Source organism: Alligator mississippiensis, chromosome 2, assembly GCF_030867095.1.
Source record: "Alligator mississippiensis isolate rAllMis1 chromosome 2, rAllMis1, whole genome shotgun sequence".
In the NCBI taxonomy this organism is placed as follows: domain Eukaryota; kingdom Metazoa; phylum Chordata; order Crocodylia; family Alligatoridae; genus Alligator; species Alligator mississippiensis.
Window position 1 is genome coordinate 91,541,082 of NC_081825.1, and position 144,179 is coordinate 91,685,260.

The 144,179-nt window shown below is 43.3% G+C and overlaps 2 protein-coding genes across 3 annotated transcripts; one reads left to right on the plus strand and one right to left on the minus strand.

Annotated features, from left to right (window-relative positions):
- Positions 1-39,409: 39,409 nt before the first annotated feature.
- Positions 39,410-66,979, minus strand: TMEM144 (transmembrane protein 144). Of its 2 annotated transcripts, none has more exons than XM_006261448.4 (12): positions 66,769-66,979; positions 58,557-58,752; positions 56,462-56,584; positions 55,358-55,457; positions 54,639-54,719; positions 52,898-52,979; positions 51,486-51,562; positions 50,611-50,729; positions 47,874-47,993; positions 47,277-47,374; positions 44,782-44,835; positions 39,410-40,398 (listed from the first exon to the last, which is right to left on the minus strand). In XM_006261448.4, exons 2-12 carry the CDS (start codon positions 58,675-58,677, stop codon positions 40,315-40,317), a joined length of 1,059 nt encoding a protein of 352 aa, XP_006261510.1. In that variant the 5' UTR covers positions 58,678-58,752; positions 66,769-66,979; the 3' UTR covers positions 39,410-40,314. The 2 variants fall into 2 exon arrangements, with proteins under 2 accessions (XP_006261510.1, XP_019336997.1); XM_019481452.2 differs by lacking the exon at positions 66,769-66,979 and adding an exon at positions 64,738-64,838.
- Positions 66,980-75,330: 8,351 nt separating this feature from the next.
- On the plus strand, positions 75,331-104,616 carry GASK1B (golgi associated kinase 1B). Its single transcript, XM_006261447.4, has 5 exons — positions 75,331-75,597; positions 76,231-77,496; positions 91,988-92,202; positions 101,310-101,536; positions 102,999-104,616. The coding sequence occupies exons 2-5, from the start codon at positions 76,539-76,541 to the stop codon at positions 103,204-103,206; spliced, it is 1,608 nt and encodes a 535-aa protein (XP_006261509.1). The 5' UTR covers positions 75,331-75,597; positions 76,231-76,538; the 3' UTR covers positions 103,207-104,616.
- Positions 104,617-144,179: the final 39,563 nt, after the last annotated feature.

Below are 144,179 nucleotides of genomic sequence, written 5' to 3' on the forward strand. Positions count from 1 at the left end.
CAGCACAGAGGCAGAAAAGGATCTTGGTATCACTATTGATTCCAAAATGAACATGGGCTGCCAATGTGGGGATGCAGTCAGGAAGGCTAACCGTACTTTGTCATGCATCCACAGATGCATTGCGAGCAGGTCCAAGGAGGTGATCCTCCCTCTCTATGCGACCTTGGCCAGGCCCCAGTTAGAGTACTGTGTCCAGTTCTGGGCACTTCAGGAGGGATGTGGCCAGCATCAAGAGGGTCCAGAGGAGGGCCACTCGCATGATCGGGGGGCAGCAGGACAGGCCCTATGAGGAGAGGCTATGGGACCTGAACCTGTTCAGCCTTCACAAGAGAAAGCTGAGGGGGATCTGGTGGCAATCTACAAACTGGCCAAGGGGAACAGCAGGCTATGAGTCTTGGCTCAGAGATTATACCTTTTATTAGACCAACTAAGAAACTGCAAAAAAAATTATCTTTTTTCTGCAAGCTTTTAGGCTCACATGCCCTTCATCAGGCTCAGGGAAAAAAAAGGAAATATGTAGGAATTTATGAAAAAAGGGTGGATCACATGCACCTTGGTTCTCCAAAGATGACACTCACATTGTGTGGGAAGGGGTGGTGTCATTTATACATTTGTCTCAAGGAAAATCAGTGGTGAAAAATCATTATCCTTCTTACAGGTGAAAAGGCTAAGGGTTCATTATTCACAAACTTCCTTGTTTGTAAATACTTCCTTAGTTTGCATATTTTTAACACAAACACCTTAAACAAGAAGAAAAAATGCAGGGGACTAAATACTTGCTCATAGTGTCAAAACCAAGGTCTGCAGGATTCTAGTTATTCTTCATTTTGCACATAAGGCAGTTGGATTGTTCTTTTAAAGTCACAGATACCATAAAGCCAAGCAGGGGATTCCATAATATTCCAATAATATGGATGGTACACAAATTATTACCTCTGCTCTGATTCCAAGCCCGCTTTTAATCTTCAGTATTGCTTTGTTTCAAATACAGTTAATATGTCAGCATAAACATTTGGAGATTACTTTCTTAGCTATCTGTAGAAGTGGTATCAGCAAGTGTTCAATCTTTTATTTCCTTGTAGGAAGAGAGGAACTAGTTGAAAAGGTTGTGGTAGAGCAATTCTGAAGATATCAGAGTTTTTGTGTGGCTATGACACAAGTTTTCAGGTTTGAGACCTGGGTATGAAATACAAGCTCAAGCTATGATGACAGCATTAATAAGTGATCTTATAATAATGTGTCCAGGTCACTAGGCACCAGGCTTCATTATATGATGAGGATGAGCTTTCAAAATTAGTTGATTTTCCTCATAGAGAAAGCTGTCTGTTAATCCCAAGCCAAATGATATGTTGGTTGGGCCACAAAAGCAGCGGATGAAAATATTATCTGTGGGGGCTGAGTTGCAGAACCAGTGTATGCTGGTGCTGTATGTGGCAGTGGAGAAGCACGCGGTGGGGGTGCTGGGTGCGGCACTGTAGCAGCGGGGCATAAGGGTGATACTGGAGCTGTGGAGCTGTGTGGCATCCGGTACTGCTGCTGTCGCCGGCCATTGTGAAATTAGTTGCGGGAGCTAAGCCAAACCTTGCTAAAGTTTGATCAGGAAGGTACTGTGTATTTGATTTCTGGTGCAAAAGGTCATTTGCTCCAAAACTAGATCTTGCTGCATCTGCCTTGTAAGAGTCTCAGTGCAAGTTGAAGATTAGTTTAATGTCGACATGCTAATCATTCTGTTGAACTCCTAAAGTCTCCATGGAAATATCCCACCTGCTACTATTTACCTCATGAATACTGTCACCACACACTCAGAGGGGTTTAGGTTATGATCCGATGGCTTTAGACACGGGAAAAATGTCAGGATCCACTCTAAGTACCAGCAGGGAGGGTCTCATGTTTATAATATTTATTTTTAGCTTCTGCCTCCAGGCACCTTATAGGACAAAATACATCTGGAGAGAAACTATGTCAGGCCCCTTGTTAGTATATAATATGTAATTAACAGTAATGGACTTTTTAAATAAGCTCTTTGACATTACAGTATTCATAATGTAACAACCTTTCTATAGTTCAGTACAACTGACTTCATAATGTGATTATTTTTCAGTAATATGGTAATAATGGAGGTTTCAGCGCTCTAGTATAATATGATAGATAAATAATTAATTCTAAAAGATGTAGACACAATCAGTTTTACATCATGTAAACAAACATGTTGGAGAACTACTGCAGAGATTTTTTTTTCAGTAAAAGCTATGGGATGGACACAATTAACCTCAAAAGAGTTTTCTTCAAGCTTTTATTCCCTGACTTCAAGCATTTATTCAAGCAGCAAAATTCATGTAGTTAAAGACCTGATTTCCTTCATTAGCCACCTTGCAGAAATGAACAAGCAGGAATTCTATTGTTCTTTTACAAGCTCATTATGCTATAAAGAATAGTGTATGTGTGCTTATATAATATATTCCTTGTAGCATAGTAAAACAAATTCCTCTTTTTCCTACAAGATTAATTCCTTGTGCTTTCACCGGGACAGAAAAATCAAGAATAAAAAGTGAAGGTAGGAAAATTAACTTTAACAAGTGATCTCATTTAACCTCTTCCATACCAACAATAAGTGCCAAAAAACAAAACAAAAAAACTGGTGACTAGGAAACATCCTCTGAGGTATTTATATTTATTAAGTAACAAAGAACTGCATATTAATGTCAGGAACCTGAATTTCAACTACACAGTACAATGTACAAATATGAATCTCTTTCCTCTATTAATTCACTCTGTCTGTTTCTAGATAGGTAGTAGTTTCTGTGGCACATGTGGCCTAATAATTTTATAAATCTGGCAAGTAACAGGTTAGAAAATGTATAGTTTTGTAAAACCTGCTTTCAAGAGGTTAGTCTCTTGTATCTTGAATGGTAATTCTTTTGTTACTTTTACAATGAATGCTTTTCTAGGTGCTGTGGATGGACAAAAAAGAAATGGAAAATGTAGGACTTGCTGGACCACCAATATCAAAGACTCAACGGGATTAAAATTGACTGACTGTACAAGGATTGCAAAAGAGTGGGAAGAACAGAGGAAAGTTATTGCTACATCAAAGGTGCCCCAGTGGTTGGTGCAGCCCCGGTACTGACTGTCTTTTCTAGGAGTCGGAGGAATTGAATCCTTAGAGCTCAATCCTACAAATGCTGAACACATATATTTCTCACTTAGGCCAACAGAATTCAGCACTCAGCACCCTGAAGATTTGAGCCCACAGTGTTTAGGGATAGGATGAGGATGATTACCAGAGGCTTAAATGAAGGTGTGTCTAAAACTAGGGAATACTATCATTGGTAATAATCAGAGTTGTACACTAGGTGGCACTTATTCATAGATTCATAGATGTAGGGTGGAGGGGACATGAGCAGATCATCAAGTCTGACCCCCTGCCCTGGGCAGGAATGAATACTGGGCTTATATGACCCCTGGTAAATTTAAGCTCATATACCCCAGATAAGTAGTTATCAAGCCTCCTTTTAAAGACCCCTAAGGTAGGAGCCAGCACCACTTCCCTTGGAAACTGGTTCCAGATCCTGGTCACCCTGACTGTGAAGTAATGCCTCCTGATGTCTAGCCTGAATCTACTGTCAATGAACTTGACAGTAGATCTGTTATTCCTTTTTACTCCAAGAGGCACTGGGGGGAACAGGGTCTCATCGATTCCCCTCCGGTCCCCTTTGGCAAGTTTATAGATGGCCACGAGATCCCCTCTCAGCCTTCTCTTGTGAAGGCTGAACAGGTTCAGGTCCCATAGCCTCTCCTCGTAGGGCCTGTTCTGCTGCCCCCCGATCATGCAAGTGGCCCTCCTCTGGACCCTCTTGATGCTGGCCACATCCCTCCTGAAGTGCCCAGAACTGGACACAGTACTCCAACTGGGGCCTGACCAAGGTCGCATAGAGAGGGAGGATCACCTCCCTGGACCTGCTCACAATGCATCTGTGGATGCATGACTAATTGCGGTTAGCCTTACTGACCACATCCTCACATTGGCAGCCCATGTTCATTTTAGAATCGATAATGACACCAAGATCTCTTTCTGCCTCTGTGCTTTTGAGAAGGGAGTTCCCTAGCCTATAGGTACACTTATGTTCTGATTGCTCTATGAACAATGATGCCACAGCTCTGAATTTGAAGGGCTTGAATTTACACTCAGCTCTTGTTGTGTATTTTGTGAGGTTATGTAATGCTTGTGACATTTATAAAATATCTACCAAAAAAGGTAATATGAAAGAGGTAAAGAAATGAGGTAAAAACCATCATTTCCTCTAAACCATCTTACTCACTGGCACTATACCTGTGCTTCACTTGCTCACCAATGCTTCACCATTGGATTCAAACTTTGTTTTTTTTTTAAATTTGTATGTAAAAATTCATGTGGACCTATGCAATTTCACTATGCAAGAAAGTTGCACTGAATCCCTAGGCAAGCTACGATCAGGCTCTGGTATTAACTTAAATCTTCAGATACTGAGCAAGTGTGTGACAGGCCTACATTATGATTCTATATAAATATAGATATTTATATATCTATCTATATAAATATATTTTGTTGGACTATATTTTATATATATTTCTTCAACAATGCAAATTACTTTGCCAGTAATTGTCTGCTAACCAATTCAATCTTGAAACATCATTCAATAATTGTGACATGAAGTGGTAAATTTACTTAACAGAGATCATATAAATAGGCCTCATCAGTGCTGAATAGAACATAAGGATCATTTCCCTTCATATGCAAGTGACACTCCTGTTAATACAACCCAGTATGTTGTTAGCCTTTTTTAAAATTCAGTGTATGGTCTACTGCAGGCTTGTCCAACATATGGCCCACGAGCTGCCATGCGGCCCTCCAAGCCATTTTCTGAGGCCCGAGGTGCTGCGATGGGAAACAAAAGTAAACGCTGTACTTTCGTTTTGTGGGGGGTGATGTGATACCACTTCCTGTGAGGTCTTTGAATATGGCTTGCCGGCCTACTGGGTGATAAAAAGTTCATGATCCAGCCCCACATTCAAAATGGTTGGACACCCCTGGTCTACTGTAACCCCTAGGTGCTTCTCTGAGTACTGCAGCCTAGCCAGTAATTTCCCAGTCTGATTTGTGCGTGCAATTATTCTTTCCCAAGTGCAGTTTGTACTTTTCCTTGTTGAATCTCATTTTTCTTGTCTGTGGATCATTTTTCCAGTATACCCAGGCCCTATCCTCTCAACTGTGTGAAACATGGTATTGTCCATAAATTTGCTATGTATCCCATCATCCAAACCATTTATGAAGATGTTGAACAATACCAAACTCTGGACAGACCTTTTGGGAACCCCACTTGATACCTCTTCCTAAGTAGACATTGAGCCATTGATGACTCCTCTTTGAGTACAATAGGGGTAGGCAATTATTTGAGCTGAAGGGCCACTTAGAGAGTTTGGGTGAGCTGTTGGGGACCAAGTCAGTATCCCACCCCCCCTGCAACAGCTCACCCAAACTCCTTAAGTGGCCCTCTGGCCCAAATAATTGCCCACCCCGGGCAGAGAGAACAAAGTTTAGGGGAACATAACCTTTGTTCCCCTCTTCTCCCTGAACCCCCTTCCCCACCCGAGTGCCTGGCATGTGGCTGGGCTGGTGCCATGCTGTATACCTGTGTGAAAGCTTTGGCCATGTGGGTGCAACTGGTGCAGCTTCTGCCCGATTCAGCCAGATGCTGGGGACCTGGGGTGGGGGTACCTGAGCCTGCATGTGGGAATACTGCGAGGCACTGGTCTGGCCCAGCCATGTGCCAGGGACCTGGGGTAACGGAGGAGGTTCAGGAAGAAAGGGAATGGGAGCTGTGGGTTATCTGGACTTGGTCAGGCCAGTGCCATGTTGTGTTCCCCACTTCTCCCTACACCCCCTCCCCGCACTTAGTCCCCAAGCATGCGGTTGGGCTAGTGTGGTGCTATGTTTCAGTGTGTCATTTTGGGCCACATGGGTGAACATGGCACAGCTCCTGACCAACCCATCTGCATGCCAGGGGCTCAGAGTTGGGCATGAGCCATGCCAGACACTCCAGCTGCACCCATATGGTGCAGCCCAAAGTGTCGCACAGGAACACAGCGTGGCACTTGTGCTCATGCCCTTACCAGGCCCCAGTACAGCAGAGCCCTGATAACCTATGGCTCCTGGCCTTCTCCCCTTTCACTCCTTTCTCCACTAGTAGGGAGAACCTTACCTTAGCTTCAACTGGCCAGGCACAGGGTTGAAGTGGCATGCAGACAGCCTCACCAGGCAGAAGCCTGCACAGGAGCTCAGCACCCCCTGCCTTGGAACTTACGCTGGGGGGTGGGACAGGGTGGGCCAGCCAGGGAGATGAGGTGAGTGTTTGCTGTTGCTGCAGCTGGCTGGCATGGGGAAGGGAGAAGGGAAAAAGTCACTGAAAGCCAGGGCAGCCACAGGCTGGATCCAATTCTTTCAGAAGAGCAGCCATGGGCCAGGTAAAATCATCTGGTGGGCAGAATCTGGCCTATGGGCTGTATTTTACCCACCCCTGAAGTACAGTGATCCAAACATTTATGTTTCCATGCTATAGTTCTTTCATTTAGTCTGTATTTTCTGTATTTTATTTAGTCTGTATTTCCTCTGTGGGGCAGAGCTGTACTGCTACCCAGCGCATCTACAGGTGGCAGATAGTAGAATGACCTTCAGGGAAGGTTAGCTGTGGAATAAACAGGGGAACTCTGACAAATAAGCAGTCATGGACCAAGCAGCAGCAGTACAACCAGGATGTGGTGAGAACAGCAGATGCCAATGCTTTCCTTTCTGAAAAGCCACAAAAGATACTTTGATGGTGCTGTGACATGGTGAGTACAGGTCACCACTATAATAAGCCTGCCCAGCCCCCACCTATGAGTCTACAACTCTTCAATGGTGGAGCAGTCAGAAGATGTTAGCCATGGTTGTGAAGGCAGATGAAGGCTGTAGTGGAAGTAGCTCCCCAGTTGTCTTGGTCTCTTTGCCATTGGATCAAGGTCCCATTCTGTCAAGAGCCATGTGGAAGGTGATGTGCAGCAACTTACCCACAATAAAAGAAGTCATTCATAGGTGTCTTCAATGAAAACAGTTTTTCCAGTTCATTCTTCAAGCCTGTTGGTGATCAGCTAATGGTGCCAGGAGCAGGATTTTGAGGTCTGGAGGTTCCTAGTCATGAACTGGCATGAAGGCAGCTGTTACAAGAAGGTCATCTAATGGTTGGATGAAATGAGTGCCATTCAGCAACTGTAACTGTGACTGGGCAGCCCTCTTCAGGATCTAGTCTGCTCACCCCACATGAGGAGAGAGCTAGAAAATGTGCCCTAAACATAGCCTGTTTACCTTTTTCCTGACCAGATAGCCATGTCCAGGAAATCACCTTTACTGTGGTCAAAAATACTAGTGAAGATGCACCATGATTTTCAAGACCTGGAACATCAGGACTTTCATGGACAACCCTAGTAGTGAATGCCCAGAGCACTGCACTACAATTGTGGCCAGAGAATGTAGGCAACACAACAGTGATGTAGCTGCACTGAGTGAGAGCCAGTGAGTGGGAGATGGACAATTCAAAGAACTATATCTTCTTCTGGAAGGGTAAACGGAAAAAACACCAACTTCACAGTGTTGGTTTGCCATTAAGAATGAACTCATAAATCAACTCAGTGATTTCTGTATCAGAATTAATGAGTGCCTCATGAATCTCCATCTTAAACTGGTGGTGAGCCAATATGCCACTGTCATAAGCACATATTGATTCCACCGATGAAACCAAGGAACAAAATTATGCCAACCTTGACCGAGTCTTTTTTGACATTCCAGAGGGTGACTGACTTATTTTTCTTCATGATTTCAATGCCACAATAATTTGAAATCACCTCTGGAACTGAACCATCAGTAAGGAAGGAGCAGGAAAATTCAACTCCAGTGGCATCCTCCTCTTGACCAAATGTGCAGAACATGGACTCACCATCACCAACACCCTGTTCCACCAGGAAAACAGGAAGAAGACATCATGGTAACACCCATGATATAAGCATTGGCACCTGATTGACTATGTCATTATCTGTACCCAAGATTGCAAAGATGTCCTCATCACTCAAGCTATGCTAGGAGCTGATGATTGCTGGACTGATCACCAACTCATCCACTTTGTTATGTCATTCAAACTGGCTCCCAAATGATGGCTGCAGCAGAAGCAATGATGATGGAAGATCAATGTTGAAGAACTCAAGGACCCAAGCAAGTGAGTCCTTTTCCACCAGTACCTCAATGAAAAATTGGTGAATTCCAATCAACAGCAATGGGAAAATGTCAGCAGTATGTGCGGTGCCCTTAAGGCCAGCATCATCAGTGCCTGTGAAGAGACTCTTGGATTTTGTACCAGGAAACATCAAGACTGGTTTAATGAGAATGACCAGGAGATCCAAGAGTTTATTGATAGCAAGTGCAAGGCCTTTTGTGTTTGGCAAAATAACACCAACTCCAAGCAAAAGAAATTGAATCTCCAAGAAACCAAGGCAAAGGTCCAAAGGAGGATTTATGATATGAAGAACAAATGGTGGGAAGACAAGACAAAGGAGAGTCAACATTTCGCTGACATCTGCAAATGCACAGTTCCTTCAGTGCCCCTAGAACCATTTACAGTCCAAGCACATAGGGTGAATTGGGGTAACTTCCCTACATAGAAAATAGGAAGAGGAAGAGGCAAGCATTTCTGAAGGACTCTTCAGACCACCTGAGGTCTCCAAAACTAGGTAATGAGAAATGAAAAAGTTGTCACTGGAAAGCCAAGAATGAAATGATAGTTTCATAGGATCAGAAACAGAGAGCCTTGAGTTTGGGTCCATGATAGAATCATCATCGTTTTTAACCAGTTGTTACTATAAAATGCCTAAAGAGTCCTTGTATCTGGGACTAGAAGCCAGTATTCTCCCTTGGAAAAGAGTTCCTTCAGCATTGGGCTATAGGTTACAGGTTTCTTGGTCTCCTTCTAGCGCTAAGACTCTTGTATTCCTTTCTACACAGTGGGCATGTCTACATAAGACGCTAAATGCACAGTAGACTAATTCTACTGCTCATTAGTGTGGCAGGCAAAAACTATGATAATGCATTAATGCGCAGTAGAATTAGTCTACTGCACATTAACATCACAAAAAAGTGTGTGCTGGCACTACTGCTCAGTAGCACTGATTACAGTGTATTAAATTAGTACCTGTAATAACAGGTACTAGACTTAATGTGCCATAATTATGGTGCATTAATACACATGTAGATATGCCCATTATCTCAGTTTTAACAGGAGGGTCTCCTCACCCAGGCTATCTATAATCTGCTATTTAGGGCAGCCTTCTGGTAAGTCTGAGATGTGAATTGAAGCCTTGGGGTAAGGAGGACCTAGGACCCAGGTTTCCTACTGCCAGGTGTGGAAAAAAAAGTCAGAAACTTCTATTTGTGACTCTTCATTGAAAACAATTGTCTATATTGGCACCAGACCATGCTCCCAATAAAGTAGAAGCTTAGATACACAGAACATTTTCCTGCATTATTTTAATATCTTTGCTGTGATGAAATATATATTAAAATCTAAAATGTGTGTGGGCAATTATTTCAGGGGTATAGGTCATAGCTATGTTGGACATAGACCAGGTTCTTTGGGTAAATTGACATCTTTTATTATACCTGCTCAAATAGTTGGAAAAATTCTTCTTTGCAAGCTTTTGGGTACAAAATCATGGACTGAATATAGATATTGGATTTGTGACACATTATAACCTACCTAACATCTGACTTCCTAGGTAAACCCTCCACTTTTTACCAGCTATATCCATTTCTTCCTCTCCCACCCCATCCTTTGACTATAGCAACATTCATTCCCCTTCCTACCCCGCACCTGTCTCTCTCCTATTGACCAACCCAATTTACATTTTAACTGACTGGCTTTCTTGCATACATACTGGCTGCTGGCTGCTTTACTACTCCATCCAGGAAGAGCACAGACCATCTGCAGATGCTTCCTCTGCCTGACAAAGGGTAATTGTACCCGAAAGCTTGCAAAGAAGAATTTTTCCAACTATTTGAGTTGGTCTAGTAAAAGATATTGGATTTACCCCAAGAACCTTGTCTGCCTATGGGCAATTATAACAGTTAAACTTCCTCACAGATAAGGATTAAAATATTATAATAGCCTAAGTCTGTCTGTCTGTAATGCTTTATTCATGCTCAGAGCGTGATGAAGAGTTCTGACAAAAGGCAGCTTACCGCCATGATGGTGGGGAAACAGGGGATGGAGCAGAGGGGGTGAGGCCAGCAGTGCTGGCCTGCTACCCCTCCTCCCCCCCCCCCCGCTCCCTGCAGGTAATGCAGGGTAAGGTGTGGGCCTGGGCCCTATGTGGTGGGGGGGAGTGGGCCCGGTCCCAACACGGGGGGGGAAGAGAGCGGGCCCAAGCGGGGAAAAGCCAGCTCACTGAGGAGGGGAGGGGGGAACAGCAGGCCTGGCCTGGCACAGCCCAACATGGCAACTGTGGGGGAAGGGTAGGAGCAGGTCTTCCCTCCCGCATCAGTCCTGGGCTCACTCCTCCCCCTCCCCCACTCTCCCGCATTGGCCCTGAGCCCACTTATGCTGCACTTCTGCTGCCACTGGGTTGGCCCGGACCCGCTGTTCCCTCCCACACCCCTGCTATGGTGGCCCGACTTCTCCCCACCCTCGGGCCCGCTCCTTCCACGCATTGGGCCCAGGCCTGCTCCTCCCTTCCCCCTGCCACTCAGAGGGGGAGTGGGCCCAGACCCCAAACAGCAGGAAGGAAGGGGAAGCGGGCCCAGATAGGGGGGCCCTGAGGCTCCATCCCTGCCCGCTTCCCCCCTACCCCGTCATTCCTGATGGGCAATTGGCTAGTATTTATATAATCACCACCACAACAAGGGAGTTTTGATCTTTCTCTCACTAATTTGCTCTGGTACCTTCTTTATTGCTTCACTTGATAAAAATATCTTTAGGTGATTTCTCTTTTAGGTAATCTTAAGTCTGGTGTAACAAGTGGTGTAACAAGCCAAGTTGGTGCTCAGAGCAAACCTGGAGGGAGAGGAGAGAGGGAGGGGGCACGCTGTTCCTAGAGTGGGGCGGGGGCAAGGTGGGAGTGCGGGGCATGCAGATTCTGGGGGGAGGGGGGGAGAGACGGGGTGGCAGGAATGTAGGCCCTGAGAGTGGGTGGACAGGGGCACATGCGTTCTGAGAGCAGGGGGTGGGGATGGGAGTCCATGCCCAGGCAGCATTCCCATCCCAGGACTCCACAACAGTCCTGGTGGAGCTGCTACTGCTGCCTGTGCTTTGCTGGCCTGACTTTGTTGCTCTTAAAGCAACAGCAGCCAGGAACTGGTTTGGAGTCCTGGCATAGCAATACTGCTTGGGTGAGGGCTCTGTGGGGATGGGGGGGTGATTCTGGCACCCATCCTACCTTGGTGCCTGAAGTAGGTGCCCCTTTTGCTCGCTCCTAGTCACACGACTGCTTATTTAGTATCCTTAGTTGGTGGAAGTGCAATCTCCCTTTTTTGCCTTGATCTGTAAATGCATGACTTATGGGAAAACCTAGGTAACAAATCTAAGTGACATTCAACACACAAGTGAAATGCTGGATCATGATGCATTCTAGTAACATTTGACATGAAAACAAATCATTTTATTGTTATGCACAGGGCTAATTGGAAATAAAACTTTACTGGCAGTTTGTTTAGCAGTGATCTCAACTTGTAAACCTTTGATCAGCAGAAATGACAAATAAGATTTGCTTGTTTTCCTTACAGCTTGCTGCCTTGCTAGAACTATTTGTACTTCACAGTGGACTGGGGAGGAGCAGTGGTTGTGCTCATCTGAACACCTGAATTGCAATTGTGCATGGTCCTTTTGCAGCCAGTGTAGTGGTTTGCATTATGGAAAGGTACTCCCCACAGCTTTAAGTTTTTCACCCATGTATTGGCCAAGTAGAATCAGGAGCTGAATGAACCCATGGGTCCTATGTTTAGACTGGGATTTCAAGATGCCTAAGGGAATTAAATGTCCAACTCTTTATTTAGTTTCATATGGTACTTGGGTGCTAACTCCCTTGCATTCCTTTGAAATTCCCAGCTTTTAACCTAGAGTGTTTCTTTTCAAATCTAAAAGCCATAATTTTTACACCAGGTTGTTAAATCATTATTCCATTCAAAACCAGTCACAATAATTCTCTTGGGGAAAAATATTTTGAAACTAGATTTATATTGAAGTGTTGTTGCATGTTTTTTTCCTCTGTGCTGAATTCTAACAGAAGTCAGCAGCCACTGCAGGGCAATGGTGACTTGATTCAGTCTCCAAGCAGAAACAATCCTGCTTTCAGGGACTGCAGAAAGCAATGCTCGTTTTGTTATTCATTCACCTTTGTCATCTGTCAATCAGAAGATGAGTCTTCAGGTTAAGCCTCTTTATTCATAAGTGACTATTTATACATATATTCTTTCATGCTACTGTTTTGGAATAGCCATTTCAGCTTTTCCTGTTTTTCTAAATGCTGCACAGTCAGAGATTAAAAGGTTGACTGCCTTATTAGCCATGCCTGAATACATTTTTTGCCATTGTGATAATATTAACCGCAGAGAGTATGAATCTAGCAATGATCATTTGACATTAGAAACTTTTGATTTTTATTTCTAATGCTACATCATTAGAAATCTATGCTGTTGATAATTGGCAATCCTGAGCTTGAATTCTAGAACTCTGATATAAATATGTATTGGTATGACATTTGATTTACAAAAATAAGTTGGCTTCTTGAATGTGTACTGTTTTGTAAACAGATTGTTGATTAATGGACTGGGCTGAAACTAATGCAGTTAATATTTGGGCATTATTTTGCTTTTCCTCCATAGATTTCAAAGCAATTTACAAAGAAAAGTAAATATTGCTCCACCATTTTACAGCTGGGAAATCTAAGGCTCAGAGGGATAGAGAGGCTCCCGGACAGCCTCTCTAACTAAAATGCCTCACCATCTTTGTATTAAGGCTCTGCATATTTAAAAATAGCCACAAGATGCTTTATCTACCAATCAATGAAGTAGATAAAATGCGCAGGGGCATAATACATGTGATGCTATGAGGACCCTGGAGCGTTCTAATTAGAACACTAACAAGCATGTGTATAGGCAGCCATAGGTTCTAGGCCCAAATGTACATCAACATATCCCCAAATGTTACTGCCATTCAGCTCTGGATATTAGCTTTATATCCAGCCTCGTTTTCTATATGGGAAGAACCAAAAGACAGCATATACAACTTTGGGATAATATGACTCTTTAAGATACCATCAAGCTATCGAAGTGGTGAGGTTGATAGGTTGATAGTCGGCATATTTCAAACATTACTCAAATTGAAACCAAAATGACTTTTAAAAAAAATAAATCTGTGAACCCTTAAAATTGTTCTTGCTTTTAGTTTGTATTTTTTTAAAAGTAAGATTAAAAAATGTCATTTGTGTTTAATTAACTGGTAAACAGTAAAGTTTTAGCTTAAAACTTGAAGTTTCTTAATGAGTTATGAGATGAGTTTCTACCTTACTGCTGCTGTTTTTCCCTTTCTTTGTCAGCGGGAGATTCCTATTAAGTTTTGATACTGATATTTTTCACAAGTGAGATGAGCTTCATTTCATTTTTTTTACATAAAAAAGATTATTTGCAGCACATTGCAGAATGCAGGAAAAATGAAAAGAAAACACATCATTCTTCCTAATATGAGATTCAGTCTTTCTTTGGAAGACTTTGCTGAGAAGATTCAGTAGAACAAATAGGTTATGGAAAGATCCAGAATAGTACTATTGGCATTTTAAAGTAGAGGTAAGTGGATTCTAGGAGTTTAAGTCCAAAGAAAGTGATCCAAGAAACTTCTGGTCAGCAGCTGCCTAATTCTGAAGGTGCTTAAATTCATTTGGACCACAAAGGTCCCTAGATGCCTAAACTTAGGGCCACTCTAGATGTTCAGGCAAAGTTGTGATGGGATCTGAAGCACAATCTACACAATCATACCTTCTGCAATGCTGCATATGAGTGGCAGGAGGTGTGATTTGTTGTTCCAGCATTAGATCCTATCATGCCTTATTGCCAGTACAGGGGGAGCCTGGGAGCACCATCCTAGGCTCCCCCTGCAAGTAAAAAGCTCTCACAGCTATGAGTCCCATAGCTGACAGGACTTGCAGTCATGGCAGTGGCAGGACTCTCCATCCCGGTGGTGCTGCATGTAGCCTGGGTACACCAGGGTAAGTGCTCCCTCCTCCAATGGAAGGGAAGTGTTGGCTAGGCAGGAGTGCTGTGAGAGGGATCTGCGAATGCAGACTAATTCCCTCTATTCCCTATAGAGTCAGGCCAGGACAAGGGATGCTTAACTATATTCAGATTTATTAATTATACAGAATTAAAAGAAATTGTTATTAATAAACATATGTACACAAATATGCTATTATTGTATAATACTATATCTTGTAAATGAAGGCAAGAAGATTACACCACCTCAAGAGGCATCAAACAATATATAGGTAAACAGTTGATCTAAAACAGGCAAACAACAGGTAAATACAGGTAAGTGTAGGTAAGTGTCAGGGAAGGGTCCCAGCAGAGCCCCAGTAAGAATCATACACTCTACACTCTATTAAACTACAAATATACAAATAAAAGTACACAAAATATAAGGTGCATCATCAACAAGCTAAACTTAATTCTTAACTTCCACAAGGCCCTAGCTGGCCCTGCAGCATTGGTACCCAGCACCCAGTGGGAGGGGAAAATCCTCAGTGCCCTTCAGGCACATTGCAACCCCAAAGGGATTCCTTCAGGAGAAAACACAGACCTGGGGAGCCCTTTTCTTGCTTAGGCTTCCCCTCCAATAGGCAGCCTCACAAACCCAGGGTGACTTCCCTCTCCCCTGTGAGAAATCCCCTTTCCCAGGTAACTCATGACTCTGAGGTCTTGAGAGTGTGGTCCTTGGCCCTTCTGGCATGTTGCTTCTTGCTTGCAGGAGCCTCCTGAAACCTTGACCCCTTCTGGGCTGCCCTCCTGCTTGGAGCCTTGAGTACCATCATGTGCTCTCAGGGGCTTTGCCTTCTGCTCAGGTTTGGGGGCCTGAGCCACTCAGCATGGTCCCAGGGCCTGGTCTAGCTCAGGGGCTCATTGTGCAATGCCTTCTGCACCAAATACCCAGCTTCATGCCAGGGGCCAGGGACCCGAGCTGCCCAGAGTAGCTCCCAGGATCCTGGTCCTGATTGGAACACTCTGGGCCACGCTGCCAACATGGCATACTCCCCACTTGCCAGGGGTTGAGGACCTGAGTTGTCTCAAACAGCTCCCAGGGTCCCAGCTCACTCCTAGACTGTTCTGTGCACTGCCTGTGCACTGTGTTCCTGGCTGCATGCCAGGGGTTGTAGACTTGAGCCACCTTGGGCGGCTCCTAGAGTCCCTGCTCCAGGCACTGAGCTGTGCACTGACACTGTGTTCCCCGCGGTGGGGCTGGGGATGTGGCTGCTCGCTGCTTCCATCCAGTGAAGAGGGATCTTTGGGCTCTTCAGAATGCTGGCTCCACCCCATTGGCCAGCCCACAGCAGCTCTTCTTCACCCATCCTCTTCTCTGTTCCTTGCAGCAGCTGCTGTGTGCCAGGCATGCTGTCCTTTTATCCCTTCCGGAGGCTCCACCCCGGATTGTAAATGGACCAATCAGGGCAAGGTGGAGCAGGTTTGCAACCAGGCCAGACTCTTCACCTCACCCTGGGTAGGGGTGGGGCAAGTCCCTCCCCATGAGTTCCCTGATTGGTGGAAATAGTCCACTAATCAGACTTGAGATTCTCTGAGCCCAGCGTGCCAGGCAAGGATCGGCAAGCCTGCCACACGCATGATACCCAGACCAAGAGTCTTACTGCTGCAGGACTCTGAAGCCCAGCTGTGCATGGTGCACCCCTGTGGCTGGGAGCCCTGTCAGCTGATGGGGCTCCCAGCCACAGGGGCAGACCCTGCTACAAGTGCAAATTAAAGATGGATAGCAACCAGCTACATAATTAGTACATGTTATTAAGGTCTAACTTGAGACAGATGGACCTTTTAATGGCATCATAGGTACCTTGCATATGTAGCTGGTCTCAGTTAATTGAGCAATTGGCCCTTAGGTTCTCACATGTGTGCAGAAGTCCCCAAGTTTTCAATGTGGGCTAGTCTGAACAGCTAGGTGCTTAACTCTTACTTAAAGCTTGTTGCAATCCAGAAATAAGGCAAGGTTTTGCTTGAATCCCTGAAAGGGTATAATCTAGTTAGTAATGCTTTTTAAATGCCAAATGTGCACCTACAATATTGAGCCTGGTCACTGTCACTCAGAGCTGACAGGCTGGTGGTGGTGCCCACCTTTTTCATAATAGCCTAGGAGTTAGAAACATGGCCCAGAAGATAGAGACACCTTGGTCCTAGGCTTCCTGTGTCTAAGTGGATGCAAACTTACATCTCCAATTCACAAGAGTGTGCCCTCAATGCAGGTGATTAGAATAGATTGGATGGGGCATCTTCCAACCCTTCTGTTGAACTGGGATGCATGTGCAGAAAGAATTCAAGAGTTATGGAGGAAGAGAGCAGTGATGTTGGATGGGATGGGGAAACCTGAATTATGATCTCTGACCCCAAGGTTACTCCTGTTCTTCTTACATAAGTCGTTGGATATACATAAATGTCAACGAGCCTTGGATGCTCATAGGCACTCTGAGGTAACAACATATTTAAGGGGGATTGAAAGAGCTCTTCCAGGAGATTTTTCCAAAATTCTGAACTAGTTCACTACTTCCTATTTCAGTTCCCTAGCTGAGTCTGGGGTTTTGATTTGGTTACTATAAGCAGCCAAAAGGTCAGGCAGAGTAGCAAATGGGCTAGAAATCCCATAAGGTATCTGGTTCCTTTAGGTTTCTAAGGGCCTTATTACATGTTACACTATGAGCTGCTCAAATGTTGATTAGTATTAGTGCTAGCTTGAGTTAGGAGCGGTTGCATGTTCGGGCCAGCAGGGACCAAGAGGAATGACAGGTAAGAATTCTTCCTCTCCCATTTTGGGTTTCCCCCCTGGCCTTCAGGGCTCTCCTGGTTCCCCTTGCCCCTGGAGCTCTCTCCCCTTCTCCCCTGGGTTCCACACCTCCTCCCTGCTTACTTGTGGCTTCCCACATTGTCTGCCCAGGGGAGCAGACAGAGAAGGGTTAGCATGCCTGACCCCCTCCCTACCACCCCCCCCCACTGCTGGGCTGCTGCTCTTTTTTGGGTTGAACCTGGCCCAGAGAGGAGCAGTGGCAGTGATAGCAACTGGGCAGACAGGTTTCATAGTTTCATAGTTGGTAGGGTCGGAAGGGACCTGAGCAGATCATCAAGTCTGACCCCCTGCCATGGCAGGAAAAAGTATTGGGGTCAAACGACCCCAGCAAGGTGTTCATCTAACCTCCTCTTAAAGACCCCCAGGGTAGGAGCCAGCACCACTTCTCTTGGAAGTTGGTTCCAGATCGTAGCCGCCCTGACTGTGAAATAGCGCCTCCTGATAAATAGCCTGAATCTACCCTCTGCCAGCTTGTGACTGTTATTTCTAGTCACTCCTGGTAGTGCTCGGGGGAACAGGGACTCCCCCAATGCCTGCTGGTCCCCTCTGACTAGTTTGTAACAGGCCACTAGATCCCCCCTCAGCCTTCTCTTGTGGAGGCTGAACAGGTTCAGGTCCCTCAGCCTCTCCTCATAAGGCCTGCCCTGCTGCCCCCGATCATGAGGGTGGCCCTCTTCTGAACCCTCTCAATGCTGTCCACATCTCTCCTGAAGTGCGGCACCCAGAACTGGATGCAGTACTCCAACTGTGGCCTGACCAGTGCTGCATAGAGGGGGAGGATCACCTCCTTGGACCTGTTTGAGATGCATCTGTGGATGCATGACAAGGTGTGGTTGGCCTTCCTGACTGCATCCCCACACTGTTGGCCCATGTTCATTTTAGCATCAATAACCCTTCCCTGGCAACTTCTCCAGGACAGACAGCACAGGCAGCCCCAATTAACCAGGTGGTTGGGAGCAATAAGCAGAGATCTGGGGTGCTGGGAAGGGTGGGGGAGTAGGTGGGCATGGGCCCAATCCAGGCCAGTGGGGAATGGGGGCAGGTGGGGTACTTACACTAACATGTAGACCATAGGCGAGAGAGAAATTTTTTTTGCAGGGGGCTGAATGCATGCATGTATGTACCTATGTGTGCACCCTCCTCCCAGCAGATCAGTCTGCGTGGGGGGGAGTGGGGCTAGGGCTGGAGCAGGCCCTGCACAAGCAGGGTGGGGTGCAGGATGGAGCCGTGGCTTGTCCAGGGGGTGTGGGGAGTGAGGGCAACTCCCGCTGCTGCACGCACTCTAGGAGGGCATAGAGGTTGTGTGCTCCCAGATCTGTGCAGGGCAAGGCAAACTACTGCTGCAGGCTGGGGATGGGCTGCTCCAGGCTCTTGCTGGTGGGGACTGGGCCAGGCTGCACTTGGGGAGGGTGGTGGTGGTGCTGGGAGTGGGGTTTGGAGGTGCTGTGGTGAATTTTGGGATGGCTGCAGCCCCCCACCCCCATAGCCCTCGTCCAGCACTGCCAATGCCCGCCCCAAGTGCAGCCTGGCCCAACAACCCCCGCTAGGAAGAGCCTGGAGCAGCCCTGGCCCCAACCTGCAGTGGCAGCATGCTCTGCCCCACGCAGATCCAGGAGCATATGCTCCCCATGTCCTCCTGGGGTGTGCATAGCAGCAGAAGCTGCGCCCCCTGGATGAGCCACTCATGGCTCAGTCCCGGGCCCCACCCTACCCTGGCTGTGTAGCGCCTGTCTCTCCCCTAGCCCCAGCCCCAGCCCCAGCCCCACTCCCTCCTTCACTGCTGCTCCTGTTCTCCTCCCCACCCCTGCTGCAGCCACTGGAAGCCTGCAGCTGGGCTGCCTTGCAGCCCTACCGCTGGCCCACATTTCAGGGGGGCTAAGCCCTATTAGCCTCCCCCCACCGCCTGTGGTGTAGCCTAAAGAGGCTACCCCTTAGTGTAACCCAAGCTGGATAACATTGATCTGAGATAATCCTGCCCTGGAGTGGCATGGCTTTGAGCATCCTAACGGGTGCTTAAAACTAGTTTCAGGTGCTAATGTGCGGACAATCCAGTTAGGAGCTGTAGGAACTGTCCAAAATTACTGTGTAACAAGGCCTTAACAAAGTTAGATGAGCTTTGGGAAGATCATAGATTCATAGATGTTAGGGTTGGAAGGGACCTCAATAGATCATTGAGTCCGACCCCCTGCATAAGCAGGAAAGAGTGCTGGGTCTAGATGACCCCAGCTAGATATTCATCTAACCTCCTCTTGAAGACCCCCAGGGTAGGGGAGAGCACCACCTCCCTTGGGAGCCTGTTCCAGACCTTGGCCACTCGAACTGTGAAGAAGTTCTTCCTAATGTCCAGTCTAAATCTGCTCTCTGCTAGCTTGTGGCCATTATTTCTTGTAACCCCCGGGGGCGCCTTGGTGAGTAAAGCCTCACCAATTCCCTTCTGTGCCCCTGTGATGAACTTGTAGGCAGCCACAAGGTCGCCTCTCAACCTTCTCTTGCGGAGGCTGAAGAGGTCCAGGTGCCCCAGTCTCTCCTCATAGGGCTTGGTCTGCAGGCCCTTAACCATACGAGTGGCCCTTCTCTGGACCCTCTCCAGGTTATCCGCATCCTTCTTGAAGTATGGCGCCCAGAATTGCACGCAGTACTCCAACTGCAGTCTGACCAGCGCCCTATAGAAGGGAAGTATCACCTCCTTGGACCTATTCGTCATGCATCTGCTGATGCACGAGAAAGTGCCATTGGCTTTTCTGATGGCTTCATCACACTGCTGACTCATGTTCATCTTGGAGTCCACTAGGACTCCAAGATCCCTTTCCACCTCTGTGCCACCCAGCAGGTCATTCCCTAGGCTGTAGGTGTGCTGGACATTTTTCCTCCCTAGGTGCAGCACTTTGTATTTCTCCTTGTTGAACTGCAACCTGTTGTTTTCTGCCCACTTGTGCAACCTATCCAGGTCTGCCTGCAGCTGTTCCCTGCCCTCCGGCGTGTCCACTTCTCCCCATAGCTTTGTGTCATCTGCAAACTTGGACAGAGTACATTTCACTCCCTCGTCCAAGTCACTGATGAAGACATTAAAGAGTATCGGTCCAAGGACCGAGCCCTGTGGGACCCCACTGCCCACACCCTTCCAGGTCGAGACCAACCCATCCACCACGACTCTTTGGGTGCGACCCTTTAGCCAATTCACCACCCACCGGACTGTGTAGTCATCCAAGTCACAGCCTCTTAAATTGTTCACCAGTATGGGGTGGGATACCGTATTGAAGGCCTTCCTGAAGTCTAAGTATACGATATCCACCCCTCCTCCTGTGTCCAGGCGTTCCGTAACCTGGTCATAGAAAGAGACTAGATTGGTCAGGCACGATCTGCCCACCACAAACCCATGCTGGTTTCCCCTCAGCATAATTTGCCCTGCCGGGCTCTCACAAATGTGAGCCTTGATAATTTTTTCAAAGACTTTACCAAGGATGGAGGTGAGACTGACCGGCCTATAGTTGCCCGGGTCCTCCTTCCTCCCCTTTTTGAAAATGGGGACCACGTTAGCCCTTTTCCAGTCCTCCGGGACTTGGCCCGTGCGCCATGAGCGTTCGAATATTCCCGCCAGTGGCTCTGCAATGATGTCGGCCAGTGCCTTCAGCACCCTTGGATGGAGCTCATCCTGGCCTGCCGACTTAAAGGCATCCAGTTCTTCCAAGTGACTCTGCACCATCTCAGGATCTACCTATGGAAGTCTGGCGCCTTGCTGCTGCCTCTCTACAATCCCAGTGAGAGACTTGTCGTGCCCCTCACTTAGGAACACTGAGGCAAAGAACTCGTTGAGGAGTTCAGCCTTGTCCCCCCTGTCTGTCACCAATTGTTTCTGCCCATTTAGCAGGGGTCCTATTCCTCCCTGGGCCTTCCTTTTACTCCCAATATATCTAAAAAACAATTTCTTGTTGTCTTTTACTTGGGTTGCCATCCTCAGCTCCATGGTAGCTTTGGCCCGCCTAACTGCCTCCCTACAAGCACGAGCAGAGGAGGTATATTCATCTTTAGTGATCTCTCCCTGTTTCCACTTTTTATGTGCTCCCCTTTTGGCCCTTAGGCTGCCCTGGATTTCTCTGGTCAGCCATGGAAGCCTCCTGGCCCCTTTCCCTTTTTTGCCTCGCTCGGGGATTGTCTTGCTTTGTGCCCGAAGGATCGTTTCCTTAAGGCACAGCCACCCTTCTTGGGCTCCCATCCCTTCAAAACTCCTACTCTGCAGTGCGTCCTTGACTAATCGCCTGAGTGCATTGAGATCAGCTTTCCTAAAGTCTAGCACTTTCACCCTACTAGTTACCTTACCCACTCGACATCTTATGTTGAATTCTATTATTAGGTGATCACTGTCTCCCAAATGGCTACCGATCTGGAGGTCCCCTATCATGTCATCCCCTGTTGCCAACACCAGATCCAGTATGGCATTCCCCCTAGTGGGACCGTGTACCTCCTGTGTCAGGTGGAGGTCCTGTACACAGTCTTCCTTTTGTATTTTTGTTCTCAGTTTCTGGTCCAAATATCAGATAAATGAGAAAAAGCAACCACATTTCCCCCCCCAAAGTCTGAAGAAGGTTGAGTTTGAGCTTTACATTTTTTGCTTTCACTGTCTAAACAAATCTGTCCATCTGTTGCATAAGACATTGCTTATATCTTGAAAAGCCCTAAAAAAGAAAGTGGTACAGGTGATTCAGTTCTTCACTGAAGCAGGTGGTAGCCCTGAGCTTCTTGAATGTAGGTGTATTTCACTGTTCTGTCTCTCATAAGTTCACAGTTTAGTTTTAACTATAGTATGCCATTTTACAACTATAAGACAACACAATGTAGTAGGTCTGTTCCAGGCATTTCTTGTGAAATCAGTCATCCACTTTTTCTTTGCAATGCCTTGAGGTAAATTTATTTGTGGCTTAAAATGTTCACGTGACCATTTGATCTTATGAAATGTTTTACAAATATGCTGATTGTAATGCTCTCATTTCCCCCTGATGTTTAGTGAACTTTTTTTAACAAGAAAATCTTAGTGATGAGCTGTCAAATCTCAAAACCTATATTTACTGTCAGCTTTAAAAACCTTCATGACACTTAATTTCCTTAACTCATGCAAAAGATGATGGGCTATTACTTGTGTCTATTTAATATGAATGATGATTTCATTCTGTGTTTTCTCTGTATGAACTCTTTTAGAGGCAATGAGAGATGTTTTGGTGAATTATAAGTTCTGGGTTATTTGCAGTTGACAGGGTAATCTTTCAATTAAAAAAGACTAAGAGTGATAAGAGAAATTACATTCACTTTTCTATAAGAGAGAATAAAAGTGTAAAGAAAGATAAAGGCAAGAACATAAGAACAGCCATTTACTAGGACAGACCCCATCTTGCCAGTATCCTGTGTCACACTGGCAGAGAGCGGATGATAAAAAGGTGAGTGAACTGGGTAAGACCAGGCTTTTTTTCCACCATTCCTCTCTCACTTTCAACTTCCAGCATTTAAGGTGGAGAAAGATGACTATATACATACTTAATAGGTAATAAAAGTTGTGGAAAACTGTCCCTTTACTGTCACAGGACTCTATTAGCTGAACAGTGTAACGTTCTAAGAGGCTGAGAGTTGTGAATATTCAAGAAACTTCCTGAAGATTGTCTCAAAAGTTCTCCTAAAATGTGTGTTGAAATGAGATTTTTTTTAAAGAAAAAAAAAAAACAGATTAAAATAACTGTTTTTCCATACCGTAGCTTATCTGAATATTTGTTAAGTTCATTGGCTAGAGGATTTGTCTTCACTTTATGACAGCAAACACAAGTACATTCACACATATCTTTTCTCCACCATTATTTACCAAACTGTAGTCTACACTTATAAATGGCACATGCTTCCCTTTGTATCCTTCTGGGTCATCAGTAGCTGTTCTCAACATTAATTTTTACTTTTTCGCCTTTGTTAGAAGTGCCATAAGTATTTGACAGGCTTTTGTCCCCTCACTGACTTTTCCCAACACTCTGCTAGTCATGGAGCTACTTCCAAATATTAAATAAAGTGAATAATGCTAAAATCAATTATTGCTATATACTCTGCTAAGGACATGCATCTACCCAAGACACACGTCTTAAATAAATCGGTACCTGTTTTGTTTTTTATAAAATAATGCTTCATTATATCAATTTCATGCATAGTGTAATAACACAGTGTGTATGCAAGGGCAGCATTCAGCCCCTACAATTACTTTTCACATGAAAAAGACCTTGCAGTGAAGACGCTCTTGAATAATAAAGCTTTTATTATACCGTGACCTAAATCAATATTTAGCCTGCTACTCTTGTCAAATATTGAATTAGTTTTGATGTTATGAATAAAACATATGTTTAAATAGTATTTATTAATGGTAGGAAAATGCAAATTCACATCCTCAGGTATATGGTATTGCAGATTACAAGGAAACCTATGCAATAGGAACACAAAAGGGCAGAAAGAGGGTATGTTGTATTTGTTGAAATAATGGCAAATATTTATTTTTTGAAAAGTGGTGGAGAGGTTTCATGGGCCCATGCTCTGATTCAGCTAGTGGAACTGTGAATCTGGCTCAGGCATGAAGACTTAAGGAATGGATGTCCGTGTATTTTGTAGCAGGAGGGAAATGTGGAGAAGCAGTGGGGTGATTCTGGCATGCTGTCATCTCCTTCTAACATTGCAAAAGATCCTTTGTGGAATAACAGATCTATTTCCATTGTTCAACTGTACAGAAATTCATCTGTGGGGCTCCAGCCACTGCTGGATTCTTCCTCACTAATGGGACTAACTAGTAGGGCTGCGCAAAATGTTTGTGTTTTGATTCAGTTTTGGATTCGGCCATTTCGGATGATAGTGATTTGTTTCAGCTGAATCTGTTTCAAACAGGCTGCAAGCTTCACACAGGTCTACTGCCCAACCAGGTGGGGCTTGGGGCCAGGGGCTTAGGGCCCTAGCAGGGAGCAGGATGGGGCTGTGGGTGGCTCGTCTGGGGGAGGGGGAGGGCTGCTGGCCTCTGTGTTGGCGAAGAGACCCCTGCATGGATCTGGTTGTGGGGCAGGAAAGCAGCTCAGAGTAGCGAGCAAGCCTGCTGGTCCCTGCTGTATGACTCAGCTCCGCAGGGAGTAGAGATCTGTGCTGGGTGTCTCCTTGCCACCACTGCCTGCCCTGCGCTGCCCTGGTGACATGGGGCTGCATGGGGCAGGCAGTGGTGGCAAGGAGACCCCAGTGCAGATCTCAGCTCCCTGAAGAGCCAGGTCACGCAGCAGGGACCAGCACTGCCCTGCCACACGACCCGGATCCACAAGGAGCAGAGATCCGCACTGGGGTCTTTCCGTGGCTGCTGCCCACCCCGCGCTGTCCCAGATCTCTGCTCGCTGCAGAGTCAGGTTGCGCGGCAGGGACCAGCATGGCCCTGCCATGTGACCTGGCTCCACAGGGAGCAGACAGCCACGCTGGGGGTCTCCTCGCTGCCACTGCCCACCCTATGCAGCCCCGCCTACAGCTGTTTTTCTGCAAGCCCGGCTCTGAAACACTGAAATTTTCGGAAACATTTCGGAAACATTGCAGATACCTCATTTCATTTTAGAGATGTTTTGGAGCCTTATGTTTAGATTTCGATTTGGTATTTCAGGCAGCCTGAAACACCTCTGAAACAAAATGTTTGCAGAAATTTTGCATAGCCCTACTAATTAGGAAGTTAACCAGAAAAATATCCCGTTCAATGTACAATAGAATTTCTCAGAGAAAAGGGTGTCTGGGGATATCTTCAGGCTAAGGAGCAGAAAGAGGTAGGGGAGTTAGAGTCTTGGCACGTTACCTTAAAAATGTCATAAAGGCATTTGAAGTAAGAGCAGTCATTAGTTAACGGATGCTAAATGGCTATAAGAACCCTCTAGGTGTTTCAAAGATACAGCACTCTACCTGAAGTTTATTTTTGATATGTTTTGCTCAGGTCATTCCAGGGTATTGCATTGATGCTCTGGGGATAGAAATTGCCTTATGTGCATTCTTCCAGCATCCCAGGATGCATAGGTCCCAGCCACTGTACCCTTTCCCACCCTCAAAATGGGGTGTGCGGCATGAGGTCCTGTTTTGTAGGGCTCTTTGCAAGCAGCTGGTATGGAGCCAGCTGCCTGAGCTCTTCTCACTAGCTCACTCCCTCCTAGGATGGTTGGGACCGTGGGGGACTCATGGGAGGATAGCTGGAGCCCCCTAAACCCACCTACTTGGGAGGGAGTACTGGTGGCTTAGCAGGGTTTATGGGAGGCAGCTGGTTCTTGTTAGACTCCTCCTCACCTGTGGCTAGGATGGGAACACACAGCCCCCCACACTTCGGCAGCCCCATGGAAGTCTGAACAACATTCATACCCGTGACTCAATCCTGGCCCTGCCAGCCTTCCCCAGAGGGGGCAGTGCCTGGGGGCTCCTTGGAACAGGCTGGCATGGGGTCCAGGGTCCAGCCCTGTACCACCACCCACAGTTCAATAACATGACATGAGAGACTTTGTTTTCAGTTATTTTATTAATTCCAAATGAAAATGTTTTTAAATAATTACATTAAAATGCTTTCTATAACCTTAGACGGCTTATAGAGTCCTAGGTGAGCTGATACCGAGGGGTCTCTCTACGTAGCTGTGCCTCCCCTCCTCCTGTGCCAGACAAGCTCCCCCGCTTGCTGCCCACTTCATTGTGCCCCTGTTCTCCTGATCCTGCAAACCTTGTTTCTCAGTTCTGCCATGGCATATGCTCTGTGCCATGCAGCAAGCATATTGGTTTTCAGCCTTGTGCCATGGCTATTCTTTCCTTCCCCAATCCCCCTGCAAGGACATGTCCCCCATTCCAGCCAGAAAAACCCCTGCTGCCCCTAACCCGACTCTCCCTCTCTCCCTCAGTTCACTGAGATACATGCAAGATTTTAGTCCTTGAATTTTCATATATATATATTTTATTCCTTTCTTTCTATCCCTCCCCCCACCTCACTTCAAACAATTTTTCAAGATTTCTCCCCTCCTATCCTCTGATCTGCCTGGGCTCCTGCTGGCTGTGGAGGGAGGGAAGCCATAGCCCCTATGCTGGTCTCTCTTCCTCTCCCTCTGAACTACATGCCACCCTTCCCCACTTTTCTCAGACCACAGCCAAGAACAGAGTCCTGACTCCTGTTCATGCCCCTGTTCAGCGTCTTCTAGTGGGAAGACACAGCCATGCAGGTTTGAAACAACATGATGTTTTCACCTGAGACTGCTCTAAAAATGCCACAATGTTATGACTTCACAATTTCCTGCAGATTTCTGACATTACATAGGTAACCTGTGTCAAAGCCCTTAGCCTGAAATCATATCAGACCAACAAACAGGGCAGACATGCACCTTATAAACTAAATCAGAGATTCATAAACTTTCGTGAGCCTGAGTTCACTCCATCAGATGCACAAGAAGCCACTAGCAACATAACTGAACAGCAAATGTGCTAAAGCTGAACTAGGAAAAGCCTTAACAGAGGTGTCTGGCTCATTCTGGTGAAAGAATTCCATTGTCTTCCCGAATAGATCTGAAAACTCTGGTACAAAAATTAGCAGGAAACTCTGCAACTGCTAAAATTGCAATTTCCTTTGTCTTCTGCAGGAATAACGTGTAAGAGAGGATAGGCCCCTAGTTTAGGGAAGAATGGAAGAATAAAATTTAAAAGAAAAATGCAACTCAAGCAAGTTTGTTCCATATTAATTCCTTGATCAGTTAAATACCTTTTAGTAAGATTCTGACAGACTGAAAAAAGGTGACAATATCCAGAATTAAAGCTGATATGGCTTGTTTGAATGAGAATTACATTGGAGAAAAGGGAAGTTCAGTCAGTGGTAAGTCCTGTGTGTATTTTAAACTGTGAATTCCATTTGCAAAATAGTGCGTCTGGCTCCTGCTACCATCTGATAGTAAATAACACATTTTCTGTCCTCCTTCAACTAAGTTTTAGCTGTCAGAAAGAAATTGTCACTAAAAGTGTAAACTGATTTCAACGTACAGTGCCAAAATAAAACCGAGTAAAAAATTGATGTAAAAGTCTTCCTCTAATGATAGTCAGCACAAAAATTAATATGGGTTAACTTTTATTAAAAGGAAAAATCCTTTGAAATTATTTAGCCCTAAATCCTTTGAAATTCCTTGTTCCTAAAAATATTTCACAGAAGGAAAAATGCATTTGCCAAGTTAAAATTGATTTGTTTTATTCCCGCATTGAGTCTGGTTTGTTGGGCTGGCTTAGGGCAGAAACTAAAATGTAACTCAGGTTATTTTACTAGGAAGCTTTCCCTTTAATCACTATTCTTTGTGGGAGCCCATCAGGGTTAATGGGTATCTTAGCCTAGTACTGACCCTTGTTTAGGATAATGTGTGTAAAAAATAATTTTGAACCTTCACTTTGCCTGATAGATTAGCTTTTCTCATACCTGGCTGCCACCCACTTGACACATCCAGTGATATAATCCAGGAAGAAAAGAAAAGCTGATTCTCATCCCTGTTTAAATCAGGAAATGAAATGAGAAAACTCCTTTGGTCACATAAGTTTCTTGCTACATAGGGATTTGTCTGTCCTTTCAGACTAGCAGAAGTGTGTGTGTATGTGGGATTGGAGCTGACCACCATTTGTATGAAACTGCAGGGTTTTGAATGGTAAAATCCTTTCCAAAACCAGGAGTATATGAATCTGAGTTGGTTCAAATAACTTTTAGTATGGCAAATACTTCTACAATGTGAGGCCCCAAATGCTCCTTTTTTCTTTTTGGTGCTGAGAAATACAGTCCCTGCCTCAAATAATTTACAATTGGTAATAGGAAGGGAAGGTTTAACTGCTAGTTTGCAGAAATATCCTCCCTTCCAAGGATCTACGATACAAAATGGACTAGCATAGTGAAGAGGTATACAAATTGCAAAAAATATTCACAGGACATAGTCATAACTTCTGGCTACAAAATATAAAACATTCAGTTCCACACTTAAGACACTGTTTCATGGTGAATCAGAATGGTATTTTGTATTTCTCAAATGAATGTTCCATCTCTGAATATAAATATTCAGCATTGCTCATTTTAGGAGCTCTTTATACATTCAAATGTGGTTTGGTTGCATTTGCCACTTGTCTTTTTTGACAAGCAGTTTCAGAAAAAAACCCTTTACTTCTCTTTTTCTCACTTATACTTATAAACTCTAAGCAGTTCTTCCTAGGTGTCAATGCTTTCAAGAAAATTTCCTTCTTCCCTTTTTCACCTGTAAATTAATAAAGTGACAGTGGAGCATCAGAATCAATAACATTTTTGCTGTATGTGTGACTGACTTCACTGGGCAAACAATAGGGCTACACCTAATTTTAAATCTTGTCATACTGTGGATTTAAAGGACTAAATCCCATGACTGCAAGCAGAAGCAGACTCATAAACCTATATACATTAGATGTGGCTATACTCCTCTCTCTAGCTCTAAGTAAGTTGTTCTTGTTTCCTAACTGGGACCCAAACCTTCACACAGGGAGGCTTGCAGCTCCCTTGTCTAACTCATGGCACTTCACAGAAAGCATCATGAGTTAGACCCACCTCCCCAGACTGATAGTACTGGGGGTGGGGCTAGGCTGATGCAGTGCAGCCCTTGTCACATACAAGGATTGACAGAAGCTCCCTAAAGCACTCTGCTTTGGAGCACCTTCACCTCAACCCTTATTAGATGAGGGTTAATTTGTCACATGATTGGGCACTTTTAAAGGGCTCTGAAGCCATGCACTTCTGTCAGAACACAGCTGTAGAGTGCTTTCAAGGGGTTGATCACCCAACAAATGCCACTTCTGTCAGTGCCGTCAATGGCAGCATTTCTTTGCAGCTTCACTGATGAGGTGTGTTTTATAAATCATTAATAATAGACAAATTATCATGTTATCCGAGAAACCTGTCATGTCCTTTTTCATAGGACCCTGAAAGTGAACACATGTGCCCTGTTTACTTCACATTATTATAGGAAATGTAAAGAAAACCTAGAACCAAAAGCAGTCATCAAATTGTATTAATTGCTAGCTTAAACAGCTTTATTAAACAGCTTTAGCGTAAAGACTGTACAACAGGCAGTTTTGAAGGCACAATGAAGCAGCTGCATAAAAGGGTTTTTATGCAAAACTTCCCATTTTAAACTTCTAGTAAATTTAAAATTTTATGTATGAGGTGAGAGAAAAAGATACTTTTAAGCTTAGATAAATGTTATAATGTGACTTTAAAACTTGCCTGCTTAAAATCAATTGAGAGATGAAAAAAAAGCTCTTCTACACTGATTCTTCTTTCATGAAAGACTGAATATTCAGATCTTGGCTAAAATTCACTACCTCTTTCCCACCTCTTTACTTCAGCTATGGTATGGTAAATCTATTACTTACATGCTCCTGTTGGGCAGCTGCAAAGAAATGAAGCTAAATAGGCTGACAGACCACTACATGGTGACTTAGGCAGACCTGTCAGACCCATAACTAACTTGCAAAGCATTATTTTTATTTACATAAATGTTTCTCCCATAAAAAATAATTGGTAGGAGAGGAAGAAATAGTTTAAAAAATTGCAACTCCTGTCAACATGTTATATTAGGCAGATGGAAAGGGAAACAGTTTTCTAAATCTATGCACAGTGATACTATACAGGATGTATATACGTGTTACATTTAGATTTCGGTAACTGAGTTTAGGGCAATTTAAACGGCTGTGTTTAAGGGTTCACAAAGCTTAGATTGCCTGTCAGACTAGGTCCCGTCAGGTGAGAACTGACTTAGCCTGACCTAATGACTTGCATGGCTGTCTGCTGCACAGTCTCAGGACTGGGAAAATCCAGCTACTCTCCACAGCCCCAGCTGTGTGATATGTTTACCTCCCAACCCTGACCAGGTTATTTTAAATCTCCTGACCAAGACACTTGTGTAGTGGGCAGCCATCCTGCAGACTTGTTAGCCCCTCCATACCTCTCCAGTCCTCCATGATTTACTTGTCTTCAGGGCTAGGGGCAGACATTCAAAAAGCCTGAGCCTGACTTGATTGATTCTTTGCAGGTTAGTCTAACCTGGCTAGGCTAAATCAGTTTTGTAACCAGACATCCCAGAAATGCAGGCACATGCCTGCAGTGGCTCAGGCTAGAAGCCAGGGGGAGCTAGAGTAGCCCTCCCTTCCACTGAAGAGCACTGAGCTGAGCAGGGTTTTGGCCAGACCCCAGTAGGGTTCTCTGATTAGCCCAGGAGGGAACTGATAACAGTGTTTATCACACCATTAAGAAAATAACAGAGGGACATTACCAGCTACCTGATGATTCTGCCTGTTGATTCTACATGTTGATTCAGCACGGACCGTAGGCAGCATGTGGTCTGTTAGCTAATACACAGACACCTCTTGACAAGGCAGAGGGGAAGTTCTGCTTAGTAGGGAGCGGTGAAGGGGAGTGGGGTGAGCAGCCTGCAGTCCCTGGTGGAGCTTCAGCCAGGGAGTAGAGGGAAGAGGCTATGGAGCAGAGAACCCCACCCAGCCCAGAGAGCATGCCAGGATGCTGAAGGAGTCTGATTCATCTTGAACCAGCGAGGGGTCTGGGACAGGCATTGCACAAACCTGTTTGACCCAAATTAGTTAAGTCTGATACTACATTCAACCAGGTTTATTCTAAGTATTGATTCAGTACAAAGCCTTTGCTGTGTGGCCTTTGCTCACAACCTTTGTTTTGGTTGGCTGAACAAGTAGTGGCAGCACAATCTAGTTCTAAAAATAAAATGTGCTAACTTCAGTTATTCTGTCACTTAGCTCTACTTCTGTTTGTAGCAAGGCCTTGCAAAATATGGCCTGTGGGCTGGGTCCATCCCACCAGGCAATTTCATCTGGTCCACAGGCACCCACTAACTAATTGTACCCTGTCCAGCCTGCATACCTTACTCCCACCCCTGTGGGTGGAAGGGCCTGGCCCAGCCAGCACACAGCTTCCAGGAGGGTCTGCTGCTGCCACTGTTGCAGCTACCGGGGACCTACCTGACTTCCCCAGCATTCTGCTGGCTCTGGGCACCAGGTAGGGAAGCAGAGGGGGGAGCTGCAGCTGGGCAGGAGCACAGAGAATGGGGCTGGGCTGGCAGCAGCATGGAGCCCATGCCCAGGGCAGCAGCAGGAACGCAGAGCTGGGGTGGGCAGGGTATGGGTGTGAGTGAGGGTGGGGGAGGGTGTGGGGACCACCCATACACTCCTCCCTGTAGTGCACAGTCCCCACCACCAGCGGTAGTAGCAAGCAGCAGGGACTTGGGGTGCCCATGGCCCATGCAGGCACTGCTGCTTGGTGGCGCACAGCTTCAGCCAGCACTACAAGTGGCAGAAAAGAGCTCAGACAGGTCAGCCTGCCTCTGTTGTATGCAGTTCTGCGCAGTGCACATGCAGGTCCTGGCACTCACACACCACCGGGGGAAGCCCTGTGTGCTGGAGCCAGGTGCCCTGCTGCTTGCTGCTCCTGGGACTTGCACAGCAGGGAGCAGCAAAAACAGTCAGCTCCAGTGTGCAGGGCTTCTCCCAGTGGCACATCAGTGCTGGGACTTGCAGGTGTGCTGTGCGGAGCCCCGTGTGATAGAGGCGGGCTAGCCTGGCTGACTCCTGGCTGTCTTCTTGTTGCCACTTGCAGTGCTGGCTGGAGTCATGCACCACCAGGCAGCAGTACCTGCGTGGGCCATGGGCACCCCGCATGCACTCCGCTTGCTGCTGCTGCTGCTCCTGCCAGTACACCATGCAGGGGAGTGTGTGGGGGGACCCCGCATGCCCCCACTCTCCTCAACCCCTCCACACAAATGCCATACACCCACACCCTGCCCCTACAACTCCCCCATATATACACACACCTGCAACATACCCTATTGCTCCCCCACACAGAGACACCCTCTCACAAACCCCTCCCCACACGCACACTCCATACACACCCACCCACCCCAACCACATCCCCCACAATATACAAGAGTAAGACTTTATTTTTGTTATTATGCAATAATCTCTATATACAGTATGCAAACACAAATCATGACACAAATATTTGTTGTAATAAAATTTAAATATGTTATAGTTGGTGTTTGACTGTTAGTATATGATCTGGTTTTTTTCTGGTTCCAAGATGGCAACCCTCCCCTCCCAAAAGCAGTATTTCTGGGGGGTGAGGGGAGGGACTTCCAGCAAAGGTCAGGGGTTAGAGACAGGACTTCTGGTCCTAAGATGGCAACCAGGGGGCGGGGCACCTGTGAAGGGGTGGGGCTACTCTTGCGGCCCTTGACAGGTCACTAAAACTCATTAAGTGGCACTCTAGCCAACATAATTGCTCACCCCTGGTCTACAGTAATCAAATTTATCTTCCCCTTCAGAAAATGGGCACAGGAGCCGATCTGAGCTATGCTTGCATCATGGGGGAAAGGGAAACCCTCAGCTGCTAAAGTGCAAGTGCCTCTGCCCAGACAAAAGGGGACATAGGCAGCCTTAAACTCACAACTTTCCATCTCCCAGCTGCAATGTCCAGCCCCAGAGGCAACAAGCACACAGCCTGGACAGTCTTCTCTCTCAGATGTCTTCTGTGGTATGGAATCAGAGGTCTCATTACCTCCAAATTAAAAAAAAAATGGTCTCATAGCTGAGAGGGCCACTTATCAAGGGGATCTTGAACCCTAGCAGGCTAACCAGGCTACAGTAGCAAAGCCATTTACCTTTCCATGCTCCCCTACTGCTGGCCTGGTAGGTTTGCAGGGAAAGGTGCTAGGCCTCAGACATTGCTATGTGCCCTGGCCATAATTTGGCTGACCCATCCTCATAAACACTCCCATAATAATGTAGGAACCTAAGAATTGGCAATGACTGGATTAGAGCAAGGGTCCATCTTGCTCAGTATCCTATATCCCACAGTGGTAGGAGAGTGAATGCTGAAAGGGAGAGTGAACTGGGTATGACTAGGGTTTTTTTTTTCCTAGTGTTCCTCTCTCACTTGCATCCTCCAGCATTTAAGGTCTAGGAAATTCTAATTCAGATGTTGGTTCCTAACTCCCATGCTCAATAGCTACTGATGCTTCTTTCTTCCCAGAATTTGTGAAGTCCCTTTTTGAATCTAGCTGAACTGTCAGCTTCTACAACATCCGGTAGCAGTGAGTTCCACACTTTTATTACATGGCGTGTGAAAAAGAACTTCCTTTTGTTAGTTTTAAACTTACTACTGACTAGTTTCATTTGGTGACCTCTAATTCTTGTGAGAAATACTAAATAATAAATCCCTATTTACTTTCAATTTGCCACATAGGATTTTGTAAATGCTTAGCAAGTATCTCTTTTCTAAACTGGTTATAGGCTTAGCCTCTCCTCATATGGAAGCCCCTCCATACCACAATTCACCCTTATTGCAGTTCTCTGTACCTCCTCATACCTGGAATGAAGCATGGGCTAGAATTAGGGACTAGGCACACCAGGTCAGGTACAATGAACTCATTATACCCTTCATTCTCCCAACCACAACACTCATCCCTCGGAGCTATCTTGCACACATTCTGGGCAACCCTTTCTCTCCTGCAGATGTGGTATGAAGTGAGGGGTCACAGCAGCACAAATATTTAAAAAAAACCCAAAAGAACTGTCCACACCTTAAAGAGTTTATAAATGTGTTTAATATAAGATGACAGATAGGAAAAAAAACTACAGTTTCTACATACCCATTATTTAAATGTAAAAGTAGGGTCAATAGGAAGAAGGAATAAAACCTGAAGGAAAACCTCTACAGATATGCAAAGATACATCTATCAATTTGGGTTCACTTAAAACTGTCTTGCAATGTATATTCAGCTTTATTCCACAGCTTTCCTGGATTTGTATCTGTTTGGGAATCCATAGTTTTAAACAAAATTTAAAATTGATGACATACCTTCAATAAAAAGCTAATTATTATGTGGAGAAGTGCCTTAGTACTTATCATCCCATGGATTTTCTCATGTTTCTGTATTCCTACCTCTTACATTAGATAACTGTTTTTCTGTCATTGACTGGTCCAGTCCAGACAGGGTGAAGTCACTTCTGTCACGTTATCTGACTATCAAATCAAATCTCTTTTCATTGCCTAACATAACAAGATACATATTCTGTCATCTGCATGAACATTTTTCGTGTTGCCAACTACTCTTTAATTTTTTTTAAAGTTAATCAACAAAATTAATCCTTTAGGAACAGTATGTACATTATTACATTTAAAATATGTTCTTAATATATACATTACAATTTTCATGTTAAACCAGAATTAAGATTGATTAGATACAAATTCATCAGTTTCTGACCTGAGCCTTCATGCAGTATAAAAAGCAAGATACCAAGAAGATGAATGCCAGCAGTTGGCTCAAATGTCAATTTTAATTAAGACCTGTTTTCAAAAGCAAGTCAGTTTGAAGGTGGACTCTTCTATTGCTGTGCATGACGCATGGATTCTGCTTTCTTTTATGTAAGATATGAAAATAATGTTTAGTGTTGTTGGCTGCAAAAGTGTACTGTAAGTGTTTGTTAAAACTGAAAATGATTTTTTCATGTTTTTCAGACAATAAAATATAGTATTTGATAAAAAAATAATGCTTACACTCTAGATATTTTTAATGCAAAAACATTCTATGCAGTATACTCTTTGTAAAATTATTTTGAACACACCGAACATCTGTACTGTTACAGGTTTAAACCAGTTTCTGATCACTTAAACCAGTTTATGTGTAATGTCTGTCCCTAACCAAACTGATTTAAACCTGTAACAGAACAGATGTTCAGCGCACATAAACCAGTTTGAAAATGTATAAGATTAAGATATTTCCTTAATACACAGAGCAAAAAGACTTGGCCCTGGCTGGCCACATGTGAAGTGGAAAATGGGATCTATATTTTAGGCTATAAGAATGCATGTCCATTTTCTCTGGAAAAAGAAGGTAGTGAAAAGGTGTCTGAGTCCTAATTTTTTCCTGAGGCAATTCAATTAAACACTGCTGCTTACTCAGCAATGAGCCTAAAGGTTTAAGGCCTTTATTCCTAATAATGTATTCAGAGAGCAATATGCCTGAGAATCTGTAGTAATCTAAGGCCACCCACAATGTTCTAGAAACAGAATATTCCCTAAAATACTTTATTTCTGAGGAGAATACCTATTGTCAAAGCTATTAAGATGAGTAAGAAAGGTGCCTGATTGTCTTCGTTATTAGTTTTGATAGATGTTCAGTGTTTCAGACAACATCAAGAAATGCTGGGTCAGTTTATTACCTAGTCTGTCAGATTAGCTCACTTAATGGAGTACTGCGTCCAGTTTTGGGCTCCACAATTCAAAAAGGATGTGGAGAAGCTTGAGAGAGTCCAGAGAAGAGCCACGCACATGATCAGAGGTCAGGGAAGCAGACCCTACGATGACAGGCTGAGAGCCCTGGGGCTCTTTAGCCTGGAAAAGCGCAGGCTCAGGGGTGATCTGATGGCCACCTATAAGTTTATCAGGGGTGACCACCAGTATCTGGGGGAACGTTTGTTCACCAGAGCGCCCCAAGGGATGACGACTAGGTCGAATGGTCATAAACTACTACAAGACCGTTTCAGGCTGGACATAAGGAAGAATTTCTTTACTGTCCGAGCCCCCAAGGTCTGGAACAGCCTGCCACCAGAGGTGGTTCAAGCGCCTACATTGAACACCTTCAAGAGCAAACTGGATGCTTATGTTGCTGGGATCCTATGACCCCAGCTGACTTCCTGCCCTTTGGGCAGGGGGCTGGACTTGATGATCTTCTGAGGTCCCTTCCAGCCCTAATGTCTATGAATCTATGAAATTCAGTCAAACTTTGCTGATTTATACCACTGGAGGAACTGGCCCACTATATGCAGCCAGCCCAAACATTAAGGTTAGGGACAGACATTTAAAAATCCTGAGCCTGAATTGATTCAATCTTTACAGGTTAGTCTAACCTGGCTAGGCTGAATCAGCTTGTAACCGGACAGACATTCTCTCTGGACTGAGGAAATTCAGGCACATACTAGAAGTTGGGGGCTGCTAGAGCAGCCCTCCTTTCCCTAGAACAGAGCTAAGCTGAGGGGGGTGAGGCCAGGCCCTGGAAGGATGCTTAGATTAGGGAGGTCTGCCTGGACCATCCTAGGCTTTTCCCTGCTGGCTGCTCAAGGGGCGGGTGTTGCCAGCCCCCAGCCCCCTGCTAGCACTCTGAGGCAAGGTGTGGGGAGGGTGCAGATATGGACCTTTTCATTCTTCCTCCCTGCTTCTGAATACGGTCTGCAGCAAACTGACAGGCAAGCAAGCCAGCAGGGGGATGATAACAGTGTTTATCACCCCATCAGTAGAAATAGCCTCTCTCCATTAGTTCAAACTCTTCTTAAACAGCTTACCAGCTGGCCTGTTGATTAGCTCCAAAAAGCCCTAAGCGGTCATTGTTCTGTCTGCCTGTCCCAGTGAAATTGTAGAGACACACAGACCCCACTTGGCATTAGTTAGCATACCACATGCCTAGGATCAGTGGGGCTGGGGTCTGGGCTGTGGGAGATGGCAGGGAGGGAGGGGCAATTCCTACTGGGGGGGTAGGGCAGGGGGAAGCCAGGAAGATCTGGCTGTGCCTGCAGTCTCTGCCAGAGCTCCAGTCAGGGAGCAGAGGGGAGGGGCCAGCTCTGCTGTGGAGTAGAGAGCCCAGTCCAGCCCAGAGAGCATGCTGGATGGCTGGGAGAGTCTGGTTTATCTTAAACCAGCAAGAGGTCTGGGATAGACATTGCATAAACTGGCTTGACCCAAATCAGTTAAGTCTGATACTACATTCAACCTGGTTTATCTCAAACTGGTTTCAGCCATTTTCAAACTGGTTTATGTGCACTGAACATCTGTTCTCTTACAGGTTTAAACCAGTTTCTGATCACTTAAACCGGTTTATGTGTATTGTCCGTCCCTAGCCTGGAAGGGTCTGAAAATACTTTGCTTCTCTTATCTGATCTCCTACTGATATAACATAGAATTTGTGGGTAAGGCAGGGATTAATAACCAAGCAAAAGTGAGTTTTGAAATTCTACCCACACAAATGGCTCTGACCTAGATGGCTACCAAGATGCATAAATTCCCATGCATAGGAAAGATGCACAGAAGATTCTGAGTTCCTTAGTTAAGTTCCTAAATCCTTACTTAAGCACCTTTAATAGGCTTCCTTTTTCACAGGTTAAGAGCACATACACACTTTAGTAATTTTTAATTAAAAGTCCCAGCACCTCTGAATTCAGAATATTTAGGTTTCTAATAGGAGCTATGTTGGTGTGTGAAATTATGATTATATGTGTACAGCAAAGGAGCAGTGGTAGACACCCTGCACAGGAGGTACCTGACTAGATTACTGAACTGAAACACATGAAACTTTTCTTGTCCTCCCATCTCCTATATCCCTGAATAGAGAAAACAATTGATATTACATAATTTAATTTTGTTTTAAATCAGGAAATATGTTCCATTCACTAAGTAAATTCAGACCACAGTATGGCTCAGGAATTTATTAACTGCAATCTCTGTAGCCTGCCTGCACAGGCCTCATTTCATTATTGCTCCATCATCCAGTTCATTGCTGCTCTCACAACTGCAATGGCTCAGATAACAGTAACTGCATGCAGTGCTTTGTCAGGAGCAAAGAAGCTGAGATATGAAAGGTGCCAGAATTTTATTTCATTGGAAAACTGGGGTTTCACTTAATGAAATATATTTACAAAGTATACCTGCTTTCCCCAATGCCCCACCTCATCAAGCCAAACAAATTTTTGGAAAAATATAACTATACACTTCTGACTTCATAATACTTCATAAAAAACTTTCTAATTGCATTTGGTACTCTTTTCTGTGGTCTGGATTAGTCACTGTGGGCATCTGTAAATGTGCTCCAGGATTGGGAGGGTGTTGTAATTAAAGCATCTCTCAGGAGCTCTAATTAAAATGCCCGCAGCATCTGGTGTATGCAGCATCCCGCACTTCAAAATGGTGGTAGGGGTGCATTGAAGCTTGTTCAACGAGCTTTAGAGTGCCCCCGCCACCATTTTGAAGAGTGGGGATGCTTCATGCATGTGACGCCGAGGTTGCTGGAGTGTGTTAATTAGCATGTTGCAGCAGACTCAATTAATCAAGTTTGCTCTGACATGTTCTAATTAGAATGCATCAGAGTAGGTATCAGGCATGTGTATAGGTGCCTTGTAGGTCAGATTCAGAATAGCCTAGGAGGCCAGGGCTATGTTTTCTACTTCAGGAATTTTTTGCATAAAGTTCAGCCCTTTCATACAACATCTGCTTTTTTAATCTTGTAGGCTTTTCTTAAATCTTGCTCCATTTTGAAAGTGAACATACAAACTGATCATATATTGCCTCCTAGCTACCATACAGCAAAGCTATCTGAACATATAGAAATTATAGGTGCCTATACACAAGCCGAGAGGCTGCTCTGATGTGCTGTAATTACAGCATGTCGGAGGAGACTCAATTAATCAAGTCTGCTGAAGTGTGGTAGTTATCATGCTCTAGCCAGCCTCTGTGTCTTGTGTATCAGTTTCCCCGTGCTTCAAAATGGTGGTGGGGGCTCTTTGACTAAAGCTTATTCAATGAGCCTTAGATAAAGTGCTCCTACCACCCTTTTAAAGTGTGGGGCCTTGAGCTGCTCTAATTAAAGGCTCCCCCTCCCCCTGCAACACCTGGATCACATGTAAAAATGTCCTATAGTACTAATCTTTAGCAAAGCTAATACAAATACCATGGGCAACTGGTGCCACCTTAGTGAAGGGAAGCACGGGCTCCCCCCCAGCAACCAGTCAGTGACTGGGGGGGTCCCCCTGCATGCGGCTGGTCTTGCTGACTGGGGGGGGGGGTGATGTCCCACCAAGGCCAATATCACCGACCCGGGGGTGTGTGCGTCCCTGTGGGTAATCGAGGCGACTGGGAAGCAGCCACACCACTCCCGGAAGTGGCTGCACCACTTCATCCGGCACTCTCACTCCCCGGCCAGTGCTCACAGGGGGGGCACCAGCATTCCCGCCTGCCCCCCCTGCACATTGCCTAAGCAGAGAGTGCGGCCTCTCAGGGGGTGCACCAGTGCTCTCAGGGGGTGCACATTTACCCCCGGGCACCCCCTATGCATTGCCACTGACAAATATTATATTGGTATCTATACCTTTAGCATCAAATTTGCTAAAGGAAGAAAAAGCACAATAATTGGTTACTGGCAACAAGCTTTTGATTGTATTTTTATTTTGTATTGTAACAGTCCTAGTGACAGAATGAAATGTTTATTTGCATAGTTCCTCCCAATACCCCTCAACAGATTGTAGAAAAAAATGCCACAGAAATCATGCCTCTGATACAGAATATTTGCATAATTTAAACATAACCATGAATGAATGCCTTTCTGAACAGAACTGGATGATTATAAACAATCATTTGTGATTCATAACAACAATAAAAAAGCTTTCACATTGTAAATGATAAAGTAGAAAGCAGATAACATTTTTATGCAAAACACATTTTTATAGATAGTTGTCTTTTAAAGAAAAAAGTGCTTCAGTGAGATTTTGCTGGCATGTCTTTTTATCTTAGTGTAAACAAGGATATTCCAAAAGGATACATTCTCAGGAAACTAAGAAGCCAAAATGTCCTATATGTTCATTTTTTTTGCAATTCAGTAAAATATTAAGCACTTAGCATTAATGTTCCCTTTTTCCTCCACCTACAAAAGTGAAATGAACTTATGATTATTCTGTGAGAACTTATTTAGGTACCACACTACCAGAAAACCAGTAAATTATAAAATAAAAATTTTTAGAATTTAAATAATTCTAAATAACGACAGCCCTTTGATTACAGTTTTTGTTCTTGCAATTACACAGGCCAATGCTTATCTTCTAGAAGAGTATATTGAAAAAGTTTTTTTCTTATATTATCCAAAGCTTGCTTCAGGTATGAAAAAAATGGTTCCATTGGGATAAAATTTCTTGAATATGAATATCTGCTTAATTTACCTTCATTGTCACAATAAATAGTCCTTTTAAAAATGATAGAGGTGTAATCTTCTTCACAATGTATTTTATTAGACAATAGCACCATCTGCTGGTCTCTGCAATCATTTTAAACTTTAGAAAAAGCTGTGCAGAGTGAGCCAGCTAAAATGATAATGAATGCTACTATGAGTAACAAATAGTTTTTCCATCCCTGTATGGCCAAAGAAAGAGAAAAGAAAAATACAATGAATATTTGTTAAAAACAAAACACAACATCCCCTACCACCTCAAAGTAAAATTTAATAGAATGCACAGTAGATTGCATGAATGAATGAGTTTTCTGGAATGTCATGTTTTCAGAAGCAAGTTTTAAAATGTTCACAGAAGTTATTTCTGGACACACATTATTCAACTAATTTAAAAGAAAAAACAGACTTCTCATCCTGCTGAACCTATGTCTATTCAAACCCCGCTCAAATGTACCTCAAGTAAAGTTTATGAAGTTATTGAAGTCCCAGTAGGTCTGCACGGACTACCCAATCAACTGCTTTGAACAATTCACAGAATTATTATAGGATAGATAGCATCATGAACCTACAATATTTGGAGGTCTTTGTGGAAGGCATGCATGTTTTCTTCAGTTTCATTGACTGATATGGCATGCGCTGTCTCTGCATATAGGTAGAGACATACATACATAATTATTATGTCTGTATGAATTGTGGTATTTGACATGAAAGTAATTTTTGTTTCATACTATGTTCAAGACTGTTTAGTAGAGCACTTATTAACTTAAGCAATCCTCACTTATTCACACTTGAGGGAAGTAATTGTGAAGACTTAGCATCTGACATATGTATGTTTAATAACCAGTCAAATAGACTCTTTTGTATGTTGTCTAAGGCAGTGGTTCTCAACCTTTTTTTGTACCAGGGCCCACTTGTAGACATCAATGACCAATCCTGACACAGTGCCCCTCACTCCTGACCTGCTGCCTCCCGCCCTGAGCCACCTAGTGTGTGGGGCAGGGGTGGGTGTGTGGGGCAAGAGGGGCATGCGTGGGTCATGGGGGGCCCCAAACAGCCCCTTGCAAGCTAGAACTCTTGCCAGCCTGCAAGGGAAAAGCCACTGTTTCCCACCTTTTTCTCATTTAAAAGAGAATTTTTAAAGTTTGTTCATGACCCTTTCATATATTCTTGTGACACACTTTTGGGTTCAAGAAACGCTGGTCTAAGGCTCTTGAGTTATGCCCTTTGAGATAATGATGAATTTACATTTTTAATGTAAATGCCTCCTGTAGTCCAGGGGACAGTAAATTATATGCGCAGTATGGGCTCCCTAAGGATCTGAAGCAGGGGTTGTCAACCGGGGGTACCCCTGGGAGTACTTGAACCGGTCGTAGGAGGTGTGTGCGGGCAGGCGGGGATGGAGTGCTGCCAGGGCAGGGAAGCTTGCACATGGCCACACACCAGCCCAGTGAGCTTCCCCACCCCACAGAGGGGCGCCACTGCCCTTAACCCAGCCCAGTGAGCTTCTCCGCCCTGACTCTGCTCCTGGGAGGAAGCAGCGCTCCATCCCCACCTGCTGGCATGCTGTCCCCACCTCACCCCTTTGCATCCGACCATGCGCTTCCTCCCCCACCTCATTCTCGGCATCTGGCCACTGGGGTACTCAGATTCAAAAAGGTTGAAAACCCCTGATTTAAAGGATAATGATTCTAATGGCCAGATAAGAAACTGTCCTTAAACCTTTCCGTGAGAGAAAGTGTTTGTTTTTAGGTTGTTTTTTTCTGGGCACAGGATATGGGCTGAGTGAAACAGGCTGATGGAAGGTGGGAGGCAGGAGCTGCTTTCTAACCTGCTGGAGCTGCATAAAAGCTTCATTCTTAAATGCAGGGTTAGGTGAGGCTATTGCTTTTTTCTTTCATTTGAAAGGTACAGGAGGAACACCAGCCCACCAACAGCTTGCACCAACCTAGTAAAAGGACACTTGGAGGGGCTGAATGTGTTTAAGATAGCAGGCCTGGATGATCTTCATCCAAGGGTGCTGAAGAAATTGTCCAGTATCATAGCAGAGCAACTGGCATGGCTGACTGAGTGCTCATGGTGCTCAGGTCAGGTCCCAGAGGACTGGAAAAGGGCCAATGTGGTCCCTATTTTCAAGAAGGGGAGGAAGGAGGATCCAAGTAATTATATAGGCTGGTTAGTCTCACCTCTATCCTTGGGAAAACCTTTGAAAAAATTATCAAGGATCACATTTGTGGGAGCCCAACAGGAAAAATAATGCTGAAGGGCAGCCAGCACAGGTTCATAGCAGGTAAATCCTGCCTGACTAAACTTATTTCTTTTTATGACCCGGTCACAAAATGCTTAGATGCAGGAGTCGAGGTAGATGTCATCTACTTGGATTTTAAGAAGGCCTTTGATACAGTGTCTCATCCTATTCTCATAAACAAACTGAGCAGCTGTGACAGATGATTACACAGTCAGGTGGGTGGCAAATTGGCTTAAGGGTTGCACCCAGAGAGTGGTGGTGGACAGGTCGGTATCGACCTGGAAAGATGTGGGCAGTGGGGTCCCCCAAAGCTCGGTCCTTGGACCTATGCTATTCAGTGTCTTCATCAGCAACTTGGATGAGGGCGTAGAGAGCATTCTGTCCAAATTCGTGGATGACACAAAATTGTGGGGTAAAGTTAACACACTAATGTGAAGGGATCGAATCCAGGTGGACCTAGAAAGGGTGGAAAAGTGGGCAGAAAAGAATAGGATGCAGTTCAACAAAGACAAATGCAAACTGCTGCACCATGGGAGAAGGAATTACCAACACACCTATAGGCTAGGAGATGACTTTTTCAGCAGCACAACACAGTCATAGTTGACTCCAAGATTAATATGAGCTATCAATGTGATGAAGTAATCAGTAAAGCTAACCACACTCTATCATGCATTAGCAGGTGCATCACAAACAGGTCCAAGGAGGTAATACTTCCCCTCTATGTGGCATTGGTGAGGCCGCAGTTGGAGTACTGTGTCCAGTTCTGGGTGCCACACTTCAAGAGGGACGTGAATAACTTTGAGAGGGTCCAGAGGGGGCCACTCATATGGTTAGGGGCCTGCAGGTAAGGCCTTACAAGGAGAGACTAAGGGACCTGGATCAGTTCAGCCTCCACAAGAGAAGGTTGAGAGGGGATCTTGTGGTCATTTACAAATTCATTGGGGGAGGGAGGGGGTCAGCAAGAAATTGGAGATACTCTGTTTACCAGGGCACCCCTTGGAATAACCAGGAACAATGACCACAAAGTGACAGAGTGCAGATTCAGGTTGGACATCAGGAAGAACTTCTTTATGGTAAGGGTTGCCAGAATCTGGAATGGGCTTCCAAGGGAGGTGGTACTCTCCCCTACCTTGCGGGTATTTAAGAGGAGACTGTACAAGCATCTGGCTGGGGTCGTATGACCCCAGCGCTCTTTCCTGCCCAGGGCAGGGGGTCGGACTTGATGATCTATTGAGGTCCTTTCCAACCCTAACGACTATGAAACTATTTGTTTGTTCCTATAACTCTGTATCTCAATGTATGGTTACTGATGTCTTACTTTTGCTCTTGTTTTTAAATAACTCTTTTTGTTATATTTTATATTTTACTATTGTCAATGGCAAAAGTGATTTCAGAGCGTTTATCATAAAGGCAGGCCTCTTCCCAAGAAGGACGATCTATGATCTCTGAGCACGTAATTGGACATAGGAGTGATTCTTCTAGCTGGCAAAATCCCCTCTGCTAAGAGCTGGTGAGACCTGGGTGAAGCAGCTAAAGCTGAGGTGCCATGAGTCAGAGAAGTGACCTTTGGAGCACCTCAGTTTGTTCTCAGTGGTCAAGCAGCAGATGGCAGAAAAGGATTGGGGCTGAAGGGCACCCCTGAAGATGTGAGAACACCCTAGGAGTGTGTCTTAAAGGCACATCAGACCGCATCCAAGGTCAGGTTGTGTCACAGATAGCTTTTGTGAATTACTCCTATATTGCAAATATTTGGACATATCTCCTGAGGATATTCAACTGACTTGCAGATAATTCTCAAATGGGGAAAGAGATGCTTGTCAGGTGAGAGGCGTTGGTTTTAAAGTCGTTAGATACAGTAGGAAATTGGGCCTGATGCCCTACATCCTGGTCCAGTGCTTTTACTATCAGGCTACTGCATACATTCATATACAGAATGAGAACCTTAGATGCTTAGATCATTAAACTGGCAAAAACCGAGTTGTTTATAGTTGTTAGGGGCATATAAAGTTAGGTGGGGGGTTTTAGCATCACTCTCTTGGAGCTGGAGATCTAAATTATACCTGAGGCTATATCTACATTACACTCGTGAAAGAGTAAATTAGCCTTCACTGAATTCTGTACCTATAGAATGGGAATGTCACAAATATTTTTTCTTGAAAAATTTTCTCTTGTATAATTGCATTTCATCTATCCAGTGGTTAGACATGAAGATGAGGTCTTACAGATACTGTACTGTGCCATGTATCCTAAAATCTCAGGATTCACATGCAATTCTTTGAGTCAGGTACAAGTGAAATAATTAGGATACTAGTGGACTTACCTTTATCTCTTTGAATACAAGGACTCCCCACATTGCAGCTATAAATCCAGGGCCCTAAAAGGTAAGGTTAGTTTTTATTCACATACAGCATTTTCTATAGTGGATTCTTTCTCAATGGCCTTTCCAGGATGCCCATGTAACATTTAAATATTACCTGAACTGCCTGGATATATTGGCTGGATATATTTTTTAGATAGCAAACCTTACCTGAAGCATGAATACAGGATGAGATTTCATGGTCAACTGACTACTCCCTAGCTTCCCCAAAATTTTTGCAGCCCCCATGTCCCCATGGTGCTTGCACCTTGCTCTCTGCATGGGGCTGTGTGCTCACAGCTTCACCTTGTACCAGCGCTTGCCTACCCCTTGCTGAGAGCTCTGCAGGTACACTGGGTGCAGCTCTGCACTGAAGTAACCATGCAGAGGACAGCCAGCCTAAAGAAACCTCAGAAGCCTCAGAGTTAGGCAAGGCTGGTGACAAGTTGGGTTGGGCTCCAATGTTATACCAGGTAGTACGGGGGAACAGGGGCTTGGACAGCCTAGTTAGGAATCGGATTGGCTGCTCAGCAGCATAAGGGCAGCTCCCAGCCCTAGGGCTGCTGTGTGGTCCCTGCTGCCTCCCCTAACATCCCCTTTAGTTGTAGGACACAAACTGCAGGGAAGCTTCAGGCCCCACTCCCACTGTGGTTCTGGTTCTCCCCAGTCAGTGGCTTGGACCTGTATGTGCTCCTTGGGAGCACTGTCCACAGCTGACCCCAAGCTCTGCACAGCTAGGAGCTGCCCCCAGAGCCAGGGACAGCTCTCCCCTGCCACCCAGATCCCAGGCATGACCCCAGTGCTACCTGCCAGCTCAGGGCTGGTACCCAGGGGTGGGGGAGCTTGAAGCTCCTCCTACAGCTGTAGGGGGGCAGAGCAGGGCAGGCGCAGCCCTGGACTAGGTTGGTCCTGTCAGGCTCAATTTGCTCCAAACTTGGGTGCACATTTATATGTGCATCCAGGAGCAATTTAATAAGCCTGAATTTACTGCACAGTAAATTCGAGTGCATTAATTACACATTTCATAGATTTCATAGACATTAGGGCTGGAAGGGACCTCGGAAGATCATCGAGTCCAGCCCCCTGCCCAAAGGGGGCATCAAACATGTTGATGCACTCCGATAGTTGTAGAACTGTAGATGTGCCTGAAGGAGCAATTCATCTGGTTCAGGGCATCTGAGCTTCTGCAGTCTGTAGTGTCTTGATGAGGCTTGTGGTATGGAAATAATGTTTTAACATTTGAAGGAACTTAAAGAAAGAACTATTTATAGTAAAGAAGCAACAGTCTTGCTACTGCCCTTACAAGTGTCTTGGGCTTAGCCCTGTCACTGTCATGTCATATCAGGAAGATCCTCACCCAGACTGTTTCTTGGGACATCACACTTCCTAGATATTCTGGCTTTTCAGGAAGAGTTATTCTGTTATGCAGTCAGCCATGACTCTGAAGAAATCTATTTTTCCTACATTTTACTGTCCAAAAACATGGTGCATGCCTTATTTGGGGACGTGTGATATATGAGAAAATATGGTACTACCTCCCAAATGGGAAGTGGTATCACTAGCTTAGTGCATCATACTGTGGGTGGACTAATTAGCTAATTAGTTCACATCACAGTATGTCACTATTTTGCACTGTGCAGAGTTGTCTGGGATAGTTCTATACATGCTAGTACTCCTGAAATGAAAGCAGTATAACCACATTAATATGGTGATATGCCCATAGCTCCCAGCAGAACTAATTAGCTTACTCTCAGAGACATGCTAGAGTGGGTATGTTACATGACTGCTGCTTCTGGTTAAACTATTTCTGGTTTGGGAGGTTCTACTGATCAGCTTGTGAGCTCATAACTCGTACTAAGCAGAGGGTAAAATGTAAGCATTTCCAAAAGACTAAAGATGCATTATATGTACTGCCTTATACATGTACATAGGCAAATTTCTGCTCACCTCCTCACACAAATAGTACCTTTGTATTATTTTCATTGTTTATAATATCGTTTAAGTCTCACTTCGTGTACATAAAGGCCAATAGCAGAATTTATATCTTAATTCCAAGTTAATTCTTGAGACAGAAACGTCATAACTTGTGAAAAACCGAGAAAATATAACTGCCAAGATGAAATCATGTGATCTTGGCAGGTGAGAGGCGTATACACAACCCAGTGTATATTGCATTCTCCATTCCAACCCCAAACAGCTGAGGGTTACAGCACGAGCAACACAGCCCGATTCTCTTACTCATTTGGTAGATCCTGAATTTGACTTTGGCCAAGATGGCATTCATCACAATTGCACATGTTCTTAAAAACATGGCAAGGCAAATGAAGACAAGCAGAAGAAGTAACAGTGTTTTGAGAAAAGTCTGCAGGCTGGGTATAACAGACACTCTGAAGTTGCAGCTTTCTCTGAAAAAAATGGAAAACCTGGCACAAAGAAAAATATTGTTTTTAGATACTTACAGCAGTAATTATTGGAAAGCTGACCACAGCACTGAGGTAGTGATTGGCTATGAACCAACAGCAATTGGCTATTGCCCAAAGTATACCAGACATAAATCCTAAAAACAATAAATCACAATCATAGAAAACTATGTCCAACAACACTTTAGGCTGTCTACCACAAGTTGTGAAAGATCAACCTAAGTATTAACAATGTAAAACAAGATTGAAATATTTTAGTATCTTTAAAACATTAACAAAATTTATTAGATTATTAAATCTCAACTCATAAGAAAGATTACCATCTCTGATGGAAATACCCAATTAATTCAGATTTATAATTTCTTGGGTGCTGCTGTACTTTTCAATTTCCATCTTTTCTTAGTTTTGGCAAAATATCTACATTAACAAATCTCTGTATGGCACTTCACATTTCAAATTGGACCACTACTAATTACTTTCCCTTAATAAATATACTCTTTCATAAGAGTTCAAATGAACAAACTCCCAAGAGCTACCTAAAATCCCCCAAATATGGCTTGTACTAATTCTAGTAGAAGAGTTGAGGTGTTAAGAGAAAGTAAGTGAAATGAACAGCCACATAAAAAATAGTCATACCTGGTATTATAGCTTCAGGGTAAACTTTAGGTTTATTTTTCATGACTATACAGTAGATCAGAAAGTAGATGGTACTTGTAAGGAAGATTCCACTAAAGTGTGCAAAGACATAGTCTAAATCTGAAACAGAAGTGGTAAAGTAAATTTCTAAGGTCTTACTTTGGTTATTAAGAGTATTTTACTAAATTTATTCTATGACATATCAGGCATACTGTTCATAAGTATAAAATGCATTCATAGTAATAATCTGAAGTTTGCTCATGGCTGCATTGTCCACATGTAATACAAATATGGTTGCAAATATGGCTATAGTTGTAGTTAGTCCTACCTGTTTAAATTAAATATGGGGCTTCGGTGCATTGACCATATTATCCACAAGTAGTTTTCTCACCAACACTTTCATGAATTTTTCTATGCACTTATGCTTTGAAACGTCTTACTTAAACCTCAATTCTCACCTCAGTTCTACAGCATTACCCACAAAAAGTCTTTCTCATGGCATCTAATATAATAGATTGTTACCTACAAAAATTCATAGCTCTCTGAACCAGTTAGTCTCTAAGGGTGCTTATATATGAGCAGTGAGGCTCCTTCAATGCACTGTAATTGCAGCGCGTTGGAGCAGACTCGGTTAATCGAGTCTGCTGGAGCTTAGCAATTACTGTGCTCCAGCAGCCTCCCATGCGTCATGTATCAGTGTCACTATGATTCAAAATGGCAGCAGGGGTGCTTTATCTAAAATTTGTTTGATGAGCTTTAAAGCACCCCCTCTGCCATTTTGAAGTGTGGGGACGCTGACATATGAGATGCTCTAGTTGCTTTAATAGAGTGGCTCTTAAAGACACTGTAATTAAACCACACAGCCCCCCCCCCCCCCCGAACATGTGTATAAACGCCCTAAGATGCTACCCTGCCCTACTTTCTGCCTGATCAGACTAACATGGCTAACCACCATTCTACAAAAAAACTTTCTATCAGTTTAGAAGCTACTGAAATTTATGAAGGACTCAACTGAGTGAATCTGTAATCCAATGGCCTGCAGCCTATCTATAGCCTTCCTCCTCCCTATCCTTATGTATGCAATATGCAATTGTCTTGTCATTCACATGTTAAACTCTTTAGAATAGGGACCTGCTTTTTATGTATCAATAGTGAAGTCTGTAGTGCACTTGTGGTCACTATAAAAATGAATGAACTCTTTATGGAGTGTGCTTGTGCAAGCACTGAAAAAAAGAAAATGTATGATATAGCATGGCATGTTGGTGTCTGTTTCCTCATTCTGCCACAGATGGAAAAAAGGCAATGAAACAGTTGTCTAGTTTCTACTATATTATAAAGTGTTATATTCAGTAAGAGACAGATTGTATATGATGACAGTTGCAGGGTTTTAGTTAATCACTACTTCTCAGCAAACTGTATTATGTTTGCCAAATTTTCTGCAGTAATTTGGCAATCAGCTCAGTGAGAACTGTTGGAAACTCTTTGGATCTGGTTCTTTCTTTGAGCTTATAGTTTTTTGGTGGCTAGTTTGCTTCCAGAGAGCATTACAAGGGTATACTGCATCATCTCTCTACTCAGATACCTTAGAATAAATGAAATGCAAGTGAGATTTTTTTCCCCTCTTCAAATAACTTCCCTTTGGAAGACAATTAGGAAACAAAGAGATGGCTAGAATACAATGGATAGATTGTAAAACATTGATTTCATTTAAATTCCTGAAAAAAGTGGGGTAGTGGAGGAATTGGAGGAAGTACTGGCTGTTTTATTCATGTGTTTATCTTGGAAGGAAATGTCTTCATGGTCTTTGATAACACAATCCTAAAATCACTTACTATATTTTCACTTACTGTATCTCCTTATTTTTAACTATAATCACCAAACCTTTTGAATCAAGAATATGGATCCTTAGGTTTCAGCCTAATGTCCCATTCCTGAAGTTATTCTGTGAGACCCTCTTCTTGTTTGCTCTGCCTTCCCAAACTTATGTACTCTACAGGCATATGTGATGTAACGAAGAGTACAGTAGCCAGTAGACAATACCAATGAGAAAAGACACACTGTTCACCTGACTGACAAGTAGTTTGGGATAAGTATGTGGTGAAGTCCATGCAGATTGTGGAAGAGGACCACAAGATTACGAGATTGACAGTGGCGCAAGAAGACTGTGAACTATTGGAGATGGAAAAGAAAAAGCATATAGGACTGTTCAATGTGGTGAGATAGACTTGCAGGAGGTAGCTTTACCTGCCCCTTGAACTTGTTTCTAGTTTGATGGAGAACCACTGATATTTTTCAAGTATATAATTTGAAAGACTTACTAAAGTCAAGAGATACCACATCTAATTCTTTCCCCTTACTCACTAAAATAATTAAGTAACTATTGTTGATTTGATGCGATTTGTTCTTGAAAATTTTATTGGCTATTGTTTTTTATCACATCAGTTAAGGTGTTTTTTTTCCCTTTAAATCCTCCCCAGCCTCATACTTTGTTTGGTTACTTACATCAAGAAATAGTGGATATCAACATTACCATTTCGATTTAGCATTTTGCATTGATTTGCCCAGAAGTAAATGATTACTTATTAGGCAAGGGTTTGGAGAATCAGGGACAATAAGTCATTCATCACCATATATCACCAGAGGAAGAAGGCTTAAGAATCACCAAGTCTACTTCTCAGGCAACTAGGATATGCGGTTGTTACAAGGGGAAATGCAAAAAAAGCTTATTGGTCTTTACCGTATTGACTTGCTCCTGTGTATAGAGTTCCATTTCTTCTTCCATGGTCCTTGATATACAGTACTGGCACAAAACTGGAACCATATAGTATTCCAGCTACTACTGCTAGGCTACAGCCTCTTAAACAGAAAAGGCAGAAAAAAGAAATCATTATTCATCAGTTTACTTAAGACGCATCCAGATTATAATGATACTGTGTAAAACATACTGCTATATGGAAAGTGCTAAGAATGTTACAGAAATTACACTGTCCAGCACATTATTTTTTATAATATAATATAGTATTGCATGTATGCCCTAGCTAGGATCTGACTGAACTAGGTACTGTACTGTAATGTAGTGGGGGCTGGGGTGATATGGGCACTAAGGTACTCAGAGGTTGCAGGTTCAAGGCCATAGCAGAAGCACTCACAGCATGGCCTGTCAGATTCCAATGAATCTACAAATCCTGCTAAATACCTTGTTGCAAGGACACATAAAAGGAAAGGACAAGAATGTTGTAAAGAGACAGTTCTTGCCCTAAACAGCTTACAATTTAAGTTAAAGACAAGACACTACAGTGTACTAGGGTGGCCTAATAACCCATTTGGGAAAATTTAGAAGGCAATGAAATTGTATCTTAAGTGATCTCTACTAGACAGTTCAGATCATCTTTGCTATAACTAATATTGAGGAAAGTGAGAGAGGCTATTGAGCAAGTAGACCAATAATCACCTTATTCAAGTTAAAATTTATCTGAATACTAAGTTAAACTGCATTTTCACATCCATTGTAATATTTAAATATATAAATTCATGTTTTATATTTAAGCAACTTTAAGATGCCCCTGCCCATAACCATAACCAGAATGAAGAAAAGAAATGGTAACTACTTACATCATTCTTTTTCCCTTTGGAGAAAAATTGTCCACCCATGATGTATCAGAACTGGTGTTTACAGAATAGTTGATTGGCTGTGGACAACAGTAGCAATTTTTGTGTCATATGCTTTTAAAATTATTAAAACTGCTTCCCTATTTTACTGAAAAAATGAAAGTGTCTCACACTGTAGAAAAGGAAATTAAAACCTTCTCACAAAAGAGAAATGTGTTGGGAAATAAACCCAAACCAAAAAGACTGGACTATGATATGGAACGCTTCAAAATATAAAACTGCTTGACTGTGGGCTTGAACTCACCACATTGCAGAAAGAGAAACTAAAATACTGATCGGAATCAATTTTTGATTTCAAACTTGTCTTCCCTTAAGTTTGGTGGATTCTTCAGTCTTGAGGTGTTATTGATTTGTTTTCCTATTATGCTGCTGGCTGTGCATGTCCTTTGTCGTAAACCAGTTTTGCTTGCTTCCATTTTCTCACGCATGCACTGTATCCCTCTTGATAATACAAGTAGGTTGTATACCATTATCTGTTCTCTTTGTTTCACACACAGATAATACTCGACTAAGGTTTTCCCTGACCTGGTGGACTCTAGTGGTTACTATGCTTTTCTAACTGTAGCCTCTACATCAGGCAAGCCAGCATGGGCAAGTGTTTGAAGCATGCAGTTCTCCAGCTACCTTTGCTTGCTTGCTCCGTCTATGTGAGATGCTGACTGCACAGTCGGTACTGTGGTCATTTAGTACTTGTACAAACAAGTACTAAATGACTGTGCAGTAACCCAAGTTACTGCTCAGTAGCACCAATGAACATATTTTTTGTGACACTATTGTGTAGTAGCACTACTGCGCAGTAGCCTAATAATACTACGTATTAGTGTCGCATCATGGTTGTTGCCATGTTATGCCACTATGTTGGGGTCTTGCATAGACACAGCCTTTGACTTCTAACCTTTAGTACGGTCAGGATGGAGAATCAGAGAGCCATAGCTGCTTCTCTGCCCTGTGATGCAGGAGAATCTAGATGAAAAGTTATTCAGCATGTTTTCTTTAATCAAAATATTCTACATTTTACAGTTTGGTTTGGGCTTCAAAAACTGTACATAAAATTGTTTCCTTCTCAGACGCAGGGAGGATAAACTCTATTTCATATGAGCTCTGTCATAATGGTTTCTGAGCCATATAAAACAAGCCAGTCAAGAAAGGACTTTGGGAAAATTCTTTTCTGTTAAATCTTATTAATCTTACACTACCCATAACTTGATGTTTAGATACAAATTATCTGCTTGTATCTAAATTTTTCCATTTCACCAGGAGCATTTATACATCTGGTTAATGCTAAGAAACTACTTTTTCTACTGATATATGTTTTTACTGTATGTTTTGCTGTAGAATAAGTATAGCATACTTACTGCCTCATCCAATAAAGGCGTAGCTTCTGGTGAAGCTAAAGAACTTGGAATTTCACTTTTTACAAAAAGAAATATGATCACACTGTAAAGAGGTAATACAATAGTAAATATCACACATCACTTTATAGGAGCATAATATTTAATACTGAAGGATAACAATGTAATGCCTTATCATTTTGTTCCTTATTTTGCTTAGAATTCAACTGTCAGGCTTCAATGTATCTTTGAAATGAATTCTTAGCTTAAAAATATTTAAACTACAGGAAAAAAATTGATCCAATGCACCTTTTATCAGAACATCATAGAGATCTTGTAGTTATCTTGTATCATGAGAAAGGTATTGAAGTGTCATTGTTCTGACATGCTTTTCCAAAGGCAATTGACATTACACAACAATTCATTTTCAGACTGTAACAGATATGTTCTAGGATATCCAAGGGGAAATTCTACAGCAGCCCAACTTGAAGGGAAAAATAAGGTGCAAATTAATGAGACTCTCTTTACATTTTTCTAGAATTAGTGCTGGTATTGAAAATGTTTTTAATGCTCCTTTTATTCATAGTTTCTGAATAAGACACTCAGCAGTTCACTGCACTGAGCTTGATCCAAGATGTGATCTGAGAATGAGAGTTTCATGCCCCTTCCCTTAAGGAGGGTTCTGATTTTTATTTATGTTTTTACTCATTTTTCAATTGATTATGGTAGGCCTCTCTTAGAAGGCCTGGTTCTATGATAGGTAGAAATAACAATTATATGACCTACACATTTAATTTTCAAGTTAATCAGGAAAATATGAATAGTCAGGATTGGCAGGGTTTGATTTTTCTATTTTGATTTTGTTTGGTTTAATTCTAAGCCTATGGACTGCTTCTTGCAGGTCCTTGAAAGGAGGGTCCTCTTCATGGCTCTTCACCTACCATTAAGAATAGGCAGGAATATAAGGAGCAAAAATCTAACTTCTTTCACAGACAAACACACACAGTTCTCCCTGCAGCCCCATTAAACTAAGATGAAATGTTCAGATTATGAGCTCTAAAGAGCAGAGGTCATCCCTTCCTAAGTATTTGTAAAGTGATTTGCCCATAGTCAAACCTTCCATAAAAAAGTGTAGAGGCCCTTCTGGTGCACCCTGGATAATGGAATAGTAGGGGAATCCCTGGCAATGAGGCTTCAGAGCTATGGTGTTGGGAATTGGGGAACTTGTAGGACAAGAGATAATGTGGCTTCCAGTAGATTCTGCAGGTCTTGGACCTACTCTTTGCCAAGGGTAGAAAGGAGATAAACTTCACAGTTCTGGATCAATGTGAGATGAAATCCATGAAAGATTTCTTTATTTTTTCTTTATAGATTTCCTCCCCTAGCTTTTTCTATGGAGTTTTACCATACAATAATTTCCACGGTAAAAAAATTCGAGCCAAGCAAATCATTTTGGAAATGTAACTGAAACTACTCTGTCTACATTTGCTATTAAAGATGATATTTAACATTGGATTAAAAATGTGCTGTTCCATTTATGAAGACCGGTTTAACCATTATCTCAGAATAAGCATGCATCTAATTCTGAAAATATACCTTTGTAACACTGGGTAGGGCAAGTCATGAATTATGGTTCAATTAAACTGTATTTAGAAAAATATATTAAACTCACCCATTTTCACTGTCTTTAAAGCTACACCTTAGTGATTAAATCAATGATCTTTTAAATTACAGAACTTATTCATTATTAGGAAGAATATTTTACCTTAACAAAGAAAGTGTAGCTCCAATGTAATTTAAGGTGGGTTTTGATACCTCTTCTGGATCAATTCCGAACCAACCGAACCTGTAATATTTAACTAATTTAATTTGACTGTATTGGTTTTACAAATACATTTTCATTAAGAGCTAATCTTGAAGATCCTTATTCATGAAAGTGATTCCTTTGAAGTCCAGACTACAGCCATTGTTTTATGCTAAGTGAAATCTTACAGGAAGATATGTACACCTAAATGTCCAGGCTGAAAAAAAAAATCTATCCATATACCATTATGAAGAATACTAATGGAATATGGACAGCATTTTACATGCACATGGAAAAAAAGTTCATTGAGGACACAAATAAGTCACATAAGGTAAAGAAAACTGTGAACTTACAGAGCGTCAGCTACTCTGGGGTCACAGTCCATGTGCATGCTCTTGGCCCAAGGTAAATGTGGAGTAGTTTGTGCCTCAGTGAAAGTAAGGTAAAGCACGCATGCAGGTAGTTTCAGTAGAGTAGCTATGCACTGTATGTTCTCACCCTACAACTACAGTAACTTGCTTGTATGCCTATACTCTCAATCAGCTGAGTGAGCAAATGTGATCCAGTAATAATGCATTTATACACACACACACACACATTCATAACATGTTTTCATTAGAATTGTTATTGAAGAACTGATAGCATTTATAGGGTATAACGTAAGATTTAAATATAGTTACCTTGAACTTGCCCAGCCAGTTAGCAAATTAAAAGAAGCCCAGATTAAGAGCCCAAGACCTAAGCCAATGGTTTTAAGAATGGGGACAACAGTAATATTACCTGCAATACAGAAAACATAATCCAAATTATGTTATTATAATGATAAATCCTAATCGTATTTTCACTTTGCATTTCAATAAGATTTATAAGGCCAGATGACTTGAACAAGATCAGAGTCTAAATATAATATGTAGGACTATTTTTAAACTTTCTACCCATACTCACACATTTCCATTTTTCTTAATCTACAGTTGTGAATGTCATATAGAATGGTTTTGTGTAGTTCACTGAGTCTCATGCTAGCATTGAAGCCACTAACAGAGTGAAGAACACTACTAATGGAGTTATTTCTGCTCCACAGAGAGAGAATTTTAGTCTATGCAATGCCACTCATTTTTAGCTGTAGCCCAGTTCAGGGGCCTTTTAAAGTTTTAAATTATTTTTCTCAGATCAACTAAATTAAAACATCCAAGACTGTCTCTGACTATTCACTGGATAATTCATGACTCCTTTCTTGTATGTGTCTTTAAGGTTTAATTTATGTCAATCCAATTTGAGAAGAATCCATAAATTAGGAAAAAGCTCAGTGCTTATCACCCAGCAGCTTCCACCGTGATCAGAGGGAAGGGCTGGATGTTCAACACTTGAAAATCAGGTAACTAGTTCAAAAGCTTACTTTAGAGGTACATTTTGGTAAAAACTTGGCCAATATAGTTCCAGTATCTATTTAAGATAGATTTATAATAGATCTAGAAATATCTTTTAAATAGATATAGAAATATAAGTGTCTTTAGCACCATCTGTTTTTTTTCGTCATTATCAAAATCTGATGTTTTGGTATTGGTTTACAAGGGAAGCTGTGTAGGACCAATGTTACTTAATATTAATGATGTAATTATATAATATTTTGTTCATGGTAATACATACAGCAATGGCAGGGTTCTGTGTTTTTTGGAATAACAAAAGATACACTTTGTATATTAACTACTTCAGTATTGTTATTGTCTCCTCTGGGAAGATAGTTTTGTCACATCTTTGAAGAAGTAGCATCTCTTCTTTATTACCTGTAGCCCATACAAAACCCCCAAGCATAGCCAGAGGCCAGAACTGGGGACATTTTTGGATAAGGTTGACCACCAAAGAAACTATCCATATTGCAGCACAGAGAATCCACTGGAAGAACATTCCTGGGAAGCAAACAAATTAATTTGTTAATATTTTACAGGAAATAGTTAAATGTCAGATTACTTTTAGATTAATGTATGTAGGAGCTAGTTACTTCTTGTTAACATACTATATCTCATATGAAATTGTGCAGACAGAACTGAAATCTGGTCATAGCCTTTTTGTAAGGTAACTGTGTTAAATTCATTTTAAAAAGGTTGTACTTTGGGACATTTATTTCTGGCTTCTCATATGCCCTGTAGAGAAGTAGCCAAAGGCAATTTTTTGTTAAGGTTATTACAGGTATATGTGAGCTCTGCTTGAATCCTGAAGAAGATAGAGCTCCCCCCACTTCCATTAGTAGCTATCACTGAGTCGGTTCCAGTGCAAGAAAGGACAACTTTAAGGTTGCCTTAACTGGCAGTGTATGGGACACACCTCTTCAGGCTTTTTCAGTAACACATTTGCTAGCTTTCAGGACAGACTTTATAGAATCATAGAAAATAAGGGTTGGAAGGGACCTCAGGAGGTCATCTAGTCCAACCACCTGCTCAAAGCAGAACCATCACCAACTAGATCATCCCAGCCAAACTTTGCCTAGTCAGGTTTTGAAAACCTCCAAGGGTGGAGCTTTCACCACCACTCTGGGTAGCCTGTTCCAGTGTTTCACTACTCTCCTAGTGAGAAAATTCTTTCTAATATCTAACCTAAACTTCCCTTGTTGCAATTTAACACCTATTCTATTACCTTGGCTCCTTGTTCTGTCATCTGCCACCACTAAGAACAGTTTAGCATCATCCTTTTGAACCCTCCTTCACATAGTTGAAGGTTGCTATTAAGTCACCCCTCAGTCTTCACTTCTCTAAACTAAATAAGACCAGTTCCCTCAGTCTTTCCTCATAAGTCATGTCCCCCACCTCTATGCCATCTTCCAGGTCGTTGATGAAGACATTGAGCAAAACCGGCCCCAGGATCGATCCCTGGGGCACTCCACTTGATACCGTCTACCAACTAGACATCGAGTCATTGATTACTACTCTCTGAGCCCTATGCACCAGCCAGTTTTCTATCCACCTTACAGTCTGTTCATCCAACCCATATTTCCTTAGCTTGCCTTCAAGAATGTTGTGGGATTCACCACAATCCACACCACATCCACCAGTCTCCCCACATCCACAGAGCCAGTCATCTCATCACAGAAGGTAATCGGGTTGGACAGGCATGACTTGCCTCCTGCTGAATCCAGGCTGACTGTTTGTAATCACTTTTTTCTCCTCCAAGTGCTTAGAAATGTATTCCTTGAGGAACTGCTCCATGATTTTTTCCAAGGACTGAGGTGAGGCTGACTATCCTGTAGTTCCCTTGATCTTCATTTTCTCCTTTCTTAAATATGGGCAGTAGGTTTGCCCTTTTCCAATCATCCAGGACCTCTCCTGATTGCCATCAGTTTTCGAAGATGATGGTCATTGGCTCTGTAATCACATCAGCCTCTGGCTTCTTTACTATTCATGCCATCCAGGAAGAGCTCACAACTGAAGGGGCTTCCTCAGCCTGATGAAGGGTATTTAAAATTTGAAAGCTTGCTAAGAAGAATTTTTCCAACTGTTTGAGTTGGTCTAAGAAAAGATATCAGATTTACCCAAAGAGCCTTGTCTATCATGGTATGCTTGAGAATCTGAAGAGAGGCACCTCATTTTTGCTTTATCAGTCAGCAAAACTTCTTAAATGCATACTGCCCACCCTAAAGTGCACAACAACATATAAAAGGACCTCTCCAGTTTTGCCACAGTCTGAAATGTAAATTATTGCTTCAGTGAAACAAATTATTGTGAGGTGAAAACGTGATACTTCCTTTTCTAAGCCACTATAGTTCAAGGCTGTGGCTGATATTGATAGTGACATTACTAGGAATTTTAACATTTGTAAGAGTTCATATAAAAACTTAATTACTGTTCTCACAAGAATAAACATATAAGAAAACCCCCAAATGCTTACCATCACCAGTGTCAAATTTCTTAACAGGTACAAAGTTTGTCCCAAATAAGAAGATAGCTACTGCAGAAGAGGTAAAGCCGATAGTTAGATCGGTTTCATTGCTGCTTACGAAGTTGGTCATCTCTGTCTTGAGGGTGCTACCCTTTGTGGCACTATGTTGATGAAATTCCTTTCAGATACCTTCTGGAACCAGAGTCTGGAATTGAAAAATAGAAAAGGTTAAAGGACCACACCATAGGGTTCTTAATATAGCTTAATTTTTTTTTCACATTAATAGCAGGAAGGTTTAAAAGATCCCACTTTTACACCTCCTAAAAGGCAAAGAAGTAAGGAATAATGTAGGACAAAGTGAATGGCCACCTTAAAATGTAAATACAGTGGAAATTAATGGAACACAATAAATATTTCACCTAAAAGGAACTTTCTGGAGAAGAACATTAAGAAATATAATACATGAGTCATTAGAGAACAGACGACCATCATCCAGAATTATGAAAGCTTAAGGGAAGGCCCTTAAGCTTTCATATTATCAGGCTTAAAGGAAGGCCTGTTGCTTTTTAAGAGGAGAGCGCCCTCATTAGGCAGTTGCTGGTTCTGGAACGTTGCTATTGGAAGCAGGTTGAAAACAAACGGGTTGGATCCTCTTTGTGTTTGCATGATGACAACGGTTAGGCAGTTATGCGTAGCTTTCTTCTATGGGTGAAAGAAACCTTGGTATCGTGTCTCTAATTGACTCAAGCCCAGAAGCCCAGGTTCTGTGGTCCCACAGAGAGAGGACTGAAGCACAGAGCTGCCATATGGATTACTCTAGATGTTATAACCCATGGAAGTGAGGGAAAAGACCCTTGATTTTTTTTCTGCGAAGGATTGTGGGGAGGGAGGAAGGAACCCTGTCAAGTTTTTTCTTTCAATCCCCATGGAAATATTTGGGGGGTGGGAGGTGGTGTGGGGGGAATAAAACACTGTGACAAAGCTTGCAGAATTTTATTTCATATCATAGTCTCATGCAAATAGGATTTCCCCAAGGGAAAAACTATTTTAGGCCTAGTAATGGAAAAAAATCTTTTGAACCACCATCCTGGTATTAGCAAGTAAGTGAATTTCATATTCTTTTGTAGATTTTAGATACAGTGTACCGCAGAGCTTTTTATTGTTTTTTTCCTCTTTATTTTTCTTCGTAATGATCTAGTATTTATCCATTTTTCCCTTTATCTTTGTAATTATCTAGTATTTATTTGTTTGCTATCACATTCGTCATTGAAATTATGTTTAATGTAGACAGCGGCACATAAGGCATTTAAATACTCTGGAAATACCAGACTTAGAGGACTACATGCAAAAATCAGTTACTGGGAGTTTATCAGGAAATAGCTCCAGATGGCAACAAAATGTAAAACATTTTGTTTATATGAAATGACTGTCTGCAATGCTAGAATTTTGATGTGTAAAGATCCCCAAAACCATCATTATGTAGTAATTATAAAGGAAGTTCTTTGATGTGAAATTCATGTGATACTATTATATACTTGTATGCTTAATAATATCCCAGTGCAGTCTGAGATCTTCAGACTTAGATATAATAAATATTGCTAGTACAAAGTAAAACACATTTATAACAGTGGTCATAAATATCCCCCAATTTGCCAAGAGTAGGTTACAAAAATAAAAGTGACTAGAGTCTCAGAGGTGTTAAGGGATGTGAAAATCAGGTTAATTTTGGAGACTAAACAGTGGATGAAATTTTGACCAGCTCCCTCAATAGCCACTCCTACGCTAGATTATGGCAGTGCTGTACATGCTTCTTGACTATTCCTAGTGGTTAAAGGAGATGCCGACTGAAACAGGAAATTCTTGCCCGACTAGGTAAGTGAGAGGAGGTTCACTCTGCTGTTAATGGACAAGAAGAGCTGTGTTCCCTGAAATCTATCCATTTTACTTTAACCCCTTACCTTGCTTTCCTTATTTTTCAGTGTAAGTTCCCCTGGTATGGCATTATCAACAGTTTCAGTAGGTTTTGGCTGAAAGGACCTATTAGTATTAGCAGGCGAAAAGTTTAGTCCTCACATGTAGTACAGTTCATTTAATCACCTATATTTTTTTTCCCCTCTTTGGAGGATTCTCAGCTTATTTTTCTTTTAGAAAAATACAGGAGCCCCCTTAGGTTTGGAGTACCCCACTGTGAGAAGAGTTATCCACCAGATCACTGTACTCAAGTCTCCTTCTCTCACCCTTTTTGTTTTTACTATTTTTGTAAAAAAATAATAAAAATAATAATAATAAAAATAATACTAGTAATAATAATAAAACAATTAAAATGATAATAATAAAAATAAAAATAATAAATCATTGCAACAGCTTCAGAGTATCACAGGTTGAGAAACACTAAGCATGAAGTGTCAGCTGAAGGATAAGGCAGGTCTATTTACTCAGTGAGTCAACATGCTAATCTTTACAGGCTAGGGATAGACATTACACATAAACCGGTGATCAGAAACTGGTTTAAACCTGTAACAGAACAGATGTTCATTGCACATTAACCAGTTTGAAAATGGCTGAAACCGATTTATTTGAGGACTCCTTGATTGATTGATACATGTTGTCGCAGGGCACCCCGGTGCCCCTGCTTCTAGAGAGGAGAGACGGCCAAGGAGAGAGCGAGCGAGCCCTGGCCTGATATAAGGAGACCAGCTGAGGGTTGCCAGCCGGAGCAACTAAGGGGAGCCAGCTGCCTGTAGGAGGCAGGGCCTGGCCCTTATAGAGCCCAGGGCTGAGGCCAGGCTGGCAGTTCCCTGCCAGCAACTCGAAAGGCAGGAGTTCCCTCCGTCAAGATGTGGAAAGAAGTCAGATTGCAAGTATAGCTCATGATAGCCCTGGAGGCTCAAGCCATGATACTAAGTTATGGCCAGGCGGCTTGTAGTTATGTTATAGCCTAGAGGCTTGTACTTTGAGTTTATGTTTGGCTCTGTTTATTATACCAGAGGTTTGGGTGAGGCTGTAGGGGTTGGAGGAGGCCTCATAGGGACCCCAGAGGGGTGGGGCCCCAGTGCCAGTGAGGGTGCAGTCTAGCGCCAAGAGGGTGCAGCATCCTCATAGGTACCCCAGTGGTATGGGGACCCCAGCGCCAGTGAAGGTGCAGCTTGTGCGCCAGTGAAGGTGCAACTGGTGGCGAGGAGTGCAACCAGTGGGTTGCGGGTGGGGAACTGAGACCCTGGGTTGTGTGCGGGGTGCATAGACCCCAGCCCCAGAGAGGGGCACTTTGAGGAGCCCAGTGTGGCCCAGAAGGTCCCAGAGAAGGGGATCAGTGCAAACCCCGAGAGGGGCAATATTGAGGAGCCCGAGAGGGGCAATATTGAGGAGCCCGAGAGGGGCAATATTGGGAAACCCCAGGACGGGAGCAGTAAGCCCTAGAGAGGGGGCAACATTGTTAGGAGGCCCAGTACTGGCGCAGTGAGCCTCGGGAGAATGGCTACTGCCTAGGCTAACCCCGGAGCCGGGGAGAGCGCTGCGGTTGCCCCCAGTGAAAGGGGGTAGCAGCGCGGTGTGCCCTGAGAGAAGGGGAGAGCAGCGCGGTGGGCCAGAAAGGCCGGAGGCTCACTATAGAGTCCCAGAGCGGACAAGGGTCCCGGGGCGGGGCAATACTTTTAGAGAGAGCCCAGAGGGGGCACTGAGACCCCAGAGTGGGGGATATCTAAGAGAAGGCCTAAAGTCGGCCTTGAGAGCCCCAAGAGAGGAGCAGTATATTAGAGAGAGAGCCCGGAGGTGGTGCTTCCATAGAGTGTATGGAGCAGGCCCGAGGGAGCGGGCGAGTTGATTGGTGACAAGACAGCGTCCAGAAACATCTGTGAGGCTTGGGGCGTGGTATCAGGGGAGGTTGGAGCCACGCATAGCCCATAAGGCTAGGGTGTCTGGGGAGCACCCATCATATCGGGAGACCCCCAGGGGGTCCGGAAGAACTGCGGGGACAGAGGTCCCGAGTAGCCGTGCCCAGGGAAGACACAAGGCAGCCTCCCTATTACATTTTCCAACAAGACGTGGCAGGCGAGAATTAGAGGGTGCCCTTGGGCCGGCCTTGACGTGGAGCGAGGGACCTCGGGGAGATCACGGCCCTCCTAAAAGAGTCCGCCGTGACACATGTAAATTAGAAGCTTTCTTAAATCTTAATTGAAGTGAGGACATTGGATAAACCTGGTTGAATGTAGTATCAGACTTAACTGATTTGGGTCAAACCGGCTTAAGCAATGTCTGTCCCAGACACATAAGTGGGGAAAATGGCTTTTGCACAAGAAAGAACATTGTTGTTAGGAACATTCAGACAATAGTTATTATTCTGCTTATTTTGCAGATTTATTTCTGTAGCCCTTAGCTGGGTAAATCACTACAGTGCTTTAAGTGTCTTTCAAAGGAATAAAATAATCTTATGCCCTTTTTAACTTTCTTATGGTGCCTTAAGGAGCCCCCAAATGCTTTGCATATTTCTGCCAAGGGGAAAAAGCATGTGATGGGCGGACAGAGAGACTTCGCTTTGATACTTCCTCTTGTATTTTGCGTTCTGGAGCATTTGATATGACTGGGGAACTATCTCAAGTACAATGGAAGTGAAACCTCTGATTTACTGAGAAGTGGTTTTTATTTATACTGTTTAAAACTCCATATTTTTCTTAACAACTATGTAGCTAAGACACTCAAAGGAAAACATGCTGTAATACACAATGTCGTCACTTCAATTAAGGTTTGAGAGAACTTCTAATTTAATTGTATTAATCAACCAAGAAGTCCTCCATGATCAAGACAAAACTTGATATTTTTGTTAATTTTAAGAGGAAAAGGCTACAGAAAATTGAGAGCACAGGAGAGAAAGGTTGTTGAAGGGGTGGGAAAACCTTTCAGACTCCTTGTTTATAGTCTGAAAGAATGAAGAAAGATGAAAGATATTTTTCCCTCTACGAGTCAATCTTAAGTAAGGACTAAATTAACAGATCAACGACTACTGATGCAATATAAACACTACCAGAAGTTATGAAATTTACAGTCATTCAGGAACACTCAAAATCAGCAGATTCCAAATTTGACATAAATACTCAAAACTCTGTTTGCAAATTCCAATCAATTTTGCGTACTTGCTCTTTCCTTCAAAATACTTGCTTTTCTAACACATTTAGCCTACATCTACATCCCTAGAAGCAGGTTGCTGAATTCACATGGCACCCTATAGCGTTGTGCTGCATCCTCTGATGAGATGAAAAAAGATGCTGCCTGGTGCTGATCCAGAATCAGCTTGTCTTGACAAAGTTACCTTACAGGATTCTTAGGGACATAGACCTAAGGCAGGGGCGGGCAATTATTTTGGGCGGAGGGTTGCTCACTCAGTTTTGGCAAGCCATCAAGGGCTGCATGACAGGCAGCCAGGGGCACATAAATATGAATTTTCTAAAATGTTTAGGGGCCCCGCGGGCTGGATAGAATGGCCTGGTGGGCCGCATCTGGCTCGCAGGCCGCATTTTGCCCACCCCTGACCTAAGGGCTAGGGACAGACATTACATATAAACCGGTTTAAGCGATCAGAAGCTGGTTTAAACCTTTAACAGAACAGACATTCAGTGCACAGAAACCAATATGAAAATGGCTCAAACTGGTTTGAGAAAAACCTGGTTGATGTAGTAGCAGACTAAACTGATTTGGGTCAAACTGGTTTATGCAATGTCTGTCCCAGACTCCTTGCTGGTTTCACATAAACCAGACTCCCCCAGCATCCGGGCATGCTCTCTGGGCTGGGTGGGGCGCTCTGCTCCACAGAAGGGCTGTCCCCACCCTTCTGCTGTCTAGCTGGAGCAAGGACCAGCCCTAAGGGAGACACCGGCTGGCATGGCCCCATTAAGCAAAGTGGTCAGGGAGGGGGTTCATTCTTCCCTCCTTCTTCTTTTGCTCCAGTGCAGCCCGGGTCAGCCTGTCTGCCGCGGAGGGGGCTGCAGCAGTGGCCCTTGGAGCTGGTAGACCCCAGCTACAGGGAAGGGACGGAGGTGGGGGGCGTAGGGATCCCCACACACTCCCCCATGGCATGCAGCCCGCACTGCCTGGCAGGAGCAGCAGGCAGGGAAGGGAAGGGAAGCCAGCGTGCTCGTCCCCCTAGCAGGCGTGGCTCCTGCCGGGGCTGCGCAAGGGGAAGGAGCGGAGCCGGCCTTACCCCTGTGGCTCAGCTCCTTGAGCCTGCTGCTCCAGCACTTGCAGCGCGGGAAGCCCCTCGCTGGAGCCGGCTGCTTCCCCCACTCCCCACTGCGCAGGTCCCTGCACTGCCGGGAGCGGAGGGAGCCGTGCGGAGTCCAGCGCGGGGCTTCCCCTCTGCCAGTGGCATGCAGCGCGGAGCCCCCCAGCACCAAGTAGGGTCCCCCTCCCAGTCCTGCATGGATGGGGGAGGGAGGAGGGGGAAGAGTTCCCCTCGGGCTGGACAGCCCTGTGTGCTCCGGGCTGTTAGGGAGCCGCTGGAGCCAGGCCATGCCGCCCCCACCTCAGTTAAGCTTCCCTGTGGAAGGGAGGGCTGCTCTAGTCCCCCCGGTCTTTTGGCTTGAGCCACTGCTGGCATGTGCCGAATGTCTATCCACTTGCAAACCAGTTCACTCTCTGCAGTTTAAACTAACCTGCAAAGACTGAATCAATTCAGACTTCTTGAATGTGTCCCTAGCCACATTGATTGCTTCTGAGCACAGTGCAAAACCCCTTTTCTGTGGCAGTGTGTGTTTATGTATAAAGGCTGTGGAGGAAAGTCTGTGTTGAAATGGATATATTTATAATCAGCCTTTCATTAGGCTGTGATTTTTAGTTTATGGAATAGGTGTCATTAGATGAGAGCCTATATGAGTATTTTGAAAAATCAACAACCTGAAGGCAGAAATAGATGCATGCTCTTTCTGCAGAAATATAGGTTCAGAATTTCAGATGCCTCAGACATCAGAGATCAATGATGCCTGGATCTCCGGTTTAATTTCAGGACCAGTATCTCAACTTGGTTTGAATTGTTTTTAGGAAGAAAAAACATATCACATAATATTGACATAGTGACATTTGTTTTATATACATGTTGCAGGCCAGAGCCTACAAGTCACAGGTAGAGAGCACGGATTTCTAATTATTATGTATGTGGTACCCATAGTTTATGTCATGCTGTTTTCAGACAGCTGAAAACAGTATCCAGCTTGAAAGAATTTTCATCTTAAGGCATATAAAAGATACCGTTGAGACTTGAGAGAAATTGTGGCTTCCTCAGGGATATATAGGCATGCTACAAACTTGGATTTCAGAAGTTACAAGCTACACAGACAGTTATTTGCTTAGCAGTTTCTTTAGATTCAAGAGAGCATTTTCTTTTTCATTGTCACAGATTTCTTGCACATCAAAGAGAAACTACAATGACATTCAGATGCAAGACTGAGATTTGCTAAGGAAAGCTCTCATTCTGTAATTATAAGTGTTTGAGAGATGATTCTGCAGGCTAAATTTTCAAAGCGCTGTACTTAAATAATATGAAAAACATACAGGCCCTCCCTTATTTAGGCTGTGTTTTACTATGCTATGTTATTTCAAATGAACTACTGTCATAGCATGGACTTCCCCACCAAGTACGCAGGTGGCAGAAAAATAATTCATTCTTAATATAGTTACAAGTGAAACAAAAGTGTTAGTTATCCTTTTACCCTTCACAGAAAACCTGCATGGGTGAGAGATTTAATTTGCCTTCATGGTTTTGTTTCAGCAATCACTCATTTGCAGTGTTTTTGTGTGGATGATCTAAGGCCAAATTGTCTAAAGGGGAGAATGAACTCAGCTCCAGACAATATAGTTTCACTCATTTCCACCAGCAGAAGTTTGGCCCTTTCTGTCCGTCACAAAAACATGAATGAGATACTCAGAGAAGCATTAATTTAAGCACTGAAGCATTCATTTCAGAAGTAGCACTTGTATATTCTCTATGGTGGGATTCACTTCCCTCAATTTTTAGTTCTAATTCTTCCCCCTCACCCCAAATCCAGTCACTGGTTTAGTCTCCCTGTCTATTTGACTTTGGAAATGAACACCCCTTTCTACTTTGTACAAATGTTTCTCCCTTTCTTGTTTTCCTCTTGCCAGTCACCTCCATGCCCTCCCTTGCAGCCCCGTTGCTAACTTTTTTACAAGACCCTAGACATACAAGTACCCTTTCCTTCACTGGGACTTTACTTACAATTGTTCCTTTGCAGTTCCGACTTCCTGCACCCAGTTACTCCTCCTCCTCATGTGATCAGACTCCCACACCACACCTCCTTCCCATTTATTATCTTTTAAAACACAATGCTGAAGGGATCCACTGCCCTTGAATGTGCTGTGAGTGGTGAAGAGTTCAAACTGCCTATTAAGCAGAAAATCATCCCTGTTCTGAACTTTCTGTCCCACGCTCTTCCCCAGGGTGGCTGTGCTGTATCAGCAACTGTCTCATGTTATGTGCTCAGGCCTGATGCAGTGACAAAAGCAGTGGGTGGAGCACCGGCTACAGCTAAAGTAGCTCTGCTATCTACTCTGAGAAATGTAGCTCTCGCACTGCTGCTTCCTGGATTTCTAATCCTTTAGGGCTTTGATCCTGCCCCCTCTCTCTCACGTCAACCTCTAATGTTCTGAGTAGGTAACTGGCACTCACAGCAATAATATGTACCTGCAACCTTAATTGAATGTTAATGGCCGTTTTTGCATGGGCTCACGTGCATCTTACACACAAATACACTGTGCTAAAAGAACACTATTAAGGTTGCAAAGCTGGGCACTTAAAAAGTTAGGTACTGACAACCTTGACTCAATCCCCTCATGCATACACATTCTGACATAATCTTTAACTCCTATGTCTCTTTCAGTGAGCAAAATTCATGATGTTAATTTTATAAGCAGGTATTCATCCTTTTATTTTCTCTTCTTTTAATGCATGTCTTGGTACCTTATTTATTGCATTTATTCAAGCCTGGGGATGAAGCGAGATTCATCCATTTCCTCATGGGCTCATTGCCATGTGATCTGAACAGATCACAAATATTAATTCATTTTCCTAAGGCCTCTGCAAGGTCAGTGGATAATATTCTCACCATGTTACAGGGAGTCTGCCAAAATTGCTCTAATTCTAGTGTTCAATTTGAGATCCCTAGAACCTGTTGTGGCAAATTCAGATTTGAAGGAGGAAGTTTCAAAGGATAAGAGAACTGAAGTTCTGGAACGGTCATCTAAGCTAGGTAGGGGAACAAGGTACCTGAATTGCTCTGAAACACAGATTGAAAATTTTATGAGGAATAAGGTAGGGGTGTTCTTGAACCAGCAGTTGGTGGATGCAATATGTGGATTCATATCCTCTTTTAACCTGTGGCACATTGTAGATTTTATTTGTATTTATATAAGCTGCTCTGTGACTAGGTTATGTGAGAGGGGTTAGAATAGATAGTCTTTTGATCCTTTTGGACATACGGGGACCAGACTTAATGCCTTGAGATGCCTGTTAGAGAGTCAGAGCTCCTCTATTTCAGAGTACTTAACACTTTTCTAGCCGTTTGTATGTTTGAAACACAGCCCCAGCCTACCCTATTTTGCAATCATGAAAGCTCAGTATTTGTGCAAATCTAGTTCTAGGTGTTATGAGCTTGGCAACCAGAAAATGAGAACCCACACTTTTAATGATCACCTGTCAATATTTTTGTTTAAGTAAACTGCCCATTATCACACAGGGTCTTATGGCAAAGGCAGGGACAGAATCCAGTTCTTAAGGGTGACATTCAGTTGGAGTGAATTTTATCAATGGGTCTTGTGGATATCTAGTAGATAATATTACTCAAAATATACAAGAGAACTAAATTTCAGTGGTACATTAATTCTAGCATTTCCCAAGTTTTCTTCTGCTCCCATCTATCTCTGGACCCTCCAGACTCCTGCTCTTGTCCATCCCTATTTCCTCCCTGTCCCCTTAGCCCCCTCTATGTATTTTGTCTCCTGACTTAGTTTCAGCCTCTCCTCTACTTGTTTTCTTTTCTATCTTCTTTTTGAGGTTAAGATTCAGGAATGGTAGCATGGCTGGTGCTTTTTTAAATATCCTACACAGAAATAGAAATAAAACTGCAAATATGCTATCTGGAATAATTTCTCATGTATTCATGAGAAAATTCTTGCTTGCCAGTTATAAATGAGGTCTTGATAATTGTGGGTGGCTTGAGAAAAACAGGTATGATACATGTAGCTTGCCCCAGTATACTGTGTTTGTCTCTCTATAAAATGCAATCATGAAGGATCATTTAGATATCAACTTTAAATGATATGAGTTACTAACTGAGGGGGAGAACCTTGAGATGACTTTTATACTAAACTATGGTAGAAATGTGCTATACTCATGATACTGATTTCCTCCATTCCCTTACTTGGAGAAGCCATTTGTAATGTAATGTCCTTTGGCATAAAGGTTGCATTTTCAAATAAAAACTTCCTTTGTTTTCAGGTTAAATGAGTTACTGTCTTCAGCTAAAAGACATGCCTGATGGCAAGTGTACCTTCCAACATTGTTGCAACGTAACAATATCAGAAATAAACCAACAATTGGAATATCCTTGGAAGGAAGCATTGCTCCTTCCAAGAATGTGAAAATGTACCTGTAATCATTGTTATTACATTAATAATCTTATTTACAATACATTACTCCTTAAAAGGTTTGATTAAGACTTGACCTCCTTTGTGTTAGTAAAAGATTCAGTGGTATGAGTATATGATAAAATTATTAGCTATTAGACTGACCAGCTTTTAAAATACAACTGACTCCTCTTTAAATATATTACTGAAATAGCAGTAGCCACCACAATGTACTGCAAGTCCAGCCCTCAACAACTGATATTTATCTGATTTGTATTCACTTCTGCAACATTTGGGGTGGGTCCTCTTGGGGAGAAACAGACCCATTTCTTCTCTTCTCTCCTCTCCCATCTATTTCTGAAGCTTCTCTGTCAACTCAGGTGCTGCTGCGTTCACTGCAATGTGCCTACAGGACAAAAGTGTCCCTGAGAGGATTGCCACAGTGTGTTGATGTCCCTAGGGTATTGTGAGAAGGCACTGACCTTTAAAAACAGCACTGCTTGGAGCGAATGTTGTTACATTAAAGTAAGGTTTAGAAAATATTGTTGGCTTAGCTCCCAGCTGAGTCTGAGGACTCTGAGTGAACATCCAGAACAGAGTAGGTTTTTAGACAAACATTGCCACTCTGTTTGGAAAAACTCCCATGTTTGAGTGCCAAAACCAGGTGCTGAGACCCTCTGCAATATGTCAAAAGGAGACCTTTTTCATACCTCCTTGTAAGGATTTTACCCACAGCAATTAAAGCCTAGACTATTATTCAGTAATTTTAGTCATGAAGCAAACATTTCCTCTCTCCTTTCTGGAGCAGTTTCCAGATGGCAGTTCCAATCAGTCTCCTTAGAAACATGGCCCAAACATTTATAAGTAATGTTTCATATTTTCAAACACTAACCTGCATCATCCTTGATAATGACAAACGGGTTTTTCCAGCTAATAGGCCTTTAGCATCTTAAGTGTAAGGCATGGCTAAGAGGCAATAAATCATTAATTTCAACAACATATCTGTGCAAGGAATAGACATTACACTTCTTCTGGTTTAGGAGGCTGGAAACAGTGCTATAGCCATAACAGAACAGAAGTTCTGGTCTAAGATGGACCTGGATCAATGTGGTATCAGGGTTACTTGATCTAGGCTAGACCAGTAAATCAAACTTCAGTACCAGGTCTGCTTGTAACTCAAGCTCCTACTTTGAACGCCTTCAAGAGAAATTTGGATGCTTATCTTTCCTATGACCCCTGGTGACTTCCTGCCCCTTGGGCAGGGGGCTGGACTCGATGATCTTCTGAGGTCCCTTCCAGCCCTAATGTCAATGAAATCTATAATCTATGAAATGGCACAGCAGCTCTGCCCAAATAAGAAATGGCACCTGGAGAAGGAGCCTGTTACATAACAAAACATTATTACCTTCTCCTAGGTTACTTAGCTAGGAGGGGCCCATAACCAGGAAACCATCCTGAACAAACAGGGGTCCTAGACTCCTCTCTGTGTCCAAGGGTGAATCATCCCCTCCCATCAGAGGCTTCCCACTGATCGCCTGCAGTTTGGAGGCGATCAATCTCTGGGGGATATCCCCTCCCTGGTTAACTCATGACTCCCATAGCTGTTGGAGAGTTAAGCTTTTCTCCAACGGTGGGTTGAGGCGAGGCATCCTCCCTTGCTGGGGTGGCTGGCCCATGCCACTCACTGTGGGAAGGCCTGAGCCGCCTCATGCAGCCACCCTGCCTGCTTTCAGCTCCGTGCCCCACCCATGTACCAAAGGGGTGCCTGCCTCATGCAAGGATGGGGACCCATGCTGCCTCATGCAGCTACCAATCCATGCACTGAGGGCTCCTGCCTTGTGCAAGGTTGGGGACCCACACTGCCTTGTGCAGCCACCAGTGTCCCATCAGTTCTGCTCAGCTCTCCTCCCCATGCACCAATATGTGCACTGAGGGATCCTGCCTCGTGCAGGGTTGCAGACCCGCACTGCCTTGTGCAGCTGCCGAGGTCCCATCAGTTCTCCACCAGCCCTGTGCACCAAGGGGGCTGGGCTCCTGCGTCATACAGGGTTGTGTTGCCCCGTGCAGATGCCGAGGTCCCGTCTGCTCCCAGACCCTCTCTGTGCACCAATCTGGGAACCGACCCTGCAGCTCCTATCGTGGCAGGGCTGGGGACACATCCACTTGCTGCTCCCTGTTAGGCAGTGGCATCTTTTGGGCACTTCTGCTCTGCCCCGCTGGTCAGGTCTATCAGCTCTTCACAAGCCCTCATCTTCATCGTCCCTTGCTGACAGCCCCTGTGTGCTGGGCACATGGGCTCTTATCGCTTCTGGAGGCTCTGTCCCAAGATTGAAAATGGACCAATAGGAAATCCTGAGGGGTTAGTTCCCCCTCAAGTCCTCTTCTTCACCCTGCCCCTGGGTCAGGATGGGGCAAACTTGCCTTCTGCCTCCTCCTGATTGGTGGAAATGCTCCACCAATTGGCCTGAGCTGTTTTGGGCTCAAGTTAACTATCCGAGCTGCCTGCGAGCCCCCTGGCCAGCCTGCCACAGTTATTTTTAGCTGCTACATTTCCATAGCAATGCACTATAACGAGGGAGCATGTTGCTACAGTGACGTAGCTGCAGCATCACAGTTTGTGACCACCAAATCTATGTCGCTGTAGCGCGTTGTTATGGCAATGTAGCATCATGCATAGATGCACCCAGCACCTGCTATATTTTTATCCCTCCCCACCCCAAACTTGGCACTGGGGGCTGGTACCCCCTCTCCCTGCATAAGCTATACTACTGATGTGCAGAAAAGGGAACACAACATTTGCTATAAGGAAAAATGATCAAATTGGTGTGGGCCTTTTCAAATTTCTGAGAGTATCACAAGCAGTAATAATATGGTCCAAGGGTGAAGAGATAGCAACTATTAAAGCAGTTTCTCAGATTAAGAGTAATATTAGTTCAGTGTTGTTATAAATGGTATCTCTTGTGCTGTACATTTACCTTTTTTAAAAACATGAAGCAAGAAACAGTCTGTGCTCCAAAAGCTTATACTCTAGTGCAGACAAAAAAAAAAAAAGAGAGAGAGAGAGAGGACCTAGGGCAACTGCTGTAAAAAGCGGGGCATAAGGAGAGAGATAGAGGAGGAGGTATTCTTGGGTTTTGGGAAGTGGGGAATGGGACATGAAGGAATGGAAAGTCTGGCTGGGAAGACTGGATGTGGGAGGCTGTTCCAAACATGGGCTACATGCGCTGAGAGTTTTGTGTGCATTTTGGTGAACTGCAACTCCCTTGTGAGGTTGATAATTATTATTGTCCCCGTTTTAGAGTTTTAAAAACAAAGCAGGAAGATTAAGTAACTTCACTCTTTTCATTTGAGTTCATATCAGAGCTTGAGTCAGGGCACAGGGGATAGTTATTCTTTGTCCCCTGAGCAATCCACTAATCTGCTATAGAAGGCCATGCTATTTTAACTGTCAACATTTTGGCCAGAGCCCAAGCTGACTGCCTAGCTGGCTCCAGTACAGGCCACCAGCTGGCAGGGAGTCTATACTTTTCCTAGTGCTTCCAGTAGCAGCCTGGATGGCACTGTCTCCCACACAGTGATCTACTCTTCCTCCAAATACTGAGATACAGATGGTTGTTAATCAAAAGGTGGGGGAGAAAACCCTTTTTACTAGCCATTATTTTACATTTTCCAGGCAAACAAAAAAGGTTAGACAACGCTTCTTAAGTTCTTCTTCCCACCTCCTACCCCCTTTGCCATACTAGTGGTGGTATTTCTGGATCCCTACAATAAGGAAGGGACAGCAGTGACCACGGAGCAGCAAGCTGAAAGCATGTATGTATAAGGTAGAAAAGGAGATGATGTCAGTTCTTTGAGTCCTTGAATGTATAGATAAGGGGCCTGACCTTGATGAAGTGAAAGGAAGCCAATTAAAAGATTTGTGGAAGGCAATGAGTGTAATGAACGGAAATTGTCTCTACTATTGACAATACTAGAAAATAGGTTAGGACAGGCAGTAAAGAGGAATCCAGAATCTAATTTAAATTGTAGAAAGATTTTGGGAGGAAGTGCAATAATTAAAATTGTAATTTTTGGCCAGAAATTAGGGTTAATGGGCCTACTCTTGAAAAAAATGTCAAGAAATACTTATGACAACAGTTGTTCAGGATCTTAGCATCTTTCCAAGCCTAAGAAATTAACCAGACCACATTTCAAGGAAGACTGATAGTCTTGGAGCACAAAAAATAATGCAAGTGTGTGTATTTATATATAATATATACTTATTATTTACACACATGCACACACACAATATCAAAAGAGCCTCAAGACAAAAAAAAGAATCTCAGCTATGCTCTCTATATTATCTGTGGAACATCACCAGTAATTACATGGGCTCTTCCTACACATAAGTAGGGAGTGAAAACCAGTGCTCTGAATCATACACTATCTTCTGAGGAATTGTAGGAGTAGGGTTGTATAAGTTAACATTTAAAAGGACTGAAAAACCTTCAGTGAAAGAAAACCATCAGTAATGAAAACGGAATATGTTTTGACACTATTGGAATGTCTCTGGCAGGTAATGTTATTCCCAACATGCAGCAATTGTACTTTATACAATAGCTGTGACAGCATAGTTACAGAACTCAAGCCAGATTGTGTCACAAGCAATATAAAGCATAAAACTATAGACACTTCTAAAATAATCAAAATAAATTCAGTAGGACAAATGCCTTGCTGAACTGTGTACTGTCAAAGTTCTCTGTAACTCAGTACAGAATCTTTTCTCAGTGTAATTAAATTATGCTTTTGATACCTTATACAGGTTTTCCAGAAATGTAAGATCCATTATGAGCTACTTCAAAACATTATCTTGTCACGGGCATGAATATATTTGGTGGTGAACCTAACTGTGCTCTTGTTTACAAAGTTGCAGTACTCGGGGGCCCTTATTCCTGTGGCTTTTCTGTGTGTGTTGTTGCTCATTTTGCACTTACTTTGCAGTCCTGTAAAATGACACACAGGATCTGAGTCTCTGGAGGCGTCATTTGTGCTGCTCTTTTGGTACCAAGGCTTGGAAACCTGGCGCTTCCAGTTAGATGAACATTCACCTTTTTAGAGGGATCCCGAGTGGTGTACCTCCAGCTGCAGCTGCTCCACATTTACTCCACTATGCTCCTCATAGTGAATCACACTATGAGGACTTCCACATTTGGCAGCTGTCCCTCTGAACCTTTTTAAGTGGGGAAAAAATGAAAGAAGTTTCTCAAGCAGCGAGCATTATCCAAATATACCACATATACCAAATATATATAGTTTAATAAAGTTGTTAATGCACCTTAGTGCTTGCATGAACAAATTCAAATAGTGTGAATAATGTCCTTTGTTTTTTTTCAATAAAACTTCAATTAGAAAAAAGAAAGGAAAGCGTGAAGTGACAGAGAATGCTCTTTCCTACCACAAACCACTTTCCTCCCTCCAAGGTACACAGAAAGATGAGTTTTGGAAGAAACTGTTCATAGGAACATTGTTTTAGTGGAAAATGTTTGGTATATGGAATTTCTGGCTCGGTGATAGAACTTTTAGACAACATGCACAAAGAAATACAACTATGTCCAGGTTATTTTAAAAAGGAACTATAGCTATCCATATGATATTTTTAAAATTCTTATTGGAATTTATCCAAAACATATGTTTAAATGTGGGTGCTTTTTTGTTTTCAGTAATGATGGGAACAAGGATTCCTTCGGTGCTATAAGGAAAATGGGAATGCCTGTGGAATGAATAAGTCTTGTTATTTCTATATAAAAAAAATTAATTGTATCTGCTTGGGCATATGCTAGGGCACCAGACTAGAGCCAAAAGTTCTGGCTCTGCCACTGTTGAACGTGTTCAACCCTGAGCCACACATTTCCTACCTATAAAGTGAAGCTGATGTTATGCAGCATTTTAGAACTGTGAAGGACTAGCACGATATGTCTACAACTTAATTTGTTTCTTCATAGATTTTAAGAGCCACTTACCCTGTTTTTGATATAAGACTGTATGATTCTGAACTGTCATGAAATCCCAAATCATCATTTTACTGTGGAGAAGTGGGATTTCTTTAGCGTATTTGCATGTAGTACACTAGAGGGCGTTAGACACTGCGGGAATATACTTTTTAGAAGGCATATAGTTCACAGGACTTTCAGGACAGAATTGAAAATAGAAGTGTTTTTTATAACGTAAGGTTCATGTAAGTTTATAGCTGTTCATCTACAAACAGCCATGCTGGGCAGTTAGTTCATTTTCAGAGAGAGCTAAACTTGTAATGAAATATCGAAAATACGAAGCATACTTAAAAACAGACTATGTACCAGAGAACTGTAAACGCTGCAGCTTTTACTAAGTTCTTTGTATTAACATAAGGGATTTGCCAGAAGAAAGAATGGGGCAAGCTGAATGGGTAAGACTATTTCTATATCTTTCTAGATTAATAAAGACAGGGTACAATGTTCATTATATTGTGTTTGGGAGGTGAGGTGAAGCACTGTCATTTTGTTTAGAAAATGAATAGTTATTAGTAAGAACTTTATTTTATGACTTCAGAAATAGGTGCAGAATAATAAATACATGTATCTTTTAATATAAGGTTATCAAACAGTTGAACTGTATTAAGAGTATATTGATTAAACTAGGCAAGGAAACCTGCATATTAAGAAATGTGCATATGTGGACTGCTGTGGTTACTGGGCCAGTTAATGCAATATATTTTTAAACTAACAAGGCAACAAAAGATGAGAGTTAGTGATGACTGTCATAAGAATGAAGAAATGAAAGTTTAGTCTTACCAAGGTTTTCTCCTACTTCTGGAGATTCTTTACTCTAGATTGTAAATTGTAATGTATTGCACAATGTTGGGTTTTATTTGAATTTAAAATCTGTAGTATGACACATCTCTAGATTTATATCTTCTCTTACAGATTTATAGTTTATCCCTCCCTTTATATAAAGATTTCCCCCTCCTCCCCCCCACATTATTTGTTGTTGCGGATAATGAAATAACTATTCGCTATTCTTTTCCTTTCATGGTTTGCAGAGGAGACTCTGAGGCATTTTGCACCATGACACAGTTAACTTTGTGTACACAGTTGACTCCATTCATTCCCTGAAACCAATCTCTTCCCTTGTGGCTGATAAGTGTTTAACAGCTTGTTGAGGTGGCGTCAGTATCTTTAATGCTAAGCATTCACATTCCCAGCCACACAGCTAGTATCCATCCACTGCATACACTGGGAAAAGAAGAACTAGAGATCTGGGAAGGGAAATCATGCAGCATCATCATCATCCTGACTGGAAAATCCCAAGCACTTTAAACTGCTTTCATCATGTGGATTCACTGGAGAAATGACCTTCTTAGATCGGCCAGGCCAGATCATAAACTGGTTTGTTTGCTCGCTGTGTGCCCCATGGGTGCTGAGGTTTTGGAGTTGCAGGTGCCCCCGGACCAGGAGGAATCTATTGCTGGGCACAGCGTGTGTGATCTATCTGGGGTTCCTGGTGAGTCAAGTGGGTCACGTTTTACCCCAGCACAAAGCGGGACACCAGAAGGGTAATTCTAAGAGTCTTCAAGGTGTTGTCCAGACACCATTCCTGGGCATCCCTCTGGATGGTACCTTGTCCCCACCTGATCCCCAGATTGGTGAAAATGGGACCTCAGTGCCAGCCAATGTGGTGTACATTACCCTGAGGTCCAAGCGCAGTAAACCTGCCAACATCCGAGGTACTGTGAAGCCCAAACGCAGAAAGAAGCATGCAGTTCCTCTGCCGTATGGGCAGGGCCTTCCAGGAGCTGCTGCCGGGCAGAAAGAAACCTTGTTCCAACAACGGGGGAGGATGAGTCAAGCTGTGGGGATTATGGCTGCAGTTGCTGCTCCAGCCACATGGAAGAGCCACCTGATGGAGGACAGAGATAGAAAGAAGGAGTTGTCAATGAGGCTCAGGGAACACTGGAGACATGTAGGGATTTCAGAAAATGTCAATGTGCAGCCCAAAACTCAGGAAAGTAACATCAGGATCTACAGTGAGAGTTCCCCCTCTTGGCTGACAAGAGATGACATCGAAAGCATGCGTGTGATGGCTGATTCCCAGATAGAGGGTATCCAAGAAGCACCTTCTCAACATGGGATTTTGGCCGTGTTTGAAAGAAATCCCAGGGCTGCAGGAGCAGCTTGTAGTCAAGGACAGTGTGGCCTCATCAAAATACCCCTGGACATGAGTGAGGTGTTTGCCTTCCATTTGGATAGGATCCTGGGGCTGAACCGGACCTTGCCTTCTGTAAGCAGGAAGTTCGAGTTTATCCAAGGTAACAGATGTCCCCAATTTTTAGTTTCCAGCTAAGGGTTTTGAATATTCTTTCCCCTCCCATGCTCCATAGATAAACACTTTGAGAATTGCAGAGTGCACGTTACAGGGAAAATAAACTGATATGCATGCTTATGTCATTGCAGGGGTCCTCTGTAGTGTAACTGTTCTAGGCAGAAAAATGTGACATACCCAGAGTTTATTTATGATCCCAGCTTCCCAGCTGCCTCATAGGTTAGTAGAGCTGGTGAGAGCAGAAAGACAATTGACCTTTCATCAAAGTTTACATAGAGTGAGGAACAAAGGGTGATCCTTTTTATATATTTGTAGTTGATTTGAAATAATACTAGCCAACATAATAGAATTGAAGGCAAAGTGTGAAAGTTTCTTAACACCGCTCTCTGTGACTTGACATGCACTTCAGAAAATAGCCCTTCTTCCTATATTTCATTTTAACACGATATTACAGAAAACTATCTCTAGAATTGATCTGTCACAGCTAGAGGGGAGGAGCAGAGTTTTTATTTAGGGCTTACTCTTGAATTTCCTTGACATAATCCCAGTAGTACAAATGCCCCTGTAAATTAAACCATAACTGAAGAGCATAAACTCTCTCTGTTTTCTTCCCACACAATCCAACAGATTATGTTTCAGTGAATTCTTCTGCTTAACAGTGTAAAGCTGAAATACATGTGAAAGATATTTCTTTTGATTAAAACCATAATTACTGTAAACAACTTTTTGAGGAATATTATATTTTTGCTTCATCCGGAAATGAATCAAAATTAGATTTAATAGTTCCCAAATTATATCACATCTCTCTCTAACACTACAATCTTGTTAAATATGTCTTCAGCCTAACTGCTATTTTTACATACCCACAAATCATGATCTGAAAAGACTGCATTACATTTTAATGAATCATTGCTAAAGTGGTTTGTTATTTGTTTTTGCTTTTCATTTTTTACTGATGAAATCAGATTGTAAGAAATATTTTAATGCAAGCCTGCACTTTACTGGGGAAAAGGTAAAGTCAAAATGACCTTGCAAAAGCTGATGGAAGGAAAAGGACCTACTGATGTGTGATTTATCAACCCTCTAATAGCCTTCCCTCAAGCAGCCTGTACAGTGATATGAATGAATCTCTAGAAATAAAGATTTGGTATCTCTTGACTATTATTCATACTAGCAAAACATGTAAGATACATTATGCATACTTTATTTTTAGGAACAGGCTTTATTGCTATAGGGCTATTATTAGGAATGAAAAACTTCCAGTTCAGGGGTTCTGTAGGGCTACGTAGGTGACAGACTGCAGGCCTCTTGAAAAGTATTAGGTTAACTGTGAACTGAATTTCGTGATGTCCTTTAGCCAGCAATACCTTTTGGGTTGTCTGAGAGAGGGAAAGACATTTGCCTTTTTTTTCAACCTCTTTCCTCCCATCATTGGTTATAGTCCAACAGCAAGGAAAGGGGTGCCAGGTGATGAGAAGGGGAAAAATATTTTTAATTTTTGTCTTGCTTTCTATTTAAGGGCAAGCTTTTGGAACAACCACTGTACCTTACCTTTGTCCTTCTCTTTAGAATAATATACTAGCTCTAATATATAACTGTTATGCATGTATGCCCATTGGTTGCCATAGTTATCTCATAGTTATTTGCATGACTGTACAGTATTTTGATTTGAAAATTAACTGCACAAAATTTAGTAATAATAGAGGTTTGTTCATCCTTTATGGTTCTGAAAAGGAACAAAAATACATTATGAAAAAACATTATGGATAATTAAGAAGCCTGCCCCTTACTCATTTGAGTAATCTTTAGATAGACAATCCGAATGATTCTAAGAAGCAGTTCTTGTGAGTAATGAGTCTGCCTATATGAGAAAGAAAGCAATGCAAAATTGGACATGTGTGCATTGTACGTATGCACATGCAATTTCTAAGTGGACACACCTCTCCATGACACATCCTTTTAGCTTGCCTCAATTGTGATGTGATGCAACAAGACATGTTTGATGTAGCATTAAAATCTTAAAAGATAGGCTTCTGAAAACTGTCATATATTTTGTTCAAAGCATTTTCAAGGAGGCCCTTAAGTAAACCCCCAAATAATTTTGATTTGTTTTCTTCCAACAAATTCCTTCACTGATATTTGGTGGAAAATCTAGCAAAATACTGTACTTCAGAGTTTTTGGAACTATGAAATTTCACTAGGAAAGGAACTGAGCTTGTCATTGGAGTACCTGCCATTAATGGTACCTACAGAAAGGTGAGAGAGGCTTTGCAAAAGGCACATCATTGCCTGTTATGTGACACTTCTGCTAGGTACAGATATTCAGAAAGCCTGAGGCAGAATCAGTCTAAGTTATGTGATTTTCTGGAAGCAGCAGATTGGTTGCAAACAGAACACATTTGCCCTTTGGAGCAGGCTTACAGGCTGCCTTTCAGCAGGCCTCACGGAGCTCCCAAGGCTGCTGGAGACTGCTGAGCACAACTGAGCACCCTGGCCACCTATGATTGGCTGCCGAGCATGAGCCAGCATGCCTCAACCCCCTGTTGCAGTACTCGTACCCAGGCCTAGGCTTCCAGAAGAGCTCTGGGGTGAGCGCCGTCCATCATGGATGCTCCGTGCTCCCCCATACACCCCTCCTGCCCTAGTACTTTGGGACCTTGTAGCTGTAGGCCAGAAAAACCTTGCAGTACCCCAGGAGCCCATGGCCAGGGTATCTTCCAGCAGTGGCTGAGCCATGGAGGGCACAGGGTTGTCTTTATGCAGGACCAGTCCTGATGTTGTACCCCTACCACCCTGACCCACCAGAGGCAAGTCACCTGCACCGACTCTTGCTTGGTTTGGAGAAAGTCCATGCTGGTATCCAGGTGGCAGGGTGCCTTGCTCTGGACACTGAGATGTGGTGTGCAGGATCCAGAGTTGGGCTTTGTGGGGCTGTGCCTGAGTATGGGGATATGAAGATCCCTGGCTGGGTATGTGGGATCCAGGGTTGGGCTCCATGGGGCTGTGCTCAAGCATGGGGGCTCTCCTGGGCTCAGTGTCAGTTGTGAGTGTGTGTATATCATGGGGTGCTTTGTGATGAGGTGCAGGGGTCATTGCCCTGGGATGCATGTGCCCAGGCCCCAGGGCTCATGCGGGTAACACAGATGCCTTCCTTCCCCCTACCCCCTGCCCCACTATCTGCCTGCACCTGACAGATGGCCGGAGGCAGGGATGGGGAGAGGGGGTTTGCTGGCTTGGCTGTAAGAGTTTGAAGGAGGGGTCCACTGAGTGCTTGCCTAGAGCAGCTGAGTGTGGCTTGAGTGCAAGTGCACCTCCCTGCAAGGGAAGGGAGCAGGGAGACAGCAAAAGAGCCTGGGATGCCAGAGGAAAGTGATCTAACTTGAATTGGTGGGGCATTTGGTACAGAAGCTCCATTCACTGGTCTAATGTAAATCGATTAGATTTGAGTACACATTGAACCAAGTCTCTTTTAGACCAGGTTCTGCCATTTTTAGATTGGTGTATGTGTGCTGAACTCCCGTTCTCTTACAGGTAAAGATCTATTTCCAATCACTTAGACCGGTTTATGTGTAATGTCTATGTGCTGCCAACTCAGTAGAGCAGCAGCTATTCTTCAAGCTGCACTGATGTTTTCAGGACCTGTTATCCCTAGTCCACTTCCTAAGCTCCCTTGACCTAAGAAACAGGAAAATAATCATTTTGGGGTAAAGTTGATTGCTGTCAAGGCACAACCCTCTTTAGTCTACACCTTATCCAAGAACAATGACTGCACAGCATGTTACTTTGACAACAAACTAAGGTTTGACCTGTACTGGCACATTTAAGATCCAATCTATAGGTGAACTAATTGTGATTATAATAGTTCAGTGGTTTTCAAGCATCTTAAAGTCACAGAACCCTTTCATATCCCTTCTGTTGTGGAACCCCTACCCCTAGCTCCGTCGCTCATGTGAGCTGACATGGAGCCAGGTGACCTGGTCTACCATTGGCAGCACACTGCCTCCTGGCCCGCTCTGCCATAACCCCCAGTCTCTTTGTAGAACATCTGGTAACCTATCATGGAACCACAAGTTTCACAGAACCCAGTTTGAAAACCACTGTAACAGATCATGGACTAAATTCTGTCCTGTACAGAGACAGTCTGCATCAGGGAGCTGATGGATTTCAGTGCCCCACTTCCAGTATAACTTCAAACTGTTTACTGCATCACTTGCACGGGGTCTGAGATTCCCTTCACAGGACTACATGTTGGCAATCTCCTCTAGTGCTGTGTGAAGCTTTGGTAGCTGATTTGATTCAGTTACCAGTTGAAGCCTGGGTAGTTTGTTCAGGTGTGGGAAGGCTCCTGCCACTGCACACACCCTGGCAGAGGCCTGGGGGGCACCCCCGGATCTGTGCGTAGGGCAGAGGCAGTTGCTGCTGTGCACTGGGGTTTGTGCCCCAAGCCCTGCTGCAGGTTTCCCAGGAGCGCCGTAACGCCACATGTGTCCCACCACTGGGCAAGCAGGGGGTGAGGCTCAGCCCATCAGTGGGATGCACATGGTATCTCAATGTTCCTGGGGCAGCTTGCAGCAGGGCTCTGGGTGCAAAGCCCAGCATGTAGCAGCAGTCACTTCTGCTCTGCACACAGACTGAGGGGGTGGCATGTGTCCCCTGGACCTCCGCTGGGGTGCATGCAGCAGCAGGAGCCCTCCCGCACTTGGACGAGCTGCCCGGGCTCCAATCATCCCACCACCTGGCCCGGCCAGGGCCCCACTCACCCCAGCCCCTGCCCCTGTTTCTGCTTCTACTCCATACCCTCCCTTTAATTCAAAAACTGATCTGGTACTTTAAAAGGTAGTAGACCACTGTTCTAGCAAAATGAATTTTCCAGAGGGGATTTTTTCAGTGCTAAACATACTCAGAGAGTAAGAGTATCTGAGTTTGAGCAGCATTGTCTTTGCTCTCTATGATTGGTCTTGTGCAAATAGATACTGTGGGTTTGGCGCAGAGGTGGTAGAAAGTTCCGCTGATTACAGTTGCCACGCTTCTTTGCTGACCTCTGCACAGTGAGAAATGGGAGCAGATTTTCTCTGTTATACTGAACATATTTAGTATGCTCTTTCCATCACAACAAAAAGTTATGCATAATCAGGCACAGATGTTACTAATTATTAATAGCATGGCAATTGACAACATGAACTTCCACTTCCCTTATGCATTCAGCTGGTTGAAAATGATGTTTTTGTGCGCCCTTAACAGACTGAGCTGCACTGTGAACAACTCATTGTCACATGCTGGTGAAGGACTAGAGAGTATATTTACAACATTTTTTAAAATAAAAATTCACTGATTCACAGTCAGTGTGATCAGCAGCACAGTCTACGGTTCAGAGTTACTGAATGTTCACTGCAGACTCCCTCAGGTCTGCAGAGGATAGATTTTCTTGCCTTCCAAGATTCTCCCAAAGTGTATTGTTATAAATGAGAGAAGGATGAACAGGGGAGGAAACCAGTGGGCTGTACATATTTCTTACTCTTCAGAGGGCCATTTTTTTCAAAATGTCTTTTTTCAAATCGACCCCTCTGATTCTGAAGTCTTGTTCCACAATTTCCATTTTCTCCTGTGAAAGTATATCCCTCTTTACCTTCTCCCTTCCTGGGGAGAAATCCCATTAGTTCCTTCAAAGACTGAAAGTGTTAAGTTTTGCTTCACTCTAGGTCATGGTGATAAAGAGTTGGAGAAAGAGCTGAGCTATATTCATAGATTTTAGGATCAGAAGGGACCTATTAGATCATTGTGTTTGACCCCTTGCCCTGGGCAGGAAAGAGTGCTGGGTCAGATGTCCCCAGCCAGGCATTTGTCCAATCTCCCCTTAAATACCTTCAAGGAAGGGAGAGCACCACCTCCCTTGGAAGCGTAGTCCAGATTTCGGCAACTTTCACTGTAAAGAATTTTTTTTTTTTCTGATATCCAGTCTAAATTTACTCTCCTTCAGTTTGTGGCCATTGTTTCTGGTTACCCTGATGGGCGTCTTGGTAAACATCGTATCCCCTATTTCCTGCTGTCCCCCCCCCAATGAATTTGTAGACAGCCACAAGATCACCTCTCAGCCTTCTCTTGCAGAGACTGAAGATATTCAGGTCCCTCAATCAGTCCTTGCAGGGTTTTTCCTGTAGGCCTTTAACCAGATGGGTGGCCCTCCTCTGAACCCTTTCCAGGTTATCTACATCCCTTCTGAAGTGCAGAACCCAAAACTGGATGCAGTACTCCAGCTGCGGTATGACCAATGCCGCATAGAGGGGAAGAATCACCTCCTTGGACCTGTTTGTGATGCAACTACTTATACAAGAAAGAGTGTGGTTAGCTTTACTTATTACCTCATCACATTGGTGACTCATGTTCATTTTGGAGTTGGCTACGACTCCGAGATCCCTTTCTGCAGTTGTGCTACTTAGAGTGGTACCTCCAAGGTTATAGGAGTGTTGATGATTCTTCTTCCTCAGGTTCAAAACATAACACTTATCTTTGTTAAACTGCATCCTATTCTGTTCTGCCCACTTCCCCAGCCTGTTCAAATCTGCCTGGATTTGCTCCCTGCCCTCTAGTTTGTTTACCTCCCCCTAAGTTATATCCCCCTAAGAGATTTGTTCTGTTTATGAAGAATTTCCTGGGTGTGTCTGAATGGTTGGATCCAGACATGGTTTGGATTTTACATACTGAAACCTTACAGATGGTATTTGATGGGTGCATCTACATAAGATGCTACATTGCTGTGGTGACGAGATACGGCAACGTAGCTTATCACCACAACGATGTAGCATCGGCAGCCATTAACAGCAGCATCATGGTTATGTCACTGTAGCGATGAGCTACACTGCTGTAGCTTGTCGTTACTAGGGTCAGAAACGACCCATGCACTGCTGGGACTGCACATTACCAGCGGGTACTGCGCAGTCATTTAGTACTTGCTTTATGACTGTTCAGTATACTGCTTTAGCAAACACTAAATGTCTGTGCAGTATCAACTGTGCAGTCAGGGTCATGTATAGACACTCCCAGTATTCAAATGGTTCCAAGTCCCATTTATACATTGATTCCAAGACGCCTAAGGAACAGATTTAAAAATCATATTTAGTGTCAATAATTCAGGAATGGAATTAGACATTTAGGCTACTTACAGATATGAAAAACAAAACAAAATAGTGCTTTACTTTCAACTTGGTGTGCCCCCCCACCGAGCACAGTGCATGCCCAGAACACATTATCACATTAATCATCATCACATTAATTTGACCCGGCTCACGCAACATCTGTATAGATTGTGCACTTCAGCCCCACGGGGATCCAAATCAAACTGAAGCATTTCCTCTTCTGGGAAAGTGCTATTTTTTAGGGTGGGGGGGGAAGGTTCACATCTGTTAGTGGCCTTAGACACTTTAGAAAACCCCATCAAAAGACTACCTGAGTAGGTTTGAAATACTTCCAAAAAAAGCCAGCCCAAAGTCATTTTCAGAAACAGGCTCCTATATCACAGAGCCCCTGAGCAGCTCGGGTAGATCATATCTGCTTATATTTTGATAATCATTGACTATCAGTTATCAGTTTTGTGGTTGCCTTACCTGAACCTCAAGTAAGCTTAAAGGTAACCCCATTTCTTGATGTTCCCGTGTGCACTTCCCCTGATACAGATGGTCTTGGCTTTCTGTTCTTTCCCTTCTCTGCTGTTTCCTGCCACTGTGTCAGACCTGTGAACGATGCATCATTGGTCAATAATCCAGAATGCTTTAGTTCAGGCTTCCTTTCACCTCACCCAGTTCTCTTCTCTGAATTCTGGAGGGCAGCGATTCCCAGAGGGTGCTGCGGCACAGAGACTGGCAGAGGTGTGCTGCAAAAAATGATACTTTCTTCCTGTTTTTTGTATTTTAAGCTGTGGGCCAAAGTGTACATGTAGACCTTGGTGCAAAGCAGGGTGCAATGAGGCTATGTCTCTGGGGTGCAGGCAGTCCTGGCCAGCTCCCCAGTGGCTGAAATCTGCATGCAAACTCCATACAGGGAGCAGGAGGCTGAGAGAAGCAGTAGTGACTGCAACCCAGACATCTGCAAATCTGCTGCTGACACCCTGCCTGCAGTCCAGGAACATGGCTGTGCCATATACCCCCTTGCTACAGTTCAGCCTGGCACTGACTCCCCAAAAAGGGCTTTCCCCATGGCTGTGCTACCACTCCTCTCAACTCCCACGCCCTGGTTGTGGCATGTATGGTGTTTCCAGCTTCTGGGGAGTTGCGGCAGGACTGGATATCCACAAACTGTGTTCATACCACTGCTACTGCTTTTCCCCGCTCCCCTTTTTGGGTGTAAGAGTGAAGTGAACCACCAATTTTAATCCAGAAAAAAAGTGTTCCCTAGGTATCAAAAGTCTGAGAAACACTACTGTAGTGCATGTTTACTTGTGCTATTCCCCCTACTTTTGTGTGCATTTGTGTGCACATGCATGTGCTCATGCTCCCCTTCATGGTCCTAGGTTCATCTGTGTAGGTTCAATATTGAGTTGTTAATCTTTTAAACTGTATCACAGGGCCTTTACTGTGGCTGTATTTTTGTGAGTGAATACATCTTGGTGACTCAAGCATGTTAATTTGTACCTCAGTCAGTTGTGTTTGAGGTGTGGTTAAAGGAGTGTCACCCACTTGATGTCACATGTGGGACCCCTTTGGGCATTTGAATATTTTAATATAGAGCATAGAGGACATATCCTAAGAGGCCATATCCATTCCTACCCCTACACACTCTTTTTGGTACTACTTCACAGTCAGACCCAGGCATAACCTGCTCACTCATTCTCTCTCTCTCTGCATGCCACTTCCAGAAATAAGGCAATGTTGTTGCCTTAGCGTGAACCTGAGCACATGACAGTAAGAATACCTGAGGCAGAGAGCCTACGAGGGCTCTAAGTGTACATCCAACATTTCTTGAAAACAGCTACATTATCTCATTTCAGGAACTGGTGCATGCAATGCTGGAGTACTTTGTGGTATATTCCTATGTATGGCATGGTGGTGGGGAGGACATAGGCTTAGGTTCTATATCAATGACTAAAAAGATGACTATTTTATACATGTAAGAAGTCCTGTTGAAATGAATAGACCCAGACACATCCTTAAAGCTAGCCATATACTTAAGGACCCTGACAAATCAGTCATTTACACCCAATGTTTTGAAATATCCCTGAGGTCCCTAAGATGCAAAGGAACAAAAATAACCCTAAAGCTAGTAACAGTGTGAAAGCTGAAAGCTACTGAACATTTTGGCCTGAATGTTCCTCATTCCATAATAAAGCCACAATTAAAACAGTTGCTCTTGTGGGTGCTAATGAGCCAGATAAGGAAACAATAATGAAGTTTGAAGGGAATGAATAAAGCGAAGTAAAGCAACATTTTGACAATTTGAAGAAGGGGTCAGTTTATTGAGAGACTAACATCTGGAGACATTTTATTCCAGAAATCTTTGCCAGCTAAAAACTAGACAGGGATCTTGTTTGGAGGACTTGAAACAATTTTCTGTGATAAAAGTGTGAACTGAAATATTGTCTCCTGTGTTTCTTGAATGGTCAAGTTAACAGACTTTGGGCAGATCCAAATAAGATCATAAAATAAATATGAGCCAATAGTATGCTCTTGTTGCAAAAAAAGCCAACAGCATACTGGCCTGTATTAACAGGAGTGTCTCTTGCAAATCAAGGTAAGTGATTCTTCTACTCTGTTCAGTACTGTTGAGGCCTCATCTGGAGTAGTTTTCAGTTCCCCACTTCAAGAAAGAAGCGGAAAGAATCCAGCATGGAGAGACAGAAATAATTAGAGGCCTGGGAAACATGACTTATGAGGAAAGGCTGAAAGAACTAGGGTTATTTAGTCCAGAGAAGAGAAGACTGAAGGGGGATTTGATAACAGTCTTCAAATACCTGAAGGGTAATTATAAAGAGGATGGACATAGACTTTTCTTTGTAGCTGTAGGGAACAGGAGTAGGAGCAAAGACCTCAAACTGCAGCAGAGGAAATTTAGATTAGAGAACTTTCTAACTGAGGGGGTATTTAAGCATTGAAATAGACTATCTAGAGAAACTCTGGAATCTCAACAGAAGGTTAGACTATACGCAGTGGAAGTTCAGGGCTAACGGGTCTTAGCCTCCCCCCCCCCCCAAACTAATTTTGTGGCAGCCAGTGACAGCAGTAGCACTACAGCGCCACCGTCCCACAGCACCACTGCCATGTCCTGCCTCTGCAGCACTGCTCCCAGTGCCCCCACTGCGCGCCGCGTACAGCACCAGTACACTCTGGCCCCACAACAGCCCTGCAGGAGGGAGGAGCAGGGGTCAGCCCCTGCAAATAGTATTTTCTTTTGCCATCTATAGGTTAGACAGACACTTGGTTTGGATGATTTAGACAGGAATGATCTTGCCTTGAGAAGGAGACTGTACTAGACCTCCTGAAGTCCCTTCCAGCCCTGTTTTCCTATGATCCTAAGTCACATTATCTCATGTGTCTGGTACTGCTTTCCTTTCTTTAAGTGATTTTATGAGAAAAAAATATTACAAGTGAGGTGTTCAGATACTACAGTAATAGTAGTTTTCAGTCCCACACTATGCCTATAAATACTTAAGGAGTATGCATCAGGATCTGGGAGAATGCCTGTTCACCAGAGCACCCCAAGGGGTGACAAGGTCCAACAGTCATACTCCTGTAACACTGTTTTAGGCTGGACATAAGGAAAAACTTTTTTACTGTCCGAACCCCCAGGGCCTGGAATAGACTCCCCCTAGAGGTGGTGCAAGCACCTACTCTGGACACTTTTAAAAAACATTTGGGTACTTGTCTTGCTGGGATCCTTTGACCCTAGCTGACTTCCTGCCCCTGGGGTAGGGGGCTGGACTGATGATCTTACGAGGTCCCTTCCAGACCCTAATGTCTATGAAATCTATGAACAGGGAGCAATGAAGACCTTAGACTGAATTTGAGGAAGCAGAAACACCAGCAGCAGCAGCAGAAGGTAGACAGGGACCTAACTTCATCTCTTCAGCATCATCTTGAACTGCTGGAGAGTAGGCCACAACAACAGTGGAAACACTAGATTTGAACCTGGATGGTGCTGAGTTTCAGCTTAGCTCCCACCATAATCAACTGAGACTGAAAATGCTTTGCAAGCTTGCAGAGTCAGGCTTGCTTTGCTGCTGTCATGTTAAATTGGGTCAGAGCCTCATATGGTACAAATCTGCAGAACTCTGGTGACTGATGGGGCCATGCCAGTTTATGCAGATGTGGATTAGACCCTTTATCTGCTTCTACTTAGCAGCTGCACATTTTCCCCGCAATAGTTGGCAACCTGGGTTACTTCTGGCTCCAGCTGCTGTTCCATGAGCCAGTAATTCCACATAATGTGATAAAGTTGAAACGTTTTGTTTTAGTTCATCTTTGCTGCTTCTGTTTCCTGTGAATCACAAACATTTCCTGTGTTTAACCTTGGTCCTTTTTTATCCTTGTATTATCTTAATGGAAATTGGCAAGTTATTTTTTCATAGCTTTTTAAAAATAATTCTTTCTCTGTTATAATGACCCTTTTGGGTAGGCAGGAGTTGTTTGCCTTGCTTGAAGAGCACTGATGCATCTATTTTGGGAAAATCTCATAAATAATTACATGAATTTCCACTATAAACAGAACAAAAAATAGGCCTCTTTTGCTAGGTTCTCACAAAACTTGTTGATGTTTATATAGTAATAACTCTTCTATGGAAGTTTTCCTTCTGAACTGCTTTACAAAGGAAGGGAGGATCACTGGCCCCATTTCTTAGATAAAGAAAGAGTGGCATGAAGAGGTAAACTGACTTGATTATAATCAATAGCAAAGTAACAAAGCTGGCAGTGAAGTCCAGAATGAAAGGAGAAGGGGATAGGACTTATGAAAAAATTACCCAAGAAGTTAAAATCTAAATTCTCCAAATTGGGCTCCTAAATCCTTATTTTGGCACCAAATTAAGAGGCCTGTTTTTCAAAAATGCCAAACACTCATCATCATGGGAAGAACAGAAGGACAGTGAAACCAAAGCTTTCTGTCTAAATGCTTAATTATTAGAAAATAATAGAAAGATGAGAAGAGCTAAAGTGTGACTGTCTTGTGTTTGAGTATTAAGACAGGGAAAAGTTGAAAGGCTCCTAGTTCTGTGGTAGAGTGCTTTTTGCTATCCTCCTGATTTTCCAGTCAGCTGAAAATGTTTTTATTCAATTCATTGTTGGGATCACTTGGACTCATTTGGTTTGTCTGCATAGTGACCTCGGCATTTCCCCTGTAAAGATTCTCTTGAGTCTACCCACTCCCAGTTACACATGCCAAACCTGGAGATATACTGCTGAAACTGCTCTGGGGCATCCTCACCTGCTGTTTTCAAGTATACTGGATTTGAAGTCTTAAGAGTGAGCATTTCATTACTGCATTTCTAGTTTTGGCACATGTGAATAGGTGCAGTGCCTGCAGGAACATTCTTGCTAGGAAACACTGGGTGCACAGTATAGATAAACCTATTGTGTCCTGGGAGACTACTGTGGTCTGGAGATTGTATTGACCTGGGTGGAAGATCGTTTGCTAACAATGGGCAAAGATCAGTTGTCCTTGTTGATCATTTTGGATCAGTCAGCATTCCCCCAAAACAGGATGGTTTATTGACTTCACTGTGGATATTGGCAGGAGTCCACAAAACCATTCTTAAGTCATTCTGCTCTTTGTTCCGAGTGATACCCTGTGCTAACGATCTCATTGCCATGGGAGTGTTTTCACGTGGGTTTATGAATAGCACTTTTCTGGCACGTCTCCCATTTAATATATACACAGTTTGATATTCTAAGATTGTTTGAGCTGCAACATAACCATCTATGTAAGAGTGAGAGCTATGCTGAAAATTGTATAGCAGTGTGATCATTTGGATATAATATATAATTTTGTGTCACTTCTGCTTTTGCTCACTGATCAAGACTAACATACAAGCATGTTCCACCAGCTGCTATTTAATAAACAACAACTTTTCAGCTAAATATTTTCTTTTTTTCATAGAAGCATGAATGTGTCATGCCCTCTTCCCTTTCTCCTTCCTTAGAAAAATAAAATAAATGTCCTGTGGTCTAAACTGCGACATAGGAATATTTCGTTCTGTTTCAGTGACCAGTTAGAGGGTCTGGGGTGGCATGGGCACTAAAGTGCATGGTTGATAGCTCAAAGGTCACAAATTTGAGGCCATGGCACAAGCATGTTTGGCCCTGTCAGATTCCAACGAATCTGCAAATTCTGCTAAATACTTTGTCACAAGGACATGGAGAAGGAAGGGAGTGCCCTTCCTTTGATACCTTAAACTGTCAAGCTATCAAATGGAGTTTAAGCTATCAAATGGAGCAGCAGAGTTAGCAATAAGAACTTTGTACCATTTTTGAAAGTGGTCAGCCTCTTTTTCTAATGGGATATACACCACTTGCATTTAGCACTGCTACTGTATATTTTGACACACAGGACCCTATTATAATAATGTAATATATATAATAATAATACCTATAATAATACAATGATAGAATAATATGTTGATATTATTATAGAGGTTTAGTTCATTTTAAAGGTTTAAAAAATGTGGTGGTTATAATTTCCTTCCCTGAGTCATGAAGAGTTGGATTCATCAGAGTTAACGCATTTTGCGTGACAGTTGCTGGGTAAGAAAAAATATTTATATAAATTTTTAAAACTGGTTAAAACATGCCTAAAGTGGATTTTCTGGAACATATTAAAGAATTCATGATGGAGTGGGTAGAATGAAGGTTATCCCCTGGGATGATCTGTACGACTCATTGTCTTCACAACTCATTGTCCATGCCAATTTCATGTCACATTGTCATATATCTTATCTATAACCTATCTATTTACAACTAAGAAGTCTTATTTGCAGGACTCAAATGTTAAAGATGACAACTTAAATCCACTGTCTGAACTCAAGACTTTTCTGCCTCTCCCTTGCCCCACCTTCATTAGAAAAAAAGAACATTACACCTCAGTACCATAGTTTCACCGAAATCAAAGGCACCACATTGATTTTTATGAGCTACTGATCTGCCAAAAACCTTTTTGATTGATTTAATGAATAGCCTTCTACAATTAATGGATGTGTAAGCATACAGCCCTTGTTGCAAACAGAATACAATTTTTCTCAGTTACTGAAGACAATTATAATGTCTACGGTGTTTTCTTTTCTGCGGTAGCTGGTTTTAGATGTGGAGTATGACCTCATTAAATAAAAGTTGTGAAATTAATGGGGTTTCTTTCCTTCCTGCCACAACTGTAGAATGTCCTCTTTAAAAGCAAATGCCATAAATTACTGTTCCCTTACAGACTGTCTGAAGAATGATCAAATGGTGTAAGTCCATGAAAGCATCATTCACATAGGGTAATTATTCCATTTTGTCTTTTCTTAGATGGGCAGCCCTGTCCTGTTATTCTCTGGGATTCCACACTGTCCCCAACAGATAATGGCACCCATTCTTCAGTGAGGCTAAACTGGAGAGACTATCAGCAGCTACTAAAGCAGAAGTGCTGGGTAAACGGCAAAGTGCCCAAAGCTGAGTGGGGATGCACTGAGATTCATCACCATGAGTGGTCCAAGATGGCACTCTTTGATTTTCTTCTTCAGGTAAGAGAACAATGCAAAGTATTTACTGAATGCAAATATTAGACTGCAAAAGAGTGATCGAACCAAAATGACAACCCACTATAGTTAAGGGTTAACCATTTCTACTGATATATCCAATTCTAAATTCACTGTAAAGTATAATTTTATCTTCAAATTCATAGAAAGAGAATGTTCACAAAGTGATTATTTTTCCCTTTTTAATGAACAAGGGATGCAGTTTTACATTTGAATTGTTTCTGATACATTTTACAGCCAGAAAATATGATGGACCTAGTTCTTCACTGCTTTGCATTTTGTGCTCTCATTGACACTTATGCAAAGTGAGTGTAAACCTCTCCTATTCTCACTTTGTAGTATTTCACATTTTCACAAGTGTAAATGTAGGTATGACTTATTTGAAAATAGGTCACAGGGCTACAAAATTCTTCATTTTTGGCTTCTTAGCAAAATGGTCGTGCTACTGAACTAACCAATGTATAAGGATGTCATTGCTCTTATAACTTTCTGTTTTCACTCTCAGCTCCAACACTTCAGCTGCCAAGGGGATGCCAAGTGAGTAATCAGCCGAATGTGAGCTCCTAGTGTGATGCTGCGCCCTTAAAAAGCTAATGCAGTCCCTTATTTAAAGGAGAATTTAGAGTAGGAGCGAGGAGGTTGGTGCTGGTGCAACTTCCACTGGCATTTGTGTCCATAATTCAAGGAGGATGTTGAACATTTGTAGAGGGTTCAGAGAAGAGTTATGAGAATGGTCTTTCAGTACTTAATCATTCTTAGAGATGTGAAAAGACTGCAGGATTAACTTTATCAACAAGATGGTTAAGGAGTGATTTGTATATGGAGTACAGAAACGTGATAATGGAGGGCTCTGTACATTAGCAAGCAGAGGTATAACATTGGAAGTGGAAGATAGGCAACTTTACAAGTAATGTACACATTTTTTAAATGAGGGTAATTCAACATTTGAACTGCTTACCAATGACTAGAGGGAATTTAGGAGGGGTTGCGCTTGTTCTCACACGTGCAGCAAGATTGGAATTTTAGGGCTGCATTAGGCTTTGCAGCAGTGCCTAAAATACATTCACTAAGTGCATTAAGCAAAAATTTCCATTTTGTACATGGTTTAAAAATTACTGCAGAGATGGCATAAAGTCATTAGGCACATAAAGTATTAACAATGAGCTAAAGTGAAAAGGTTAGACATTCACTTTGGATGGGTTCTCCCAGAGCCTGTATTCAAGGAGCCCCATTAAGGATCTTTAATCAGTTCTGTTCTGGGATGCACAGAAGGAGAGGAGATGCTGGGAGGAGAGGTACTTCAGCAAAAGTGACCTCTGGAAGGATTTGCACCTGTAGTGGCAGAAAGAAGGCACAAGTTCTCCCTGGGCTACACAGAGGAGTAATGTTAGCAGAAGCCCCTTACTATATCTTAAAAAAAAAAAAAAAAAAAAGAGGCTTGTGTTCTCTCTAGTCCCACCTCTTCAGCTGGCACATTGCTCTAACTTGTCTCCATCTTTCTTAGGGCCTTGTTACACAGTAATTTTGGGTGGCCCCTGGAGCTCTTAACCCTTGGATTGTCTGCACATTAACACCTTAAAGTGGTTTTAAGCACTCATTGACATTTAGAGGTGTGATAGGATTAGGCCTCCTGAGGTTCATGGCTAAATTTGAGGTTAGTGGTAAGCTAAGTTGCAATCACTTTCAAGGTTAAATGGATTTGGGCCTTAGCTCTTAATACATACTAGCAGAACAGGGAAAGATAGTATTGATGGCATGTGTACCCATATCCACCATGCTTGTTTTAGGGGGAACAGAATAAAAGATTTTTGTACATATATACCATAGGAAAGAGTTCTTGTTTGGCAAGGCACTGGGCTAGACCATCTAATGTCTTTAATTTCTGACTTAGCTAATCTTTTATCAAGAATGATTTTCTGTTCTGAGAGAAACTTCTGCAGCCCATGAAATTAGTCGTAACCAAAGGAAGAACTTAGTTCTCTACTTAAAGTTTTTCATTTGATGAAATATAATTTTGTAATTAATTGAACTGGCCACTTAGTGGGTGTCAAGAGAGCACAAAGAAGACTTTCCCTTATCTTTATGCTTCCCCATGCAGACTTGTCTGTCACAATTGTAGGACTTATATTCATCTGAGCACAAGCGTTAGTAGGAACTGCATTGCCACTGTTTACTTCAAGGCCATGCCTCTTCATTTGTTCTTTCCACTGACCAACAGGGATGCCTCCCTATGGAAGGAAGTTCATGGTATTCCCTTACAGTAGGCAGCAGATCCTCCATTTGCCCTTGCATGCATTTTATCTTCTAGAGCTCCTGCTGATTTAATTAATCTCTGCATTGAGTCCATCTGCACCAAGGTCTAAAAACTGCAGTAAACCTCTTGTATGCTCTGTATTTGATCTCTCATGAAATTCAACTTTTTATAAAATTATGTTCTGCAAAATGTAAAAATAATTGCTTTGCAGCCTAATCCTGCTCTGTGCAAGTTGTTTCCAGAAAGAATGGGTGTTTCCACATTTGGGTTATATTTCTGCAGCACTGGTTATGGTAATTATAGAACATGTATTTCCTACTTAAAAATAGGTTGCCACTTGTCTAGTGACTCCATCTCCAGTTGCACTGTGAATGAGTAATTCTTGGAATCTGATATAAAGTTATACGTAGACTATATAGGTTCTAAACTTAGTAATAGCACAGTGTGTATCAAAGCATTTAAATGGTTTCTGATTTATAAATCTAAAATTGCTACTGTGTTCTTATTTAAGTGTGAAAGTTCGTCCGATGCCTGTGTCAGACTGGTACACAGAAGCACGTATTGATTTTAGGACTCTTTAATACTGCAGTTTAGCAGTGACCATTGCTAACAATAGCCAATAGTAACTTCTGTTGTTGTCCAGAAATTGGCATAAACTGCAAGATTAGATGCAAAGGGACTGAGCTGTACATGATTTAAAAGGGAATCAAAAAACTTTTGTAAGGTCTGCTATGGCTCAGGAATTCTTTGAATTCTAATATATACCTTATTAATTAGTACAAGTGCGTGCCAAGTAGATGAAGATGTGCAGGAGGGATCAGATGGCTCTGCTCAGTTAATATTTTCTGAGAGGTGTACTTGAACTGACATCTAAATTGTGAGGGGTTTCATCAGGAGAACATGGAAAATTGTGGTGACTTGACAAAGCAATGGTGTGTATGCTGCACTGCTAAGAGTGATTAGTATTCTGGGAGTATTGACTATAAATAGAATGAAAAGCTTTCAGTTGATCAGGAAATCTATAACTGTCTTGCAAGTATTACATTTGGTGTATAAACATCTGATCTATTTCACTGCTATGGGGAAGATTGATTTACTTTAATAACTTTAAGCATCTTGATGGTACCTGTATTTTTAAGTGGTAGGAGATTGAATAGGTGGCTACCCAGCTTGAAATTTTCCTGGTCTTGCCTTTGCCAGCTGGTTTGCTTTCTAAAGTTGGAAATCTCTCTCTATATATTAACAAAATATCTTAATTAAGAGCCTGCTCCAGCAAACCCTTATTCATGTGAGTACATAATTTTCACATAAATAGTCAAATTCAATCTAGCATGCTCCATGCCTTCATAGACAAGAATCCTATTTCACTTTACACACCCGAACGGCAGTTTTCCAGCCACATAATTGCCATTTTTGGCACACAAACACAGTTTATGAATCTGTTTTCTGTTACATGGCTACTGAGCATACACTCTGGTTGGTTATGCACTCTGGATCTTTACACATGTACCAACAACAGTAAGTCCTGAGAAAAACAAGAGGAAGACTTGCACTTGTCCAATGTACACATATACAGAGAGACATACCTGCCTGGCCAGTGCATAGCCAACTTTGTACACCCAATAGCTGTGTGGATACTTACATGTCTACACTGCAGGAAGGACTTGTGTATAAAAGCCAGAAATGGGAGCTGTGCATGCAGTTTGGGCACATAAATGAAATAGGATTCTGCCCATAAAGTCTTCCTGGATTGAGCTGTGAGAAAATAACAAATAGGAAAAATGGTACTAAATTGAAAGGAACATGTTTTGTAGGAAGATTTTGTATATTATATTTTAGTTTGGATTGTGATGAAAGATTCAGAGAAATTGGAGGGAATTCATAGAACAGAAACTGATGGTGGTTAGAAGAACTGATTCATGAGGAAAGATTAAAATAAGTAAATATATATTATCCAAATGATAACTGCCTTTGAGAGGCATTACACATTACAAGTATCTTGAATATACACATGGAAAAAGTAGAGGTATTTTGGGTGGTTCAAGGGGATGTAACAATGAGTGATGGGGTGAAATTAATCAAAAAATAATTAAATTGATTAGCAAGAAACATACCTAGCAGTACAGTCTTTGAGACCATGGTATATATTTTTAAAGAACATGTCTACTTCATGAGTCATATAAAACTAGAAAAGTAGGATGGAAAATATTCTATCTAAAAACATCATTGGTGAAGTAATGGAGTAACTGATCAAAATAAATGCTTTTAATTTCTAATTTCAATAAAATTATACAAGATATTATAGTATATATAATACATTATATGTATTATACTATACCACCCCTCCCAAATTTAAATACATGAAATAATGTGATTTTTATGGGTTTTTTTTATTTTTGGAGATTCCATCTGTATTTTTTAACATTTTACCTTGGGTATATGAATTATGATACAAGTTTAATTAGATGATTGCATACTATATTTTTCTACAGAACCACTCCTTTATTCAATGTGCAAGATGGACTATGCTAGGGAAATGAAACAGGTTTCCATGTTGCATGAGGCTGTTATCTGAAAGGGTGTTGCCTCACTTATTGCAGTTGTGCAGTGAACTGAGGCAGAAGACTGCAGGAAGAAAAAGGGTGGTATTAGGTAAAAACACAGTTTAATACTGTCCTGGAGAATAAGTTCCTATCATCAAATCATAGAAAATAAGGGTTGGAAGGGACCTCAGGAGGTCATCTAGTCCAATCCCCTGCTCAAAGCAGGACCATTCCCAACTAGATTGTACAGCCAGGGCTTTGTCAAGCCAGGTTTTAAAAACCACCAAGGATGGAAATTCCACCACCTCTCTAGGGAATGTGTTCCAGTGCTTCACCACCCTCCTAGTGAGAGAGGTATTCCTAATATTCAAACTAAACCTGCCTTGCTGCAACTTGAGACAATTGCTCCTTGTTATGTCATCTGTCACCACTAAGAATAGTCTAGCTCCATCCTCTTTGGAACCACCCTTCAGGTAGTTAAAGGCTGCTATCAAATCCCCTCTCAGTCCTCTCTTCTCCAGATTATATAAACCCAGTTCCCTCAGCTTCTTCTCATAAGTCATTTGCCCCAGCCCCCAAACCATTTTTGTTCCTCTCCACTGGATGCTATCCAGCTTGTCTACATGCTTTCTGTACATCTACATCCTTTCTGTAGTGGGGGCTCAAAACTGGACACAGTATTTCAGATGTGGCCTCACCAGTAGAGAATAGAAAGGAATAATTACTGCCCTTGATCTGCTGGCAACACTCCTACTAATGCAGTCCAATATGCTGTTAGCTTGCTCGGCAACAAGGGCACACTGCGGAGTCATATCCAGTTTATTGTCCACTGTAACCCCCAGGTCCTTTTCTGCAGAGCTGCTGCTTAACCAGTCAGTCCCCAGCATGTACCGGTGCATTGGATTCCTCCATCCTAAGTGCTGGACTTTGCACTTGTCTTTGTTGAACCTCATGAGATTTCTTTTGGCCTAATCCTCAAATTTGTCTAGGTCACTGAATCCTAGCCCTAACCCCTGAATGTATCCATTACACCTCCCAGCTTGGTGTTATCCACAAACTTGTTGAGGGTGTAATCCATCCCATTTTCCAGATCATTAATGAAGATATTGAATAAAACTAGCCCTGGGACCAACCCCTGGGGCACTCCACTTGATACCAGCTTCCACCTAGACACCAAGCCGTTGATTACTACCTGTTGAGCCCAACAATCCAGCCAGCTTTTTATCTACCCTATGGTCCATTGATCCAACCAATACTTCCTTAGTTTGCTTGCAAGAATGCTGTGGAAGATGGTATCAAAAGCCTTGCAAAAGTTAAGGTATATTATGTCCACTGCTTTCCCCACATCCATAGAGCCATTTATCTCATCATAGAACACAATCAGGCTGGTCAGGCATGACTTGCCCTTGGTGAATCCATGCTGACTTTTCCTAATCACCTTCTTCTCCCCCAAGTGCTTAAAAATTGACTCTTTGAGGACATGCTCCATGATTTTTCTGGGGACAGAGGTGAGGCTGACTGATGTGTAGTTCCATGGATCCTCTTTCTTCCCTTTCTTAAAGATGGGTGCTATATTTGCCCTTTTCCAATCGTCTGGTACCTGCCCAATCACCACAAGCTTTCAAAGATAATGGCCAGTGGCTTTGCAGTCACATCAACCAAGCCCTTCAGCGCACTTGGATGCATTGCATTTGGCCCCATGGACTTGTACAGGTCCAGCTTTTCTAAATAGTCCCTAACCTGTTCTTTCACCACTGTTGGCTGCTCACCTCCTTCTCAAACTGTGCTGCCTGGTGCAGTAGTCTGGCAGCTGATCTTACCTGTGAAGGCTGAGGTAAAAAAAGACATAGAGTAATTCAGACTTCTCGTCATCTTCTGTCACTAGGTTGCCTCCCTCATTCGGTACGGGACCCACACTTTCCCTGACCTTCCTCTTGTTGGTAACATGTAGAAACCCTTCTTGTTACCCTTCACATCCCTTGCTAGCTGCAACTTCAATTGCACTTTGGCCTTCCTGACTTCATCCATGCATGGATGAGCAATATTCTCATACTCTTCCCAAGTTGTTTGTCCATGCTTCCACTTCTTGTAAGCTTCCTTCTTATTTTTAAGCTCACTGAAAAGTTCTCTGCTAAGTCAAGCTTATTGCTTGCCACATTTGCTATTCTTCCTACACATCAGGATGGTTTGTTCCTGCACCCTTAGTATGGTTTCTTTAAAATACAACCAGCTCTTCCTCAGCCTAGCCTCCCAAGGGATCCTGACCATTACTTCCCTGAGTAAGTCAAATTTTACTTTTCTGAAGTCCAGGGTCCATACTTTGCTGCTCTCCTTTCTTTCTTTTGTCAGGATTCTGAACTCAGTTATCTCACTGTCACTGCTGCCCAATTTGCCATCTACTTCTACATCCCCTGTCAATTCTTCCTTGTTTGTAAGCAGCAGGTCAAGAAGGACATGGCCCCTAGTTGGTCTATCCAACACTTGCATCAGCAAGTTGTTTCCACTGCTCTCCAAAAACTTCCTGGATCACCTGCGCACTGCTGTATTGTCCTCCCAACAGATGTCAGGATGATTGATGCCCCCCATGAGAATCAGGGCCTGTGATCTGGAAACTTCTGCTAGTTGTCTGAATAAAGCCTCATGTACCTCATCCTCCTGGTCTGGTGGTCTATAGCACACACCCACCACAACATCACCCTTGTTGTTCTCCCCTCTCCCCTTAACCCAGAGACTTTCAACAGGCCTATCTCCAGTTTCATACTGGAGCTCTGCACAGTCATATGGCTCTTCTATATATTGTGCAACTCCCCTCTTCTCCCCGGCCTGTCCTTCCAGAACAATTTGTATCCATCCATGACAGTGGTCCAGTTATGCAAACTATCACACCAAGTCTCTGTTATTCCAATCATGTCATAGTTTCTTGACTGTGTGAGGACTTCCAATTCTTTCTGCTTGTTTCCCAGGCTCCGTGCAATCATGTACAGACACCTGAGGTGACTAGCCAATTGCCTTACTTTCTCAGGAAGAATGAGGCCTCCCCTGCTGCTGTCTTGTGCTTCTGTTCCCTCCAAGTCCCCGGCTTTCCCGCTTACCTAAGGGCTTTGTTTTCTATCCCCCGGGGGAACCTAGTTTAAAGCCCTCCTCACTAGGTTAGTGAGCCTGTCCCTTACTCTTCCACGGAGTTCATGCATGATGGTAGTCACATCACTAATTGTGTGTTCATCCTTTCCTGTATGCCTGGCCTGCCCTGAATCTTTGAGGTCTGGTTGGCATAAGTGGTGAGCATCTACAGTTGCAACTGAACCAGAGTGGGAGCTGTCTTTGAACATACCATAACACCATGCTCTGAAAAATGAAGTCCAAGGCATCTCATTATGTATCCCAAATTAGATTTTTTTTTTACCTCAGTTCTTTATCTGTAAAATAGGGAACATAATCAGACCTTCCCTTAATGTGGCATTGTGAAAAAGTTGTTATTGTCTGGGAGGCTCCATCTCCATAAGGAAATGAATTATCTTGTATTTACAGCTGAATTTGAAAAGTGGGATGTAAACAAGGAGTGGAGCCCATCCCTTGCAGAATGAGGATAAAAATCAAATATTGACTTGCAGCTTCTTAAGTAAGCATTATCTGTATTATACACCGAGGGAGGTAGGGCTGATAGAAAAAACAGAATGTGACCATTTAAGTAAATACTGTGATAACGCATCCTTATGAGGGGATGAATTAAGGTTATTTTCATTCTGATATCTTTTAACTTTTGAGTGCTTTACTTTGTAGCCTTAATATTCTTTGATCATAGCTTTTTGTATGTAATATTATTATGATAAATTATAAAACACAAACCTCTTGTGTACTTTATGTCCATAAGACTTTATAACTACTTTCATGCTCCAGCCTAAAGAATTAAAGAATAATGCTTCTTTCTGGATATGTTAGTCTTGGTTCACTCCTTCCTCATTTTAGTTTCATATCAGCGTCACTTCAGTGTTTCCACTGAATTTGTACTGTATATAACCAGAACAACAGAGTAGTAAATCACACCCTCTGGGTACAATTAGGGAGTAGAACATGGGTTTTAATAGCAGATGAGTTATGAAAACCATGTGTTGAAGCCTTTTTTTTCTCTAGCTCTGACTTCAATTTGTTCTGTGCTCACAAACTTGGTACACATATTAGTAAGAAATGAGATTTTTCCCTCCCCAAATTCTCAAAAGTAAAGTTGTAGGTACATTTAATAATCCAACCTGTGTCCTGTATTATGTTCTTTGTTAATGTTGCCTATTCATTTCCAGGTCTACAGTCGACTGGACAGAAATTGCTGTGGATTCAAACCTCGCAGGGAGGATTCCTGTGTGCAGAAAAGACTGAAGCTGAAATGTAATGATCAAGACTCCATTGACCTGACCCACATCATTCAGAGAAGGCATGACCCAAGGCACTTAGTCCTTATAGACAATATGGCTTTCTTTGACAGAAGTGAAGACAATCTTGACTTCAAAATATTACAAGGGATCACAGAGTAAGTTTTAGGACAGTCCTAAAAATGTACAGAACATTTCATAGGATTATTCCTAGCTTTTCTTTCCAGAGTTGTGAAGGAACTGAGGTAGGGGATTATATAAATATTCCCCAGCAAACAACATGAATAATACAGGATGTCTAGAGAAACTACTAGGAGGTGAGCAATAGGAATTGGGAAGAGGAAGCTTTTTTCCATTCTACAAGTCAGTAGTGGGCATGTCTACACATGTGCTTTAATGTGCATTAGCCTTATTTTAATGTTTATTAAAGCATCCCTAACAAACCTGTGCTATTTAGTTAATGTGCATTAAAATAGGCTAATGCACATTAATGTCACTTAAAAACTGTGGGCATTCATACACATGCTCCTGGACTCTCAGAGCTTTTCCAATTAAAGCACCCCGATCATCTTATGTATCAGCATCCCCATGCTTAAAAATGGCAGCAGCGCTTTATCTAAAGCTCATAAACAAGCTTTAAAGCGCCTCTGCCAACATTTTTAAGTACGGAGAGACTAATACACAAAACGCTGGAGGCTGCTGGAGTGTAGCAATTCCCATGCTCCAGCAAACTCAATTAATTGATTAATCAAGTCTGCTTTGGTGTCCTATAATTACAGCATGTCAGAGCAGCCTCGCTGCTTATGTATAGGTGCCCTGTGCTCTTTAGTTATTGTGCATTAAGACAGGCTAATGCGCATTTTCTTAGTACCTCATAATGGAGGGTGCCTATAGACATACTGCAGGGCTGCTCTGATGTGCCGTAATTGAGTCTGCTGGCCAGTCTCGATGTCTCATGTATTAGTGTCCCTGCACTTGAACAAGTTTTAGTTCAAGCACCCCCACCACCATTTTGAAGTGTGGAGACACTAATACGTGAGATGCTCTTGGAGCTGCTCTAATTAAAGTGCTCTCCTCCCCCACCTTCCGTGCATTTATAAGACTGCATTAATGCACATGTAGATGCTAGGCCCGTGTGAAGCAGCTAGTATTCGCTTCAGATTCGGATTCGGCTGATTTGGGGGACAGTGATTCTATTCAGTGATTCGAAGTACTGTCCCAAATCTATTTCGCCAAATCTGATTTGGAGATTTGGCCACCGCTGAATTGGCTGAATCTCCAAATTGAACAGGCCCTATCCCCTGCCCACTCTCCCAGCCTGGTCAATGGCTCGCACTTCAAAAAAAAATTAAAAAAAAAGCCCCATACTCACCGGCTCCTGCCAGGTTGGGGGGTGATCCCCGCTGCCCCCCACTGCCCCGCACTGTGTGGGAGGGCTCTGCCATGAGCCCCCAGAGTCCCCAACAGCTGCTGCAGCAGCTGGTGAGTACAGGGCTTTTTTTTTTTTTGTTTTCAAGTGCTAATGAAGGGACTGAATATAGATATAATTGTTAACCTCAGTGTAAATACTGTATTTCACAGGGGTGCCAAGATTGACCAGTTTCTTTATGCTTTTTTCAGGTTCCCTGAATTGGCAGTTTCAGTGCTCAAAAGCCAGCACTTACGGGAGAAGCTTCTTCAGTCTTTGTTCCTTGACAAAGTGTATTGGGAGAGCCAAGGAGGTCGCCAAGGAATTGAAAAACTTATTGATGTGGTAGAAAGGAGGGCAAAAATTCTTCTTACTTACATAAATGCACATGGAGCTAAAGTAATACCCATGAATGAATGAATTTATCTTGTTTCTAACTCTAAGTTAGAAAGTATTTTTACAGATCTATAAAGCAACAGCTGATGGCAGGACTAATTTTCCCCACCCTGTAGTCTAAAAAAAAATAAACCAATACAGGAAACTAGCAAGTCCATTAATTTTTTTTTTTAAATGTCCTACCTACTTAGGAAGAATATAAAACCATCAGTTCCTATACTCTCTAAAATTCAGTGGATTTATTTGTGTCCTTCACTTATAACACAACGATGTCCAAACAGTATGATAAATGCCCTTACGGTAACTTTATTGGTGAAATTAACAGCGACCAAGCACCAGGTTGAACTCTCACTTAAACGCTATAAAGGACAAAAACAAGTTAGGAGCACATATTTCACAGAATAACCACTCCCTTTCTGATGTCACTAACCATGTGCTCAAGGAAAATCTATTAAAGACCTATAAAAGTCAAGTGTGGGAACAAAAATTCATAAACTGGCTGGACTGAACACTAATACTGATTTATTTAAGGACAAATATATTTTCACTGGATCCTTTTATTTTAGAATTAAAGGCAAGGTATCCAAACAGCTCTCAGTACTGATCCAACTGGTCCCACTAAAGCCAATGGACTTTTTAACCTTGATTTAAACGGGAACTAAGCTCACTCTTAAAAATTCCACTCTGACTATATAACGGAACTTACCAAAGCGAACATGAATGCAGGCAGTTGCATTCATTTCTTTTGGCTTGTTTTTATTTTTAAGAAAACACAATTCCCACTGTCCCTTAAGCCTGATGTGTTTTATTGTGTGTGTTTTATTGTGAAATGTATTGGCACCAAATTCAGTTTTCTTGGAAATAGATGCAACTCCCACTGGAAGTTGTGCCTGCTTTTCCAGTATGAGAGACAGGGACATACTCTGTAACAATTAATATATTTGACAAATTATGCACCCTCCCCCAACTTTTGTCCACAGATTTTCCAGTTTAGTTGCAGATTATTCACAAGCCATTCATTCATGAGTCATGTGTTGTGTAATTGTAGAAATCTGAAATTCATCTGATTCTCTGGTGCTCATGCATTACGAAGCATGGACTAAATGTATCTCATAGAATCATGTTTTTAGTGCAGCTAATAGTGTTTATGGATTCAGAATTAAGCTTTCCATGATGTTGTGCTATATTTGTGCATATGGTTTTGTTTCTGAAACATTCCTGCCAATTCATTTATTCTGTAGACTTCTGACAGAAAGCAAACATAAAGGGACAACATGGCGTTGTTAATATTAGAACAGAAATTGTTGCTTATGATATTTGGTCAGCTCTAGTGAGCCCTGAATTTAGCTGCTGGTTTTCTGTTAAAAAATGACCCCAACTCTTTAAGAGGTGGTTTGTTGTTGGCGATGGAATAAACAATTAACATCAATGGAATAGTTCCTCTGCTGTCAAAATCTGTCATCGTTTGGTTGAGTTCAGTGGAGCTATGGCAGTTGCCTCCAGCTGAGGATCTGCCTGCACATGGTCCTAAACACAGGTTTGTTAGGAAATCTTGGTTATGCACCTTGCTCTGAGACATTATCATCATTATTATTGAAATAAGCCCTGTGCTATACTTTACACTTCCAGAGACAACTGACAATGCTAAGTACCATAAAACACAGCTGCTCCTTAGTCCTAGATAAATATTCAGGAAAGTTTTTCTTTTGGAGGGTTTAGACAATAATGGGATAAGTAACATTTCTGGCTGTAATGAGAAATTAAAGTACTGCTTTGTGTGCTTGTTTTAAAAAATATTTTAAATAAGTTGAATGTGATAATTTATACCTTTCTCTTATTCTCAGTGTCTGAACAACCATGAATCAACATCAGGAATAACTGATTTTTTTGAGTGAGTTCTCTATAATCAGAAAAAATGGCAGCGACATTTTAAGGATCGGATCACCTGCTTAATCTTTAATTCTCTCAACCAGGGATAATTAATATTTCCTTAAGGGATCCCAAAATGACTTCTGCATGTTAGGTGAACTATTGGGAAGATCTGTTTAAGTTACCAAATATTTGTGTGGCATTTCAAGTACTTATTCTTGGTACAGCTGAGGCAGAATTTTTGATTATTTGGATGTAGATTTTAAAAATAATTAATGCTAGCCAAACTGACTAGTAGTAGAAAAACAAACACACTACTGTCTTGTGGATCCTGCTTGGAACCAGAGGGTAGACAGTTCTCAGCTGTATGGACTTGAAGGTCACCAAGTGGCCAAACTGGTCCCCATTGTCTTTGAGCCTTGCACAGGTTACCTATATAACAGGTTAAAAATCTGTGCAACGTTGTGATGTCATAAAGCCAGGGCATTTTTAGGGCAGGTACAGGTGAAGGCTTTATGTAGTTTCTGATTTGCATGGCTGTGATTTGTCACTAGAGCGCTGGTAAACAGGGACATGGACAGGAGTCAGGACTCTATTCCTCCCCTGTGGTAGGAGAGAAGGGTGAGGGTGGCAGGTAGCTTGGGAGTCTTCCCTCTCTGCACACCCAGCAGAAACCCAGCCAGAGTGGATGGTGGGTGGGGAGAAATCTTGAAAAACTTTTTGACATGAGGCAGGGTATGTATGTATGGGGGTGGGGGCGGAGAGGGAGTTGGAGAATAAAGAGAAAGGAGTGAATTTTAATTTGTAAAAAAAAAAAAAAGGAGTAAAATTATACATGTGTCAGTGAACTGGGATTGGTTTGTAATGGGGAGTGGGGTTAGGGACAGCGTGGGGTGTGCTGGCTGGGAGAAGCGAGCTGTCCTGGCTCTCAGTGGCAAGACCCTAGGTTGGGGTAAGTATGCTTTCCTCAGCTCCAGGGTCCTGCAGCCGTGCTAAAGATAAACCTCCTTTTGAGTGGCTTATCTTTAAAACATTTAGAGGGTACTTATAGGGTGCGTCTACATGTGTCATTATGGCAATGTTGTTACTGTGCCGTGATTTAGTACATCCTTTTGGAAGTACTAAATCATGGCGCAGTAATAGCCTGTACTGTGCCCTATGCACAGCGCACGGTTATTTTTAGTAGCTACTTCACCGTAGTGGCGCACTATACTGGGGAGTGCATCGCTATAGCAGAGTAGCTGCTGGTCATGTGCAGATGCTCATGGATGCTATGTCACCGCAACGTGTTGCTACAGTGACATAGCACCATGTGTAGACGTGCCCATAGCGGTTTAACATGCATTAACTAATGACTGGGTTAAGGCATTTTAAGTGCCGTTATGTCGATTTTTGCATAACCTGTACCACGGGTCTTTCTGTTCAGGCTCCCTCCCGTGTAAAGTCTTCATGGGACCATTTTATCCCTAGTTCCTTCTTTGCCTCTCCACCTTCACTTCAGCCATCCATGGTATAGCCCTACATTTGTTCCAATCTTGATTCCTCCATGGTTGGGAATAATCATTTACCTTTTTATTAAAGTCATTTTGAAATGTTGTGGTCATGCAAAGCAATATGGTCTTAGTGAGGGCAAGGATCCAGTCTGTTGTCTATTCCCAGTTGACTTGTAGTTATTACCTTGCAAAGCACATGTAAAAAGCTTGAGATGTGTTTCTTTTAACCTTTCCAAATACAGCTACCAGGAACCACATTTTTTAATGGGATTTGGATTTGTAGCTGATCTAGATCACTTAACGTGTACATACGGTTCTGCAGGCCACCTTAACATTCCTCAAAACATTTTTCCTGTTTGATGAGAAACAAATACTCTGCCACTGAAATGCAGAGCCTGATTTTACTCCTGATTCACAGTGTTGTAAATGAGAGTAGGTTCTGTGAAATCCTGCTGGCATAAAAGAAAAACCATACCCATAGCCATGCATTAACTTATGGGTCAAAACCAAGCTAAAATAGTGGTCAAGGGTTGTTTTGTTGTAGATCCTTGTATGGTTTTTTATTTTGATGGGCACTGTTCAGGGCTTCCTTGCACATTTTGCATATGTATACATTTTTTTCAATTTGATAGCTTCAGGTTCAGTGCTTTTAGTAGACTCCACCCAGTTCATGTCTTTAATTAGAGCTGGCCAGAAACAACATTTCTAGTTTTGGCTCTGGACAACAAAAAAGATATATCTTTTTCTATGGAGGCCCAAAGTTACCTCAGCTCTTCGAGTTTGGTGCTTTATTGTGACTGAACAAGAAAATCTTAAGTGCGGAGCTGTTTTTCAAGGCAAACAGTGATGATGTACCCACATAGCAGATGTAGCCCAGGTAACTTGGGTATATACTCCCCTTCTCCAATTGAACGGGTTGTTAGCTGGCAGGTGTGCTGTGGGGTGGGAACTGCAGACCTCTCAGTTTCCCTCCGTCCCTATAGAACCGGGCCAGGACAGTCAGGGGACTTAAGTTAATGTAAATAAATGTACATATAGTTATCACAAGGGAAAGAGACATGGATATAAACATTTGTACAATGTATATAGATATATTTATAAGATATCTAAACCAGTAACATAAACAGTACCCTCTGGGTAAATGACACAAAACCTTATACCAGTGTTCCAGATACAGGTAAGTCACCGGTAAGTATCTGATCTGAAACAGATAAATCTCAAAGATAAACAATCCTGAGGGGATACCCCAATGCCCTTGGGCTTTTCCCAAGCCCTACAAAGAAGCTGGAAACTTTAGGGTGGGACCTCCCCTTTCAGGAGCCCTTAACTAACCGGGGGGGGGGGGGGGACTACCCTCCCATGTGGGAATCCTCTTTTCCTTGCAACCCATGGCTCCCAGGCCTGGAAAGTGGACCTCATCCTCTGCGCCAAGCTGCTCTCTTGCCTGCAATGGGCTTTGGTGGGGTCGCTGTCCCCTGGAACAGGGCTCGTCTATGCAGGGCTTCTGGGGCCTCTGGCTTGGCCCTGTCCGCTGGCTTAGTAGCCCGATCACTGTCTGGCTCTCTGGACTCAACCTTTTGCTATGGGTCCGAGGCCTGGGCTGCCTCATGCAGCATCAAAATCGGTCTGCTCCCAGACCCTCCGTGTAGTGCCTCCTGCACTGAGCTCCCAGCCTCATTTCGGGGGTTGGGGACCTGAGCTGCTCAAGCACCCCAAAGGTCCTACTCTGTGCACCGGCCTGTGCACTGTGTCTCTGGCCACACGCCAGAGGTTGCAGACCCAAGCTGCCTCATGCAGCTCCCAGGGTATGGATGCTGTGAGCCGTGCTGCACACCGAGAGCCTAGCTGCTGGAGCCATCCACCGTTCTCCACTGATGGAAGTCTTCAGGAGCACTTCTGGGCTACTGCTTCGCCCTGCTGAGCAGCTCTCGTCAGCTCTTCTAAGCCGCACTTTTCTCTCATCTCTTTTTCCCGGACATGCTTCCCTCATGCTGGTCATGCAGCTCCTTTTATACACTCCAGGGCTCTGCCCTTGAAGTCTTCTGGACCTGAGTGTTGCAGTCTTCAATCAGGTCCACGAGGGTAGGGTGGGGATCCTCTCCCCCTCCTCTCAGGAAAGGGGCATGACTGAACTCCTCTGGCTGCCTCCTGTTTGGGGGATGAGCTCCACCAATCAAAACAGCAAGATTTCAAGCCTGGGACTCAACCCAAGCTCCAAAAGGCAAGCCTGCTACACAGATATGTATGTATATATGTAACACCCAGTAGAACTGAAGCTTCAGGACAAGATTATACCTCTTCTGGTGTGGAGTGCCCAAGAGAAGGAGGAAGTTTTTACTTAAGGAGCCTCCTTATTTTTGTTCCTTTGTGAATGGATTGGGCACTCAGTGTGTGGTCACTAGCCACACAAAACCAAGGTCAGAGCTTACTTTTCCAAACTGGGTGGACCCGACCAGAGAATGAATGACTGTGTGTAGAAAGGGGGAATAAATATTAGTCTTTTCAAGGTTGATGCAACACTACCCTCAGGGATTCAAGCTCTGTGTCTACTTCGGACACAATTTTTATGGGGCCAGATAAACTAATGCTCCCTGAGATTGCCTCAGCAATACAATATGTGGTAGCCCTTTTTCTGGCTTCAAGGCTGGATCCTGCTTCCCATGTTGATATTCCTTGCTTACAAACACATCACCTTCAGGAGTTAAGAATACCCATGTTCAGATAAGATGTGAGATGATATCCTGCATTGTTCCTAACACTAGTAATAAGGCTTAAAATTCTGAAAAACACCCGTCCTCTTTAGCATTTGGCTTGTAATTGTGTGGCATGGTGCCAAGTCCAGTACTGTTGATAGTACAAAGAATGATGGCTGCAGTGCATATGGATGCTGAATAGTTGAAGGCAGAATAACTTTTAGATTTTGTTTTCATTCACTAAAGGTGAAGGATTTCTCTATAATGAGGAGAATTTTGTAGAATCAAGTGCCCTTACATAGCTGCTGCTGCAGTGATTTGATCCAAATAAGCACTTAGCAGAGTGTATTTATTTGCTGCTAACATGTTAAAACAGAAGAGACCTACTCCCACCTTGGCAGCTGGGGTAGGGCTTTCAGTTAATTAATCTATTTCCTTTTAAAACAACACAATAATGGTCTGACATCCTGGTATGTAAACCAGAAACAAAAAAGAATGAATTAAAATAAGCCTGATTTCTACCTATTGTAGGGATTCAGAGTCAGTCAAGAAACTGTGCTTCATTCATTCAGTAATACATCATCTGTGCTGAACTACCTTCCATTTATAGTCATGTGGGAACAGACATAGCTTCATGTTCCAAATTAGTTGGAAGGGTATTGCCAATGGCAGCAATCTAAGATCTATGGGTGGAAAAAGGAAATTGTGTCATTCTTGAATCCTGCTGAAAACCAGAACCACAGAAAAATTGAATGATAAAAGAATGTAAAGCAAATTTCTCTGATTTCATAGCACTAGAAGAGGATACAAGACAAGTAGCATAGACTCAGATGTCTGAAATCTCCTTAGTCATGTTGCTAACCTCTCTTTTTTTTTTTTTTTTTCAAATACATCATGCTAGACATTTTCCTCAACACAATGGAAGCAATTTTGCTTTTTGCATATTATATAATATATCATATTGCTCATAAACTGCCCACATACTCCATATCTTAAAAACAACGTGCAATGTGTTTCAATTAAATTAAAGGATAAACTTCCAAAAGGAATTCTGGAAGGTGTCTGTATGTTTTTTGCAGAGACCTTCATTCTTTCTATAAATTGGTCCACTGTTCTCACAAATGCTGATTTCTCTATACAGTTAACTGTGTACATGTACAATAGCCTGAGGTGTAGGCACAAGTCCTGCATCCTGTAAACATGTTGGGAGGTCTAGTCCATAGATAACTTAATCACAACAGAAACTGACCATAAAAAAGTGCCAAGATCCTTCTTCTAACATTTTCTTATGAGTTAAGAAATCTAGTAACAGAATGAAGGTTAAAGGAATGAAATACAGGCATTTTAAGATAAATTAATAGCCAGGAAAGTAATGCTAGATCTGAGATGTTTGACTGGCCTGGTAATACTATTTACACAGGGCACGCATCTACATGATGCATTTACTGCAGACCTGCCCAATTAGTTCTGCAGTAAAACATCAGCATCTACACATGCTACCCTATTAGGCTGCAGTAAATTAATAAATGCTTCCATAGGATAGTACTGCCTAACACAAGTACTATCATATAGCGTCATTATTTAATTCACTGCTGTGCACATGTAGATGCTGATGGGGCTAGTTGGGGCACAAGGGTGCTTCAGTGCATGGGCTGCCTGCCAGCTATCCTTGCACTGAAGCACCCTTGTGACACAGCCAGCCCCCCTGCAACACATTGAGCCAGGTCAGAGCAGCACCAGGCTGGCCGGGGCTCATGTATAAATGCTGTGCCTGGGAGCAATAAACGCCAGTGCAAAATGTGCTGGATTTTATTCAGTCAAATTAATTTCACATGTAGATGCACTCAGTTCTAAATAGTGTGTTGAATCACAAGTTTTCTCTATGATATTTGTAAATGTTATGACATTTTGTGTTCTATTATTGATGCTAGAACCATCATCATAAAGAACGAGTAACTTAGGCAGTTATTTCCACGGTTGTTTTGAAGTGTGTATGTCCTGGGATGTAAAGAATAAAATGCTTTTTACCTGATATCTCTATAATATAAAAGGTACCAAGATTTGGAAACAATCAAAAATCTGAACATGCAGCACTGGCAGTTTGGTATTTTTAAATGAGATATAAATTTGAAGCTATTTTTTTTAGCAAACTAATTCCAGTTTGATTATGAAACTTATCCTGTGGTAACATCTTCTAGTTGTTTACTGGTTAGTCTTGTAACTCTTTTGACATAGACTGACTAACCTTGTAGAGCCCCAGAGTACTGTGCCATGGAATATTAACTTTATGATTTTGTCTTTCCTCATTATATGTATTTATACAAATATTTAAATGTAATTTAATTAAGAATGGCCCTCACCCATTTCTGTTAATCTTCTGGCACCAGAAAGGGTTGATACATAGTGGAAAATTTCACAACAGAGCTAAGAAGGATGGGACAGCGAACAAAGGGCTGAAATCCAATGTCAAGAATAGATATGCAGGCAGTGTTGAAGCAACTAAAGATTTTTTTAATAGCCTCTGAGTCAGTCAAAAGTGTCTAATAGGAAACACGAGGATGTTAAGACATATTTATATATTTTCCATACAAGCAATTGGTATATTTTTTATATGATTTTTATTATTTCTTAACATTATAATGTACTTTAGATCAAATTCTTTCACAAAGATTAATGCAAATCCATAAAGAATTCTATGGAAAATGATTGCCTTTTTAATGAGAGCAAACTGTTTGAACTATTCCAAATCTTTAGTAATGTACTGGAGGGCAGAGGAAAAGAATACGTCCCTAAATCTGTACACAGACTAGAATCTCCAACTGCTGCTTTTCAGACTCTTATGTGGATGGGGGCTAGCACTAGAGGCCCCAGTCCTTATCAGTAGCCTGTGGAGGCTCATTCTCTAGGTTCCCAGACTCTGTATAGACCAGGAATTTAAATTGTGCCTGGCCATGTGTTGAGGAACTAGATGACCCATTGTTGGGTAGAAGTGGTGATGGAAGAACACAAACAATGTTCTCTGGCACAGCAGAGATTAGATTGGGAAAATAAAGCAGCTGAGGACGTATTCTCTCTCTCCCAGTGATGATGACTCATTATTAAGGGGATGATGATAAATTAATTTTTGTGGCCACTGTGAGAAGGGCAAAAAGAAACCAGTTTACTTTGCAGCAAAGGAGATTTAAAGTAGATGCTAGTTTAAAAAAAAACAACAACTTTCTAACTGGCTTGGCGGTAAAATATGGGAACAAGCTACAAAGCTCTTTCTTTTTAGTTTTTAATGGCTAGCTGAGAAAAATATCTCTTGAGTATGTGTTTATGTATACAGGCAGTCCTCGACTTAGTGTTTCAAGTTACAATGTTTCACACTTACATTTATAAATTGACACCCTGTTTCAATTTTATGACATCAGTTTTGACTTTACAATGCTTGATCAGATGCGCTGCAATGCCAGCATACAAGTTTGCTGTGTCACTCATCTCCCTGAAGAACATCTGCCCAAACTTCCTTGGACATTTTCTTTAAGCAAGCAGACAAGACTCCAGAAAAACCTGCAGCCAAGGCTCTTGAGAAGACTCCAGCCAAGACCCCTTCAAAAAGTCCAACAAAGTCACCTCAAAGAAGTCCTTCCAAATCAATATGGTTTATATTTACAGTATAAATACATTAATGTAGTTATATTACTCATCTATAATTGAACGGGTATCGGGCCTTGGTTCAGGATCCAATCCCCCATTTATAATGTTGTTTCTTATGAGAAAATTGGTTCTGTGTTACAATGTTTCAACTTAAGATGTGGTTTTCAGGACCCAATTGTGTAATAAGTCCGAGGACTGCCTGTACTTGACCTTGTCACACTACTGGGGGTTGGACTAAATGACCAGTTGAAGTCTTTTCCAGACTTGTATCACAATCATTGGGACCCTGCTTTGGACTGTGATCCAGTAGTGTAACTGGATCCAGACCCCTCCACCATAGAGGGGGGTGGGGGAAGGTGGTGCAGTAGTTCTGGGTGCTGCCTTTGTGGGCTGAAGAATAGCCATGGCTGCAGTGATAACTGATTGCCCAGTGCATTGTGGCTCTCTCAGGTGTGGACCTGCCCTGCTTTGCCTCTGCTGTGACCCCACTTGATGAGGTGACATAGTCACATGGGATGCAACATTGCTTTAATGGTGTAGAGTTTCTCCACACAGGTGACTCTGGCCTCCTTCTGATACCATGGACTCCAAAAATTACCCTTGGGATCCACAAGGATTTGGGGCAGGCTTTACAGCTACCTATCATTTTAGCCAATTGTTGCAACTGGCTGTGGATCTGGCCTGAAATGGGCAGAACTTCCATAAAATAATATCTGTAACCATTAGCTAGGAAGGAAAATAAAGTCCTAGAAACTTGAATTATGGAATTATGGAAAACAGACGGAATTATCTTTTTTTCCATGACCAAGGACAGCTGCAGATACAAAATGTTCTGCACACGTGCAAAATGCAGATTAATACAGGAGAAAAATCTATCCTATCACTGGAGAAAAAAATCTATCATGAAAGGAAGATATTATATTTGGAAATATGAAAGGAATGACAGAAAGTGCCTTCCTAATATGTGGCAACCTGCCAACAGGTAAGAAATAAATATTAAATGAATGTATATATATAACTTTTTTTTTTCACCATGAAACTCCCTTCTTGGAAGATACAGGACTGTACCATCTGCATTTAGCACTTGTCATAGCAATAGGTTTATTTAACTGAAATCAATCTTGAAATAAGCAGCTAACTTTTGCTAAAAGTGATTTCTCACAGTTTGTTTTAGGACCTTTCCCTTGTTGGCTCTGGCAACAGATCTGCAATGTAATTGTGTAGCCTCAGCAGTCTCTACTAAGGAATTTTATCTATGCTTTCTTCCACAGAAATGTTAGCATGGCATTCCCTGGAGTTGTGCTAAGTGGCATAGGCATGCCTTATCATTGATATTCTTCAGCTACTTATGTGAGATTTGGATGGAATTTATTAACTGTTAAAGAAAATAGTGCCAATGCAAAAGGCAGCCTTATGAAGTGCAAGAACTATGCCTGACAGATGGTAAAAACTGGCACTCTACCAAGCCCTTCTAGTTTGGGAATTTTAAAACAACAGGCCACACTTCTTAATTCTCTAACATGCACTACCTACCAGAGACAAGTTTTAAGATTTGGTATTTTTTCCTGCTTCAGAGTTTTCAAAAAAAAGAACCACATAGTCATAAAGCTAAAAATGCTTCTTGGCTCAAAAACACTGTTGAGGTACTTGTGGCAGAGTTGCGGTAAACACAGGAAATGGTGATATCAAACAGAAACTAGATTTTCATTGTAAGAGTATCATAAATGAAGATCAAAAAGTTAACTGTTTCAGACACAGCAAGTTCTAGTTCTAACATCCTTTGGGTTCCTGAAATCTCCTCTTGCATGTCTAGAAATCAGCTCAGACTCAGCTGATCTAAAACAGAGCTCTTACTTCCCCCAACTTCTTTCTTAGTCTCTAGACAACAGCATCCTTTTGCCTGTAATCTGTCATTTGGGACTGTAACCTGGGCAATATCTTCAACTTAAATTCCTCCCCAAGTAATTGCATCCATGATGCCATCTTCCATCATCCACTTATTCAATTTGCAAACAACTTTGCTGTCTCTTATGCTTGGGAGGAGCTCTCCATAAACATCCACAAAGCTCTCTCACTATCCTCCTTCAGAGTCCTTCTTAAAACTCTCCCTTTCAGTTATGCCTCCAAAAATGTTCCTGGTAAGCTGACATTATACATTTCCTTTGAAATGATGATATTTCTGTGACTGGGAAGCAGTAAATCAATTTATTCTGTCAGTGTTACAACTGGGGCTTACTTATCTTGCTGTGGTTGTAGAATAGTTGTGACCTATTTAGATGAAATTGCAAACTTATATTGATTTTAAACTTTGTCCCTTCATGATTTGGTAAATTCTCAGTTCCTTTAACATTGGCTTTGAGCATGTCTGTTGTTAGATATTACTATATCTAGTAAAAATAGATTTGGTGAGCACAACAACCTGTTTAGCTGAACGTTGCATAGTTGGTAGGGTCAGAAGGGATCTGAGCAGATCATCGAGTCTGACCCCCTGCAATTGCAGGAAAGAGTACTGGGGTCAAATGACCCCAGCGAGGTGTTCATTCAGCCTCCTTTTAAAGACCCCCAGGGTAGGAGCCAGCACCACTTCTCTTGGAAGTTGGTTCCAGGTCCTAGCCGCCCTGACAATGAAGCAACGCCTCCTGATGTCTAGTCCGAATCTTACCCTCTGATAGCTTGTGACCATTATTTCTAGTCACTCCTGGTAGTGCTCGGGGGAACAGGGACTCCCCCCAGTGCCTGCTGGTCCCCCCTGACTAGTTTGTAAACGGCCACTAGATCCCCTCTCAGCCTTCTCTTGTGGAGGCTGAACAGGTTCAGGTCCCTCAGCCTCTCCTCGTAGGGCCTGCCCTGCTGCCCCCTGATCATGTGGTGGCCCTCCTCTGGACCCTCTCCATGCTGTCCACATCCCTCCTGAAGTGCAGTGCCCAGAACTGGATGCAGTACTCCAACTGCGGCCTGAGAAGTGTTGCACAGAGGGAGAGGATCACCTCCTTGGACCTGCTCGAGATGCATCTGTGCATGCATGACAAGGTACAGTTGGCTTTCCTGACCACATCCTCACACTGTCAGCCCATGTTCATATTGACCTCAATTACTCCAAATCCTTCTCAGCCTCTGCACTGATGACAAAGGAGTTCCCCAGCCTGTAGGTATGCTGCTGGCTCTTCCCCCCCAGGAGCAGTACCTTGCACTTGTCAGTGTTGAAACCCATCCTGTTCTCATCTGCTCGCCCCATAGCCTGTCCAGATCCAATAGCAGCCTATTCCTTCCTTCTAGTGTTTCCACTTCATTTAGCAAGATTATTTTAGGAAAGACACAAAATAGTCTAGGATAAGTACATTCATTCATTCATTCCTTTTTTTTTTTTTTGCCAGTTAGTATAAGCACAAACCTGGTCTCACCTTACTTCAGAGGCAATTGTCAGTGTCACTAACATGGCACTTTTGTTGCCCTTGGCCTTTATTTTTTGACATGTGCAACAATCCCTGATTAAATTCTGCAATTTCACTGTTCAAGTGAGGCAATTATAAAATGTTTCTAGTCCTTCTCTTAGATTTTTGCAATCCCTAAGTCAATGGTGTCCAACTTTAGCTGGGGGCTGAATCGGCTGTGGGCTACACCAGGGGGGCTGCATACCCCTGGGTGGCATCAGGGAAGCCATGGACCCCCCAGGATTAATGCTGCCTGCCCCCCACTGCTGCATTACACCATGTGCCCCCCCCCCACAACTGCACGACGCACCTACACCTCCTTGTGACAGGACTCTTCTCCAAGGATGGCTGTGGTGTCCTCTGGTAGTCGCACTAACTCTGCCCCACCCACTCTGATCTCTAAGGCTACTGCTCTGTTCTTACCTGCCACACATTTTGATGATAAATATATGTTTAAGAGGCTGCCCCCAGAATATCAGAATGAGCCCTAGGTGCTTTAATCTGCCATGCTCATCATCAGGTTGCCTTGATCTGATTCAATCTCTGTCTTTAGCATGATATTACTCTTTCTAACTGGCCTCAGCTGCCTCCCCTGCCCTGTTCCTTACCTTGATCCATGGGGCTGGACCCATTAACTAAAATGCTTATTTTATGATTTCCCTTTTAGTCTAATAAAAGGTATCATTTTGGAACCAAGAGTTCCAGTTTTTTGTATGTCTTAGTGCCTCACCAAACCCAACTGTGGCCTCCTGCCTCCTGTCACAACCCAAAGTTGTGATTTTTTGTTTGTGTGCGCGCTTCTGCATTGCTAAATTATTTCCCGCCAATTTGTCGCTTTCTTTGCACGGTAGAGTTCTCTGCTGCTAGAGAGAGCTCTAGTGCAGCGGGGGATTTCCCGCCGGATTGCAGCTTCTTTGCAGTGTGCATCTCTTTCTTGCATCATAGTGATACACGCTGTAAAGAAGTTCCTGCCATTTGTATTAGGATTCGCGCCATGTTATCGGCCGATTCCTAATTTAGGCACACGTGGCAGCTAGCGATTGGCTTGCTAGCCGTACAAAAGGCTTGGGTAGTTTCCGCCCAAGCTGGAGGAGGGAGGACGAGAGAGATTCTGTGTGAAGATCTCCAAGCGCTGCGGACCCTCGCGGACCCGACGCGCCTCCCCTAAGCAGGCAATAGAGGCAATGGAACCGAGCCTACGGAGCTTTTTGCTTCTCGCCTCTCCCCGTCGCCGAGTGCAAACCTAGACGTATCCCTTTCCTGTAACTTTGGACCCGCGGAGCCTAAGTAACTCCGGGGAAACTTTTCGAACCCAAGTTTACCGGACCCGCGGAGCCTAGCAAACTCCGTGGGAGCAAGCGATTTGTCAGAGTCCTCCAACAAGGGTTCAAGTGGGAGCTGTGCCTGGAAACCTGTCCAGCCTACACCAATACCATCTTTGGGTGTAAGTAAATAATCTTTTCAATCAACCATTACGCCTCCGTAACTAATTCTAACTCGTGTGCGCTAAACCGCCCCGCGGTTCTCTCCCGCCCCGTGTGCCCGGGCTGCTGGCCACAGCCCGTGTGCAACGAAGACGGGTCCGGTACGACCCCGGTTCGCTCCTGGCTTGCCCATGGCGGCCAGAATGGGATCGGAATCACCGCCGCACATGGCGACGAGGGCGGGATCGGGGCCTGGCCCGCACACCTCCCTTACAGGCACACACAGAGGCCTTGTGGATTAAACACTAAGGGTCTTGTCACGTATTAAAATTAGTACGTACAAGGAGATAACTCTCTCTTGAAAGGGAACAACTTTGCAATGCTCTGAGAGCACTTAACATGCTAAACTGCTTGAACACTAGTCTGCTTGTAATTTACCTGCACTTCATAAGTGCTAAGATGAACATGTGCACCCCCCTACCATACACCACCATGACCATAAACTATTTATCTCTATGTAGATGTCTCTTCAGAGCTCCTTCACTTTCTGTAGTGCTGGAGCTCAGTGTATATTACTTGACTGCTCCATCCAGTCACCTGACCCCCTCTCCTCTTGTGAGAGCGCCCAGGTGCTGCTACTTGTCTCTTTGCAGAGTTCTTGCTCTGCAGCCTGGCTCCTTGAGGACTGCTCTCTATACACTCCTGTAGCCCATTAGTCCCATGGCCTTGCTGTCCCTCTGTTAAGTAACAGGGGTTCTGCAGCCAGCGTCCCTGCAAGAAGGTCCCCCCAACTCTGTAGTTTGCCTCACTAAGAGCTGCCCTAAACCCCATTTTGCAGCCAAACCAGCTTCTCTGTAATCTGCAGTTTTGCAGCCACTTAGCTCTACTACTTGGCCTCATTCTCAGCAACAGGGGTTACTCATTTGCCCAGTTATCAGCAGTTTAATGCTTTGTGGCTTGGCTCTCTACCAACTGCATCCCCCTAGCCTGCCCTCTGCAGCCCCATTCTTGCTTTGCCCCAGTAAAAGGGGCAGAGGTCCCTGGTACACCCCCCACTACTGCATCGTGCACCTGCGTGGTGCTGGGCTCACACTCAGTACTGTATTGTAGTGCACTTCCCCACCACGGGGCAGGTAGTGAAAGATGTAGGGAGTAGGGGAAACCCCATAGACACTAGCTGCTGATATAGCTGGAGTGATGGGGAGAAAGCAATTGGGCAGGAGTGTGGGGGCAGCAATTTAACCCCTCATGGGCTGTAGGTGGCCCACAGGCCATCAGTTGGACAACACTGTCCTAGGTGATCTTCCCATATCCTTTTAAAATTTTCTGTAATATCCTAGAAGTCATAGAATCAAAGAAGAATTAGGGTTGGAAAGAACCTCAGGAGGTCATCTAGTTCAATACCCAGCTCAAAAGCAGGACCATCCCCGACTAGATCATCCCAATCAAGGCTTTGTCTAGCCAGGTCTTAAAAACTTCCAAAGATGGAGATTCCACAACCTCTCTAGGTAACCTGTTCCAGTACTTTTCTACCCTCTTACTGAGAGAGTTTTTTCCTAATATTTAACCTAAACTTCCCTTGCTGCAACTTAAGACCATTGCTCTTTGTTCTGTTATCTGCCACCACTGAGAACAGTCTAGCTCCATCCTCTTTGTAACCACCCTTCAGGTACTTGAAGGCTGCTATTAAATCCCCCCATAGTCTTTCCTTCTCTAGACTAATTAACTCAGTTCCCTCAGCCTCTCCTCAGAAGTCCTATGCCCCTGTCCCCTAACCATTTTGCTGCCCTCTGCTGGACTCTCTCCAATTTGTTCATATCCTTTCTGTAGTGGGGGGCACAGTACTCCAGATGTGGAGTCTTCACCAGTGCTGAAGAGAGAGGAATAATCACTTCCTTTGATATGCTGGCAATGCTCCTACTAGTGCATCCCAGTATACCATTATCTTTCTTCACAACTTCATCATACAGGTATTTTTTAAAAAGAACAAAATCCCTTTGAAGACTGAAAGATTCCCCCACTATGTGGTAATGGAGCTGTGGGGACTTGCTTTCCTGGACAACCTGTGCTAATAGTGATGGTGTTTTTATACAAAATCTCACCCTCACTGCTCTGCCAATAACAACTTTCTACCTAAGGCCAGCCTGGCTTTTAATCATCAAATTGACATATACAATGTACATCTCTGGATTTTGCATCACTGTACTTTTGTCAAATGTTCCAAAGGATGTGTCTGTAACCTCTAAATCTTGCCCAGGTGTGATTCTAATTGAAAAACAAATATCCGTAGCTTAAAAAAACCCTTTGTATTGTCAAGGGGTGGTTTTCCAGGTCCTTTATGGAAATGGCTCTGGCAATGGTAATGGCAACAGGTGGGTAGAGGTCAGAAAGACTTTAAACCTTTTATACCCTGGGCCTAAAGCTACAAACTCTTCTCTTCATGAGCATTGTGAGATTCAGATTTTGTTAGCTGCTGTGCTGACAAGCTCATTAATCTTCAGTTTTGATGACGCTGGAGGACAAGAGTGTCCAACCCATGTATGCTTGCCACAAGTGGCTCCTACAGCTGCTTTGTTTGGCATGCAGCAGATTTGGCAGGGAGCAAGGAGAACAGCTGCAGCTATTCATGAGAGAGCAGAGCAGCAGATAGGGGAGGGAGTAGAAAACAAAGCAATGGATCAGGGGTTTGGGTTGTAGCCGTGTTGGTCTAAGGACATAGGCAGACAAGGTTCCTTGGGTGAATTTGATATCTTTTATTAGACCAACCCAAATGGTAGTAACTATTCTCCAACCATTTGGGTTGGTCTAATAAAAGATATCAAATTCACCCAAGGAACCTTGTCAAGCAATGGATCAGGCACTGGAAGGCAATTGGAGGGGTGGCCAGGAAGGGGGAAGGGCTTACCTTGTGACACAACACCCAAAAAGGCTGGCCCCAATGCTGTAGGCAGAGTGCTCAATATATGCTCCTGGAGGTATCTTTAGACAAATTTTCATCTCAGCATCTTGCCTTGACTCTGGCCCCTGCTCTTGCTCCCTGTTCCTGTGCTTCTGATAGCTACATCTTGCTTCTGACCTTTGGCTTGCTGCTGACTACAGCTTTCGGCTCCTGACCTCTGGTATTCCTGACTCCAGTTGCTGGCCCTGAACTGTCTCTCAGCTTCTGACCCTGGTTTAACTTGTGGCTTCCTGACTCTGGTTCCCTGAGTTTCGTTTGTTCTTGACCACTGTCCCAACTTCCTGACCCTGGCTGTTCCTGACTATGATGAGTCATCCAAATTCAGGCTGTGACCTTGTCCTCATTCCTACTTCTGTACTCAGGTTTCAGATCCCAGACCTAATCATTAATCTTGATTGCTCACTTCCTTGTCTTGACATACAGAACATCAGGCCCGGGGGCTTTTTAATTAACTCCTTTCCCAATATGGCTACACCCTTCATGTTGTACTTGCCAACTCCAGGTCCTAACACTCCATTGTATAGCCAGTAAGTATTTTTAGTTTCCTTTGTGTTTCTCTCTGTTACTCTTTCCCATTACTTCTGGAGAAGTGGCACATCTTAATAGTATCAGCCTTAATTTTTCAAATAATTGCTGTTTCCCTGATTTCTCTTCTTTAGAAGTCAGCAACTTAAATCCTTTTCCCAGTAAAAAACTCAATGTTTCATCCATTTAGGTGTGTTGTTACAATCCTGAGATGTGATTATATTTCTTGAAGAAATTTTAATCTTGGTAGCTTGAGTATGTCTACATGAACTGCCATCACACCTTTGATCTGCAGTGTAAATATGATTCTAGGGCACTTCTTTACTCCAAATAGATTTATTTAGGATATACCTTTTAAAACTGCCCTCTTGCATCTCTCATGTTTGCAGAAGGGTGCATGAAAGGAAGTTGTATTGTTGTGAATGGTCCCAAAGGAATGGTGATTACTCATATATATGCAATGTGGCCTGCAGCTGGAATCATTGTTTGTTGAGTCTGGGGAGTAGGTAAAGTATAGACATTGCAGAAAATTGGGACAAGTGTGGTTAGAGCGAATTCTTCTGGGCTCAGTTACTCCCCCCCTCTTCATTATTGTCTGTTTACAAAACTCACCCATAAATTCTTGGCTGGATTCTGATTGGCCATTTTTGTAGTGGTACAAAGATAAACTGCCCTCTAACACCTACCAGGGGAGTCCATTTAGGGGGAACTGAGAGTGTGTGCGCGCATGCTGTTGCCTCTGCTGTATTTATATAGACAGAAATTCCAGGGCTGTTAGTTCAGCATCTGTTGTAAGACCTAAATTTGTTACCGGGGGGAATACAATTGTGTGTGTTTGTACTGAATAGAGTTATTTCCTTTACTTTCAAAATCAGAATTTTAAGAAGTATAATATGAAATTCTGTATTTCAATAAAACACTCTTTTATCTGTCTTTCTTTGGCCCTGCCAACCTTTGCCTTCCACAGAACAGGGGAAGACTTGGGGGTTTCTGCATACCATGGTGGTAACTTCTGAAGAGTTACTCCATAGCTTGGCCATGGGGGCTGTTAGGCCATAGCTTTCCCTCTTTTTTCCTACTTCAGGAGTGTTAGCACTCAATTCTTGAAGCAGTTGTACAATAATTTGTAGGATTTGGGCCTATTTGCTGAGTGCTTTTGAATGCCTGCAGCTAAGAGTGTTAGATACCACCATAACTTGTACTTCTAGCAGCAACTGAATGCCTAAATGGCTATATCAGCATTGACTAAATCAATAAGGCAATTCATGCGACAGAAGTGTTGATGTATTCTGAGAGCCATAGAAAGGTCAAAGAACAAAAGAAGTTAAAGCCCCATTAAAACAACAAGTTTCCACTTCATTTTGCTTTGTGCACTAGTATGTCTAAACTTGAACTTGAAATACTAGTTTGCAAGTAGATTTAATGCACCAATACAGTTTTTGTTGACTCATTAGCATTTGTGTTCTGAAGCAAGAGATCTGAAAGGCAAAGAACAACAGATTAAAGCTCCTGCAATATCAACACTGCACTGGGAACCAATTCTTACCTTCTATCAGTTTTATCTGAGTGATAATCTGCATGGCTGTGGAGAGCCAACACTCTTTTTATGTTACAGTGTTGCCTTAGCATGAAGGTTTCTTTGATTTTCTGCTGTTAGCTTTACCACCCAGTGGTGACATCCTTCAGCTTCCACAATGGCTGCCTTTCCTGCTAAGAAAACAGAATTTACTTCTGTTTCAGTGCTTCCACACACCACTGAAGGCCATATTTTCATCACATGTGCCCTACATCTCTCTCTCTTTAAGTACAGTTTATAGGATAATTGATAAGAAAAAATAAATAAAATTTTTTACCTCCAACAGGGTAAAAAAATCTGCTAAGGCCTGACTAAAAAGAACTGTCTGTGCTTAGATCGATAAGAGTGTTGGATTCAGAGGAGAGCCGAATCCTGCTTTCCTTCTCCCAGAAGCAGAGAGTCGATTCAGATCTTGGTCATGGCCCGGTAGTTCATGCAAGGAACTGCTTCAATAGCATAACTAAGGGTGGACAAATGGGGCACTAATCCCAGGTGCCAACTTAGGAGAGGCTCCAGAATTGCCTCCCATCCCTGTGAAATCCATGCCCCTGCAGCAAAAACAGCCCTGAAACATTCCTACTGCAGCAACAGCCAAGTGCATGGACACTGCTGCTGTTAGAAAAGCAACAACCAGGATAGGTAGAGTAGTGGTGGCTGCAGCAGCTTCTGGGGACTGATTTTGAGTCCTCAGCACAGGTAAGACTCATGTCCCCCAACTCGTGGAACCACACCTCTCTGTTATTTTAATGACACCTCCCTATCCCTTCCTCACTCTCCTGCAGGGCAAAAACCCTGCTCCTTACACCTGTGAGTTGCTTGTATTATGTTAAGTCATTACATTGAGAAGTGAAGGAACTTAAGGCAGAGCAGGCTTGCAGAACTCCCTAGCTATTCATTTCCAAGCTCCTTAAAACTTGCTTTTCTTTTTAGACCTGGGATTCTTGCAAAGAAAGTATAATTTTTCTGGGGTGTTTGTTTGACACCCACTCCCACTTCTTAATTTAGACTACAAGTCTTTGGGGAGATCCTGGAAGTGCTGCTAAGAAATGCACCTTGCCCACTCATGCCTGATGCCAGAGTGACCCTGAAATAGCATCTCTTGGGTTCTACAGGACTTCTACCTAGCTGACCAAGACCCCAAGTGCACCGAATTGATTAGTTCAGGAGGCCCTTTTCTATGTTCCTAAATTTTCCTATGTTCCTCAGTTCTTTTTGGAAGAGTTTCAAGGACAAACTAGCATGCATATACCTTAATAAAAGACACAAACAAAAATAGAGTGGTGGGGGTGCTTTTTTGGGAGGTAGGAGATCTGGGTTCAAATACAGTGAGATTAGAAGAAGGATTTTAACTCGCATCTCTTAGACTACAGGATAAACTATGATAAACCATTTTGTACCAGACAAAGTGCAGTCCTTCAGATGTCCATGTCCATTCAGGGTGCCGTGCTTCAGGAGGGATATGGACAACATGGAGAGGGTCCAGAGGAGGGCCACCCGCATGATCAGGAGTCAGCAGGGCAGGCCGGACGAGGAGAGGCTATAGGACCTGAACCTATTCAGCCTCCGCAAGAGAAGGCTGAGGGGGCAGCTAGTGGCCATTTACAAACTAGTCAGGGGGGACCAGCAGGCATTGGGGGAGTCCCTGTTCTCCCGAGCACTCCCAGGAGTGACAAGAAATAACGGTCACAAGCTGGCAGAGGGTAGATTCAGGCTAAATATCAGGAGGCGCTACTTCACTGTCAGGGCGGCTAGGATCTAGAACCAACTTCCAAGGGAAGTGGTGCTGGCTCCTACCCTGGGGGTCTTCAAAAGGAGGCTGGATGAACACCTTGCCGGGGTCATTTGACCCCAGTACTCTTTCCTGCCATGGCAGGGGGTCGGACTCGATGATCTGCTCAGGTCACTTCCAACCCTACCAACTATGAAACTATGAAATTGTCCCAGGATAAATCCTGAAAAAGATTCCTAGGATAAAAAATACTAACAGCTTATCCCAGGGAATTGTTAAGTACATCTAAACATTTATCCTGGGATTGCATAATTGACTGAATGGCAGAAAAGCATCAGTGCTTACAAAATCCTGATTAGAGGGACAATGTGTGTATACATGAATCATGGGACATTTCTGTCCCAGGACAAACATAGACACAACTTGTCCCCAGACAAATGCAATGTTTGTTCCTTGCTTTCTTTCCAAGTGAGTGCAATAACCACTGCACTAATGGGCACGAAGGTATTTATGCCACCCTCTCATATGTCTAGGCTAAGTACCTAACTCCATGAGGAGCACTTATGCTGCTTTTTTGTGCCACCTACCTCTCTCCATGCATTAAGGAGACGTAAGGTACATAGGAGGTTTTGGGGCTGGATTTCCTTTGGATGAAGGGGGACCTAAAGGGTAGCCAATGCACCACTGAATGTATGGTTAATCTAACACCTGGTGAATCTAGCATCTGCTCCTTCCTAAAAGCTGACTATATATCCTATTCTGGAGGGGGAAAAAACAAACAAACAAAAAAACCCCTCATGGATGCTTGTACATGTGATGGGGGTTTAGCCCTTCAGGATTGCATTCTATGCCCCCTAAATTGAAACAGTAGGTTTTATTTTTCTGTCAATCATCGGTTTTAAATCTCATTAAATGCTAAGTGTGCTATTCACAGTAAATTACTGGAGGGGGTGCTGCATAACAATCTACCCCACTGATCACTTCATACTAAATTACAGCGGTGGGGTGCCACACACCACTAATCCCTACTACCATAGGCAGAGGAATTGGGAGGGGGGGCTAATGAGGCTTAGTGCCCCCCCAACATAGGGCAGTGGTAGGGCCACAAGGCTGCGGGCTTCCAGTGGCTGCAGAAGGGGTGAAGAGAGGTACTCACACAGCAGTGAGGGAGGGAGTGGGGCTGGGGGTGGGTCAGGCACTGCACAGCCGGGGTGGGGTGGGACAGGGTGTGGTGGGGAATGAGACTGAGCTGTGAACGGTTCATCCAAGGGGTGGGGGCACGGCTCCTGCTGCTACGTGCATTCTGGAAGACATGGGGTGCATGTGCCCTCAGATCTGAGTGGGGCAGGGTGGGCTGCCACTGTGGGCTGAGGCCGGGGCAGCACCACGCTCTTCCTGGTGGGGGTTGAGCTGCGTTGCACTTGGGGGAGGTTGTGGTGGTGCTGGGATGGAGGTAATGGGGGGACTGCAGCCATCCCAAAATTAGCTGTAGGACCCCCAACTCTCCCTCCCAGTGCTGCCACCACCACCTGCTCTGAGCACAGCATGTCTCAACCCCACCAGCAGGAAGAGCCTGGTGCTGCCCGTAGAATTGCCCCAGCCCACTCTGGCCGGAGCCCATAGCACCAGCCCACCCCCACTTCACTCGGATCTGGGGGCAAACACCCCCCATGCCTCCCAGCATGTGTGCAGTGGCAAGAACCACCACCCCATCCCCATGCTGGGTACCCCCTGGACAAACCACTTGTGGCTCCATCCTGTGCCCCACCCCAGCTGTGCAGGGCCTACCCCAGCCCCACTCCCTCCCCCTGCATGGCCCTTTTCCCTCTCCTTCCCCCACAGACTTACCTGCTGGGGGGGGGGTGCACACACATGTGCATATGTGCTCGGGCCCCCCAAATAACTTTTTCTCCCTCCACCTATGCCCACTACATACTGGTGATGTCACAGTGTGCTATGTAAAGATAACCAAAAGTGGCACAGTTTAATTAAGTGTCATTTCATTAATTTAATAGCAAAATGTTAGATGGGATATGGTGTTACTAACTCAAAATGCAAAATCCATCCATTTTTAGATAGAGCAGGATATAAATCTAAATAATAATCATGTACATCCTCTCTGAGGGGCTTGGAGATCATAAATACAATGCTGGATTGTATTCCTCATCCACATGTGGCTTTCCACCTGCAACTCGCATTGGTACTATTCTTTATTTAACAAGCTATCTAAGTATAATTCCACACATGTTCCAACTATAATTTAGGATTTTTTTTTCCATGTAATTTAATTTTGTCAGATAATCCTGTGTGGGAGGATATAGCAAAATAGATACAGCATATGTAATTGCTAAGACATCCAATTTGAAGACGACAGGAAACTTAAAGGCTCGAGTGATAGGCAGAATGATGGTGTCATCCATACTGTTTGAGGTGGGAGATAGTTGGGGAAAGTCTGAATGGAAGATTAAGAACTGAGTTTAGCATGAGCTGGTGCCTAGATATATCCATGGGGTGATATCAAAGACACAGGATGACCTAAACAAAACAAATCTGAACAACAAGGAATATTTTAAAAGAAAATCATTTGAATGGGCTCCCAAATTTTGCTCCTAAATGCAATCTAGGGATAAGATGTGGCATATAAAATACTGAGGAATTAGTAACTTCTTGAGAATACAGAGTAGTTGACAATTGGCTTATTAAATTAACAGTGGAATGGCTAGTGATGTGCCATAATGAATCCATGGGAGTTTGTATTATACAGACCCTCTGGTTTTACTTCTCTGGTTATTGCCTCTACTATCCCGCTTCACTGGATATCATGTACATAGAGGAAATCCTAATCATTATTACTACCTACTTATTCTTATTACTAAATATTCCTTTTACAGCTTCAGTGTGAGATGAACTTTAGATTACTTTTGATCTCTATCAAGTGCACCCTTTCCTTAAGTAACAGGATTAGCATTCTCTATCTCATTTTTGGCAGACCATCGTGATCCTATCACTATGATACTGGTCTGTGGGGGTCAGAGTTTTTCCACAGGCCCACCAGCAACTGGCATCTTTAAGTTCTTTTTTGTCTGGGGAATTGTGCCACTGAGTGTAGAAAAACAGCACTTGTAAACCAAAGCACTAATTAATTATTCCTAAAAAACAAGCGAAGCATATAAAGCAATGGGTAAACACCTGAAAGCTCTTTCTTAAAACTTTATATTTCCTTGCCAGGTTGTGCAATTTACCTTCAGTCCAACTTACCCAGCTCAGGCTAGGAGAATAGGCCAATCTGCTCACAGCATATTTCTTCTTTCTCCCTGTTTTATTCCTTGTTGGCCAAACATATTTTCACTAATACTGGGCAGTCTGGTCTTTCACTCAATCCCCATCCTTTTTGTAGTTCCAAGTGTATGGACTTAGCATTCCCTTTGATGACAGTATACTTTGTCTTGACAAAACGCTTGCGTCTCCACTGCTGTGACTGAGGAATTGACTCTTCATGGCTGCAAACCTGGTTAGTGTGCCAAGAATGTGTTAGGGTGCTCATTATCTAGTCAGTGGCAGGCATGTCACAGATTAGTCTTGCACCCTCCCCAAGTACCACTCCAGTCCTCTTCCCCTGCTTGATCTGCTGTGTTGCTTTTTGCTTCCTTCCATGTACTCCCAGCTCCATCTGCTGTGGGGCTTTTTGCACTATCTGCCACTGTGCTGCTTGTCTGATCTACCATATGACACACACACAGAGGTTACCTCTGCCATTTGTGAAATGTGCACAGGTTGACCACCCTTGATCTAGATCATTGTTTTACCTGTGGTTTCCATAGGATCTCATTTTGATCGAATTCCACAGCAAATAACCAAATGTAAATAAATTCAGAGGCATACACTGTATTATTTTGTATGAGTATAGTGATTTCCCCTCTTAATCTCAGTCACCTACATGATTTGGTGTATAATGTGAGCGCTCTCATTCTTCTTTCATAGGCTTTGTATGGTTGATATCTGAAGATATTGTCTGTTATTCAGGTTATTATATATACATCCACTATGAGAACGTGTTCTCTCTGTGAGCACAAAATGGGGTAGGAGCATGGCCAAGCATCTCCTTAAATATTTTTCCCATTTAGGGGAACCTGCCAATAAAATCTCCTGATGAAGGAACACAAAGCTTAAGATTATTGGGGGGGGGGGGGGGGGGGTTGGGCTGAGTTCATTTCCTAGTTGCCGATTTGACTCACTACAGCCTTGTGTTCTAAGCAAAGCTGAGAAATGGAAAATTATGTCTTACAGGAATTTAGATAAATAGGTTCATTCCTCTAGGATACATGCTGGCACTGCTCCAAACAGCTGGGATCCACAAAGAAGTCCTTTTACTGTAATAGATTCTGGTGCAATTTTGTCCCTTTTCATTAAAAAAGTGCTTCTGTTTTAATAAAAAGTTTATCAGCAGAGCTTTCCATGACCTGATTTGGAAAGATCAAGTTATTCATTTTGGAAAGAAATTTAATTAATTTATTTAAATTATAACAGTTAAATAGGAAAAAAAAAATCATCTTAGAATTGCTTGGGAAGGTCAAAGAGACAAATGTACATTATAAATTCATTTTGTTACTTAATTTTGCACAAGTCAGAATTCTAAGGGAGGACTATAGAAGCTTTCAGTGTGCATCTCTTGTAGAAAGGTACTCCCAAATATACATAGGATTTCCTAAAACCATCCAGTTCTGTGCAGGAGAACTACCACAAGGAACAGGCTTTTAGGATGCAGGGTTTGATTGCGTTACTCTGTGGAATAGAAAGTTGTCACAGGATGGGGTCCTGAAGGATGGTCGTGATCTCTCCAAGGCCCCTTTACTGTGCCAAGTTGGCCCAATAGGCACCCTCTATTCTTACCCACCATGTCTTTGATGGAATGATTAATAGGGAGGCTGCCTTTAAGTCCTCTTGGACATGGACTTGATTGATTCTCTGGACCCCATGGGTTTCCAGACCTCTGGTGGGTCCTGCTTCAAAATAGATGTCACAATGGGTGTTTTGGGGCACCCTAGCCTTATGGGCTATGCATAGCTCCAACCACCCCTTTACTATGCTGCAAGCCTCACAGATGATACTAACGTTGTTTGGTCTAGGCCTTGTTGTAATTTGGCCCCCTTATCCTCCCTGGGCTTTCTGCAGCCCCATCTTGCTCTGCACCTCACTGGCGCTTGGGCTTTCTGCAGCCCTGCAAAGTGCTGTGCCCTCTCTGGTGCCAGGGTCAGTGCACCCCAAATGCTGTGCCCTCTCTGGCACTGGGGTCAGTGCACCCCAAATGAGGCCTTCTCTTTTCCCTAATAGCCTCACCCAAACCATTGGTCTTATACAACAGCAAAGAAAACACAAGCCCCTGGGCTATAACATAAATTCAAGCCAACCAGCTATAACATCATTCGAGCCACACCAGGGGTGCTCTGTCCCTTAACAGTTTCAGAAACTGTACCTGTAGTCAGACTTCTCACCCTTGCTGCTGGCAGGGAACTGCCTTCCTGGCCTCAGCCCTGGGGTTTATATATGAGCCAGGCCCTGCCCCTTCTGGTCAGCTGACTGCTGGCAGGTGTGGGCCACTAGCTCATTCTGGCTGCCCTGGTAACCAGCAGCTGGGGCTCCCCACTCACTGCTAGGGCTCTTCCTCTAGCAGTTTCAGCTCTTTAACGGAGCAGGGCACCCTAATGCCCTGCGACAAAAGTGTATCATTGCATTAATCAATTGGAGATGTAGAATAAGAATGTTATCAAGTGTCGTCCTCTTTATTAGGAATATAGTTATCCCCTTCTATTGAAAAGAAAAAAAACCCTTTTTTCTTATTTAATTTTCAGTTAATTCTTTTAAGACCTGATTTTTCTGCCAATGATGCCTAATGGCTGAGAGTCAGTATCCTCTATAATAATTTGCTTCATTTGTATCTTTGTCATTCTGTGTGTCACACTCAGAAAACCATACTTGTGATCACTTTTCTGGACTTCTAGTGATTGATTTCAATTAGTTATGTTGTACTCTCAGTATCCAAGCAAAAATTGTCCCTTACCACCCTTACTTTAACATTAACCCATAACACTCTTACCAAGGTGAAGCAGAGAATAGACAGCAATTGAACGCAGAAAGAATGGCAAGAGTAAGATAAAATGATACAAATGAGCAAAGAGGACATCATAAAGGAAATGCAATGGAAAGACAAAGGGTTTGCAGAGACAATAGAAGACAGGCTGAAAGAGTACGCAACAATATATTCACTGAAGATGAGATTGAGGAACATAGTTGTGGGCTGATGCACGCGGTGTGCCATTTTTGTAACTCTTTAAACTTCCAAGCTGAAAGACCGTCAGGTGGCCAATTCTGGAGCCGTTGTCATTAGGGTAAAGTGATTCTGCTTCCAAGAAGACCGTTTTCAGAGTATTTGCGGGATTTGATGACATACCAGAACAACGAACATTACCACAACTTTAAAACAAACATTCAATAGTACAACAGTGCATTGTCTTTTGAGCAAAGATCATTGTGACGAGATGGGTGCTTCATGGACCGTGTGGAAGATTGAATCCAAATGCACAGTGCATGGAAAATCATCAATGTCTGAAGAAATATCCAAAGCAGTTTACAAAGGAGATGCTTGGAAATGTTGATGGATACCCATTGTATAGACAGAGACCAGGCAGAACAGGTCAAGTGGGAAATGGCACAGTGGATAACAGAAAGGTGGTACCCTATAATATGTAGCATATTTTTACCTGTTATTTTTATGGGCTTTTACACTACTGTATTTACCTGATTGTCATCTTCAAATTGAAAGTATTTATAACATCAGGGCTGTGATCTAGAAAGTTGTTATCCGTACTTTACAGATGAAAAAGAGAGGCAGAGAGATAAAAGACAATATTTTTAAAGGTGTTGAGACTCCGAGCTCGCTCTGAAATCTATGGAAATATTTAAACACCTTTAAATCGCTGGCCTTAAATAACTTTTAGTGAAGTCTTTTGGAAAACTTTTAGTGAATTAGGGAACTGAGTTTTTATCTCCCAAATTCCATCTTAATATACTAGGCACTGACCCACCACTTTCTTTAATCTCACAACATTTCAAGTAGATTAATTTAGGAGCTGGGAAGTGGGGTGGACAAAAGGAGGGACTTCAGATCAAGGGTATTGGTTTGATCTTTTTGAATATAAGAACCATTGCAAAATTTGCATTCAAGTCTTGGTAAAATTAAGTTTTTGGAGTGTTCAGAGAAGACTTTCTATTTTAGGCCTAATTTAGGGCCCTTCTACACATTCAAATTACAGCTGGATCGAAATAAGCTATAGAGTTGTTACATGATTTCAAGCACTAATTTTATAGCCAGTTGGCTCTTTTTATAGCTGGGTAGTCATTTTTATCATGTGATAGTTACTTTGCACATGTGGCTGTCTAAATTTATTGCATGATTAACCAGTTAATTGTGTAATATATGTAATGTATAGTGGGGCCTTTGTCTACATTTTTCCAGCCATCTAGTTTTACATTTCATGACATTTCTTGTGATGTTTGAGAAATGTAATGTGGTAAAGCCTTAGGAAACTGCAATCCTAGGAAAGCTATCAGAGCAATAAAATATTCACAGTTCTGATCCTGGGCATTAACATTGGCATCACCTCCTGTTGATGCAGATATTTGTCTTCTTTCATAGCGGTAATAAAAAAGCTGGGGAAGCAGCTGCCCACAGAAGAAACCTACAAGAAAAAAAGAAAGAAAAGAAAATATGAAAGATACATTTGTATTGGCAAGAGTTAATAGCCCTGCACTTGACTTCCTTTTAAACATTTCTGCAAAAATGTAGGCTGTCACTTGCACAACCTAACTCCACTGAAGACAGTGAGTTGGCAAGAGTGTACCTGGGCCCCAACGTTGCCTCACTATTTGTAAAAATATACTAAAAGGGTGCTAAAATATGCTGAAAGATTATTGATATTTGTTAAATATTTATAATTGCTTCATATCTCTTGAAATATTAAATATAAATCTTTTCATTAATAAATTAAACCATCTACATTAGCTGTGGCATCTGTAATGATCCCCAATGTTCTTTTGATGTTTGCTGTAAGCCTGATTATAAGCCCATTTTAGACAATTGGAGTGTTTCCTTTGATTTCAAGGATGCTGCCTGAATCAAACTCTGTCTGAGGTGAATTGATATTATAGGTTGTTTTTTTTTTTTTAAGTTTAAGCAGAAATCCTTGCAAACCAGCATTACAACTGAGATTGTATTTTTCTAATCAAAGTGACAAAGCCTTGTCATAAAATTAGATGTTAAGAAAAGGAGGAGGGTCTGATTGTATCAATTTCTGTAAGTCATGCACTGAAAAAGGGCAAAACCCAATTGGGACAACTACCAGTGCTTACATAAATGTACTAACTCTTCTCTTTATGTTCTTTCCAATCCATTATCACTTGATGTAGTATACAAAACTGTTAGTTTCCCAGTGAAGTTTAACTAAAATAGATTATATTTCTTATTCTATAAAATGACTTTACAAGAAACAGTAAGCCAAGGTCAGTGGTTATTGCTTCCCATTATGACATGCATGTTTTGTTGGGCCAGGCAGAAATAATTGACATATTTTATTATTAATACTATTTCAGCACACCTCTAATTCTGACCTACTGATTGTCCCTGTCAACTTTATAACAAACAAGAGGACAAATTTCACTTTTTATAATCATTTAGGGGTCTCTGCATGAAGAACGAACAAACTTTACCACTTCATTCTATCTCTCTGTATTGTTCAAGAAGCTGAGCTATTGGGAGATGCCCTTTGTCACAACCCAAAGTTGTGATTTCTTGTTTGTGTGTGTGCTTCGGCACCGCTAAATTATTTCCCGCCAATTTGTCGCTTTCTTTGCACGGTAGAGTTCTCTGCTGCTAGAGAGAACTCTGGTGCAGCGGGGAATTTCCCGCTGGATTGCAGCTTCTTTGCAGTGTGCATCTCTTTCTTGCACCGTAGTGATACACGCTGTAAAGAAGTTCCCGCCATTTGTATTAGGATCCGCGCCATGTTATTGGCCGATTCCTAATTTAGGCACACGTGGCGGCTAGCGATTTGCTTGCTAGCCGTACAAAAGGCTTGGGTAGTTTCCGCCCAAGCCGGAGGAGGGAGGACGAGAGAGATTCTGTGTGAAGATCTCCAAGCACTGTGGACCCTCGCGGACGCGACGCGCCTCCCCTAAGCAGGCAATAGAGGCAATGGAACCGAGCCTACGGAGCTTTCGCTTCTCGCCTCTCCCCATCGCCGAGCGCAATCCAAGACGTATCCCTTTCCTGTAACTTCAGACCCGCGGAGCCTAAGTAACTCCGGGGAAACTTTTCGAACCCAAGTTTACCGGACCCGCGGAGCCTAGCAAACTCTGTGGGAGCAATCGATTTGTCAGAGTCCTCCAACGAGGGTTCAAGCGGGAGCTGTGCCTGGAAACCTGTCCAGCCTACACCAATACCATCTTTGGGTGTAAGTAAATAATCTTTTCAATCAACCATTACGCCTCTGTAACTAATTCTAACTCGCGTGCGCTAAACCGCCCCGCGGTTCTCTCCAGCCCCACGTGCCCGGGCTGCCGGCCACAGCCCGTGTGCACCGAAGACGGGTCCGGTATGACCCCGGTTCACTCCCAGCTTGCCCATGGTGGCCAGAATGGGATTGGAATCACCGCCGCACATGGCGATGAGGGCAGGATCGGGGCCCGGCCCGCACACCCTTGACAGATTTTCAGGAAGCATAGATTTGAAAACCAAGAACACTGTCATTCATATTTCTTATGACTATATCAGAATTAGTATTGCAACATTATTTTAAACCTCTCTTGTGCTTTCTCTCGGGGTACTTGCCTGGGATAATTTTCTCTTGACTTATTTTTATGTGACAGAGGCCGTGTCTACATAAGATGCTACTGTGCTGGGGTTACTGCACATTTGTTTAGTACATGTATAAACAAGTACTAAATAAATGTGCAGTAGCCTGTGTTACAGTTCAGTAGCCCTGGAAAATACCCTTTTTGTGATGGTACTGTGCAGTAGCCTGATGCTACTGCACAATAACATCAGGTCATGGTTTTTGCCATGTGATGCTACTGTGCAGCCAGCGTCTTGTATAGACAGACCTACTAATAATATTTTTATAATGAAGTCATGCTGATGGCTAATGTGTACAGTGAAGGTACAAGAAATAACATTATATTACCTACTTCAGGTACTAGCGGCAATCTACTTTTAATAGCATGGAGCCTGAAAGAAAAAATTATCCCGTTAAATTCTTAAACACCTTTGTATTTTTGCCTTGCTGACCTTATACTTGGTAAGAGCTATAGGCTAGGGTTACCATACCTCCAGGTTTTCCCAGACATGTCCTCTTTTTGGACCCCTGTGCTGTGTCTGGGCGGGTTTGTAAAATAAGAGGAAATGTCTGGGTTTTCTGCTGTCTGGGTCTGGCTGCTGCAGGCTGGGATCAGCAGGGAAGCTGTTTGGATGTCAGGGGTCACGTGCTCCCTCCGTGGGCCCTGGCAAGAGACAGAGACAGAGAGAGAGAGAGAGAGAGAGTGGGTGCGTGCACAATGCGGAAGCTGCTTGGCCTCAGAAGCAGGGCTGGGAAAGCAGAGGGCTGTGGGTAGGGAGTGAGAGGCACTGGAAGGGCTGTGGGCTGTGAGTCTGGAATGAGGGGCACTGCCAGGGCTGGCAGGGGCTGTGCGTAGGGAGTGAAGGGCACCACCAGGCCTGTGGGGGCTGGACTGGGTGCTGTGGATCTGGCATGAGGGGCACCACCGGGGCTGGGAGGGCAGGGGCTGTGGGTTGGGAGTGAGGGGTACCAGAAACAGGTGGGGGGGCAGGGTACTGTTGTTTGGGAGTGAGGGGCACTGGCAGGGCTGGGGTCAGTGTGTCCAGAGTGAGGGGCAGCAACAGGGCTGGGGGTGGGAAGTGGCTTCTCTGTGAGGGGCAACAGAATGGGCAGGGGCAGGGCACCAGCAAGTTATTGCCTGCTCTTCCACCCCCCGCCCAGGTGACAGGTATCTTGTTTTTTGGACCTGGAAATGTGGTAACCCTACTATAGGCCATAGGACAGAGCCTGCCCAGGGCAGTAAGAGTTAAAATATTCAAGAATAAAGTTCTGTGGAAAGCACCAGAGTGCATTTGAATGTTTAGAATCTGGTCATTAACATTATGAAATGGACAGAATCAGTATAACCTGCCATAGCAGATACGAAAAGCATATGGCACAACCAAAACCTACTACATGCCTGGGAAGAATGTTGTAATGAAATAATTAATGAGGAAACTCTAAAGTGCATGGCATCAAATGTTATTAATCATGGGTGTGCAATGACAGGGTGTGATATAAGCATTTCCAAAGAGTAGTATACAAATACACTTTGGATTTATGCTTATCTTTGCTGTTGTCCAATCTGATTGCCTACTAGGGCTGTGTGAAGCTTCGGGAGCTGATTCAATTTGGAAGAGATTCGGGCTGACTTGGTGGCCAAGTCTCCAAATCCAAATTGAATCAGGAGACCAATTAAAAGGTCTGAATCAATTTGAAGCTCTCCACATTGATTCAGAAAAGATTTGGAGAGCTTCAGTGATTTGGGCAGTGCCTGCTGGCTGCAGCAGGGAGCTGGACCTGGACTCCATGCTGGTAAGTAAGGGATAGGAGAGGGGAACCTAGAGGAAGGGGGAGGCATCCCCTGTCTGCTACTTCCGCCCGTTCTCCCAGCCCCTGCCATAGCTGTCCTACCCAGCCCCAGCTCCTGGCCTTTAAAAACAAAACAAAACAAAACAAAAACCAACCAAACAAACAAAAAAGGCCCCAACTCACCAGCGGCTGCTGCAGCAGCCTTGGGCTTCTGGGGGCTTGTGGCAGAGCCCACCATGCAGCATAGGGCATTGGGGGGTAGGGGGATCATGCCCACCCCAACGTGGCAGCAGCCGGTGACTAGGGGCTTTTTAAAAAAAAAAAAAAAGCCAGGAGCTGGGAGAGTGGACAGAGTGGCCATTAAGAGCGGGCGGGGGATGGGGCCAATTTGGAGATTCGGCAGTGGCCAAATCTTCGAATCATATTTGGCCGAATCGATTCACAGTGATTTGAATCACCAAATCGAATCACTGTCCCCCAAATTGGCTGAATCCAAAGCAAATACTAGCCGCTTTGCACAGATCTATCACTTATCCACGAATGATGGCTACAATAAGTTTATATTCATTGAATGGCTGCCCCAGGCTTATTCAAACCATGTTGCAGTATGACCTAGCAGGTCCTTGGATGCAACAAGAGCTCCCTGTAAACGGCAAGTCAATAAGGATGATGATGAGTGCTCATGGATTCAGTCCCATCATAACTGCACATTTTAACTTGTGCTAAACTATGAAAGGACTTACCAGTGCCCAGTGGTGCCTGGGGTAAAACCTGCAAGGGAAGGCAGAGGTGGGGCATATGGTGTGCACGGTTCTGAGAGCTGGGAAGAGAGCCCATTGGTTCTGAAAGCGTGGGGAGAGTGGGTGGATTCGGACAGCGGGGAAGGGGCATGGTTCCAAGAGTAGGGTAAAGTCTGAGTGGGTTCTGAGAACAGGGGGAGAAGTATGTGGGTTTTGAAAGTGGGGGTGAGGAGGCCAGTAGCCTTAACCATGCTGGAAACTCTTGAACAATCTCAGGTAAACTGCTGCTGCTGCCATGCATGGGATGTCTGCTTCAGCTATTGCTCTTAAAGCAGCAGCATCTGGGGACTGTTTCAGCATTCCTGGCATGGTAAAACTGCCAGGGCATGGACTCTATGGGAATGTGGGGTGACTCTAGCCCCTTCCTAACTTGGTGCCCAGGCAAGTGCCCTTCTTGTCCTCCCCCTCCCCCCAGTTAAGCTACTGTCAGTGTCTACATAATAAAAACATGAATTATAGCAAAATGATAGCTTTTTAGTTTAATATTTTTTCAGTCGGCTATAGATAAGAAATAAATTGACCTAAGAGATTTCACCCATGTTGCATAATATGTAAGGAGATGTGTGTGTATAATATAATGTATAGAATATATATATGTAAAACAGAATAAGTCTGTTGATATTTTTTCCTCTAAGAATAAGATAGGAACATTTTCTTTCCAATGGAAAAAAGAACCAACAGGTTTGGTAGTATGTAATTTCCTTGGTACAGCCACACAATTATGTATACTGTAAAGAGAGTACAAGTGCCAGCTTGTTCTTTGTTTTTAACTATAACCATACAAATGGAATAAGTTAAAACAGAAAACACCCACAGGAACACACAGAGTCCATTCTATGATGTATGCGTATTATGTTTAGAAGAACGACATAATGTGAAAAGAAAAAAAATAAGCAATTCACATGATTAATGTATATTCATTCTTGCTTGCTAGAATATTCCCAGAAAAAGAATGCAAAAGGGGATTTGCATTGGTATAACTGTGAAATGAATTTGACTCTTCATGTTTTCTTAATTTGGATAACCAGAAAACTGCCAGCAGTTTTCTAACAAACATAATACGGTGAGACATAATGTAGGAATTTACTTGCTACAAATGCTATTATTTAAAAAAAAGTGTAAAAGTTTGGATTTGTATGGTAAGTGACTTTATAAATCAACATTAAAACATCACTGTTATGGAGCTTGTGGCCCAAGAAGAATTTGGCAACAAGACAATGGTGACATTGTTTCAAGCTGGAAAGGTTTTTTTTTTTTTTAAGTGACCTGATTTTTACGATGTTGTGTTATGGTGTTGCTTTAATGTGCCTGTCAGAGGATTTGCAAATGCAGATGACAATGGCCATATGGTGGGTAAGTGGACAAGTCATCAAAAAACATTTATTCTGATATTTTTTCGGAATATCTGATGGACTACGCTAAATAATAGGCCTGTGTGAATAGGGAAGTATTGGATTCAGATTTGGATTCAGCCAATTCAGAGGGCAGTGATTCAATTTGGTCGAATCAGCATCAGAAGATTCGGCGCTGATTCGGAGAGATTCGGTGATTTGGACATAGACTATAAAGGGGAATCACTGAAATACCTATAACTTTGTCATTTTTTGGCAGATCTGGATGAAAACAGCTGGGATGGTAGCCCCTTCTGAGGGCACAAAGATTGCCAAGTTGCATGGAGATAGATGCAGAGGTTTCTGGGAAACTGCCCCTTAAACTGTTCAAAGCGAAACTTGTGACATGTGACTTTGTGTGTATGTTAAGGCACAGCAGGGTGAAAATTGCAGGGATGGTAGCCCCTGTTCTCACCCTCACAACTCCATTGCAACTAGTCAGCCTCAGGCCTCTCAAAGATCTTACAGGTCTGGGCTTTCCCCAGCCAGGACTGTGAGGTGGCTGGAGGTTATCAGGTGCCTCCTGCTCCTACCTGCCTTTCACCAGGGAGGTTTGCCACTGGCAGTCCCACCCAGGTCTTCCTACCCTGGCAGGTTGCAGTTTTAGGTCATGCCCAGGATGATCTGAAGCCGCCTCCTCCCCAGCCCTTATACCTCCAAGTTCATCCTGGCACAGGAGCTCAGCAGGGAGATGTTCTTCCCCTGCGGCTGATGAGAAACTAAACTGCTGCCTCCAGCTCTGAGAGTGGGGCATTAAATGGCTGCCCTCATTAGCACCTGTCTTGCCACATACATAGTGCCTCATGAGGGAGGCCTGCCAGGTTTCAGGCAGAGTGATGTAGGGGTTTCTGTGAAACTCCACCTCAAACTGCTGAAAGCAAAACTCATGTCCCTTGCGTGTGTTAAGGGGTGTATGTTGTAGCCATGTTGCTCTAAGGACGTAGCCCAGGCAAGGTTCTCAGGGTCAATCTGATATCTTTTATTAAGTGGAATAGTTGGAAAAAATCTTTTTTGCAAGCTTTCAGGTTTACAAACTCTTCATCAATTTACAAACTACTTTTCACAGGTGGGCCTATGAACTGCACTTCATCTGCCTCCTAAGTACAGAAACTCATGGACTTAATACAGACAATGGATTTATGATACACTACAACCTGCCGGATATCTGATTCCCCAGGTACCTCTCCACTTTTACCTGTGCTGCTACATCCCCCTTCCCCACCCACCCCAGCCTGTCCCTCACCCCATGACACCTCCATTTCCATTTCACTGACTGGTTTTCTTGCCTGCATTGCATGACAGCCTCTGGCTGCTTTACTATTCTTTCCATCCAGGAAGAGTGCACACACAGCAACTGCAGATGCTTCCTTAGCCTGATGAAGGGTTTTAAACCCAAAAGCCCATGCCTCGTAGATGGCATCCCAGGCAGCTAAGTTTACCTGGAGCCTCACAACTCCACTGCAACCAGCAAGCCTCAGGCCTCTCAGATATCTTACAGGTCTGGGTTTTCCCCAGCCAGGACTGTGTGAGCGTATGGGGCTGCATCTGCAGGTTGAGCTTGGGGAACCCCAGCAGTGGGAGGTTCACCTTCAGGAACACAAGCTGCTCCACCAAACCTGGATCCAAGGAGGTGCTGTGGAGTGTCACTACATTTCCAGCAATGCTGAACACCCTCTTGCTTGGAACACTGGTCAGAGCATGGTTCTGGGTGGGGAACAGGCTTCCTAGCCCCTATCAGGGAGCTCCCAGTTCCAGCTCCACACTATGGGGCTGGTGCTGGAAGACCCTTACCTCCCAGCAGCAGCTCCATGACCACAGGGCTAACACTGAGAGACCCTTATCACTTCACAGTTATGGGGCTGTAACTGGGAGAAAAAGATCTCCCAGTACCAGCCCCATGATCACAGAGGTGGCTCTGGGAGATAAGAATCTCCCAGCCCTGCTCCCCAATCACAATCTCAGAGCAGGAGGCTTGGAGCTCTCTGCTGCTGGGGCAGGGGGACATAGTCCCTGCCCAGGCTCCAGTGGTGAAGTCCACCCTGGCAGCAGGCAGCTCCCAGGAGCAGGGAGCAACCTCCTGCTCACTGGTGGATGGCTGACAAGGAGCAGATTTGTTCTTGGTCAATCATCTACATGAGTGCTACTGATCTGTTTCTAATCAAAAGTAAATTTGCTACTTGCATTTGCAGGTGCACATGCTTACTTTGCAGTAAACTACGCTACTGCACAGTTAAGCATCTCATGTAGATGCGTCCTAATTAGTCTATTCTTCAATAAAGCTCACATGTAGATGCACCTAGAGGGTAGTAAATTTCTCCAAATAAAATGTGGTAGTTAATTCCTAACCACTCCCCTTTTTGAGGAAAACAGGGAACCAAATAATGACTGATGTGCTGCAGGAACCAAGCAACTATATATTGCTGCTTTACTCAGGAAGTGATTAATAAAGAAAATAAATAACATGTGGTATCCCAGGAACCAGCACTATAAAATACTGTAGTATGAGACAGCTGTCATTAGGAAAGCAATTTATTTATATGAGCGCATGCTCAAATGTTGTGAAATAAAGAACACATCAGCCTTTCACTGACTTTTCTGTTCCTTAATCCAGAGTGAGACAAAAAACAAGACAAGAAAAAAAGGGGACAGAATGTCAATGTTTGCAAGGTGCAGCTGGGTTGTGGGGAGAGGTTTCATTTGTTACTGCTAATGCTATTTCCTATGCCAAGTCCTCCAAGTAAATTACAGCTGTGAGCAGGCGGTGGTGTAAGTGCCTGTGTACAGAATGGAGAGTGGTTTCTTGTATAATCTTCAGCCAAGCATGAAAAAAAACACAGAACTCCTAGTTTTATGATAGCAGACAAACATTAAAAAGATTAGTCAGCTAGAAAAAGAAAGCAAAGTGTTTGGTATAAAACCTTTAACGTGCTTTCCTTTCATTTAGGTGGTACACACTGACCGAATACACTTTAGAAAAAGAGGACAGAAAGGATGGATATGGTTAATTCAATTGTATTATTTGAAGAAAAAATTCAAGTCTCTGCCTTGTTGCTGCAGTTATTTTTTCCATAGAAAATTGATTTGATTCCTCTCCAAACATTGTTTCCTGTATTTCACAGAGGGGAAATGTTTGTTCCTCGTTTCAAATGAATGGTAATTCTGTAATGACTTGATCACAAGAAAGAAAATGTAGGACAGTGGTTTTCAACCTGTGGTCCACAGACCCCCCACATCAAGGGAGGTCCTGTCAGGATTAGGATGGGTCTCCTTGTGCTTAGTATTGAACAATGAGTTGTCATCTCAATCACTTTGTAATACAGTTCAATATAAAATGTAATAAGTGGGAGTATTAAGTACGTGGAAACAATGGGATTGAGAAAATGAGTGATAGCTACATAAACTGTCTGCACAATTAGTGCACACAAGTTAGTTAAGAGTTTTAAAATAATAGGAACCGTATTTTTTTAAATGTAGGGTTATTCATAATTTGAAATCTGTTTCCTTATAGAACACACATAGCAGCCCAAAGTTTAGTGCCCTTTTTCACTGTAACAGGGGGGCCTCTCAGGGCCAATTTCCCAGTGGCCTGTCCACCTGTTTCTGGGCTAACCATCTGTCTTTCTCATCCACCACGCCTTGTTGGTAATTGATTAATTGTTGTTAATAAAGCGGGAGGCTGCCCATTTCTTGCCCTGATGCCAGGGGGCGCTATCTGCTGCTCTGTTCCTCCAAGCCTCACAGAGGACATCCAGAAGTTATCACAATCACTGGCCCCACAATCCTAGCATTGAAACCCTCTATGATCCCTCCATTCTGGTGGCCAAATCAGCCTTCATCCTGGGCAGCATAGCTCCCTGAACTGCTTCCCCTTTGGGTGTGGTCCCCCCGGGACCTTCGGCTCACTAGCCCTGGCCCACCTCCAGGCCAGTCGGAACCCCAGGCACTCAGCTCTTGGGCGTCCTTCGTGGTGGGCCCCTGGCCCTTTGACCCTTCCAGTCCTGGCCCCAGCATTGACCAGTCAGGGGAAGTCCAGACAGGCGTGAGTCTATGGCCTCACTCTCTTTCTCTGGGGGTCCACCCTCCAGACCCTACAAAGGGGTAACCCACCCAGTTGTGGGGGCTAGGGGTGCCCCAACCCGCCTTTCACTGGGGTGGTAACTGGCGTGACATTTCCTGGAGGCTCCCGCACCACTGAGATCCCCACCAGGCCACCCACTTCCGGCAGGGTGCAGTTTTCGGTCATATCCAGGAGCTTCCTGACCATCCCCTACAGCTCCTCCCTTACCTCCAGATGATACTAGCAGCCCTGTAACCAGGCTGTTGTAGCCTAGCTTCCCAGCAGCAAAATACCCTGTTTATATGGGCAGCCCTGAATCTAAAATGGCTGCCCTTATCAGGCACCTGCTGGCTGCTGGCTTCCGGCCCTTAAAGTGGCAGGCACAAACACTGTCCTGCCACACTCATGCTTCATCAAATACCATGCTAAGAGCATGCAACATTTATAATTGAATTCTGTTCAGTCAGTTTTCAGTCTAAGACTAAGTGTTGTTGTGGTGCTCTGGTGTGGTGCCAGATGACTGGAAAAGGGCCAATGTGGTTCTCATTTTCAAAAAAGGGAGGAAGGAAGACCCAGGAAACTATAGGCCAGTTAGTCTTACCTTGATCCTGTGTAAGCTTTTTGAGAGAATTATCCTGGTGCATGTCCACGAGGGGCCATCAGGGGAGGTTATGCTTAGGAGCAATCGACACGGGCTCATTAGAGGCAGGTCCTGTCAGACCAACTTGGTGGCCTTCTATGACGAGGTCACAAAATCCTAAGATGCCAGTGTAGCAGTGGACATAGGAAGGCCTTCGACACTGTCTCTCACCCCATTTTCATTAAAAAACTAGGAGACTGTGGCATCAACACCTATACAGTCAAATGGGTCGCTAACTGGCTGGAGGGTCGCACCCAGAGAGTGGTGGTAGATGGGTCATTTTTGACCTGGAGGGATGTGGGCAGTGAGGTCCCCCAGGGCTCAGTCCTTGGACCCACACAGTTCAACATCTTCATTAGTGACTTGGACGAGGGGGTGAAAAGCACCCTGTTCAAATTTGCTGATGACATTAAGATGTGGGGGGAAGTGGGCATGCTAGAAGGGAGGAATAGGCTGCAATCAGACCTGGACAGGTTGCAGGGGTGGGCAGATGAGAACAGGATGGATTTCAACACTGACAAGTGGGGAGGAAGAACCAGCAGTATACCTACAGGCTGGGGAACTCCCTTCTCATCAGTGCAGAAGCAGAAAAGGATCTTGGAATCATTATTGATGCCAAAATGAACATGGGCCAACAGTGTGGGGATGCGGTCAGGAAGGCCAACCACACCTTGTCATGCATCCACAGATGTATCTCAAGCAGGTCCAAGGAGGTGATCCTCCCCCTCTATGCGGCACTGGTCAGGTCGCAGTTGGAGTACTGCATCCAGTTCTGGGCGCCGCACTTCAGGAGGGATGTGGACAGCATGGAGAGGGTCCAGAGGAGGGCCACTCACATGATCAGGTGCCAGCTGGGCAGGCCCTATGAGGAGAGGTTAAGGGACCTGAACCTGTTCAGCCTCCACAAGAGAAGGCTGAGGGGGGATCTAGTGGCCTGTTACAAACTAGTCAGAGGGGACCAGAAGGCACTGGGGGAGTCCCTCTTCCCCTGAGCACTACCGGGAATGACTAGAAGTAACGATCACAAGCTGGCAGAGGGTAGATTCAGACTAGATATCAGGAGGCACTACTTCACAGTCAGGGCAGCTAGGAC

What these genes read in the sequence shown, in the direction of transcription:
- GASK1B (XM_006261447.4), top strand. Translation starts at nt 76,539, where the DNA reads ATGACCTTCTTAGATCGGCCAGGCCAGATCATAAACTGGTTTGTTTGC. An exon ending in GAAGTTCGAGTTTATCCAAG is followed by an intron (nt 77,497 to 91,987) that starts GTAACAGATGTC and finishes GTCTTTTCTTAG; the next exon opens with ATGGGCAGCCCTGTCCTGTT. An exon ending in TCTTTGATTTTCTTCTTCAG is followed by an intron (nt 92,203 to 101,309) that starts GTAAGAGAACAA and finishes ATTCATTTCCAG; the next exon opens with GTCTACAGTCGACTGGACAG.
- TMEM144 (XM_006261448.4), bottom strand. Translation starts at nt 58,677, where the DNA reads ATGACCAACTTCGTAAGCAGCAATGAAACCGATCTAACTATCGGCTTT. An exon ending in GAAATTTGACACTGGTGATG is followed by an intron (nt 56,585 to 58,556) that starts GTAAGCATTTGG and finishes TTTGCTTCCCAG; the next exon opens with GAATGTTCTTCCAGTGGATT. An exon ending in ACTGGCTGGGCAAGTTCAAG is followed by an intron (nt 54,720 to 55,357) that starts GTAACTATATTT and finishes TAAATATTACAG; the next exon opens with GTTCGGTTGGTTCGGAATTG.